This window comes from Pinus tabuliformis, chromosome 5_1 (genome assembly GCF_031772625.1).
Source record: "Pinus tabuliformis cultivar Carrire ecotype Pingquan chromosome 5_1, CPIR1, whole genome shotgun sequence".
In the NCBI taxonomy this organism is placed as follows: domain Eukaryota; kingdom Viridiplantae; phylum Streptophyta; class Pinopsida; order Pinales; family Pinaceae; genus Pinus; species Pinus tabuliformis.
In genome coordinates this window covers 233,455,316-233,599,494 of record NC_142305.1, presented here as the reverse complement: position 1 = coordinate 233,599,494, position 144,179 = coordinate 233,455,316, and the positions used below count along the sequence as shown (strand labels likewise).

At 39.7% G+C, this 144,179-nt stretch overlaps 1 protein-coding gene across 1 annotated transcript; it reads right to left on the bottom strand.

The window, feature by feature from the left end:
- Nucleotides 1-45,688: 45,688 nt before the first annotated feature.
- On the bottom strand, nucleotides 45,689-103,881 carry LOC149164263 (uncharacterized). Its single transcript, XM_089429418.1, is given in 4 exon segments — nucleotides 45,689-48,536; nucleotides 100,835-100,842; nucleotides 101,815-102,913; nucleotides 102,916-103,881. Coding segments are annotated over 4 exon segments (4,149 nt in total). The 5' UTR covers nucleotides 103,867-103,881; the 3' UTR covers nucleotides 45,689-46,445.
- Between the last annotated feature and the right edge of the window lie 40,298 nt (nucleotides 103,882-144,179).

Sequence of the window (144,179 nt, the reverse complement as noted above, 5' to 3'; positions counted from 1 at the left end):
ATAGTTTGCATGATTGGATTTAGGAAAAGTGCATTAGAGTGTGCTGATTGCTCTTTGAGAAAAGATAGTGTCTTTCTTTTCCCTTAGTAGCTAGGATTTTCAAAGTTGAAAAGATTATAAAGCTTGCTTATCATCTTAGACTGCATTTAGGAATTTGTATCATACATCTCGTGGTGAACCTTGAAAGGCAAACTTTAAAAAGATCAACCTAAAATAAACTGAATGAACCTAACAACGCTTTGTAACATAACGCACAACATAGAGGTCTAGGCTAGAGACGTGTTCCGGCGTCGTTAAGCCTAGTGACTGTCGATCTCGTGGAAGGTGGGTGATTCCTCCTGAGGGACGACAGCGCTAGTACGGATTGTGCTCCCACGTACCGTCGCGTATATATTGGGAGACCCCTATAGGCATATATCCTTTATCCTTAGGAAGCCATGTTGGCCGCCCTATTGATCGCAATGCAGTGAACACAGCATTCACGAAGATCGACCGCCCGTACCCTAAAAAGTATTCTGCGGTTTTGCGAAAAGTTTGGCACACCCTCTGCCTAGATCTCCAGAGCAGTTTCTTTTGGCCTTTTTCAGACTCTATAACAGAAAAAGTCCATCCGAGCATTTGTCACTTCGGGCTCGTTAAAACATCGAAGGAGACTAGAGTCATCTTTAGCTTTTTCTCGACTCTTTAAAACTGAAAAAGCAAGTTGTGTCTAAAGCGTCGTTAAAATTTATTTTAAACGGAACAATCACCCTTTAATTCCTGCGTTGATCTTTAGGTTGAAAGGATGGAGCACACCAACCAAGGAATTCCTCTTGGTGGAAATCCTAGTCCCTTCTCCTCTTGGGGAGATGTTGGTGCGCCCCACATGGCCACATTGTCGCTTCCAGGACTGACAATTGGCCTACCAGTCTGGCTCTTTTCAACCAATGTCGTTCAGAATACCACCATTCCCGAACAGTCGAGTCAACAGTTAGATCAGACAAGAGTTGCCTCCCAGCCTTCCACTTCATCTTCCTCCCCTCCTTCCTCTTCGCTTGACGGAACTGGTCAAACAAAAAACCGAGTTCCTAAGGAGAAGAAGGAGAAGAAGAAGAAAGAAAAGAAGAAGAAGGAGCCTAAGGCGACTGGGGGCAAACAAATGTCATCTAACAAAAATCCACACACAGCACTCGTAAGGCCTAAATCGCCATGCGTCATATGCAAGGGAGACCACTTCCATAGAGATTGTCCCTGTATCCCCCGGATACTAAGGGACTAGTCCCCCCGTTTGCACAATTCGGTAGCATCGACCTCTGATAGCCATGTCGAATGCTCACCATCAACTAGTGGGAGTGAAGCCCCAGGACAGAGCGGGAAAGCTAAATTTTCCTGCAGACTGTGTGAAGGCGATCACGCCATCCACCGTTGTCCCTTCTTAGACGAGGCAAAAAGAGTTTAGGAAGATCGCCCGATTTTACGAGCGCATCTCCCTCCTGGATATCAAAGACTCCTGCCAAGTCCCTCACTAGTTGAGAACCCGGCTGACCCGCCCAGGTGATCAGCCGAAGCACCTGTCATTGAAGATGAACCGTCTGGATCCATGCCTGACGAAAGTCAAAAGGTTGATACGGCAGTTGACCCGGTTTTGCCTTCAGAGGCTCCATCTTCGAATGACACCATCACAGAGGAGAATAAAGACGACACCGTCCAGATTCTCTTCATCAACACTGACACTGATGATCAAGGGGGCAATGCCACCATTCCTTTATCGCAGGAAGGAATTTCATCAGAGTGCTATCCGGCCGTATATTCGGTCCCACCACCAAGCAACCTAGTTGTGTCCTTTGATTGGAACCAGCTAGGCAGACCCCGGTTGCCAGCCAATATACCATTCAGAATTATTTGTCAAATATACAGAATGGTGATGGCTGGCACTATCATTGATGAGGGGGCATCTGTGAGTATCCTTTCCTCTATTGCTTGGAAAGCGCTTGGTTCGCCTGCGCTTTTGCCTGAAATGAGAAATCTATCAGGTTTTGATAAAGGAACCAGTCGACCTTTAGGAATCCTCCCCAATGTGCCTATAACATTGAAAGGGAAGACCGTTCAAATGAACGTGATGGTCGTTCAAGGACCCTTGGATTATAACCTACTCCTTGGACGAGACTATATATATTGCATGGGAGCTGTTGTCTCCTCACTCTTTAGAGTAATGTGTTTTCCGCATGAAGGAAGAATGGTCAAGCTCGTGGACCAACTTTCATTTCCCGGATCACACATCGCAAATAGTCATGTACCATTCCTAAATGGTCTATACACGCAAGAAGTGTCTCAACCCACGGTCCGTCCTCCTGATGAGCGCGAGTAATCCGGGAGGATATGACTGGAACCCAGGGTGCATGCGTCCTGGCCTGCTTCGGCAGGAAAACTTTGGGTATAGGGTAGGTTTCCGCGGGAGAATATGACTAGTCCGTACCCCGTCCGTGGTTGGAAGAGGGGTTGTTCTGGAATAAGATTCTCTTGTCAAAGTTATGTGAGAGGGCGGGGGTTGTCACTCACCTTTGTTTATTTCGGTAGACATTGCCGAGGAAGTGTTTTGTTTGAAAGATTAACGAGACAATCTTTGGGTAACCTGAAAGAGGTAGGCCTCTCCCGGTGAAACGAAAGTTTCGATGGAATTGAAGTAGAGGTAACTTTGAAATCGTACTTTATACCTGGGGGCATGCAAACCTTTCAGAGTGCAAGCAAGGGGCGGCTATTTATTTTTTAATTTTTTAGGACCTCTAACCCTTTAAACTCGTAGGATTAGTCGTTTCCAAACTTGCATAAAGAAAGGATGGGGAGCAAAGCTTAGTGAGATGAAGCTCCATAAAAAATAGAATCTTGATGAGACACTCTTATCAAATGACTGGGTAATCGAGCAGTTTTAGCATAAAGTTCATGCTCGTTAAAAAATAAACGCAAGATCCGAGCAGTTTTAACGCGGTCTTCATGCTCGTTAAAAAATAAATATAAGCAGTGAGCAAATGTTTCCTCCAGTGTTTAAGCTCATTTTTAACTAAAAAATGAACCTACCCGGTAAATAACCACTGTGAATGTAATATCATCAGCCATTAAAGCCTTGGCCGTGTTTGCACCTGCCACCTCCACTTTGCATTTGGCCGATCGTTCACCTCCATATGATTGTTTACCCATTTTGAGGAACAGCTGCGAAGAGTGATTTCACCTAGCCATCCTTGTGACACTGCCGTGATTGGAAAATTCCAACCTGTACCTGGAATCTGCTGCTACCCCTGTTTATCACTCGTTCCTCAAAAGACGAGTCTTCTTTAAGCTCTTTTCAACTGACTCGTAAAATATGAAAAGATTGCCGAGTTTTGGCCTTCCAGCTCGTTAAAGGACAGGAAGAGCTATCCCTCCTCTAGATTTTAATCTTTTTGGACCTGAGGGATTATTGCACAAAAAGGTCGAGCGCTTGTTTTATTCGGCTCGTTAAAATTATCGAAGACTCATCCCTTCTGTATTGTTTTATACTTTTTCGGACTTAAGGGATTAGATGACGAAAAAGGAATTTTGGAGTTAACTTTATGTACCTTTTCAGACTCTCTAAAAATGAAAAGGACCGAGTTATCCTTGTCGTTAGACTCGTTAAAATTATTAAATAGCGACAAACTTGTCTTTAGACGAGAACGAGTTTCACTATCGCTAAGCTCATTAAAACATAGCGATGGGCTTGCCCGAAGGGCAGGTTATAGAACAAGCATATGTTATCCTCCTCAAGCTTGACAAAAATAAAGAGGTACTGGTCAGCAATGACTGGGGAAAAATTGGGAGAAAATCAAGAAAACTTTAATGGTAGCAGGTCGCTCTTGAACATGACACTTTTCCTCCGTACCACAATTGGGTTGGGTTGTTTCATTCACCGGTCACATCACCATGGTCTCGCCATACCATCCATATTTGGGGTAATGCTACCGATCCATCGCATCAGTGTCGCCATATGTTCAAGAGAAGTCGTTCAGAAAGAGTCAACCGGGTCCCATCCACTGCCATACATTATCCTTCATCCATTCATGACCGCCACCCTGAATCATATGTCACAGATCGTTTTCACCTCCATTAAAATCATTAGCTCCGTTCCGTGTCACTGATGTGGGATTCATCAAGGCCCTCCTTTGACGGATCGCTTCTTGTCGACATCAACTCATTATCCAAGAAGTTGATCTAGGAACAACCCCTTCAGTACTTTGAAGCTTGCATGCCTCAATGGCAAGTTTCTCACTTCCGGCGACAGGTATACATCAATGACCTTCGACCAGAAGATTTTGCGTGGTGTTCGACGCCAAGTCCTTTATTCACACCACGTGAATTGTACTGCAGTACCTTGAGGGTCATTATCATTATCGGTGACTCCTCTCGCGCTTGTTAACGGTTTACATCATTGACCGGTAATCAAGCGATGTCTTTCCATGTTCGACTTCAGCGCATTTCTCACATGGATCGACTTGTACTTAGAGTGAAGATCGAACGAGTTTGAAGACCCCGGATCTAGTTTCATCCATCCGGGCTGCGATATATATTCAGGAAAGATAAAGACATTTGACATGTACATCATTGCAGCAGATGATCATCCTACTCAAAGGATGATAATTTTGCCAAAATTATCAGTCTACCATCAGACGATCGTCTGTTCTATGTACGAAAATGAATTTATAAAGCTAAGCATGGGAATGCCCGCCTCAGCTAGATCATGAAAGCAGTATGAATCATAATGTATTGTATTGTATCTTATTACAGGTCTCCTCCTAGCAAATGGATGAACTTCGGACCCTCCTGGATAAAGCATTTCACCCGATAAACGGCCTCATACTTTAGGGGGCAACTGTTATAGACATTTTTGTGCCTTACAGCATGAAGCATGAAATGTTCATAATCTAAGGGATCCAAAGTCCCTAAACATGTTGTTCCTACCCCTAGAGGAACAAGGCAAACCAACCACAGCAATTCACAGAAGTTCTCCACCTAAAACCACTCAAAAACAAGTCAATTCAGGGTCATGTCAACTGCTCCACTGAGCATCTGCGCTGAATGTCAACTGCTCCACTGTCTACCTGCGTTGAATGTCAACTCCAACAAAGGCTACCTGCGCTGAGCGAGTTTGGACAAGTGGCAGGCTCATTCCTCAATGTGTCAATGCCTAGGAAGCTTCCAAAATGACACTTGCCTCAGGGAATTCGACTGGTGATGAGTAAGAGGTTCCAAATATCCAAGTGGAAGCAAGAACCTCCAAGTGGACTCAAGAACTGAGAGAGAAAGAGGACACTAGTCAGATCTCAAGCTGACTCATCCTCTCTCCAAAATAACTATATATAGATCTCTCCTCCATGAGATCTGGGGGGCTGGAATTTTGTTATTGCAAAGAATTGTTGTTGGTTTGAGACTGGAAACATTGGGTGCTTAATGCTTTGAAGGGAGCTAAAGAAGGAATTCCATTCTGCTGGGAAGGAGATGCTGGATTGGAGCCCTTTGGGTTGTATCTCTTCCTGAACCTTGTTATCAATCAATAAAGCTATCTTGGTTTTCTCCTATATACTGGTGTATTTGTATGATTGCATTAGTATATTTGATTTACTTCTAATCCTGAATCATTTATGAATATGAATATTTGCCTTTGTGTTGTGTTCTTCTCTTGTCGCAAGTAGTTGTTCTCTTGTCACAGGTAGTTGTTCTCTTGTGATCTCGTGGAAATCAAGTAGCTGTTCTCTTGAGCAAGCGAGGAGGCAAGTAGCTGTGAACACCCAAAGAGAAGAGGATCTAGATCGAGGGACAAACGGAAGACAACGGTAAGTCTATCGATCTCCCCTCTTTCACATTTCATAAAGGAAGAAACCATAATAGCTGTATCTGTTTGTTGCTAAGGCACTGTCACAGCTTAGGTGGATAGGATCATCCTGCATAGGCATTTTTCCCCACAACAACAATGATGAAGTTTTCTTATTCTTTCAAATTTCGTCAATGAACAGAGACATGTGAGAGTCCGTCAGGTCTTGTTGTCAAAAATGGCCTACAAGAGTATTCTTCCGTAACAATGTTCTAGATCGTTTAGACCATAAGATATCTAGGTTGAAAGAAATCACAACTTGTAATGAGAAGGGAATGCTTGGAGAGAGGATTGAACGTTGATGTTTTGAGTGCTCCGACTGAGAAAGAGGTATCCAGATCTTCGGATAAAAGGAATTATTTGAATCCACATTCCATCAAGATCATAGGTAGATATATGGTTCAAACGAATACAGATTAAGGGACATCCGTATTACGAAGGACCATCCAGATCTCTAGATATTTCAAACTATGTGCAACTATAATCCACCTAGAATCGTCCATCGATCTCTTCCTCTCTTACTTTAACCAGGTAGCTGGTGGCAATCCTCCCAACCTTGTGATTGCAAACCTGCATAATCTGCCAAAATACATGAATGGAACTCTTGAAGTCCATTGGATGTAGAAGGAACACCTTTGCAAAAGAGACAAGTTTGAGCATCAAACTGACTAAGAGACGAGTTTGAGCACCGATCCGACTAAAAGACAAGTTTAGAACAGCTATTGCAAAGCTATAGGTGTACTATTCAATAGTTTGAGTATATAGGACACATAACAAAGTTGTAGAACCAGTTTGTGCAGATCAAGGATACAGGGCAGAGTAGTAGCTGTGGCACAGTTCATATTGGGTGTTGTCCAAGGATTGGATAAAGGAAGTTTCTGTTCTATATAAAACCAAGAGAAAACAAAGTAACCCATCTCTGATCTACGTATAAAAAAAATGTTTTAGAGTTCGGGCACTAATGTGGGTTCATTGCAGATTCAAGTTACAAGGGAGCAAGAGACACAAGCTTATCCTTTCTACAGATTTACACAAAGGAAACAGAGCAAAAAGATTATTGTTTACACTGAGTAATCAATCTGGTAACCCCATGTACTGCGGACCTATCTTTTGGATGAAGCTATCCAACAACTCACATATAGTAATTGTGCATCTTTAACATATGTAGATGCATCAATAGATTTTATAAGCATTATCCCCTTGGGAAAATTAACCAAGAAATTGAGAATGGACCTAACCTTCCCATCTATCCAACCATCTAACATAACAATGCATCCTCGGATCGCTTATGATTCCCTAGGCTCACCCGATATCTTTGTGCAATAAACCTTTTCCCCTTAAAGAGAGGCTCTCTTAAGTCATTATAGAAAGGGCTCTTGTATCCCAGCAAACCAACAATGGTAGCAACTTCAAAGTTCAAACTTAGAATGGTGGAATGGGTTGTTTTTGGCAATGTTGAATGGTATGTCACTCCATATAAAACCTCTTGTAGTAATCTTGTTGGCCTCCTCATCCTTTGCTTTCACTATCGAATAGAAGGTCATCCCTTGGGCACTAACCTTAGCACAAATAAAGGAAAGGATGTTGAGGGGCTAGGTATTATGGAATGTGAGCCCAAGCATTAGCTTCCCCCGCCCTTGAGATGCTTGAAATTTTATTTGCAAGCTCAAGCCTCATATCTCCTTTTGATCTTCCTATTCACATATGAAAATGATTGATATGCAATGTGGACACTTTTTGAGGTAGATGCTAGGTGTTGGAAGTTTGACAACGAATTATGTAAAATTGGGTAAAAATGTAACTAGTTAGTTCTATACCGAAATAGCAGTTATGTAACGGAGGAGGTTGGTATAAAACTAGTGAATGCCTGAGAAATGTAATCGTGGAGAATCATTGTTGAAATAATAGAGATTCCAATCCCTTGCCCTGTGGATGTTTCCTTGACACCCTGTCGAGGTTTTACCACGTAAATCCTGTGTTTTTATACATGTGTTTGGTTTCAGTTTCCAGTTATTTATGTTGTTTTCTTGGTCAATGTATAACTGAATGTGTGTATATTCTTTCCTCATTATTTCCCCTATTCGAACAACAAATGGTATCAGAGCGAAGTTAGTGTGGAGGCTCTGTGTGAAGGCAAGCTCATTGCTGCGTGAAGGGAGGTTTATGGCTGCGTAGAGTAGAGGCTCATTAATCTGCTGTGTGCTGATTAAAGGTTGCCACACATATACCAAGCCCGTTGTTGGAGAAAAGGAAGCTGTTGTGCGTGTTTTGAAAAGCCTGTCCAGAGCCAATTTGCAATGCCTATCGAGAGCCTGTCGCTGACCAGTCAAGAAATGCTTCTGGATTTAAGACCTCTGTGGTTTAAATCTTTTGATTCAGTTTCCGGAGAATCCACAGTAAGAACCGTTTTTTGCCAACGTTTCAAATCCCAACCGGGATCCATCATCAGGGATCCACACGAGCAATCTATTTTATAGACTCCCTTAAGCTGATGTCTATCGATACTGTCTTTGACAGATCTCGTACCTTGCCTAATAGTTCCAGGTGCTGAGAATTGCGTGTTTATGTTTTTCTTCCTGAGGATTTTAGCAATCTTATCTGTAACTCCATGAATATAAGGAAGAAAAACCCTACCACACTGAGGTTGGTCTTGGGCCTTAGGTTCATGAGATAACATCCTTCTCTCGGCTTTGTCTATTGCTTTTTTAATCTCATTTTCTTTGTAGCCTATACTCTTAAAGGTTGAGACTAAATGCTTCTTTTCTTCATTCAAATGTTCAGAGTCAGAAATTCGAAGGGCCCTGATAGCAAGGGTGTTTAGGACACCAAATTTTTGGGCTGGGTGATGGTGGGAATCAGCGTGGAGGTAACTTTCTGTGTGGGTAGACTTCCTGAAAACCTTATGCCCTAGGGATCCATCCTCTTTCCTGATGATGAGAATGTCTAAAAAAGGGATGCTCATGTTTTCTTCAAGCTCCATAGTAAATTTTATTTATGACGAATGGAATTTAGGTGAATAAAAAACTTGTCTAGCTCTGTTTTACCATGTGTCCATTTTATATTGGTATCATCGACGAATCGCTTCCACCATGCTGGCTTCAAAGGGTAGGATTCCAGGGCCTTCTTTTCAAAGTATTCCATGTATAAGTTGGCCAAGATTGGTGAAAGGGGTGATCCCATTGCCACACCAGATGTCTGTTCATAATATATTCCTTGGAAGGTGAAAACAGTGGATCGCAAGCAGATTTCGGCCAATCTTGCAATTCCTGGATCAGTAACATCTTTTATATTCCTGAATGGCCTCATCAAGAGGAATCTTGGTGAATAAGGACACTACGTCAAAGCTAACAAGGATGTCGTCACGTTCTATCTTCTCATTCTTAATAAGATTCACAAAATCATGGGAGTCTTTGATGAAAGAATTAGTATTTCCGACAAGGGGCTTAAGGATTTTTGCAACATACTTGGCGAGCTCATAGGTTGGGGAGCCAATGGTATTGACTATTGGTCTAAGAGGAACCCCTTCTTTATGGATCTTGGGTAACCCATAAATTCTTGGGATAGTTTCACAAGAGGGGATTAATTTCTTCTTTAATTTATCCTCAAGGTTGGATTCCAAAATTGTCTTTTTCACTTCCTTCATAATTTTGGGGATGGGATTGTTGCTTAGCTTCTTAAATTAGCTCTTCTTCTATCAAGCATTCAAGAAGCCCTGATGATGGATCCCGGTTGGGATTTGAAACGTTGGAAGAAATGCTTGCTGGAAGAGGGTTGCTATTGAGGAAAAGGGAGCCGGTTGCGTCCATACCCACGCCGACAGCGTGATAGAGAAGCTATGTAAGAAGAGTGCTGTTGTCGAGGAAGGGGTTCCAGGACCTGCATATGAAAGAGCCCTGCGTGGCTGTAAGAAGAGTGTTGCTATTGAGGAAGAGGGTTCCAGGACCTGCGTATGAAAGAGCCCTGCATGGCTGTAAGAAGAGTGTTGCTATCAAGGAAGAGGGTTCCAGACCTGCGTGTGCGTGAAGACCAGCGTGCGTGTGTGTGAATAGTCTGAGCCAGACCTGCGTGAATAGTGTTGCCAGACCTGCGTGTGCGTGAAGACCAGCATGCGTGTGCGTGAATAGTCTGAGAAAAAAAATTCAGACCTGCGTGAAGACCAGCGTGCCATTGCTGAGCTGTCAGAACGCTTTGCCAGATCTGCGCATGCAGGAGTGACCTGCCTGTGTGCAGAGCCAGAGCGGCGTGAAGAGGAACCCCATCAAGCTGCTGTTGCTTGTTGAATATTTATCAAAAATTTCCAGAACTTTTTATTTTTCCAGCATAAATTTTTTGAAACAAAAACAACGGATTGAAATCAAATCAAGTTTTTTAAAGGGGGTGGATTTTATACAAATATTGGAAGAAAAAGAAAGAAGGGTTTCTTTGTTTGTTTAGAAAAAAAAACAAAGGGGTTTGCAAGAAAGAAAGGGTTTGTAAATAAAGAAAAAATTATTATTTCTTGAAAAGAAAAATATAAACCCTAGTTCAAAGACTGAGATTATTTTTTTGAAAAGGAAAAACCCTAATTCAAAGACTGAAGATTGAAACCCTAGAAAAATGGCCAAGATGTCGAATGCAAAATTCGAGTTGGAGAAATTCACCGGAAATAGCAATTTTTCTCTTTGGAAACTGAAGGTTAGGGATCTGCTTGTGTAACAAGGGTTGCACAAGGCATTGGATGGGGCAAATAAGAAACCTGCAACCATGACTACTTCACACTAGGAGGACTTGGATGCCCGAGCTCTTAGTACCATCCGGTTATGCCTGGCGGATGAAGTTCTTTTCAATATTTTTGAAGAGACTATAGCTTCAGGATTGTGGGGAAAACTGGAAAAACTCTATATGACAAAGTTAGTAACCAACAAAATTTATCTGAAAAGACAGTTGTACAGTCTTCGAATGAAATAAGGTTCAAATGTTGCAGAACATTTGAATGTTTTTAATACAATTATATGTCAATTAACAGATATGGAAGTTAAAATTCAGGAAGAAGATAAAGCCATAACCTTGTTGTGTTCTCTGCCCAAATCATGGGATCTCTTCGTAGCTTCAATTTGCTTGAGCACTGCTGATTCTTTGAAGTTTGAATCAGTCATGGGAGCTCTCCTGTCTGAAGAAGTACGAAGGAAATCCAATACTGAAACAGCTGCATCAGAAGCCATGGTAGCTAGAGGACGCTCAAAAGAAAGAGGAGAAAAACCAAGGGGGTCTTCCATATCGAAATCAAAGGGAAAGAAGTGTAAGGCAAAATGTTGGCACTGCAATAAAATTGGACACTTGAAGAAATATTGTTGGAAATGAAAGGAATCCGATAACCCAAAGAAGGAAGCGAATCAGGTCGATTCAGATATGATAGATGAAGTTTTATCTGCTGAAGAATTATGTATGATAGATGAAACTTCCCCTGAATGTAATGTCTATCAGGGTTTAGATAGTTGGCTGTTAGACTGTGGTGCTTCTCATCACATGTGCCCACATAGAAATTGGTTTACTTTGTATGAAAATGTAAACAATAGTTTTATGTTTATGGGTAATAATGTGTCATGTAAGATTATTGGGATGGGAAATATCAGGATTAAGATGTATGATAACACAGTTAGAACATTAACTAGTGTTAGACATGTACCTGATTTGAAGAAAAATTTGATTTGTTTGGGAGTGTTGGATTCAGATGGTTATAAGTTTACAGGTTAGGATGGCGTCTTGAAAGTCTCTAAAGGAGCCCTAGTGGTTATGAAAGGAGAAAAGGTTGGACATCTTTACAATTTAAAAGGAAGTACTCAGGTCAGTGAAGCAGTGGTTGCGTCAGAAAAGCAAGAAGCATGTACTTGTCTATGGCATCAACGATTAGGTCATATGAGCGAGAAAGGTCTTCAAATACTGATGAAACATAAATCTCTTCCCGATCTGAAATCCTTGAAGTTAGATTTCTGTAAACATTGTGTGTATGGAAAACAGTGTAAACAGAGATTTAAAGTTGGAAATCATAATAGTAAAGATATTTTAGACTATATTCATTCTGATCTGTGGGGACCATCCCCTGTTGTGTCATATGGAGGTGCTCTATATTTTTTAACGTTTATTGATGATTTCTCCCGTAAATTTTGGGTCTTTATGCTAAAAAAGAAAGCTGATGTATTCAATGTCTTTAAACAATTTAAAGCAATGGTAGAGAAAAGAACAGGCAAATCTATTAAATGTTTAAGAACTGACAATGGTGGTGAGTTCACTTCAATTGAATTTGAACAATACTGTAAGGATGAGGGAATTATTAGACACAAAACTGCTATTTATACTCCTCAGCAAAATGGTGTTGCTGAGCGTATGAATCAGACTCTTATGGAAAGAGCCAGAAGCATGATCAACGATGCTAACTTGCAAAAGGAGTTGTGGGCAGAAGCAGTATCTACTGCTTGTTATTTAGTTAACAGATCACCTTCAATAGAAATTAATTGGAAAATTCCTGAAGAAGTGTGGACAGGTCAGCCTTGTGATTATTCACATTTGAGGATATTTGTCCGTGATTCTTATTCTCTTATTCCTAAAAATCAGTGTTCAAAATTAGATCCAAAATCGAAGTGTTATGTCTTTGTTGGGTATGACTATGCAGTGAAAGGATACAGGTTGTGGGATCCTACATTGCGAAAGATAGTCATTAATCGAGATGTAACATTTGATGAATCTTCTCTTTTAAAATCAAATGTTGAAAGAATTGAACAGGGACAAGTATCGCCAAATCAACGAGTTCAGTTGGAGGCTAGACCTTTTGGTGACAGTCAAAAGGAAGGAGAGACTTCTGGAGAAAAAGGTGTTGAAGACACAAAGGAAGCCGTTAAAGCTTCTGAACCAGTTCAGCAACCAGTCGCTCTAAGAAGGTCTACAAGGGAAAGAAAAACTCCCAAAAGGTATGGAGATTCTGCTTCATCTTTTGCTTTGATTACTGAAGATGGGGAACCTTCTTGTTATTAGGAAGCAGTAGATGATACAGATAGAAAAAAATGGAAAACGACTATGGAAGAAGAAATGGATTCCTTAGCCAAGAACAATACCTGGGATCTTGTAGAGCTTCCTGAAGGGAGAAGTGTTGTTGGATGCAAGTGGGTCTTCAAACTAAAATGGAAAATTGATGGAAGTGTCGAAAGGTATAAGGCGAGACTAGTAGCAAAAGGGTATTCTCAGGTTGAAGGTATAAACTTTCATGAGATTTTTTCTCTAGTTGTAAAACTTGTTTCTATTCGTACTGTGTTAGCACTAACTGCGTTACTTAATCTTGAGTTAGAACAGTTAGATGTTAAAACAACTTTTCTACATGGTGATTTGAATGAAGAGATATATATGGGACAATCAGAAGGTTTTGTACAAGGCCACAACAGAAGCTTAGTTTGCAAGCTCAGGAAATCATTGTATGGTCTGAGGCAGTCTCCCAGACAATGGTACAAGAAGTTTGATTCCTTCATGGTGAGCCAGAACTTTATAAGAAGTGAGTATGATCATTGTGTATACTTCAAAAGTTTCAATGGCATATTCATTATCTTAGCTTTGTATGTTGACGATATGCTTATTGCAAGCAAAAGCATGGAAGAGATCAATAGGTTAAAGGCTCAACTCTCTAGGATGTTTGATATGAAGGGTCTTGGAGAAGCAAAACATATCTTGGGCATGGAGATACACAGAGACAGGAAAAAGGGTAAGCTTTGGTTATCACAGTAGAAGTATGTGGAGAAAGTACTTGAAAAGTTCTCTATGAACAATGTGAAACCTGTTAATGTTCCATTAGCTTCCCATTTTAAGCTTTCTTCGGTTTTGAGTCCTAGAGCTGATGAAGAAAAGCAGTATATGTCTCATGTACCATATGCAAATGTTGTAGGCAACTTAATGTATGCGATGGTATCTACAAGCCTTCACATTTCCAATGCAATTGGAGTTGTCAGCATGTTCATGGCAAATCCAGGTAAAGAACATTGGCAAGCAGTGAAATGGGTGCTTCGATATCTAAGAGGCACAAGTGACCATTGCATCGTCTTTAATGGTAGTAAAGGTTCAGTCTACGGATATGTAAATGCTGACTATGCAGGTGATTTGGACAAAATAAGATCTACTACAGGTTATGTCTTTACTCTTGCAAGTGGAGCAATTAGTTGGATGTCAAAGCTTCAAGAAACAGTTGCATTGTCCACTACCGAAGCCGAATATATAGCTGCTTCAGATGCCAGTGAAGAAGCAATCTGGTTAAAGGGTTTGCTCGATGAGATTGGAAGGACGCAGGAGAAAGTGAATGTACTTTGTGACAGTCAAAGTGCTATTCACTTGGCTACAAATCGTGCTTATCACAGCAGAACCAAGCACATTGATGTAAGGTATCATTTTTTGAGACATGTGATTGATGCCGGAAAAGTAGCTCTTCAAAATGTCCATACGCGAGAGAATTGTGCAGACATATTCACAAAGCCAGTTACAGTAGAGACGCTGTGATGATGTTTAGCTTCTCTTGGCTTGCAGAAAAGATGATGAATGGGCATGGGCAAGGGATTAGGAAAATTGTTGTCAAGGTGGAGTTTGTTGGAAGTTTGACAACGAATTATGTAAAATTGGGTACAAATGTAACTAGTTAGTTCTATACCGAAATAGTTGTTATGTAACGGAGGAGGCTGGTATAAAACTAGTGAATGCCCAAGAAATGTAATCGTGGAGAATAATTGTTGAATTAATAGAGATTCCAATCCCTTGCCCCGTGGATGTTTTCTTGACACCCTGTCGAGGTTTTACCACGTAAATCCTGTGTGTTTATGCGTGTGTTTGGTTTCAGTTTCCAGTTAGTTATGTTGTTTTCTTGGTCAATGTATAATTGAATGTGTGTATATTCTTTCCTCATGAACAACACTAGGCAAATCCCCACTTCATTCCCTGGGATTTTGGCAAGATGTTATTTCAAGTGTTTGATTCCACTGAACATTTCCATAGCACATATTTTGCAATTCAACCTAATTCTCCTATGAACATCATATGGTAGAGCATACTCCCACATCAGGTCCAATGGATTTGGATTTTTGAAATGTGTAGAGCACTAGTTAAACTTGTAAATCTATCGAACAAAACAAATGAGGAAAATTTAGAATCTAAATCCACAAAAGGCTTCAGGGATGTCACAATTAAGATATCTTTGCTACGTAAGTGTTATATTCTCCATTAAAAAAGGGCGAGAAGAGATATATCTAATGTATATTGCAAACCTTATACAAAATCTTGATAAACAAAGAAAACGATGGCATAAATATATTTACATACCTAGAAATATGAATAAAATAGACTGGAGTAAATCCCACACCGCAATGCATAATTGATGGCAATGAGAACTATAAATTTCCCCTTGTTTACCTGATGGAAAATGGTCATAATATTTTCAAAAATCAATCTCCCTAGAAATTTGCAAAACGAAATTTTAAAACCAAAAATTATAACTTGAAGCGGACGGGAAAGTAGCAGGGCAATTACTTCGATTGAGTTGAAAATAATTATATTATTTTGTATTAATGGAGAAAATGGTTACATAGTTGTAACGTATCTCCCTAATTTAGGATTAGTTCCTAGAGTTTAGGGGTTTGGTTGCAACTTCCTAATTCCTAGTGTTGTACTTAAATGATGTAATCTTTCATTCATGAGCAATAGAGTGTACGAGAGTGATCTCTCTGTTCTGAGTGTAGTCTCTAGGTGCAGGCCTCACCTGTGAGCTACATCTCCTTCATTTTCAATTCTGTTCACATTTTATCTTGGTATCAGAGCTCAGATTGGGTGAGCCTGATCTTGTATCACCTCTTGTGACTGAAGTGCCTTTGTGGCCAGCTTGCCTTGTGGCAGAATTGCGTGTGTGGTTTGAGGTGCCTCTGTGGCCGCGTGTACCCAAGAGCTTTGTGCTCAATTGAGGAGGTGGACTGCAGAACACCTGGCTCGGATTTGGATGTTTTTTATTTTTTTTTGAATAGAAGGAGATTGGCGCCCTAACAGAAGCACCAGGAAGGGCTTTTGGCGCGTCTGTTCGTCTATTAATCGCGCCAGAGCGCCAAATTACCCGATTGGCGCGGAAAATAACGGAAAAATCGCGCCAGGAAATTTTACTTTAACTGAATTTATTTGGGCGCGGTTTTTTCGCTCGGGAATGCGCCAATCCGCTTGGGAACATGCCAATCCACCTTCAAGGGGATCTGCGGGAAGCCTCATCTTTGTTTGACGATTTGCGAAGGAAGCAGATCGGAGAAGTTGCAGATCTATCCGGGAGAGGCAGATCAGATCAGTTTTGATCAGATCGATTTTTTGATTGTATTGAAAAACGACGAATTTTCTCATTGGAGCAGAATTGATCTTGCTGAGTTGTTAGATATTGCCTGATCTGAATCAGTGAGTAGATCATGAGATCAGTAGATCGGTGACAGATCGATTTGAAAGGTATCAATTTTTTGTTACTATTAGGTAGATTCATTTTTTAAATCTGATCAGAATGAGTAATACGATGGAATCTTACCTCCATGAGTCTGGCAAACTCGATGGATCTAACTTCACGAACTGGAAGTTTAAGATCCAAACCTTTCTTGAAGGTGCGAATGCTTGGTCCATAGTTACAGGTGATGAGCAGAGGGTGAATGCAGGGACATGTTGGTCACTTTAATTGTTTAATGATTAAACAATCGAGTGCCACATGAGTTATCAATCTGGGAAAGTCTGATTATTTCAAAGGTGACTACGTACTGTATGCACTCAATCTTAATGGTATTAAAAGCTGTAGTATAAACAGTCTACTATCTTATGAAATCCATACTCTGTGTCACAGCAATTATAGTAGTTACAGCCTATTGCAGAAAATAAAGTAAGAACAAATATCTTAAAAGAAACAAGTCTGCAAAAGGAAGTGATGGTTGTCCTGCAACAAAGGATCGGGACCCTATCGTCAGAGTAAGGACTTTCAGCACCTGCCTCTGTTGATCAGTTCACACATACACTCTGTGGATCCTAATCACTGGTGAAGTCTTCATATACAACAGTAATCAGCTAAAAGGAAAACAGAGTTTAGCAAAAGTAAATATTAGCAGAAGCAGTAACTGTAATGTAGATAGAAATCACACACACACACCACACAACAGAAAGAAGATGGGTGAATCTTGTGATGAAGGTGGGCCCTGTCCCTCTCACAAGATTCCCCAGAACATAAGAGTTAAAATAAAATGCTCAGGACATGATTGTATTCATCTGCCAATAAACCATATTACAGAAAGATATTCAGTTCTATCACTTCACTACCAGTTCTGTGTTACCAGTTGTTACCCCCCTTTCTAATGTAGATGCCTCCTCTTTATAGAGGAGACATCTATTACAACTGATTTCCATACATTCAGTTTCAACCCTTTTGTGCCAAAAATAAGGAAGCCAGTTTTCGATAACAAAATATTGTTACAGCCATGAAGATCATGACCAATATAGTAATCGATCAGACTCTTTTGCCGATGCAGATTTGTTACACAAATCCTAATTGTTCCTCAAAATTTGCATGTTGTTCGTGGTGTTTCAGTGTCGAGGTTCATGTTGTTCTTGCTGTTTCAGCTTCACTGTTTGAGCTGTGTCCGTTGTTTCAGCAACGACAGAATGTGATCCTGCCAGTTAGGCAGTTTCAGCAATTAGTCAACACTGTAATCATCTTCAGGAAATAATTATAAAGATAGCACGATTACGTGTTAAATTAAACATCTAGTAATGAGGAAAGTTATTATGTACCTTTTGGAGTAATTAAGCCAAAACACCTAGCAAAGGCTTTCACTTAAGGGTTGAAGAGGGTAATACAATGGCAAAATATACAGTCAAAAATAAACAAAATGGGAACCTAACATCCCCCCCAACTGAACATGTTGCATGTCCACATGCAACGCCTAATCTGAATCAGAATCATAATACTGAGCTGAACAGTGTAGATTTCTTATACAATAAGTGTAGAAAGTGCTGTCAGCCATGTCTCTAAACCCTTGGGCATTCTGAATATTTTTCCATGCTGCCAATTCTTCCTTTTTAGTCAATGAAAATTGAGCCTTGCATTGTTCTCCCGGAATCCATAAAAGAGGAAAATGAAAACGGTACCCAATCCACCGTTCAACACATTTTCTCACGCATTGTACATAAGCAGGTATCCTTGAGATTGCTGCCTGCAAATTGAGGGGATTGTAGGGATGGTATTCCCTTCTTTCTTTAGGACACTGTTCCCAGAAAAATTCATTTGCTTCTATGGCCAAAGGTCCTTTAGCTTTGACATAGTGCTGGCAGTCCTTCAAGACTGCTGCTTGTAGGTTCCTAATGTGATCGGTCATGCCTATCTCTTGTAGATTCCATTGATGGTCCATGAGGAAAATGGCCGCATTCTGTGGTTCTGGGCGAATCCAGAGAAGACAGTTCTCCTCATTGTGTTGTGCAGACATGAAGGCATTCTGCCAAGTGAATTGATTGGCCAAAAAGGAAATAAAAGCTCTTATTTGAATATCACCACAAATAGGAAGTAAATTATTCTTTCTATCTTCAGGCATAGCCTCGTTATGAAGATAGATTTCGCACAACAAATTCTGATCATTGGTTGGTGCTTCTGAAAAAGTTTCAATGAATTGCTATGGTGTAGAGACCTGGTGTGGTCTGCCATCCTTTATTGCTTTCAATTGAAGGAACGCCAAGCGTTCTCTCAAGAATACACAGTAATTAAAATAAGGCTTTCTTGAAGCCAGCAAGCACTGGACCAAATCAAGGATGAGGGACAGTCTGGCTTTTAATTGCTTATTTTCTTTGTACTGTGCACGAGACTGTTCCATTGCTTCCCAATTCCTATAGGCATAATTAAACCATAATGATTTCTGCTGTTGAAATGCCTTTCCTTGGGAAAGCTCATATTCTGCTTTCCATGTGTAGCTTAATTCTTGAAAAGTAGAAGTTTGTGCATGAGCATCACTAACACAGGTGGGTTCAGTTTGTATATGCACGGTTGTGAAAGATTTGGATTCAGGTTCCTGCTCATCAATAACTTGGGTAAGCCGGAGTGGTTCTGTTTCCTCTTCATGTTTCTGCTCATCAATAATCTGGGTAGGCTGGAGTGGTTCTGCTTCCTCTTCAGGTTTCTACTCGTTAATAATTTGGGTAGGCCAGAGTGGTTCTGCTTCCTCTTCGCGTTTCTGCTCATCAATAATTTGGGTAGGCCGGAGTGGTTCTAATTCTTCCTTTGAAATCTTTGAAGACCCTGCTGGTTCCTGTGGAACAGCAGGGTGTTCCTTTTTAAATATAAGAGGACTGGCTCCAGTCAATGGGACTGCAATTATTTTATATCTTGCCTGAGTATAGATATCCCCACATTCATTGCACATGTATTCACTGTATTGTTCTTTCTCTATACTCTTTTCGGCTTGAGATGCTACTTGAGCTAATATGTGCAGGTTGAGTTCTTCTTTATAGGCTTCCCTAGCCATTGCTAATTCTTTCTGATAGGCCTCAATTTCTGATTTTAAGAACTCATTCTCTTCTTGTAGGGAGGCTAGAGTGACTGGGGCTTCTACGGTTACAGATTCCAAAGGGAAAGAAAATTGTTGTTCAGCACTATCTTCCTCATATGTGTCCCCAACAGGTGGTTCTTGTGTTTCACTTATTGGGTCTGTTTGTGCATCAGTTTCACCTAGGGCACCTTCTTCTTGCTCCTCAACAGGTGGTTCTTGTGTTTCACCTATTGGGCCTTCTTCTTGCTCCTCAACAGGTGGTTCTTGTGTTTCACCTATTGGGCCTGTTTGTGCATCAGTTTCACCTAGGGCACCTTCTTCTTGCTCCTCAACATTTGGTTCTTGTGTTTCACCTATCGGGCCTTCTTCTTGCTCCTCAACAGGTGGTTCTTGTGTTTCACCTATTCGGCATGTTTGTGCATCAGTTTCACCTAGGGCACCTTCTTCTTGCTCCTCAACAGGTGGTTCTTGTGTTTCACCTATTGGGCCTTCTTCTTGCTCCTCAATAGGTGGTTCTTGTGTTTCACCTATTGGGCCTGCGACTGGTTCTTGTGTAACAGCCACATGCAGGTCGTCTTCTTTTTGCTCTCCAACAGGTGGTTCTTGTGTTTCACCTATTGGGTCTGTGGCTGGTTCTTGTGTAACAGCCACATGTCCTATATCAGCTTGGATGTGTGGGTTCAATTTGTTGGCAGCTGGTTCTTGTGGAACGACTGCCTCTATTGAAAGAAATGATGTTACAAATTCATGAACACTTTGTGTTTCGGCATCTGAAGGTGAAGGGGACGAAGGTTCAGGGATATGGGAAATGCGAGGTTTTAAGATAATAGGAGGAACAACCTCGGTTGCTGCAAACAACCTCGTTCGTTTCTGAGATAAGGAACCAGGAGAAACAGTGGTCTTCCTCTTGCGAGGACTTTTACTCGGGGATTCATCAGGACTAGTGGATATCTTTACTGAAGCTCTGGTTTTTCTTTTTGACGGGGATGCAGTTTTCTGTTTTTTTTTTTCTTTTTAGGAAAGTGATGAGGATATCCTCGTCTGAATCATCGGTAGGAATGTGAACTATAGGAGTGGATGGTTTGGCTTCATCATGGGATGAGGAGTGCAGCGGGTTCTCAGTACTTAATTGGGGTGTTTCTGCTGCCGGTTGTTGAGTTTCAGCTACCTGCTGTGAATTTCCTTCATTTTGCTGAGGAATTTCCTCATCTTGCTGGGGAGGGTTAATGGGGGGAGGTGGATTATGCAGAGCGAAGCCTCTATTTATCAGGAGTTGGACTAAGCGATGGTGTGTGAGACAGAGGAGTTGATGCCTAGCGTTCGCAGTGTAATGTGCCATATTTTTCAGACATCCAAGGAGATAATAAGGCATATTTACTAGACGACCATGCCGCAAATGATTCAATAAGACAAAGTCATGTTGGTAGACTACCTGGTAGCGGCCCTCGCAAGTGAAGTAGTGCTTGACGAATTCTGCAACTTTTGGCCAAGGTGGTGGTAATGACCGAAGCGCAACACCCCTGCCTTTTGCTTCCACCTACTCCCCGGGTAGCAGGAAATCTTGTTGCGCGTTGAGGATAAGATGCTTCCTGCTGAACCAGCGAATGCCGTTGGTTGGAAGCCCCGAAACTTGTGCTATATCTTCTTCTGTCACTGGGATTCTGACCCCTTGGACAGTAGAATACCCTTCCCTTAATTTGCATGCAAATTCGAGAACTTGCTGCAAATTGAATTCCGGAAGTCTTCTAAAATAGTCCACCCATCTTGCCTGAAGAAAGATTTGGTATGCGTCTGGGTAAAATTCTAGTAATGCCGTCAAGCCCAGCTCATGTCTAACAGCATCTCCACCCATGGTTACTGTTTTAGGCAAACTACAAAGTGTAGAGCCGAGTTGCTGAAGTCGAAACAGAGCAGAACGTTGCAAAAATAGAATTATGACGTGGTCAGGCATAAGCGGGGTGGATTAGACACAACCAGGAGGAATAGGGATGGCGGCGATAGGCGTGTCCTATAATGATTGCAATATTTCGGTAATCCCCCCAACTGCGGCTGAATGATATGGTTGGCAGTACGACGCTTTTGGTGGTCATGTCAACTATCTCCTCATTATCTACAATTTAATATTCACACATATCATGCGTACCTTTATAATTACCTTTGGTTGTTGCGCTGAAAAGTGTTACCTCGTCCTTAATAGGTTAATGATCAACAAATATTTGTAAGGTGTGAGGGTTTTTATCCTCGGGGTTTTTATTATTTACAAGAAGCAGTAGTGAAGAGGTATTATTAACAGGATAAATGGCTGATCCCTTTGAATCAAAAATGATATATTTGTTTTTGAAGTAATAACTCATCCTCGGGAATAAGGATGGGGATATTTAGAAAAAATAGAAAAGATTGGCATTTAAGCAGTGGGATTTGGTGTATCGGTAATAGGAAAATAGTGTATCAGTAACGGGAAAATGGTGTATCAGCAATGGGAAATGGTGTATCAGCAACGGGAAATGGTGTATTGGGAAATGATATATCAGCAACAAAAAATGGTGTATCAGTAACGGGAAGTGGTGTATCAGCAACGAGAAATGGCAATGCTTTTCCAATCTGCAGATTAGTTCCTTTTACACTGGAATTTTTCTTTTTCAGCCACCATCCAAAGCTAAGATCTGCAAAATAATTACTTGTAACATGGCAACCCTTGACAGGGATTATTAGTTAAGAAATCTAATCTAAAAATAAATACATAAACAGGAAATTAAGTGCATTGAGGGGTAGTAGACTCCCCCAAAAAGGTGTAGTGTATATCTGTCATGCAAGTAGCTTTAAATTCCTCTTTAGAAATAGGTCGTTGATACAAACGGAGTCGATACCCATTCACTAATAATGGTGTTCTGCTATCATCAATCGTTAGGAGTCTGATTGTTCCATTTGGAAAAATAACATCTACTTCATAAGGTCCTAGCCACCTTGTTCTTAATTTCCCCTGAAAATTTTCAAAACGGGAGTCATACAGCAAAGCCCAATTACCATTTTGGAACTGCTTGTGCTTAATAGTTTTGTCATGCCACCTAGTTCTTTGCTGTTGTATCATGGTTGTTTGATGGATGGCATCCAACCTTTTTTCTTCCAATTCCTGAAGCTGCTACAGCCTAGCTGTCTGTGCATCAGTCAAATCGAGGTTAACAGCTAAAGCAGTCCTTAAGGTTTTGATCTCAAATTCCACAAGAAAAACAACATTTTTACCATAGACTAATTCATAAGGTGAAAAACCTGTAGTGTTCCTCCAAGTAGTTCTTTAAGCCCATAATGCTTCAGGAAACCTTTGAAACTAGTCTCTTCTATTCTCCTTGACTGTCTTTGTTAAAATGGATTCTATGACTTTATTTGTACTTTCCACTTGCCCATTTGCTTGGGGGTGATAAGGTGTAGTCATCTTATGCTTAATGTGATATTTTTGAAGTATATCTTTGAAGCCATGAGAATTAAAAGGAGGTCCTCCATCTATGACTAGTTCTCTAGGCAAACCAAACCTAACAAAGATTTCTTCAAATAGAAAAGTTAATACTGATTCTTCATTAGCTTTGATAAGTGCCTTAGCTTCTACCCACTTAGTCATATAATCTGTGCAGACCAGTATATAGACTCTTTGATTGGATGGAGGATTGATGGGACCTATAAAATCCAGTGCCCATCTTTCAAAAGGTTCAAGTATTACCTGGGGGTTAAGTGGCATTTCATCCCTATGATTAGGCTGGCCCATTCTCTGACAGCTGTCACAGGCCCTGACATATTTCTTTGCATCCTTAAAAAGTGAGGGCCAATAGTAACCCATTCTGAGAACTTTGTGTGCTGTTCTTTTATCTGCAAAATGCCCTCCACAAGGGCCATCATGGCAAGCCTTCAATATATCATAAACTTCATCTTCTCTGATGCATCTTCGAATTTCCTGATCAAGTCCTGTGTGAAAGAGACACCCACTTATCCAGCTGTACCTAGCACTCTGCTGAACGATCTTTCTTTTCTCTCTGTGTGATAGGTGTGATGGTAGTTTTCCTGCAACTAAGTAGTTGGCAATGTCTGCATACCAAGGTGAGTGAGCAGATACTGCAAATAAATATTCATCAGGAAAAGAATCATCTACTGGAATATTTTCATCAGTTTTTAACCGAGAAAGAAAATCAGCAACTACATTTTCTTTACCTGGCCGATCTACAATTGTGATATCAAATTCTTGTAATAATAATAACCATCTGGTAACTCGAGCATTTGTAACTGATTTTTTCATTAAATATTTAATGGCCGAGTGATCAGTATGCACAAAAGTAGTGTAACCAGTAATATAATGTCGAAACTTATTAATAGCATAAATAACTGCTAAAAATTCTTTTTCGGTGACTGTATAATTAAGTTCAGTGGGGGTCATATTTTTACTAATAAAATAGATAGCATAAGGAAGATTGTTTTCTTCTTGACCCAAGACAGCTCCTATTGCAGTGTCTAAGGCATCAGAGGATATATAAAAGGGGAGTGCCCAATCAGGTCCTCTTAAAATAGGAGCTGTAGACAACTGATGTTTAAGTTCATTAAATGCTTTTTGACAACCATTGGTCCACTTAAATTCAACATTTTTCATAAGTAACACAAACAAAGGATAATCTATTTTAGAAAAATCCTTGATAAATCTTCTATAATATCCAGCGTGTCTTAACAAACTTCTTACATCAGTTTGTGTTTTTGGGATAGGCAGAGTCTGAATTACTTTCACCTTAGCTGGATCAACTTGAATTCCTAGGAATGAAATGAAGTGTCCCAAAACAATACCATGATTCATCATCATATGACATTTCTCAGTACTTAAGGCAAGATGTGCTTCTATGCAACGTTTAAGTACTTTTTCAAGATTTTGTAAGGCATCTTCAAAAGTCACACCATAAGGAGTAAAGTCATCCATAAATATTTCTAAGGAATCATTAAGCATGTCAGAAAAAATCCCTATCACTGCCCTTTGAAATGTTGCTGGGGCATTACATAGTCCAAATGGAAGAACTTTATAGGCAAAAGTTCCCCATGGACTAGTAAAAGTGGTATTGTCTTGATCTTGGGGTGCAATCTTGATCTGATTATAACCACTAAATCCATCCAAAAAAGAAAAGAATCTCTTACCTGCCAAATTATCTAGCACCTGATCAATAAATGGTAAGGGAAAATGGTCCTTCTGAGTAGCCTTATTTAGAGCTCTATAATCTACACACACTCTCCATTTTCCATTTTTCTTAGGTACTATCACTAATGGTGAAACCCATTCACTCTCAGATATAGGATATATGAATCCTGCATTCAACAGTTTTTGAAGTTCTTCTTTCACAATTTCCCTTAAATTGGGATTCATTCGTCATTGGGGTTGGCAGACTAGGCGGGATCCTTCTTTAATATAAATTCGGTGAGTACATAATTCAGAAGAAATTCCCTTCATATCTGTGTAATCCCATGCAAATGCTTGTTTATTTTCGTGGAGTAACTTCATTAACTGTTGTGTTTCAGCATCTGTTAAGTTAGGGTTTATATTTAATGTTTTGCCAGGCTCGATTTCAACTGCTATACTTTTGGAGGAGGTGCCAGCCGATGTCTGAGATAAGTCTTCAGTTTTAAGATTCTGCTGTGATTCAGATTCCAAGATTGAAGTCAAGTGATCATGTATTTCAAAGTTAACCGAAGAAGGTTCAGAAATAAAACTGCTAATTAATTCGTTTTCGGTTGAATCTTTAAAAGTTAGGGCTTGTCCGACAGTCAAAATGGGTTGAGTTTCATCATCCTCATAATCTAACCATATTGAATTATCATTATTAATCATAGGTGTAGCATGAGGGTACAGAGTGAGCTGCTTGGTTTCACATCCATTAGAAATTGTCATTGAACCCAACCTACAACTAATAAAGGCATCTACAGTAGCCAGCCAAGGTCTCCCAAAAATCAATGGATGACCCCCCAACTTATTTTTGGTTTGTAACACCACAAAATCAGCTGGGTAGTTCCAAGATTCAACTGAAATTATCAGGTCTTCAATGACTCCTTCAGGTTTGATTGTGGAGCGGTCAGCCAGTTCTAGAATGGTTGGGGTTTCCCTAATAAAAAATTTTAACTGCAATAACTGTGCTGTTTCAAGTGTCATGATGTTTATTGCAGCAGCAAGATCTACCAAAACTCTAGAGACAAAGGTTTTACCAACCTGAACTGTAACTGTAGGGTGACCAGGGTCACCATATTTTACAGGAGGGTTTTTCTCTGACATTAGAGCAGCTAGGTTACCCATCACATGAACTGTGAGGGGGTCCTTAGCTTTTCTACCAGGTTTCTTAATACAAATATCTCTAACAGTTCTAGCATAAATCGATACATCTCTTAGTGCTTGTAAAAGTGGAATTTTAACATATAGATTCTGCAGTTCTCCTAACAAATTAAAAGCAGGTGGCTCAAGTGTTTTGGTAAGAGCCAAACGTTCAAGGAATGGTGGTTCTATTGTTTTAGCAGTCTTTTTAGAGGACGTTTCAACTGTTTCAGCATTGTCATTAGAAGATGATCCAACTGTTTCAGCATTAGATGACTTTTCTTTTCCGATTTCTTCTTTATCAGAATCGGAAGTGATGTCATCAATAATGGGTTCAAGTGTTCTTCCTGAGCGTAAATGAATGTCATTGCATTGCAAAGAGGAAACCAGTTGGTTTTGAACATCAATTACTTGTAGAGCTTTATTATTATTCGGGTTGGGGTTAGGTTGTACAGACAACTGAGGTCTTATTGTCTGATTATTAGGTGGGGCATTTCATGGTAAGGAGAGAGATTGCTGATACTGAGGTAATTGGTTTGGAAATGGGATCTGTGGAGTTGTCCAATTCAGGTTCCATTGATAGGGTTGCTGTAAAGGCCAGGGGTTCCACATCATCGGATCAACAAAAGGAGGGTTTGGTTGCTGCATGGGTGGAAAATTCATTTGATTAAGGTGTGGGTACTGCATTTGGTTGAAGGGTGGGTAATTTGTTTGAAAAGGAGGATGATTATTCCAACGATTAAACGACATGTTAGAATTCATACCTGGTCCTCGTGGTTGCCATTGTCTTCTCTGTGTGAGGAGGTACACTGCTTCAACCTCTTCTTCGGTTGGCTGTAGTGCTGCCTTTATTCCTGGCAAAGAAGGGCATTGCTGGGTCTCATGGTCCTTTTCACAGATAGTGCAAATTGGTACCTTGTCCAGGGGGCATTCCCTTAGTGGGTGTTTCTCCCTGCATTTCGAACAGAAAATCGCCAGAGCAGCTTCTGCTTCTACCTGCTTCTTTCTAACTTGCAAGGTATCAATTTGTGAAGCAAAAGAGGTCAACATTTCAGTTTTTAAATTCTTCAAGTAAGTTACCTATTTCGGCCCGTGTTGCTCCTCCACTTGCTGATTTCTGGACTCTTGAGTATGTACTGTCCTTGCTCTTTGGTCTACTTGCTGCTCCTCTTGAACATCTTTTACAGAGATTGATAATCTCATCATAGGATTCCTTAGATATGTCTCCTTTTCCAAGCATATTTAACATATCTAAACAATCATCTCGTACCCCTCTTAGCAGTATTGACTTGAGAATGTCCTTACTCATATCAGGATGATCAGATCGTTGTAAGTTATATTGTAGCCTTTCCACGAAATCTTCCAGGCTTTCGTCCTCCTTCTGAGTCATCTTGAATAATTCCTCCTTCCTTTCTCTTGTTCGACAATAATCTTGGTATTTAGCCAAAAATTTCTCCTTCATCTGGTCCCATGTTGTAATCACATGAGCTCCCAGGCTCATGAACCATCTTAATGCGTTCCCCTTTAATGTGGCTGGAAACAATTTTAATTTCTGAGCAGAATTAACATAGTCATAACTTCTACACAGTATATCAAATTCAAAAAGAAATTCATTAGGATCTTCTGTGGATAACCCGTGGAAGTTGGTTAATGCCGAAAGTGGAATATTCTTCATAGGAGTTGCTCCTCTAGGGAGATCTCCAATGGGGAATTCTAGGGTAGAGAGAGAATTTTCTCCCCTTCCCTCTATTCTACGGCCTCCTCCGAAAAGTCCTTCATTGTTATCTTCCATTGGTTGTTTTCATGATGCGCTTGCCCGGTCTTCAGAAGTTTCTGTTGGGATTTCAATGTCCTGCACTGGTTCCTCCACCTTAACTTCCTCTATTGGTTCTTCCACTGATCGTTCGTCTTCTTCCACCGGTTCCTCAGTATATTCTGATAATCCTATGACCCTTTCTAGCCCCACTACTTCCTCTGTCTAAAAATCTGTCTGGGAAGAGTGTTGGATCTGTGGCCTCCTAGAGCTTAACCTCTGGGATGTCTCATCTTTTGAAATAATATCGTCAATAAAATTTTTTCTTCCTCCTCCCTTGCCTTTGCCGCCTGAATGGTTAACCTTCTTGCGTCCTCTCATGCATCCTGCATTCCTAAAGAAAGAATTTTAATACCTTTAAAATCTCTAATCGCCTTCCTCGGCAACGGCGCCAAAATGTTGGTCACTTTAATTGTTTAATGATTAAACAGTCGAGTGCCACATGAGTTATCAATCCGAGAAAGTCTGATTATTTCAAAGGTGACTATGTACTGTATGCACTCAATCTTAATGGTATTAAAAGCTGTAGTATAAACAGTCTACTATCTTATGAAATCCATACTCTGTGTCACAGCAATTATAGTAGTTACAGCCTATTGCAGAAAATAAAGTAAGAACAAATATCTTAAAAGAAACAAGTCTGCAAAAGGAAGTGATGGTTGTCCTGCAACAAAGGATCAGGACCCTATCCTCAGAGTAATGACTTTTAGCACCTGCCTCTGTTGATCAGTTCACACATACACTCTGTGAATCCTAATCACCGGTGAAGTCTTCATATACAACAGTAATCAGCTAAAAGGAAAACATAGTTTAGCAAAAGTAAATATTAGCAGAAGCAGTGACTGTAATGTAGATAGAAATCACACACACACACCACACAACAGAAAGAAGATGGGTGAATCTTGTGATGAAGGTGGGCCCTGTCCCTCTCACAAGATTCCCCAGAACACAGGAATTAAAATAAAATGCTCAGGACAGGATTGTATTCATCTGCCAATAAACCATATTACAGAAAGAGATTCAGTTCTATCACTTCACTACCAGTTCTGTGTTACCAGTTGTTACCCCCCTTTCTAATGTAGATGTCTCCTCTTTATAGAGGAGACATCTATTACAACAAATTTCCATACATTCAGTTTCAACCCTTTTGTGCCAAAAATAAGGAAGCCAGTTTTTGATAACAAAATATTGTTACAGCCATGAAGATCATGACCAATATAGTAATCGGTCAGACTCTTTTGCCGATGCATATTTGTTACACAAATCCTAACTGTTCCTCAAAATGTGCATGCTGTTCGTGGTGTTTCAGCGTCGAGGTTCATGCTGTTCTTGTTGTTTCAGCTTCACTGTTTGAGCTGTGTCCGCTGTTTCAGCAATGACAGAATGTGATCCTGCCAGTTAGGCAGTTTCAACAATTAGTCAACACTGTAATCATCTTCAGGAAATAATTATAAAGATAGCACGATTACGTGTTAAATTAAACATGTAGTAATGAGGAAAGTTATTCTGTACCTTTTGGAGTAATTAAGCCAAAATACCTAGCAAAGGCTTTCACTTAAGGGTTGAAGAGGGTAATACAATGGCAAAATATACAGTCAAAAATAGACAAAATGGGAACCTAACAGGACACAGGAGCAAGACTGGGATAAACGAGAGAACAAAGCGAAAGTTTTGCTGAAAATGTCTGTGAAGGACAACATTATCCCGCACATTAGAGACTGTAAAACGTCCGCGAAGATCTGGACGACCATTAAAAATCTGTATCAGACCCAGAACACACGCCGAGTTATGGCACTTAAAAGCAAGCTATTTTCGATGAGGATGAACGAAAATGAGACTGATGTTGCATTTGTTGCGCGAATCAAAGATGTGAAAGATACATTGGGAAACATCGGAGTGGCGGTGTCTGACTCTGATCTTGTCTCAATCACATTGAACGGGATGTGAGATGAATTTCAAATGTTCATCACTAGATTGGCAGCAAGGGATAAAGCGCCCACATTTGATGATCTGACAGGGATCTTGCTGCAAGAGGAGGAGCAACGGCAGAACTTGAACCCCTAGAGTGATGATCTTGCGCTGATGGCGAAACGACGATCATTCAGAAGGAAGCAGCCACAAAAACAATCACAGCAGAAAGAAGGAACATTGGAGAAGAATCCACATAAAGGTATGATTGCAAATAATTCTGTAAAGAAATGTTATTATTGTGGAAAGAAGGGCCATGTGCAGAATGTATGCTTTAAGAAACAGGCTGATGATGCAAAGAGGAAGCGGGCAAAGCACAGAGGATACTTTATTGAAGAAGATGTTGAAGAAGATAAAGATTTCAGTGATGAATTTCGACTGTTCATAGTCGACCATGCCCTTTCAGCATCTGATGAGGACGATATATGGTATGTTGATTCCGGAGCATCCTCTCACATGACAGTTAAAAAGGAATTCTTTGATAGTCTTGAAGAAAGTACATACAGATCAAAAATCTATTTAGGAGATGATAGTGGATATGAGATTAAAGGTTATGGGGTTATTCCAGTCAAGTTACCTGTAGTGGTTCCAGCTAGGGTACTAGACTAGACTATATATTTAATATCGACCGAGGTGCGTAAGCTTAGAGGCGTGGTCTAAAATATATAGACATAAAGAATCTCTGGCCAAGTGATTATGATGTAGGTTACAAGGCTTCTTTACGGAAGACCGGAATATGTAGCCTATCATTCACACACCTAGATTACCCTACTGATATGCTTGATTATAGTGCTTGTTATGAGATGCATCTATCAAATCAAACCATGAACCTAAGTACTGTGTATGACTGTAACAATGATTTTAACCTCCTTACAGAGATATCACCCAGAAAACCCTTGTTTGGTAAACACACACAGCATGCAAAGATATTTACACTATCAAACTATATAAAGAGAACATAAATGAACTGTGAAACAAAACAGAGTTTATGATAATGTCTCTATAAGTCACACAGGGATCGAATCCCTTACAAGACTCCCTTCCAGATCCTAGTGCTGACCATTCAACATAACCATAAACCATTCATAAGCGCACACCATATACATGCAATGAAAATCAAAGGCTATGGAAATCGAAAGCTATGTAACTGCTATGCAAACCATAGGCTGTGTAAATCGAAAGCTATGTAATCGTAACTGTGATGCAAACCATATGCTATATAAATCGAATCCACTATAAATACTGTGCGAACATGTGATAACCGAAATGTAACAAAACAAATGAACAGTATACCAATCGAAGAACGCAGGGCCCGTCCGCGTCCTAAGGGTACACTGGCTATAACCGATCAGCTATCAAATCAATGCAAGAGGTATACACACGTCGTGACTGTGAATAGGTCTTTGTATTAACTTAAAAACTCTGTTCTGAGAAAACGATTCAACGATTAACCCTTCAAACATTAACCTGATTGTATTTACATATGCGTACGCATAGCCATGTCATCGATACAATGAATGTACATTCGGCTGTTGCCGCTTTTATTACATAAGCCTTTTCAAAATGTTTCCATGCTAAGTGTTTCAAAAAGAACAAAAAATAAAATGAAAATGGAACGATGTTGTTGCTGCTTTTATCTGCCAGAGTGCCCTGCTTTGACTTGAGTTGACCGCATACATAGGAGGTTCGATTTGGCTGGGAGATAGGTGTTTGTCCATGCTTGGACATTCTGCTTTTCACCCATGCCTTTCGTTCTAGCTCATCTGCTGCACCACATGTCAAACGATAAGCTCATTACAGGATGTGGGTACTTCCTGTAACCATGTCATCAAAAACTTCCAATTCTTGAACATAAAACCCCTAAATTAATTTCTATGCAATTTAATAACTATAAAACGATTAATAATCAATATTCAAGGATTTTGAGGGATATATGATGAAAATTTATGGATAAATGATATGTTTTTGGGAAGGAAAAAGGGTCTTGGGATGATACCAACATCTCTCCCCGACTTAAGGACTTAGCATGTCCTCATGCTACCCCAGAAGTACTCCCCTTGAACTCTGTCCCTGCATGGATCTCTGCTGCCTTGAGCAAGGTATCTACATTCTTCTTCACCCGGTGATCTTTCTGTCCCTTGAGCTCCTGCTTTAACTTTTTATATTTTTCTTTAAGAGCCTTCTTCTAATTGTACCACTTAGTGGCCCAGTTGGAAATCTCAGTTTGCTCAGTCTCCAACTCACTGATTCTTTCCTTTAGCTTTTCATTTGTTTTCTGTGTTTCTTTGCTTTGCGCCCTGAGCATTTCATTTTCCCTTTTAATAACTTTTTCCAACATGTTAGCTTCCATGAGCTCTTCCTTCAATTCTTCAATTTGTTTTTCTAATTTCTTTTGTCTTTTGGTGGGAGGTGGTGAACATTTTTCCTGTTTGTTACGGCTCTCTACCTCCATGTCAACTTCTGGTGCTGGTAGTGAATGGTCACCACTCTCAACATCCATTTGTGCAGGTGCATGAGATTCAAACTGGTCTTCTTGCAACTGAGTTTTTGGTGTCCTCCTTGTTCTTCGTGAGTAGGTGGTAAAAATTTTGTCTTTCTCAGCCCTCTTGGCATCCTCTTTTTGCATGTTCCTGGTCCTTATGCTGCCCACAGGTAGAGGTGCTCTGCTGGCTTTGGACACTGGAATTTCCTCATCAATGTCCTTCATAAACCCTGAATCTTCTTGCACTTCCTCTTTTTCCTCCTCATCTCTGATTTGATTGACAGCTAAGAATTCTTTCCATGGCTTCCCTCGCTTCTGCAACTCATGTTCAATGAGGATTTTAATTAGGCCAAAATGGTACAGGCTTTTGTCTTCATTCCCCTTTTGCTTCTGGATAGTTTTGGCCATCTTTGTTAAACTTTGCAGCAGAAAATATGGCACACTGATTACACATTGTTTCTTTAAATGGAGGAGTAGCTTGATGTGGTATAGATAAACAATACTATACCTACCTTCACAGGTTATGAACTTTTGAAGAATGTAAACCATTTCATCCCAAGGATGAACTAACCAGCTTCTTGGAAGACCCTTCTTCTAGTTTACTGAGGAAACTCTAGATCTGGACATGAACTGTGTCCATGATTTCTCCTTAAATTGTTTGGTTTTAAAGTACTTCTCTCCTTCAGGACTAATTCCAATTGCCTGAGCTATAGTATCCTCTGAGATTCTGAAGGAGAAGTTTCCTATTAGGGCCTTTTCTCCATTAAAGGTGAAGGCAAATTGCTTGGTGATTTCCTCATTACTCCCATGGAATTTTTCCAGAAAAGGTAACCACTGTGTTTCTCTAAGAATCTCAATGCAATCCTCATGGTATTGTGAGCTGTCGAATACACTGGGTTCGACCCTATTAGTCATGGTGATGGCAGAGGGTTGTGCCTCTAACCCTTCTCTGTCTATACTCTTTAAAATTTAAACACAGAAATGTCGAGTTGGTTACCTGGTATATATCGCTTCCTTCAGTCTTCAATATGGTGCTTGGCCGGTCGATATGACTGTGATGGGAGTTAGAAATAGAATGGTGATGCTTTCCCTTTTCGGCGTTCACTGGTTTCACTGTGTAAACCGACCCCAAACGGTGATACTCTCCTCGGCACTCCTTGCTTCAGATTTTCACTTTGTAACTCCACCCAAATGATAATAATCTCCTCGCTCTCCTTGCTTCTGATTCTCACCTTGGAAGTTATGGGAATCGAGGGTGGAAAGGATGGTGAAATAACCCTGTACTCACTTCACAATGTAATCATTCATTTAAAAAAAGAGTGCTGTACGCTTGCATGCATGTTACCACAAGAACGCTGAGAGTGTACCCATAGTGCTGGGCTATAATGCTGGGTGGCGAAGTTATGATTCGGCTGTGTGTGGAGTAAAATATATATAGGCCGCTTATTATGATTTGACTGTATGGAGTGAAATATATATATAGGCCGCTTCCACATCTATCTCATCCTTTGTATTTAAAAATACACAGCTCACCACGTGCCCTTTTCAATTAGTATTCGGTCGTATAGAGAATGTTGGTATGCCTGTAGGGTATATGACAAGGTGGATGTGTTGGTAATGGGTTTTAGGGATATGAATAGGTTAATGTAGGGGAATGATGAGAATTGGTGGGATAAGGGTGATAGATTGATGTATATAGGTGTCCTTGAAATCAATTACAACAACTTATAGTCACCAAAGTTACATTAAAAACCAATCTAGGAAATTAAATGTTTAAGAACAGAAATACATTACTCCTTTGTTGATCATTTGACATGCTGAGTTGCTAATCCTTTTTGACTGTTCTTTTTGACAGGTCCTCTGAGGGAGATTGAATGCACAGGTCTTTTGAGAAAATTTTTTGAAGATGTAACAGGTCCCTTTGAAAAATTTGAATGTACAGGTCCCTTAGAGAACTGAAGATGTAATAGGTCCCTTAAGAAAATTTGAATGTATAGGTCCCTTGAGAAAACTGAATGTAACAGGTCCTTTGAGAAAACTGAATATGTTCATGCAGCTCTTTGTATTGTTACAGGTTCACTGAGCTTGCCATTTGCTGAAGTGTTGGTGCCCAAATCCTTGTAAAAGCTTGGTGGAATTCTGTTGAAGTAGCCTTTGGTGTCAAAAACTTTTTTTAACAGGTCCCAACTGAATGTTTTAAACAGGTCCCATTACTGCTGGTTGGAATGTCTTAACAGGTGTCAATTGCTTTAACAGGTCCCTTCTGAAAATCTTAAACAGGTCCCATGACTGCTGGTGTTGGACTACTGGTGTTGGTAGCATAGATGTCTGAACATAACAAGTCCCCCTGCAAAATATTTATAACCAGGTCCCTCTGAAATAAAATCATGACAGAACAGCTTATTTGTTAAAGTCTGTAATTACTGCTGGTAACAAGCTGCTATTGGAAATTTATAGTGAAATATAGAATAAGAAATCTGAAGAATTTACAAGGGAGAGATAAAAGTAACAGAACAGAATGGTGAAATCTCTCTCCCCGACTTAAAGTCGACTTGTCCTCAAGTCATGATGCATCTGAGAAATGAAACAGTGAACAACAGAAAGAGAATTCATACCCGCCAGAGACTGGTTTTCAAGTAGGAATTCGAGGTTAGAGTGTGCCAGAGACTGGTTTTCACATCTAACCCATTATTGTTTTTATATTCTCTTTTTTTTTTAGTTTTTGTTTTATATATTTTTTTAAATTTTTTTGCTGTTTTTTTTTTTTTTTTTTTTTTTTTTTTTTTTTTTTAACTTTGAAATTGAAAGGAAATGAAACTAAGGCAGTGATACTGCAGCTGAGGGCTGCAGTATCTCAACCTCTTCTTGCTGAGATAGTGTATGGAGAAAATCTTGCTTGCTGACGGGCTTGTTGTACAGATTCAGGCGATGACCGTTGACTGTGAAGGAATGACCTTCGCCATCAATAGTTTGGAGCTTTACTGAACCATTGTCATAAGCCTGAACAATTTCATAGGGGCCCATCCAATGGGTGGTGAACTTAGCTTTATGATCCTTGAATTTTGAATCAAAAAGCAGAGCCCAGTCACCTTCCTTGAAGTGCTTCTTCTTAATGTGTGAATCATGCCATTGCTTCCTGTGCTTTTGCATGAGGATGGTGGTTTGTTCTGCTTGCTGCCTTAGCTCATCCAGCTGGTTCAACTGCTGGATTCTCTCTTTTTGTGCTTGATCCAAATCAATTAGTAAATCTGCAGCTAATTTAAAAGTGTGAATTTGGAATTCAATAGGAAGCATGACATCCTTACCGTACACCAATTGGTATGGTGTAAATCCGGTGGTATCTTTCCAAGTAATCCGGTAAGCCCAGAGTGCCTCTTTGAGCTTTTCTTCCCAGTTTTTCCGGTTCATTGCAACAGTTTTGGTAATGATCCCCTCCAAAGTCTTGTTGGTTGATTCCACCTGCCCATTGGCCTGTGGATGGTAGGGGGTACTTTTCCTATGCTTTATTTGGTACTTGTCTGTGATGTCCTTCATGAGCTTTGAGGTGAATTGAGTACCTTGATCAGTGACAATTTCTCTTGGCACTCCATACCTCACAAAGATCTCCTCAAAAAGGAAATTGACTACTGTGTGTTCGGTTGCTCTTACCAGTGCTTTTGCTTCTGCCCACTTTGTGACGTAATCAGTACATACTAGGATGTACTTCTTACCATTAGAGGCTGGGTTGATAGGTCCTATGAAGTCCAGAGCCCACTTATCAAATGGTTCTAAGTGAACTTGGGGCTGAAGGGGCATCTGATCGGTAGCTGTTGGTCTGCCCATTCTTTGGCAGTTGTCACAACTCTTTACATACTTCTTGGCATCCTTGAAAATGGATGGCCAGTAGTATCCAAGAGTAAGAACTTTGAAGGCTGTCCGCTTCGCTACAAAATGCCCACCACATGGTTCATCATGGCAAGATTTTAAAATGTCAATTACCTCATCATTTCGTACACATCTCCTAATGATCATATCAAAACCAGTGTAAAAGAGATCGCCATTAAGCCATGAATATCTAGCACTTTGTTTGATCAGTCTTTTCCTTTCGTTTGCAGTGAAATGTGGAGGTGTTCTACCTGTAGACAAGTAATTAGCTAAATCAGCAAACCAAGGAGTTACTATGGAAATTGCAAATAAGTGCTCATCCGGAAAAGAATCCTCAACAGGAACAATCTCACCTGGATTTTGCAGTCTAGACAGAAAATCTGCCACCTGGTTTTCTTTGCCTGGTCTATCTAACACTGTGATGTTAAATTCCTGTAACAATAGTAACCATCTGGTAACTCTGCCACTAGTTATTGGTTTATTCATGAGATGTCGAATGGCAGAATGATCAGTATGTACAAAGACTTCATAACCAGTTATGTAATGGCGGAATTTATTCACAGCATAAATGATGGCAAGTGTTTCCTTTTCTGTAACTGTATAGTTTAGCTCGGCAGGTGTGAGATTTTTACTAATGAAATAAATTGCATATGTACAAGATTCTTCTTTTTGGCCTAAGGATGCACCTATTGCAGTGTCAGATGCATCGGTAAAAATATGAAATGGTAAACTCCAATTAGGCCCTCTCAGGACTGGTGCGGTAGATAGTTTCTTTTTGAGTTGTTCAAATGCATGTTGGCAGTTCTCAGTCCAATTGAAAAGTACATCTTTGGCTAGAAGTTTAAACAAAGGTAAGGCTATCTTGCTAAAATGTTCAATGAATCTGCGGTAATAACTAGCATACCCAAGAAAACTTCTTACCTCTCTCTGATTCTGTGGAATAGGCAAATCGGCAATAATCTGGATCTTGGCTGGGTCAACCTGGATGCCTTGAAAAGAGATATAATGGCCCAACACTATCCCTTCATTTAACATCATGAAGCACTTTTCGTTGCTGAGGGACAGGTTAGCTTCAATACACCTTTTCAAAACTCTCTCTAGATTTTCTAATGCATGTTCAAAAGAATTGCCATATACTGAAAAATCATCCATATACACTTCAACACAATCATGAATCAAATCAGCAAAAATAGCTAACACAGCTCGCTGAAATGTAGCTGGAGCGTTACAAAGTCCAAATGGCAAAACATTGTAGGCATAGGTGCCCCAAGGACAGGTGAAGGTGGTTTTGTCCTGGTCTTCAGAGGCAATCCGGATCTGGTTGTAGCCACTGAAACCGTCAAGAAAGGAAAATGATGATTTGCCGGCTAGGGTGTCTAACACTTGATCAATGAATGGCAGTGGGAAGTAGTCTTTGAGCGTTGCTTTGTTCAGCTGTCTGTAATCAACACAGATGCGCCACTTGCCATTTTTCTTGGGCACAATAACCAATGGGGATACCCACTGACTGTCAGAAATAGGATATATAAAGTTGACTCTCAAAAGTTTTTGCAACTCCTCTCTGACAATGTCTTGGAGCATGGGGTTCATTCTTCTTTGTGGTTGCCTCACCGGTTTAATGGTGCTATCTGTGTAGATGTGGTGAGTGCATGTGTCGGGGTGAATCCCATGCATGTCAGTGTAATCCCAAGCGAAGGCTTTTTGGTACTTCGTCAAGAGTCTAATCAATTTCTCTTGTTGAGATGAGTCTAGGTGGTTGCCTATGTTCAAAGTTTTCCCTGGACTGATCTCTATGACTTGACTCTGTGTATTGGTGATGGATTGAACTGGAAAGATGTCATGAAATGTAGATTGCAAAGAGTGGATAGTGCATGTTTCTTGAAAGTTTTGAGCCAGAAGTACATCTGCAGCATTATATTGTTCATTTCTCAAATTTTCAGATACATCAGGTTGAGAAAGAAATAGTTCTACCAAATCATTATTGTCTTCGTGGAAATCATAGATCTGGTCAATGCTAAAAACAGATTGTACTTCCTCTTTGTCATTAAATTTATCATCAAGCCACAAGTTATGTGTTACTGCAGGTGATTGTGCCGATGGATAGAGGGTGAGTTGTTTCCTTTCGGTCCCTCTAGAGATAATCATGTTACCTGATCGGCATCCAATAAATGCATCAACAGTCGCTAACCATGGTCTACCTAGAATGATAGGATGTCCTCCTAGATTGGATTTGGGTTGAAGGACTAGGAAATCCACTGGATACTCCCAAGAGTCCAGTGAGACAATGATATCTTCCAAAATCCCCTCAGGAATGACTTTGGACCTATCAGCTAGTTCAAGAACAATCGTGGTATGTTGCAAATTCATAAGCTGGAGTGTTCTCATGGTTTCAAGGGTCATGACATTGATTTCGGCTCCTAGATCTATCAAAGTGTTTGGAATCCGTATGTTGTTAATGATGGTGGTCACTTTTGGAATGCCCGGATCAACATACTTCTCCATGGAGATGGTATTGGTCATAAGGCCTGCTAAATTTCCTAAAACATGAATGGTCTGAGGATCAATCCTCTTTCTAGCAGGTTTCTTGAGACACATGTCTTTGATGGCTTTGGTGTAGATAGGAATGTCCTTTATAGCTTGCAGCAAAGGGATTTTTATGTAGACATTTTTAAGTTCATCCAAGACATCAAATTGTGGTGGAGGCAGTGGTGGTTTTACTTGGACCAAACGGTCTGGAAAAGGTGGGTGCAGTGATTGCATCTGTTTGTCCTTGGTTTCACTGCTTGGTTTTGTTTGAGTTGTCATTTCATTTTCTTTTTCTAAGTTTTCTTCTTGCTGATCTGTTATTGGAGAATCCTTTTGAAGCACCCTACCAGACCTCAGATTAATGTTTTGCAAAGGCAGTGTGGAGTAGGAGGTTCCTTCCTCTACATTATAGGCTGGCCTCTCTGCTCTATTGTTTGGATTTGGGACAGTTTGAGCAGGTATTTGTGTGGGTTTGGGAGGTTGTGGGTTAGTTGGAAATTGAAGTTGTGGTACATTTATTTGTGGAGGAGCAGGCAGTGTTTGTTGAGCAGGTTGGGGCTGATAAACAACTTGCTGAGGGTGCTGCTGATATGGCTGTGAATGTGATGGATATGGCTGTTGGTACTGTTGATATGACTGTGAGTAAGGTGGGTATGATTGAGGATATGGATGGTAGGATTGGGAATACTGTTGAGACGGTCTCCATTGATTTTGTTGTTGGTTTCCATGCTGCCATGGCATAGGTATATTCCATGAGTTTTGTGCATACATCTGATCATTCATAGGAAATTGCATATTTTGATTAGGAAACATACCTTGGGGTGCTTGCCTTGGCTGCCATGGTCACTTTGCACCCATGTAGTACACGTTCTCCATCTCTGTGCTGGCTGCCATGTTACAGTTCTGCAAAATTTTAACTTTAGGACAGTTAAACATATCATGATGCTCAGTACAGAAAGCACATACTTGGATATTCTCTAGAGGGCAGTCTTTTAATGCATGTTTCTTGTGACACTTGGGGCAGAAAATAGCCATGATATTGTCTTCTTCCTCCTGTTTCTTTTTGGCTTTTAAGGTATCAATTTGGTTTCCTAGAGTGCTCAACAAATCTGTTTTGAACTCTTCTAAAAGATTACCAATTTCAGCCCGGGTGACACTAGCAAAGGCAGTTTTTGTGACCCTAGATGACAAGGTTCTCTTTCCCATTTTGGCTTTACTTCTTGAATATTTTTCACACAGTTCAGCTATTTCTTCAAAGGGTAAGGCAGAGATGTCACCTTTGCCCATTAAGTTGAGATCATCCATGTATTCTTCCCGGATACCTTTCAAGAATATTGTGCGGACTAGATCAGGAGGCATTGTTCGGTGTTTAGATTTTTGCAAGTTATAGACAAACCGTTCTAGATATTCTTCTAAGGTTTCATCCTCCTGCTGACTCATTCTAAAGATGTCATCTTTAGAGTCTTTGGATCTGCAATAAGGCTGATATTTCCTCAGAAATATTCTCCTCATGCCATCCCAATCTACTATGGCATGCTCACCTAGCCCCATAAACCATTTCAAGGCTGCTGCCTTTAATGTGGCTGGAAACAATCTGAGTCTATGAACATCATCCGTATAGCCATAAGTTCGACATACAATGTCAAACTCGAATAAGAATGAGTCCGGATCCTCTAAAGCCATACCATAGAAATTGGGTAGCACGGATGGGGGTATATTTTTCATTTTGATCTCCTCATCCTCCTGTGGTTCTTGTATAGGGAATTTAAAAGTTGATTCCTCCTCCTCTTGATGGGGAACTGATCCAGATCCCTCCTCAGCCATTCTAATTGGTCTCTTGGTGTCTCTTGTTGGAAAAGAGAGAAAGGAAGATTGCTTGGTAATGGTACTACTTTTCCCTTGTGTAGAAGATTTAGGAAAGGGTTGCTGTTGTGATTTATGTGCAAATAGAGTTTCCCTCTCAGCAAGAGTAATGTGTTGTCCTGAATAAAATCTTTCTGCCAATGTTTGAATATCCTCCTCAGATGGTGTTGTATTCCCTGGAGAGTCTGCTCCTGATGATGATGGGTTAGTTTTGAGATGGTGGGGGGTTCTTACAAATCTCCCTTGATTGTCCCTAAGTCTAGGCATAAATGAACATGATTTCTAACTGTGTTTTTGTTTGTTTTTGTGTATTGAATTTTTTTTCTTTTTGTTTGAATCCTTTACGTACGCCTCCCCGGCAACGGCGCCAAAATGTAGTGGTTCCAGCTAGGGTACTAGACTAGACTCTATATTTAATATCGACCGAGGTGCGTAAGCTTAGAGGCGTGGTCTAAAATATATAGACATAAAGAATCTCTGGCCAAGTGATTATGATGTAGGTTACAAGGCTTCTTTATGGAAGACCGGAATATGTAGCCTATCATTCACACACCTAGATTACCCTACTGATATGCTTGATTACAGTGCTTGTTATGAGATGCATCTATCAAATCAAACCATGAACCTAAGTACTGTGTATGACTGTAACAATGATTTTAACCTCCTTACAGAGATATCACCAAGAAAACCCTTGTTTGGTAAACACACACAACATGCAAAGATATTTACACTATCAAACTATATAAAGAGAACATAAATGAACTATGAAACAAAACAAAGTTTATGATAATGTCTCTATAAGTCACACAGGGATCGAATCCCTTACAAGACTCCCTTCCAGATCCTAGTGCTGACCATTCAACATAACCATAAACCATTCATAAGCGCACACCATATACATGCAATGAAAATCAAAGGCTATGGAAATCGAAAGCTATGTAACTGCTATGCAAACCATAGGCTGTGTAAATCGAAAGCTATGTAATCGTAACTGTGATGCAAACCATATGCTATATAAATCGAATCCACTATAAATATTGTGCGAACATGTGATAACCGAAATGTAACAAAACAAATGAACAGTATACCAATCGAAGAACGCAGGGCCCGTCCGCGTCCTAAGGGTACACTGGCTATAACCGATCAGCTATCAAATCAATGCAAGAGGTATACACACGTCGTGACTGTGAATAGGTCTTTGTATTAACCTAAAACTCTGTTCTGAGAAAACGATTCAACGATTAACCCTTCAAACATTAACCTGACTGTATTTACATATGCGTACGCACAGCCATGTCATCGATACAATGAATGTACATTCGGCTGTTGCCGCTTTTATTACATAAGCCTTTTCAAAATGTTTCCATGCTAAGTGTTTCAAAAAGAACAAAAACTAAAATGAAAATGGAACGATGCTGTTGCTGCTTTTATCTGCCAGAGTGCCCTGCTTTGACTTGAGTTGACCGCATACATAGGAGGTTCGATTTGGCTGGGAGATAGGTGTTTGTCCATGCTTGAACATTCTGCTTTTCGCCCATGCCTTTCGTTCTAGCTCATCTGCTGCGCCACATGTCAAACGATAAGCTCATTACAGGATGTGGGTACTTCCTGTAACCATGTCATCAAAAACTTCCAATTCTTGAACATAAAACCCCTAAATTAATTTCTATGCAATTTAATAACTATAAAACGATTAATAATCAATATTCAAGGATTTTGAGGGATATATGATGAAAATGTATGGATAAATGATATGTTTTTGGGAAGGAAAAAGGGTCTTGGGATGATACCAACATTACCAAATGGAAAAATTAGTCATCTTCAAAATGTTTTATATGTACCTGGAATTAAGAAAAATCTGATATCTGTATCCATGATAACTGATCAAGATATGCAAGTTGAGTTCTTCAAAACTCATTGTGTGATAAAGGATTGCAGGGAAGAAATAGTTGCAACAGGCGTGCGTGTTGGAAGCCTATATAGACTAGATGTGAAGAGTATATCAAAGCGAGCCATGGTTGCAAGAGGATCGACAGCCGAACAACTCTAGCATCAAAGATTCGGTCACTTGAATTTGCAGGACCTCATGCTATTGCAGAGAAAAGGTATGGTTGAGGGGCTCCCTATCTTTCGTAATATTCAGTTAAATTGTGATGGATGTGCCTTAGGTAAAATGCATAGAGAACAGTTTCCTATGCATGATAGGAGGAAGGAAACAGATATTTTAGAACTAGTGCACACTGATATATGCGGACCTATGCAGACAAGGTTGCTAGGTGGAGCGTATTATTTTTTGCTATTTACTGATGACTGCACTAGATACTCATGGGTTTATTTTCTGAGTAAGAAAAGTTAGACTTTCCAGTGCTTTAGAGAATTTAAAACCTTGGTGGAAAAACAATTTGGTAAGAATATAAAAATTCTCTGATCCGATCAAGGGGGAGAATACAAGCTAGGGGAATTCATGAAATTCTGCAAATCTCACGGGATTGTTCAGCAGTTTACAGTGCCACACACACCACAGTAGAATGGAGTTGCAGAACGCAAAAACAGAACCTTAGTGGAGTGCGCAAGGAGCATGTTACAAGGTAAGGATCTATCTAATAGTTTTTGGGCAGAAGCTATTAATACTGTTGTATATTTGAAGAACAGAAGTCCTACTAGGTATCTTAGCTTCAAAACTCCTTTTGAAGCTCTATATGGATTCAAACTAGCAGTAAATCATCTAAGAGTATTAGGGTCAAAAGCATTTGCCCATATACCCAAAGCTGATAGGAAGAAATTAGATCCTAAAGTTGTGAAATGCATCTTTGTTGGTTATGGCACAAAATTTAAAGCATATAAATTGTTCAATCCTGAGACTCATAAGATATTTGCAAGTAGGGATGTAGTGTTTCATGAACAGGTACAGGAAGGGAAAGATGACATTGGTGATGATTGGCACATTCCATTGTTGATGGATGAAAATAGCGAGGATGAAAGAGAGCAGGAGCAGAAAGAAGAGCAAAAAGAAGAACAGGAAGAAGGTGATAAAGCAAGCCCATTTAGAGCTGAAGAAAACAAATTTGAGGTAAGTCCCCTACCAAGGAGATCTGGTAGGAAGACTCAAAAACCATTAAAATTGAGAGACTATGCTTTGATGTCAAATGTTTTGAACATTGTAGAGCCCACTAATTATAAAGAAGCTAGTCAATTTAAGGAGTGGAGAGCTGCAATGAATGAAGAGATGGAATCAATTCTTAGAAATGACACTTGGGATTTAGTTGAACTGCCTAAGAATAAAACACCCATAGGATGTAAATGGCTGTTTAAACAAAAAATGAATGCAGATGGAAGTATAGAGAAATTAAAAGCTAGGTTGGTTGCAAAAGGATATTCACAGCAGGAAGGTATAGATTTTGATGATACTTTTGCACCTGTAGGAAAGTTAAATACAATCAGAATGCTTATTGCTTTAGCTACTAAATATAATTGGGAGCTACACCAGATTGATGTCAAATCTGCATTTTTAATTGGTGAATGATTGGCACATCTCCAGGGGAAGAGGAAATTTACTTAGTACAGCCAGAAGGGTTTGTAAAGCAGGGGCAGGAACATCTTGTTTGCGGATTGAAAAAGGCTTTATATGGTTTAAAACAAGCACCCAAGTCTTGGTATGAAAAGGTTGATTCTTTTTTTTTAGAGTATGGCTTTCATAGAAGTTTGAATGACCCAAATTTGTATACCAAGTACAATAAGCAGGGGTAGATTATTCTGATTTCTTTGTATGTAGATGACATGATTATAACAGGAGATGTAGATGATTTAATCAGAGGAATCAAAAGGCTTATGACACAAGTTTTTGAGATGAAAGATCTTGGAAGACTTCATTACTATCTGGGATTAGAAGTATGTAGAGATACTGGGCAAACTTTTATTACCCAAGGGAAGTATGCCAGAAATCTGTTAGAAAAGTTTGGTATGGATCAGTGTAGATCAACAGCGAAACCTTTGCAGCAGAATCTGAAGTTGAGCAGTGACGATGGCACTAAAGAGGTTGGCAGCTTGATATATCTTACAACAACCAGACCTGACTTAGCATACTTTGTTAGTGTGTTGAGCCAATTCATGTCAAAACCGCTTGAAAGTCACTGGGTAGCAGCAAAAACTGTGTTGAGGTATCTTTGTGGTATTGTTAACTATGGCATTTTATACACTGACGCATCTGATGTTATTCTAGTAGGTTTTTCAGATTCAGACTGGGTAGGTAACTTGGATGATCGAAGGTCCATCACAGGTTACGCATTCAACATAGGATCCGGGGTCATAGCATGGAGCAGCAAGAAGCAGAGTACTGTAGCTTTGTTTTCGTGTGAAGCTGAGTATCAAGCATTGTGTGCAGAGACGTGTGAAGCGATCTCGTTGAGAAGGCTTCTCAATGATGCAGGAAAAGAACAGAAGAATTCCACTTCCATCAAAAGCGACAACCAGAGCACCATTAAATTGGCATACAATCCAGTGTTTCACAAAAACACCAAACATATAGACACTCAGTTCCATTTTGTCAGAGAGAAGATATAGTCAAAAGAAATTGCTATTGAATATTGTAAAACTTGTGACAATATGGCTGATATTTTTACAAAGCCTCTTGCACGTGTGAAGTTTGAATTGTTTAGAAGGATGCTAGGAGTCTAGGACAACTCTTTCTCCATTAAGGGGGGGAGTTGAAAATAATTATATTATTTTGTATTAATGGAGAAAATTGTTACATAGTTGTAACGTATCTCCCTAGTTTAGGATTAGTTCCTAGAGTTTAGGGGTTTGGTTGCAACTTCCTAATTCCTAGTGTTGTACTTAAATGATGTAATCTTTCATTCATGAGCAATAGAGTGTACGAGAGTGATCTCTCTGTTCTGAGTGTAGTCTCCAGGTGCAGGCCTCACCTGTGAGCTACATCTCCTTCATTTTCAATTCTATTCACATTTTATCTGATTGTCTCGCAATAATATGGAAATTATTGCAATAAATTCAGATTATCATGATAATTTCCTAAAGTGAGTTTATTGTCACAGATACTGGTGATATTATCACGAAGGTGGGTTTCAGTGATAAATATCATGATAATCTCAATATTACTGCAATAAGTGTAACACTGAAAAAAAACTAATGACTAAAAAAGTGAAATGTATGGACAGATTTCATGTCAGATAAACACTGATCTAACATCAGGTTATTTTAAAAGAAATAAAAATTATTTTATTGTTTCACGAAATCAGTGCTATAGCACAGAATTCCAGATGTAAATTTGCAAAACCTAACATGCATTCTACATACAACAAAATAAAAGACCAGAGAGAGAATTATCAACTATACATACTATAGTTAGGTATACACAAATGTACATATAAAATTGTTAGGAGAATAAGAAGTAATTCCTCAGATAAAAAAATTTCTCATTTGCTTAATATATTAGGGCCAAAAAGAGTAATAGATATTTTCTTAATTCCTCTTTCTTGCAAATCCATCTACACATTTTTTTCAGAAAGAGTAATAGATATTTCCCACATTCTGAAGATATCTCACTGATACAAATAATATCATAATGTTCTTGCAGTGACCCAAATGGCAAGCAATTTGTGTAATATTCAGTTTCAATACTACCCAATGATTGTCGGAGTTTCCTCCACTGTACATGCATTTCCAGATACGTAAGCAATCTAAAAGGAAAGACTTGCTACAGCCCTATTCAGCATTCTTTCCGAGCAACTTTTCACTTTCGACAATTGAAGAAGCAATTAGTGACATATGAAAGTACTGGGGTAACAAAGCTTATAGTGGCCTTGCGTTTAAACTTTGAATCAATTTCCACATTTTTTTGACAAGAAATATCATCCCTTTTGGATTCCCAACGAAGACTCATCAATTATTCAGCGTGTGACACACTATCTTTTCCTCTGCCTTTTTCCAAAACCAGTGGAAGCAGCTCACAACAGTCAAAATAAATTACTGTCACTGGAAAGAGTGTCCATAGAAACAGTGAATGTGATTTCAAAGGGGTTGAAACCCCTTGCAGATATTTCTTTGACAGCCTGGTAATTACGGCAGCGCAATGTAATGGCATTATCACAGCAGCCCTTCTGTCATTTCCTAGAGTACCTATCTGGCTCCTGCAACTGTCTTTTCTTTATAGAAGTGATTGTTAAGTGCTGAATATAATGTTGTCTTCAAACCTTTTTTATGATCTTATACAACATTTTCTTGGCCTTTTCGGGCATGCTTTCCTTGCATAGTTCATCCATGAGGGTGGTATATGTAGTACTGTTAGGGACATCGCCACTATCATCCATCTGCTGAAATATATTTATTGCCTCCTTAAGCTTACCAACTTCGCAGAGTCCAGCTATCAATGTTTTGTATGTAAAAATATCAGGTTTCAGACCCTGCTCTGGCATCTCATGGAAGATCTGTTGAGCTGCCTCTAACCTGCCAAGCTTGCAGAGACCATCTATTAATTTATTACAAGTAACTAAGTCAGGCCTGTTACCTTTCACCAACATATCTTCAAGGAGATCTCTGGCCTTCTCTAGATTACCAACCTTGCAAAACCCATTGATAAGTGTAGTGTATGTGATTTGATCAGCCTGATGGCCTGTTTGTGCCATAATATCGAATATTTCAAGAGCTTGTTGAAGCTTTCCTTCCTTGCAGAGAGCATCAATAAAAACATTGTATGTGACCACATCTGGCATATAACCCTTATCTAGCATCTTGTGAAGCATTTTGGTGGCCTCTTGCAATTGCTCGCCCTTGCAAAGTCCATCTATTAATATATTATAGGTAACTATGTCAGGTTTGCAACCTTTCCGTAACATCTCTTGAAGGGGTTCCCCGGCCTTTCCCGGATTACCCACCTTGCAAGAGCCATTTATAAGAGTATTGTATGTGATTTCATAAGGCCGGTGGCCTGTTTGCTCCATAATATCTAACAGGCTTAGAGCCTGCAAAAACTTGCCTTCTTTGCAGAGACCATCAATAAACGCATTGTATGTGAACACATCTGGAGTATAGCCCTTATCCAGCATCTGTTGAAGCATTTCGGTGGCCTCTTGCAATTGTCCTTCCTTGCAGAGACCAGCAATGAATGCAGCGTATGTGACAATATCAGGAGATATGTTATGTTTGGACATGTCACATAGGAGTTTCCTAGCTACATCCAACTTGCCTGCCCTACAAAAACCACCGATGAGAACAGTGTATGTGATAACATTTGGAGTGTACCCTTTATCCAGCATTTCATGGAGCACTTTTGTGGCCTCCTGCAATTGCCCTTCCTTGCAGAGACCATCAATAAATGAACTGTATGTGACAACATCAGGACATATATTTTTCTTAGGCATCTCATAGAAAAGCTCCCTAGCATCAGCCATCATGCCTTTCTTGCAAAGGCCGTCAATCAAAGTACTGTATGCAATGACATTGGGATTTAACCTATGTAGTAGTTTCTTAGCATCTTCGAGCTTACCTTCTTTGCATAGTCCATCCATGAGGATGCTCAATGTGATTTCGCCAGGTTCATGGCCTTTCTGCAGCATAACAGCCAACAACCCGAATGCCTCGTGGGTTTTCCCTGTTTTGAATAGCCCATGTATTAGGGTACTATATGTAATGGAATTAGGAGCCTGTCCTTCGACCACCATTTGATAGTAAAGCTTCACAGCATCTTCGATTCTGCCCTCCCTGCAAAGCCCTTTCAGGAGCGTAGTGAAGGTTATGATACCTGGAACATAACCATTTGCTTTCATTTCTTCGAACACTTTGAATGCACAATCTACTCTACCTGTTTCACAGTGGCAATTGATGACCATGTTTAAAGTTATAAAATCTGGAGCAATACTTGCTTCCAACATATGTCTGTAAACAGACAACGCTATCTGGTGTTCATGTCCTCGGATGAGGCTCCTCAACAAAAACCTGCAGGTGAAGAGAGAGACAGTGGATTTAGCTGAAAGAGGCATATTGTTGAAGGTTTCCGCTGCCTCTCGAAGCCTGTTGGTGTTACACAATTTTTTAATGCGTTTCTCTGCATTGCCATTGGCATTGAAAGTCTGGGAGGAATTTGTGGAGCGAGGATCTGCACTGCAATTGGCATTGAATGTGTGGGATGAGTTTGGGATTCTTTTAAGAAGGCAATTGATATGCGCGGTAAGCTCATTCATGTTGTTTGGCAGAACATAAAATGAAATGTTTGATATAGAAAGCATGGTGAACGAATTGAGATAGAGATTCAGAACAGTTTGAGTGAATGAATGCCCACACTTTTAAAACTTCAATCCTGCTGTTGTATTATTTTCTTTTCAGATCCATCTCTATTTCCACTCCACTCATTGCTGCGCGATCTTATCTTTATCTCTAGTGACCCATTCGTGTATTGTTCGGTAGAGTGGTCTGGGTAACCTTCGATTGACTTGCAGTCCAAACAAAGAATTTCTCCCATGGATACTGGAAGGTCAAGCTACCTCTTGCGGTTACGAATGTCCTCAGCCATGTCTATGAGCCACATGATTGGCAAACGCTTTCATTTTGAAGAGGAGATACCAGTTTAGGTTTCATTACATGGGAGAAATTTTAGAAGGTAAAGGATATGGATTAATTTCAATTTAAGGGAAACAAATTTGATTAAACGTTTATTTAATTAAATGTAATTAATAAGTTACAGTTTTCTTAATGAGTTTTTGTTAAAATTTGATGAAAAATTACGGGATGAGTTGTTAACTTTGTATAGGTTAAGTGCTCCAAAACCCTTGGTAGATTTTAACTTTACTTATGCATATTTCAAATAATAAAAAATAGCACTCTCACTTAAAAAATTGTATCATCATGAAAAAAAAGTAAAAGCTTAAAATAATTAGAGGTGGACTATTTAATTATTTGTAAATACATGTTATCTATATATATTCTCAATTTACTTTGTATTGGTACATTGGAAAGGTGTCATGTTTAATATAATATTTTAAAATAATAGTAATACTTATGGTATGTGTAATCATCGGTGTATGATGGTTTATAATCAAAATAAATAAATAAAATTTATAATTAAAAATAAAAATAATAGAGTTTATATATACATAATATTGGTCCTGAAATATGTTTTAAAAATGTTTGCTTGGTTAAGAGCTTGTCTTTTTCGAATGTAAGGAAATAGGTTAATGACCCAAGACCTAGAGGCATCTCGCAAGAGTGAAAGTTTACCCCCTTACGGACCACCAGCGGGTTATTCCAAGTGGTGTGGTTTTCTTTGAATAACGGTGATAAGTTAACTTGCATTCGCAGCTAACAACTAGAGATGGTTGTCTTCACTGTTGGTTTGACAACTGAGTTATGATAGGTTTTCCCACTTGTGTAAAAAATATATATACAAATAATAGGTTAATGGGTAGCTTAATAATTCCTCACAATGTTATTGGGCATTGGCTACTTTTGTATTGCCAAACACCCAATCCAAATTTCTATTGGATGAGGTGCATTAATCTACATCGATAGGTTACAGGTGTCATTCATAAACGTGGAGAAGCATCCATGTGGTTTCCCTAGAAGGTTTATGTGAAAATGCATGCATGTGCATATGAAATAAAAACATACATTCATCTTATGATTCATAAACTACCGTGGATATTCAATTGGACAATTCATCACCATAATTATAATAATAATAAAAGACTTGAAATTCAAAATCTTTACTATGAGGCTCAACTTTCCTTAGATTTTTGGATTTATTAATTATTATTTTTCTACTTATGCATGCCACAAATAAAATATGAAAAATCGGGACTAGAGAAATACAACACACGTCAATCAAAATGAACACCAAGATATGATATGGGAATCCATTTTAGGAAAAAATCCAATTGGAATGTGATGTTGCTTTGCTTTGTCTTGTCTGAATCGAAATGATGCAAATACAAAGGAGAAGGCACTCTCTATGGAGGTACCTAACGCCTGTGACTCGTGGGTTGCTACAAAGCATAAACCCCCTCTATTCTATTATTTGTCTCTACCCACTCATAGGTAATATGCTCTATTATGGAACAAAATGCATTCAAATATAATTGAACCCGTTTTCCTCCAAGTGGCTCTGTTGTAACACAACTTGATAGCCAACTAGGGGTTAACTTTGATTCCTTCGGCTCTAAACTAGAGTTACAATTTTGACCTTTCTATAGTGTTCATCATGATCTCCACATGAATAACCCATTTTCCATGAGTAATGGGGGTTGACATGGCTTCCTCTTGAATTATAGTGGTAAATTACATTAGGTCAAATTCTGAAAGGCATAACTTTTACATCTGAACCCTAATTGACATCTTCTTAGACCATTGGTGTAAGAACCCTTATCGTTATCCCTCTTGTAAACATTGCTATGAATAGTAGTTCATGTAAATTATGTGGAAATGTAAACAATGACTTGTTGAAGGAAGTGGACATGGATTCATAGGTCTAAGGAGGAGTGTTACAGGAAAATTTGGGCACATCAACCCCGACTTCCAGATCCGTATTATTAGGGTCCATCAACCCCTAATTCAGTTGTTTTCATTCCCTAATGAAGTTAACCTACATCATGCTTTCCTCCCAAGGGTTTCATGACACCATTCATCCAAAAATTCCCCTAGAGAGATTAGCGCAGATGGCACTTTATCAGGCTACAATGCATTGCAGGAACTGCACTGTCTGAGTGCTATGCATCGCACCTAGCCTTTGTTTCACCTACGATGAGTGAGATTCATCGAATTTTTGAAATAAATCCATTGGATTCCTCATCCAATGGATTCTTCTGGAAGTTTCCAGATGGAGGATTCCTCATCCAATGGATTCTTCTGGAAGTTTCCAGATGGATTGAGCTCGCTTTTGGATGAGGAAGGAGATGAATGAACCTTAATCCATTATCCCTTCCTCCATGGAACCACTTCCTAATTATGGAAAAGCATTCATGAGGGCCATTAATGGCTTAACCTCCTCCATTTAGCTATAAATGGACCAAGCATTCAAAGGCTTGGGGAGGTTGAAACTTCTTGAGCTAAGGAAATGCTGTTGGAAATAGATTAGTAGAGAGAGTAATGTTATCATGCCAAATAGTTGTTTCATGAGGAGAGAAGGGTTTGAAGCTGGAAGGATGACACTGAATCGGACATGCATCTACAAGGGTTGTAATCTTTCCTTCTATGAATAAAGAGTTCTATGCTTTTTCCCATTCGTGTGTTATGTGATGTATATTGTATTTTCGAATCTATAATATGTTTAGTTAACAAATCGATATGTATGCTTTGATGGTTTTGTGTCTCGGCTTGTGTGCAGGTACCTTTCAAGCGAGTTAAGTATGGAAGGGAGCGGCGAAAGCGGGTCAAAGGGAAGAGGGATCGAGCGAGAGATACAGGTTGGTTCTTTTGCTCCTCTTTCCTTTATCTTTTAGCTATAGGAAAAGCAATGGAATTACTTTAACTGTTGTTCTAGACTTGCTACTAGGTCTAGGGGTTAGTCATTTGAAGAAACATTAAATTTTCCCATAACAAAATGGCGACACCTTGGACATACTTTATGATCCGAATGGAAAATGGCATCAACCCATGGTACTCATCCACCCATATTATTCATCGACCCATGGAATTTACCCATGGTATTGTAAATGGCATCCATCCGTGGTATTGTAAAATCCACCCATGTTACTCATCCACCCATATTATTCATCGACCCATGGAATTTACCCATGGTATTGTAAATGGCATCCGCCCGTGGTATTGTAAAATCCACCCATGGTATTCATTCACCCATGGAATTGACCCGTGGTATTGTAACTGAAAAAATACTATAAGTAACAAGTCACATTTTGTAAAAGGACAGATTGTCCGCCACAATGTAGCCTTTACAGTTCAGAGGCATGTAGCCACCACATCTCTTCTCAGAGATAAGCTACCATTGCCCTAGCTAGTTTATTTTCATTACTATTTTAAATAAAATTTTCTTTGTGGTTTTGTTTATTGGGCATTCTCCTATTTTTCTTATGGAAATTCAAGTTTTCAGATCTTGGGGGTCTCTTTCCCCAAGATCCATTTCAATCTTTTAGATCTTGGGGGTCTCCCCCCAAGATCCAGACCAATGGTATCAGAGCAGGTTATGATTCCATGGGAATGAGGGTTTGATGCATATTTCAGTTTCAAATTTTGCAGCAATATTCAACAAACTTCAGGCATGTGCTACAACCTCCACATAGCACTTTCTTGGGTCAAGCAGGAAGAATTTTTCTTTTCTCAATTTTTTGCAGGAATTGTTTTGGGCAGCGCCTTTGAAGATCATATCTGAAACATTTGGTACAAAATTTACAAAAAAAAGTACCATATCTGGATTCCTCTCGAAAAATCACCCAATTTCAAAAAAAAAATGGGTCGAATCAGAGTTCGGATGTGGGAGATATCGCTGATTTAAAATCAGCTATTTTATTAGAATTTTTGTGACGGCGAAATTGTTGCAGCGCGAATCTGAGATCTCAGAGTTTCCAGATAAGGATTTCCAACTCATGGGAAGATGCAAAATGATCCTTCTGCTTCTAAAAACAGGTTATAATAAATATTCTGAGTTATATTGGCCGAGTTATGTCCATTTTAATTCTGGAGCAGCATTCGGAGTGGGTTTCCTTTGGAGACGTGCCCTCCCACCCCACTTTAGTAGGCACCTGCTTCACATTCATCAGTTTCAACATAGCAGCATTTGGCTTGGGTTATTTGGAGGCGTGCCCTCCCACCCCAGGCTATGTAGACACCTGCTACTTCATCAGCAACCAACATCATGGTTATGGGTCAATCCCATAAAATCCTTGTCATCGAAGTCCATTTGCTAGGCCGCACACTGTCAAAATCACAGTTGGTCACAAGCATTACAGGGTATCTCTATCCTCGGATCTTAGTTTATCAGGGTTTTGGGTTAACCACATAAAACCCTTATCTTCAGTGGCTCTTCATATTCCACAAAGGCTTCGCAGGAGGGAACTTTACGCAATGGGGACCATTGCTTCTTAAGGAGGGAGGAATGATCCGAATGGAAAATGGCATCAACCCATGGTACTCATCCACCCATATTATTCATCGACCCATGGTATTGTAAATGGCATCCGCCCGTGGTATTGTAAAATCCACCCATGTTACTCATCCACCCATATTATTCATCGACCCATGGATTTACCCATGGTATTGTAAATGGCATCCGCCCGTGGTATTGTAAAATCCACCCATGGTATTCATTCACCCATGGAATTGACCCGTGGTATTGTAACTGAAAAAATACTATAAGTAACAAGTCACATTTTGTAAAAGGAAAGATTGTCCGCCACAATGTAGCCTTTATAGTTCAGAGGCATGTAGCCACCACATCTCTTCTCAGAGATAAGCTACCATTGCCCTAGCTAGTTTATTTTCATTACTATTTTAAATAAAAGTTTCTTTGTGGTTTTGTTTATTGGGCATTCTCCTATTTTTCTTATGGCAATTCAAGTTTTCAGATCTTGGGGGTCTCTTTCCCCAAGATCCATTTCAATCTTTTAGATCTTGGGGGTCTCCCCCCAAGATCCGGATCACTTTACTTGTTGTAATTCAGCGTTTTGCACTGAATTTTGGTCAAAATTTGAGGTTAGATGACCCTTGAGTGGCCGCACAGGAATCAGTGCAGGCTAGCCTTAGAGATAGTGCTATGCATTGCACTTAGGCCTTCTTTGACCTGCGCTGATTAACAAAGGAATATTTTAATCAGTGCAGTTTTTCCCTCTTTGGCCTGCGCTGATCAATGCAGACTGGCCCTCTTTGACCTGCACTAATCAGTTTTCAATTCATTGAAATCAGTGCAGTTTTTAGTGAGAGACAATGTTATGTAGCGCAGTTAGCCCCTCTTTGACCTGCACTGATCAACCTTAGGTTAAATTCCCACCTTTGGATTGAAATTTTGCCAAAATTCTTCTGATTGCTTGCTTGCTGAATATCAATGATGTCTTATCTCTGAAAACAGTCTTTTCATCTCCTTAGCCAGCCAGACTTACTTTGATTGGATTGATTAATGTTTTTTTTAATGTTTTCTTGTCATTATCAATCTATAGTCAAAGTTAGAATATGGTCGATCGATTGTTTTTGTCAATAGAAAAGTGTTGTAAAATTGTTATTTTATTCGAAAAATTAAGTGTCGTAAAATCTTCCTTCATAGATAGTCGATTGATTCATTTGTGCATTTGATTCATATTTTCGTTTAAAGTGTCGAAAATATTCATTTCTTTAAAGTTGAAAGTGTCGTTTAGTCTTCCTTTCCCTTTAAGAGAAATTGTCATAAATCGACATTTTTGGTGAAAAGAATTTCTGAATCGTTTGCGCATTAGTTTTTGTTAGTGCATCATTCACATTAAGACGAATTGAAAAGAAAAAGAAATACATGCAATTTGCATTGAAAAGAGTTTGTGTATGCTTGAAAGGAATGGTTTAGGGAATTGCATTAGTTTGTGCTCTTTGTTGTTTGATCAAAAAGTACATGTATGCTCTATCCCTCATAGCTAGGATTTTCATTATTGAAAACAAATGGAAAAGTGCTTCTCATTCTAGTTGCATTCTTAGGAATTTAGGAAAACATCTCGTGGTGAACCCTCAAAGGCAAATTTTAAGCAAGATCAACCTAAAATTTACATCAATTAATCTAATAACGCATTGGAACTTAACGCAAACATCTAGAGGTGTCTAGGCTAGAGACGTGTTCTGGCGTCTTAAAACCTAATGGTTGTCGTTTTCATTGAGGTTGGGTGATTCCTCCTCTCTGATTCAATAAGTACTAGCACGGACTTGAGCTCCCTGTACCGTCGAGTATATAGTGGGAGACCCCAATAGGTTTAAATCCTTTATCCCTAGGAAGCCGAGGCTGCTGCCTTACTGATCATAATGCACCGAACAAAGCATTCAGGAAGATTGACTGTTGTACAGTAAATCCTTGGTAATTTCTCTTTCATTTACCACCAAGGTGTATATTGCAGTTTTGTGATTAGTTTGGTAAACCCTCTTGTCTAGTATCTCCAGAGTAGTCACTTTTGTTCCTTTTCGACTCCTTAAAAGAAAAGGTCCATCTGATCGCTTATCCTTTCAATCTCATTAAACATCGAAAGCGACTAGAGTCATCTTTTGTTTTTTCTCGACTCTTTAAAAATTAAAAAGCAAAGTTATGTTCTAGTGTCGTAAAAGTTAATTAACCACGGATAACATCCTCCACACTTATTTCTTAGTTGATCTTAGGTTGAAACATATGGCGAAAAATCTGGAGTCCACCAATAAAGGAATTCCTTTTGATGGGAATCCTAGTCCTTTTCCTCCATTTGGAAATATTGGTGCTCCATATATGGCTACATTGTCCCTTCTGGGATTTACCATTGGCTTGCTAGTATGGTTGCTTTCAACCTCCTTGGTTCAAAATGTCATGATTTCTCCGCAATCGAGTACACCTCCAACTGGACAAAATCAACCACCAGTTGATCCTAAAGTTGACCCTTTGCCTTCTTCCTTGTTTGTTTCTTCCTCCCCTTCTTCCTCTTCGCCTGGTGAAAGTATTGGTACTAGTAACCAGGTGGCTAAGAAGAAGAACAAAGGGAAGAAGAAGAAGAAGAAGCAAATTTAGCAGAAGGGAAACCAAGCAACCATTGCTTTGAATGCAACATCTGATGAGAAACCATCCATCAAGCCTCACAAAATTCGATATCCATGCAAACTTTGTGCGGGAGACCATCTCCTTCGAAGTTGTCCTAATATTCCTTAGATCTTAGAAGAATGGTCTTCTCGTCCACATCATCCCGTGTCATCAACTTCTGAAAATCATGTTGGTGACACACCATCAACTAGTGCTAGTAAAGTTCATGGAAAGAAGGGTGAAGTTAAGTTTCCATGTAGGTTATGTGAAGGTAATCATCCCATTCACCTTTGTCCCTATCTGGACGAAGCCAAAAAGGCGTTGGATAACCATCCTGCTTCACCACAGTGACTTCCATCTGGTTATAGGAAACTATCCCTTAATCCTTCACTAGTTGATGAATTGACTGACCAAAATCAATCGTCGGTCAAACCCAATCTCTCTGGAAGTGAATCCTATGAGTCTATACCCGACCCAAATCAACTAGTCGAGGTAACAGTTGACCCGATTTCACCTTCAGTAAATCGTACCTTTCTCGAAGAGAGTGAAAATGATACCACTTAGGTTCTTTTCGTTTCTTCAGATTCTAATGAGCTTGGGGGTAGTCCTCCTGTTCCATCAAGGCAGGAGGAAAATCTTCCAGTTCTCATAACTCAAGGGGTTAATCCTCTCGTTTCTACGGTACCCCCTCTAAGTAGTCTAGTCACTTCCTTTGATTGGAATCGACTGGCAGGATTCCACCTTCCTTCTTATGTGCCTTTTCAGATCATAATACAAGTTTGTAATATGATTGTATCTGGCACTATTATAGATGAAGGTGCATCAGTGAGCATCCTTTCCTCAACTTCTTGGAAAGCGCTTGGTTCGCCACCGCTTGTGCTTGTTACACAGAATCTGTTGGCTTTTAACAGAGGAACCAGTCAACCATTAGGGATCCTTCCTCAGTTACCTATTACTTTGGGAGGAAAAATCGTTTATCTGAACGTGATGGTGGTCCCAGGCCCATTAGATTACAATTTAATTCTTGGACGTGACTATGTTTATGACATGGGAGCTATTATTTCAACACTCTTTCGAGTGATTTGTTTCTCGCATGAAGGCAGGATTGTCACCGTTGACCAGCTTTCATTTCCCGGTCCAAATATGGCTCCTAGTCAACCATCTTCCCTAAATGGTCCTTTTGTACCAATGGTATCATCCCCGCCACGGGTTAATTATGTGGCAACCTGTTCCATACCTACATCAACTGACAATCAATTCAGTGATGTTGTACAACATGTACTGGGGGCATTGGAACCAGATCTCTCCTTCATGACCTCTTATGAGTTGTGATCAAGGAGTTCGAGGATAGTTCATTGTCTTGTGTCAACCTCGTTAAAAAATGAAACAAGGTTCCGAGGATAGTTCGTTGTCCTGTGTCAACCTCGTTAAAAATTGAAACAAGGGGCCCGAGGATAGTTCGTGGTCTTGTGTCAATCTCGTTAAAAAATGAAACAAGGGGCCCAAGGATAGTTCGTGGTCTTGTGTTAACCTCGTTAAAAAATGAAACAAGGGGCCCGAGGATAGTTCTTGGTCTTGTGTCAACCTCGTTAAAAAATGAAACAAGGGGCCTGAGGATAGTTCGTTGTCTTGTGTCAACCTTGTTAAAAAATGAAACAAGGAATCCGAGGATGGTTCGTTGTCTTGTGTCAACCTCGTTAAAAAATGAAACAAAGGTCTTCGAGGATAGTTCTTTTACTGTGTCAACCTCATTAAAAAATGAAACGGCTCTCGAGGATAGTTCGTTGTCTTGTGTCAACCTCGTTAAAAAATGAAACAAGGGTCTATGAGGATAGTTCTTTTACTGTGTCAACCTTGTTAAAAAATGAAACAGGTCCATGAGGATAGTTCCTAGTCTTGTGTCAACCTCGTTAAAAAATGAAACAAGGAGTATGAGAATAGTTCCTTGTCTTGTGTCAAGCTCGTTAAAGAAACAGGGTCCCTTGGAGCAAAGTTCCAAGTCGAGTCTTTGAGTAGATCTCGTAAAATCCTAGTCGAGTCTTTCACTTGATCTCGTAAACGAACCTTCATTCCATCCACCTGATAGCCGCAAGAAGTCTACTTAGGTGAATGTAATGAAGCTTAGGGGGCATGCACCTTATGGTAAAGTTAAGTTTCCATGTAGGTTATGTGAAGGGAATCACCCCATTCACCTTTGTCTATCTGGACGAAGCCAAAGAGATGTTGGATAACCGTCCTTTTCACCTTTGAACTTGTGGACTGAGTTATCTTTGTCGTTAAACTCGTTAAAAACATTAAATAGTGACAAACTTGTCCATCTAGACAAGACCGAGTTTCACCTTCGCTAGACTCGTTAAAACATCAAATAGTGATGGATTCACCCAAAGGGTGGAATTATACAACAAGCATATGTTATCCTCCTCAACCTTGATTAAAAATAAAGAGGTACTGGTCAGAAATGACTGGGGAAAATGGGAAAAAACTGGGAACACTTTATGGTAGCAGGTCGCTCTTGAACATGACACTTCCACCTCATCACCGCGACTATGTGGGTTGGGTCATTTAGCTTGATGGTTATCACACCGTTGGCCTATCATACCATCCATCACTTTGTTTTGGGTCAATGCTACCAATTCACTTCAGTGTCGCCGATACGTTCAAGAGAAGTCATTCTGTTCAAAACTTCATCCTTTACAATACAGTAAACCTTCATCTCCATGCCCGCCATTCCTGAAACTTGTGTCATCAGTCAATGTTTCATCTCAAAAATCATTTAACTCGTTTTGTGTCATTGATATGGGATACATCAAGGCCCTCCTGCGACAAGTCGCTTCTTGTCGACATTAGCACATCATCCAAGAAGTTGACTTAGAAACACCCCTTCAGTACCTTGAGGCTTGCATACATCAATGGCAGGTTTCTCGCTTCCAGCGATAGGTTGACATCAATGGCCTTTGACCAAAATACTTTGTTTGGTGTTCGACACCAAATCATTTATTCACACCATGCGAAATGTACTACAGTACCTTGAGGGTCATTATCATTATCGGTGATTCCTCTCGCGTCTATTAACGGCTTACATCATTGGCTGGTAATTAGACGATGTCTCTCCATGTTCGACTTTAGATCATCTATTCACATGGTTAGACTTGTACATTGAGTGAAGATTGGACGAGATTGAAGACCCTGGATCTAGTATCATCCATCCGGGCTGTGATATATTTTTTAGGAGTACTATATCAATGTACAATGGCCTTACATTCATGGTCATCCACTCATGGGTCTACATTTGCAGACGACTATATTTGTACATGTAATGAAAGTTTATAAAGTTTAGTATGGGTATGCCTTCCCTCAGCTAATTATGAGAAAAAATCAAAGTATCATGATATTTGTATTGTAACTGATGCAGGTCACCTTCCGCTTCGAAACCTTCTCTCCAAGTGGTAAAGCATCTCACTCGACATGGTTATTTTCGACTTCATGCTTTAGGGGGCAATTGTTACAGGAAAATTTTTGGGCACATCAACCCTGACTTCCAGATCCGTATTATTAGGGTCCATCAACCCCTAATTCAGTTGTTTTCATTCCCTAATGAGGTTAACCTACATCATGATTGCCTCCCAAGAGTTTCATGACACCCTTCATCCAAAAAATGCCCCTAGAGAGATCAGCGCATATGGCTCTTTATCAGGCTGCAATTCATTGCAAGAACTGCACTGTCTGGGTGCTATGCATTGCACCTAGCCATTGTTTCAACTGCGATGAGCGAGATTCATCGAATTTTTGAAATAAATCCATTGGATTCCTCATCCAATGGATGCTTCTGGAAGTTTCCAGATGGATTGATCTCGCTTTTGGATAAGGAAGGAGATGAACGAACCTTAATCCATTATCCCTTCCTCCATGGAACCACTTCCCAATTATGGCAAAGCATTCATGAGGGCCATTAATGGCTTAACCTCCTCCATTCAGCTATAAATGGACCAAGCATTCAAAGGCTTGGGGAGGATGAAACTTCTTGAGCTAAGGAAATGCTGTTGGAAAGAGATTAGTAGAGAGAGTAATGTTGTCATGTCAAATTGTTGTTTCATGAGGAGAGAAGGGTTTGAAGCTGGAAGGATGGCACTGAATCGAACATGCATCTACATGGGTTGTAATCTTTCCTTCTATGAATAAAGAGTTCTATGCTTTTTCCCATTCGTGTGTTATGTGATGTATATTGTATTTTCGATTCTATAATATGTTTAGTTAACAAATCGATATGTATGTTTTGATGGTTTTCTGTCTCGGCTTATGTGCAGGTACCTTTCAAGCGAGTTAAGTACGGAAGGGAGCTGTGAAAGCGGTCAAAGGGAAGAGGGATTAAGTGAGAGATACAGGTTGGTTCTTTTGCTCCTCTTTCTTTTATCTGTTAGCTATAGGAAAAGCAATGGAATTACTTTAATTGTTGTTCTAGACTTGCCACTAGGTCTAGGGGTTAGTTGTTTGAAGAAACACTAAATTTTCCCATAACAAGGAGGAGTTGCATGTAAACTCAAGCCATTGGATTTATTTCACCACTTATCTCCCTGAAGAGTTTATGACATTGTTGGTGCAAGCATTGAATTTAAGAGTGGGATTCTTGAGTGACGGACGAGCCCATGTAGCCTCGATTCTCGTGGAAAGCGTGGGCATGGTCAACAAGCATGGAAGAAGGTACGTGAAGCAATCCAAATGAGAGATAGGGAGGGTATTCTAAGTTATGTTGATTTGTGTAGCTTGGGAGGTACTCCAAGCACTAGGGTTCCGGGTTTGGAGGGAAAAGTGCCACAAGGGTCACTTGTGGGCTTGGAACCCAAGTATGGGGTTTTGCACCCAATCGTGTTTGGGGGAATTCCATAGGCACATTTCTACATGTGATAGAAGATAGAGGGCAGAAAGGAGAATTCAACGCTTCGAGAATCGTCGAATTTTGAGTTGTAGAAATGGAGAAATGAATTTTTAAAGTTGAAAATTAATTATTGGTTTTCAAGTCATGTAGGCTTGATATAAAAATTAGCCAATAGATGTGTCTCTTCATCTATTCGTTGGAGCCCCTCATTTGGCTATAAATAGAGGGTGAATTGGAGTTGTTTTAGCATCCATTTGGGCAACATCATCTCAAGGAAAAGAGCTCTAAAATTAGCTCTAGCCGCAGCAAAAGAAGAGGCCTAGACAACATGGAGGAGAGGGTATGAAGTCTTCAAGGCAAGTCGAGTAAGGAGGCTAGGGCGGAATGTCTTTGGGCTATCTAGGTTTCTGTTTTGAGGGCCGAGTAGGCTTTCTGTGAGGCAAATAGGCAAGGATATTCTTGTTGGAGGGTGCGTGGGCATTGTTTGGAGGGGTCGGTGCTACTCGGGGACTGTTGTGCTAGGCTGCAAGCCATAACACATAGTCAAGAGTTGTGTAAGGGATGTCAAGGGTGGACTATTCCCTAAATAGGTAGCGTGGAAAAAGAGGAGCCTTCTTAAGGTATGTTGCAGCCCTTAAAGGGTTTATTTGCTGACTGTTAGGTGGAGTTAGGGTTGCAACATGTGCCCTAACCAGGATTGTCACAAACATTGAAGTCAAACATTATTACAATAGTGTTTTTGGAGGGATGTTGGATCAAATACTTTGACCAGTGCTTGGATTAGCTTGATGGGCAATTGTAGGAGACCTTAAGAGCTTTTTGGAGGAGCCCACGTGGACTATTTGGAAGCCTACCAAGAAGCCAAGGTGACAACAGGCACATCATATGATAGGCAAGAGGACAGTAGCAAGGAGAGTTGCAGATGTTCCCTTGATGACAGTTGGATAGATGTCCTAGGTGAGGACATGATTGGTGCCCAGATTTGTGCAATAGCTCCTCTATTGCAAAAGCAAGGGCATATTAGTGGAGTCTATGGGCAGTGATGTGTAAGGGTCTTCCAAATGTGGGGATGCCCTACCTAGGTGTAGATGCTACAGCGTGGACTTGATCTCTTGTGGACTGTTGGAGGGCAGTGTGAGAGAAGACCAAGTGTGGATGTGATTAGGAACTTATGGTATGCTGGAGGATAGCGTGATAGTGTCCAATTTGGAACCCGGTGAGCAACACCTTGATGGACAAAGGTAGTTGCGAGAGAGGTAGTGGTTGAGCTCAAGGGTTCGATCAACCAGGAGCAGTTTGTGGATTGTGGAGCCTGAGATTTGTGTGTGGATAAGGACATCTACAACAGAAGATGGGCAATATTCCTAGTCCATGTTCATTGTGGGAGATGGACATCTTGCAGTGATAGGTGGAAGCCCTTTGTGTCCTATGTTGGTCTTCATCATAACAGTGCAAGAATACCATAGTGGGTTGAAGTCCCTGAGTAGCTGAGGAGCGGCAATGGGCAGTGGAGAGTTGTTCACAAGTGGAGCTGTGAACAACTCGATAGTAGTCTCGATGTGTTGTGCCCTTGATGGACTAAGGCACAACTAGAGAGCAGATTGGATAGCCAAGATTTAGTGGCCAGATGGACTTGGAGCATTGATAGAGTTAGGAGCTACAGATAAGGAACCGAAGGACTGGGTAGGTATAGGGTATGATCGAGGGGAGTTGAGAGAGTCGACTTCATCAGCTAGATGGTTAGAGTATCTTGTTGAGGGTAGATTGGTCGTTGATGGACTAACACCAAGCCCTAGTTTGTATCTTGTACTATTGTATGTATGAGGGCCATTATCCCTGGTACAGGAGCCCTAGACTGTTGTATTATATCAGTTGGATTAATATAACAAAGATGGGTTAAAAATTGTAAAAAGTTGTATATATTTTGTAAAAAGTTGTATATATTTTGTTTATGTTCTATTGTGAAAAGTAGTATCATTGAAATTCTTGGGTTGGTAGCATCAGAGATTTTAAGTTTATATCCTAGACCTAAGATCGTGGAAATTCAACCTTGTATCATAACATATCTGAGCTACTTTGAGGGACAATGAATCAGAGTGTGCACAACAAAGCAACTCAGAGGGAGTTGTGGGTGTCTAGATCATGGAGCAGGGGTTTCAGCTGAAGACATGGAGATGTGGTCTTGACTGGCTTGGTAGCGAGATTGGATGGGATTTCTGATGGATTGGTGGTGACCTTGGTAAACCACAGTTTGTTGTAGGGAAGATTGTTGATCGTGGACTTCCGTTGACTTGTCATGGATGGTTGGGACAACTCGAGGATTTATTTGGCATGGATGAGATCAAGTTGATTGAGATGGCTTCATGTGATGGACTACAGGTTGGCAGGCTAGAATCTTCATTGGATCGTGATGATGCATGTTCGAGATTGGTGGATTTTGCATGAGTAGTATTTGATCTAGGAGGATGAGTACTTGCAGGACTGAGCCAATGGAGATCGTGTAGGCTCAGATGGAGTCTAGCCTCAGAGGGAGCAACCCTATGGAGGTTTGGGATCTTCAAGTTCAGATATGATGAAGCAGAGGCACTACCAAGATTGCCAGATTCATTCTATAGGATATGCTGCACTGATGGGTGCCAGATGGGCTAGTTTCGTCGCCGGATGATGATGGTTACTTCCTAGTCTTGGAAGTACCTCCCTCGCTAAGAGGGAGTGTTGATTTGTGTAGCTTGGGAGGTACTCCAAGCCCTAGGGTTTCGGGTTTGGAGGGGAAAGTGCCACAAGGGTCACTTGTGGGCTTGGAACCCAAGTATAAGGTTTTTCACCCAATCGTGTTTGGGGAAATTTTGGAGGCACATTTCTACATGTAATGGCATGAGACGATAAAGAGTAGAAAGGAGAATCCAACACTTCGAGAATCGTCCAATTCTGAGTTGTAGAAGTGGAGAAATGGATTTTTGAAGTTGAAAATTAATTATTGGTTTTCAAGCCATGTAGGCTTGATGTATAAAGTTAGCCAATAGATGTGTCTCTTCATATATTCGTTGGAGTCCCTAATTTGGCTATAAATAGAGGGTGAATTGGAGTTGTTTTAGCATCCATTTGTGCAACATCATCTCAAGGAATAGAGCTCTGAAATTAGCCCTAGCCACAACAAAAGAAGAGGCCTAGACAACGTGGAGGCCGAGAGGGTGTGAAATCTACAAGGGTGGTTGAGTAAGGAGGTTGGTGTGGAATGTCTTTGGGCTATCCAAGTTTCTCTTTTGAGGGCCAAGTAGCCTTGTTGTGAGGCCAAGTTGATAAGAGGAAAGGACATTGTTGTTGGAGGGTTTTTGGAAATTGTTTGTAGGGGTCGGTGCTACAGGGGGATTGTTGTGCCAGGTAGCAGGCCATAACTCACAGTCAAGAGTTGCATAAGGGTTTTCAAGGATGGACTATGCCCTAAAGAGGTAGCGTGGCAAAAGATGAGCCTTCTTAAGGTATGTCGCAACCCTTAAAGGGCTTCTTTGTTGACTGTTAGGTGGAGTTAGGGATGTAGCACATGCACCAACCATGACTATCGCAGCCCTTAAAGGGCTTCTTTGTTGACTGTTAGGTGGAGTTAGGGATGTAGCACATGCACTAACCATGAATATCACAAACAACGAAGTCAAACATTATTACATCAGTGTTTTTGGAGGGATGTTGGGTCAAAGACTTAGACTAGTGCTTGGATCATTTTGATGGTCAGTTGTAGGAGACCTTAGGAGCTGTTTGGAGGAGCCCACATGGATTTTTGGGAAGCCTACCAAGCAGCCAAGGTAATAGCAGGCACATCATATGAGAGGCAAGAGGACAACAAGAAGGATAGTTGCAAATGTTCCCTTGATGACAGTTGGATAGATATCCTAGGTGAGGACATGATTGGTGCCCAAATTTGTGCAATAGCTCCTCTATTACAGAAGCAAAGGGCAGATTGGTGGAGTTTGTGGGCAGCCATGTGTAAGGGTCTCCTAAGTGTTGGGATGCCCTAACTAGTTGCAGATGCTACAACGTGGACTTGGTCTCTCATGGACTGTTGGAAGGAAGCGTGAGAGAAGACCAAGTGTGGATGTGATTGGGCACTTATGTTCTGCTGGAGGACAACGTGATAGTGTCCAAGTTGGATCCAAGTGAGAAACACCTTGATTGACACATGTAGTTGTGAGAGAGGGAGTTGTTGAGCTCATGGGTTTGATCAACTAGGAGCAGTTTGTGGAGCTCAAGACTTGTGTGTGGATAAGGACATCTACAACAGGAGATGGGCAGTCCTCCTAGCCCGTGTTCATTGTGGGAGATGGACATCTTGTAGTGATAGGTGGCAGCCCTCCGTGCCCTATGTTGGTCTTCATCGGAGCAACGCAACAAGACCATAGTGGGTTGAAGTCCTTGAGTAGTTGAGGAGCAACAAATAGCAATGGAGAGTTGTTCACAAGTGGAGAATTGAAGAACTCGACAGGAGTCTTGATGTGTTGTGCCCTTGATCGACTAAGGCACAACTAGAGAGTAGATTGGATAGTTGAGATTCAGTGGCTAGATGGACTTGGAGCATTGACAGAGGTAGGAGCTGCAAATCGGGAGCCGAAGGACCGAGTAGGTATAGGGTATGACCGAGGGGAGCTGAGAGAGTTGACTTCATCAGCGAGATGGTCAGAGTATCTTGTTATGGGTGGATTGGTAGTTGATGGTCTGACATCAAGCCCCTGTTTGTATCTTGTACTAGTGGATGTATGAGGGCCATTATCCCTGGTACCAAAGCCCTAGACTGTTGTATTATATCAGTTTGATTAATATAATGAAGTTGGGTTAAAAATTGTAAAAAATTGTTTACATTATGTGCATGTGTGATTTGCTGTTGTTTATATTCCATTGTGCAAAGTAGTAGCATTGAGATTGTTGGTTTGGTAGCGTCAAAGATTTTAAGAAGTTATGCACAAGGAAAAGTGTGCAGAGGCAAACTTTGTCGTGGTATCGAGCGAGAGAAAAATCGCAAAGAAAGAACAATACACAAAAAGAGTGGAACCCCATGGCCACCCTTTTGTAAATGTTGTTACAAGCATTGTTGTGTAAAAATGATGTGAATATATGTAAATAATAAAAATAGAAAAGATGACTCGCTTGAGAGGGACATTGATTTAGATTTTTTGGAGGAGAATGGGGAGTATTGGTTGAGAAGCTTGAACCTACAATCTAACCAACCTGAGTACTTGTCTGAATTAAAAAGCCCACTAGCAGTACTGTCAAGCATTAAATCTTGCCTATGAGAGCCATCACCGAGAAGGGAGATGAGGGAGCACATATTCGGTATGCATTAAAATCATGTATGGGTCATTTTTGTAGAAATATCACAAGGCCACAACTGAAATTAATGGTAGCATATGGCGTTGAATAAATGACAACCGCCATCGCTCCATAGTTGACATGTTGATAAATCAATGCCAGTAGAATTAAGGTTAGATTTATCTTTCTTAATAATTACCTGTGAATTATGTTGGCTTCTTTTTCTTCTTTGTTATATTATATTTCATCAAGAAATTACCAAAATATGTGTGCATGAAGATCACAAAATACAAGACACAAGATGTAGGCACTTTGCCAAGGAAAAACACCTATCTAGGGGAAAACCTAGTAAACAATTCTCCCTTCAATAGTTTCTCGAGATAATCCAAGAATCTTGACCTAGACAAAGACTTCCTCGACACCAATTCAACCCTCAATCCTTCTTGCCGATGATAACCCTTAAATAGCAACTTCAACCTAGTATCATCAACTTGTAGTAGCAGCTTCAACCCAGCAATTGGTAACAGTAGCAGCAACAACAAAACTTCGACTAGACAAAGAAAAACTTCGATCTCCCTAGATACTCCTCCTGAGTGAGAGATAGATGGCCCAAAATTTCAATCTTGATGACTTCTTCTTGCCTCCAAAATTTCGCACTCTTTTATAGCCCCTTTCCAACTCTTCTTCAACTTCGCATTTCCCAACTTCCAACTTCAGTATATCGAACTATGAGAGAGAGAGTGAATTGCTCCAAATGAATTTGAACTGCCTTGTATATATAGCCTTCCAATGAGGTCGAATTATCCTTCTTGAGGGTGACTTGATCTTCTTGAGGCCGACTTGGTGTGGAGGAGATTAAATTCATTTTTGATTCAAAAGTAATTCTTTTTACATAATTCGAAAGCCCAAGAAGGTTTTCTTTTAATGTAAAATGACTATAACGACTCAGAATAAATCCTAGAAGTCCTCAATGGGGAATTTGACCTAAAACAAGATGACCCAAGCATGAAACCCATTCTTTAATAAGTCATAATAATAATAATAATAATAATAATAATAATAATATTTTCTTCATTCTTTTGATAAGTACATTTCATTGTGACTCAAATACATTTATGAAGACTGGACGTAATTACATATTTCAACACTCCCTCTTAACTAGGGAGATATTCATTAAAAAAGTACATAGAATATCTCATAACACGTGAACCATGAATAATTTAGGCACCACAATTCCATGGACTAGATTCTTGACTAGGCCAATCTATTCAAGTTGGGACTAAGATGGACTAACGCTTTCAGCCTCTGTAGGTACCATCAGGGTTATTTGCTAACCATCAACCCAAGGATCTAGGTGCGTATCCGAGGTCAGAGATCCATGACCAATGCCACCCTCCCTACTTCGGGAACTAGACATCAACACAAAGTGTCAGCCAGATGTCCTCTCAGGCAATGTGTCTTACACATAAATCCTCAACACTCCTGATTATTCCAATTAGTAACAAATCCTTCTCGATCAAACAGATTTGTAAAAATATCTCCCGATCAAACTGATCGACAACCCTAAGCACGTAAAACATGCTATTAAACCTCCGATAGATTTACCAGCACAAACACAACCCAAATCAGTAACAAGCTTTCAAATGTACATAAATAGATACAAACCTCTAGGGTCTTCTAGACAACTAGATGTTGCTTCTCAATTTATCACAGTAAGACTTTTAAACGAATCTTGATAGAAGATTCCTCAATCATAAATTTTCCTTTCCTACTTTACATGTAGCAACATATTCTACAAATAGATCCGTCTTTTCTTATCTCAACAACCCCTCAAAATACATTCTCCACTTTTCTTCTCTCAGTCATGGCCTTCACTAAGACTTACGGTTGTTGGTCCTAGTCTAGTGCATGACATGTGAAGTAGAGAACCATATCCATCACTCCCTCTTAATCCGGGACGATATAATCATTCCTATACAAGGAGTATACCCAAGCTCCCTCTTAACCTAGGGAGATCAACTTTCATCCAAGCTCCCTCTTAACCTAGGGAGATCAACTTTCATCCAAGCTCCCTCTCAACTTATGGAGATTTCTTTCATCCAAGCTACCTCTTAACTTAGGGAGTTCCACTTCTTTTCAATGACATTGGAAAACCCTTCATGGCTTCCATCCTTCTTATCAGAGTTATCATGACCATCATGCTTTTACTTTACAAGCATCTTCACCATCTTGAAGATTATGTACATGCACTACTTAGATATAAAGTACAACCAATCTATAGAAGCATGAAGTTAACCATTTCAAAATCATATAATAATGGAAGCATCTAACTTTATACATCATGTACTCAAACTTAGTTACAAACAAAAGACACATACTCTTCAACTTGTTGCTAGGGTTTTTGTCATAAACCCTAGACTATATCAAGACTTTGAGCATTTCATAACAACCTTATTACATATAGTGTTTCAATGTTTCTTCCAAAGGTATGACATACCCTACTACAACATATTGCAAACCATAGAAGCAATTCAAACAATTATAGATCTACAATGTATCTAACAACTTTAGAATTCATATGTTAGACTTACTAGTAGGATTTAGTGCGAAGCCCTAGATTTCATGAGCTTTAACAATCAATCACAAGTCAATTCAAAGTAACAATGTGACAAGCTTCCACTAGGGTTTGTTGTAAACCCTAGATTTTAATAACACCCAAAATGTAATTTCAGATTTTATCAACTTTTCATAAATCCCAAATTATCACATCATCATCATATATCAGATATTTGAACTTCTAATAGGGTTTAGTTAGAAAACCCTAGAATTCACAAATACTATCATCCTAGAGAATCAAACTTCAACTAGGGCTTAGTTCCAAACCCTAGGGCTCATGACCATCAACAATTAGGTCAACACATATATCTAGGACTTCATCATCATGCACAAGCATATCATAACATGTGTTAATCAAACCCAAAGACACAAATATCAATAAAAGTTAGACATATAACAAACTTGATCAAACTAGGGTTTGATCAGATAAACACACACATGCCAAGGATTTAATTCCTAGGACAAAATCTAAAATAAGAGTCTTGCTTATACACCCTACCCAACCCTAATGATCTAGAGTTTCATTACAAAACATAGCAAACCCTAAATTACTTATAGTTCAAAGGTTCGGGATTCCATACATTACCATTTAACCCTAACAAGTTAGGGTTTCTATACCCATACCAAAACCACAAACATGACATCATCAAAGCATCAAACAATTTTCTTTTGACTTCAACAATAACCCTAAGTAGTTTAGGGATTCACACATTATCATCAACATACCCTTAAGTTAGGGTTTTTCACAAAGAACCTTTCTAGGGTTCCACAAGAGTAATCAAATATATGAGGAGGGTAGATTTATCTAATGATGAATCACCCTATTTTCGCATAGAATGTCTAGGCACTGCGACAACACTCAGATCGGGGGTTGTCACCCTGATTCCCAATCTCTCTGTTTAAGATGTCTCCCTACAGTAGGCTAAGGGGGGTAGACCCTATGGAAAAGTGGAATGAAGAAGAACTAGTTGGGAACCAGCCAGTTCAGGAGACGCAGTGAAGCGAACAAGCACTTGATTAAGATTTAGCAAGACTTATAGGTTTTGATTAGATTTTAAACGATTGATACCAGTGCCTTATGGAGTCAACGATCTTTCTAGGGAAATTAAGACCAAGTAATCGATTAGCAACTGCTGCTTAGATGAATGACTATTTTATATGAAATGCAGATCCTAAAACTAATGTGAGATGCAAGAATCTTGGTTAATTTTAGTTAAATGCCTTTTTAAATGTGAACCCTTCAATCCTTTCTGTGTTGAGCCTGATTTCGTAGTAATTGGCAGAGAGAAGATCAGGGGAAGCACACTAAGGTGTGATTAACAATACCTCTCCTGAAATTATAATATATCTGGTGCCTCTGGCGCTGCAGAGAACTGTGACTCTGACAACAACAAGGTCACCATTTTAAGTACTATTAAAACAAGCTTCTCAAGAAAAGACAGATGGAGATCTATCTGTCTATCGACTAAGATTATGCTTAGAAGTAAATTTTATCTATGCAAATTTAACTTATATGCAATGCACCGAAAGATGAGATGAAGTTAGGCTCGAGAATGAGAAAACACTTATGCCACAAAAGCCCTCAATTACCCAAATGAAATGCTCGCATTTTTTTATATGAAGACTTAGAAAATAAACTCTTGAATATACTATAGTTAAAACACCAACTTATTTCAAATTTTCTTGATACAATTTAGCTCAAAGAGAACAAAAACAACTTTGCAATTCGATATCAATGTCAATAGATGCTCAAAAAATTACTTAGTTTATGAAACAAAGGATATGCATTTTATCACAATTCCATGACAAAGTACTTAATTTTCATAAATTAATTTTTAGGACAACAGTAAGAAAAAACTTTATGACAACAATAATATGACAATGAAAATAGTAAACTATCAATGATATCTTTATGCCACAAAATTTACCGAAATTTTTTCCAAACTTGCCCACATGAATTATTAAAAAAATTTAGTCTGTTGTGATGTGATTTCTAGAATTATATCAGATCTGATATACTTATTACAGCCAACAATTAAAACATGAAATAAGCCTAATGATGAATGCCCAACTCAATAAATTAATTCCTTAATGTATTAGACAACTTAGGAACTGATTTTAGGCTAACCCACATGAAATTTTTTCACTGTTATATTTCAGACTTCAAAAATAGAATTATTCAGAGATAACAGTGACCCAAAATGTAGATCTAGGTCAAATTCTTGATACACATCAAACATAAATGACTTATTAATGTATTTAGCAATTTTTTTAGTTAATTTCAAACCACTTAGATGTGTTTTTCACCACTATTAGAAAGGTATATCGATGATGTAGCAAACAGTGACGAAAAAGATGGTTTAGAGATCAAACCCTTAGGCCCTAGCCTTGAAGCTCACTTGCCCAAGTTACCAAAAAAAATTCAATATCTTAAACATAAATTTTTACCAAATTTTTTGCAAAAACCCACCAATGATTAGTTTCAAGAAATCGAATATTCAAATCAGAAATGGAGCAAGGGAATCTAGGGCTAATGAGAGCTACCACTAGGCCCAATAGAACTATCTTTGGGTTGGGAGAAGGCAGATCTAGGCTTAGGAGCCCCAAAACTTGAAACCCTTGTTCTGGAAAAAAAAATAAAATATATATATATATATATATATATATATATATATATATATATATATTGCTTCAGATTTTCAGATTTATTGCAAAATCTTTAATGACTGGACTTGTAAAAAGATGTGGGATAAGATATTGCCTTCCAAGACCTAGATCTGTCTCAAAACCCCCAGATCTGCTTGAAAAATCTCAGATCTAAAGATTTACTTGGTTGATTTCTCAGATCTATTCCTGCAAACAATCTTTGAGCCCATATCTTGCCCTCCAGGGTCTAGATCTAGCTCAGATTTGGAAATTTTATTGGCTGATTTCTCAGATCTATTCCTGCACAAGTGAAAAAAGAAAAACCCAATACCCCATATGTACAAAAATAGAGAAAATCTCAAAAACCCAAGTGTGAAAACTCAAAATTATGTTACAAAATTTTTAGATTTACACAAGTAAATAACAAATTTATACAAATAGAATACAGATCTACACAAATAATTTACAGATCTATCATATCTAAGGAGTATGAGTCCAATTGCGCTCCCAGATTTGATAATCTAAGACTCTTAATGGCTAGATCTATCAAAATTTCCACAAAATATTTAAAAGATTTTGAAATTTTAGAGAGGTACTAGCCCAAAAACACCCTGCAGAAAAATAATTATCGTTAGATTAATCCTTAGGCTTATATGAAGTAGGCTCTTCAGAAAATATGTGTTGAGAGTTGGCTGGTCTAACCGAAGACTATCCCCAAATGCTCAATGAGAACCTGAGAGATCTTCTGCAAACATTAGATCAACCATCAAATCAAGTAGAGAAATAGAATAACAATAAAATTATGAAGAAATAGAGATACATGCTACTTCAATCAAAATTAAAAATGTTACCCTAAATCCAACAAACTGAATAAGGTACCTGTATTCAGATTATTCTAAGAGAGCTATTGATTAATAGTTTTCACATAATATTAAGCAGAAACTAAAACAATGTTACCATAAATTCATAAAGAGGAACACTATAGCATGTTGAAACCCCAAAGACTTTTGCATTAATTCAAAAAAAGTATACAAGAGAGCTTGAGAGCTTAGTACAAGATTCAAAGATCGAATAAACTGACTGAAAAACGAATTTCTACTTAAAGATAAATCCTCTAACGGCTAGTTCGAGTGATCCTCGTTAAACCAATCTCGATCACTAATGAGGATTAAAATTTCTTTTAATCTCATCTGCCGAAATTTTAAATTATTGAAGAAATTCGAATTTTTCAATTAAATGAATTTTAATTAATTCAAAAAATAAATTTTTGAATTAATTTCCTCAAAATTTTGACTTTGACTTAACCCCAGGGACAAAAGGCTTAAAATTTAACAAAATAATTAATTTATCTTAGTCTCGAGACCTTTTAAAATTTGAATTTTAAAAGACCCAAGAATTTTGCCTTTGGAAAATTAAAATTTACCGAGGACCTATAATTAATTAAATTTCTCGCTTAGGATTTTAATTAAATTTTTTACGAGAAAATTTAATTAATTAACCTATGAGGGGATAAATTATTTTTCCAACCCTCAAGACACTTTACATCATGATTTCACATTTTTTACATCTTAAGGGGAAAATCCATTTGCAAAAGATCCTCACAGATTACCCAATTCTGCGACACAAATATAATTGAGCAGACCAAGGAATTTGTAATAAAATAACCTAACCAAATAGTTAGGATTATTCCCAAATCACTTTTACATAGAATCGATCTAGAACACTAGGACTCCCCTAAGATCTCAGTGATAAAATCCACTCCGGCTTTGGGGTAAGGTTGAAGGAAAACTCTGCCAACCATCCGAGAATGAATCAGTGAGACAAAAAATCTCCCAGAATGTAGATTGTCATCAGAAAATTAGGTTTACCTAGGCAATTACATACACGATACGGATCTGCTGAGATTATTTACAATTTACACATGCAGAAAGGGTTTACAATATAACATGATGATCATGTTGATGATGATAGTTGAACGACATAGGACACGTCGATCAGGCGCTATCCCTTTTGCGAAAAAAGGGGGTGTATTGTTATGGTTCGTTGACACGTAGTGGTCAACACACCTAATCAAGAATCTTTATGATTCAGGAGAGCTAGACACGATTATGTTAGTAATAGTTTATCAAGAATGAATATCATAAAGAGAGAAAAAACTTATAGTTTAAGACATACTTTTGTTTCTTAACAAACCTTGTAGTTCCAATGCTGTCTTTTGTAGCCTTCTTCTATGTTCAATGAGTATTCAACAAGTCTTTCCTAAACAAGGAAAATATGAATATAAATGTGAATAGTATTTAATGCAAACAAAACTAGATAAGTAAGGAAGACTAAAAATAAAAAAGTAATAAGATACTTATCTTTGGAGGTTGTTAAGGGCTACCTCCAAGCTTGAGGGATACTTATGCAAGGGAGAGAGTCCCTAAGAGTTCCCAGCAAATAGGTCCTTGACTTCGGGTCCTTCCATCAAGCTCTTCTTTGGTGAAACTTCTTTGGCAAAGTTTGCTTGATCCTTGTCCCTTCTTTCTTGGCCCTTTAGACTTCTTGATTTTTTAGATTTCTTCACTTTTCCTTTTACCATATCCAAGACTTTATTCTTTTTGAAGATGAGATCTATCATCTTCTTCCAAGCATTGTAATTGGATGCTCCTTCTAATTTGTTCTCTCCCTTTCTTGTGTTAAACATTGTGCTTGAAGATAGTAAGCTTCTTTCCTTAGAAGGTCTCCTTATATGATCATTTAATCAACTTCTACAAGTTCCTTAGATTCCTTTCAATAGATCCTTAAACTCTCTTTTTCCTTCTTCACCTTAGCTCCATTCTACAGCTTCAATGATGTTGATCTAGGCCTCTAATAGCATAGCTTTTGTTGTCTCCCAATTCCACTATATGAGAAGATGGTTCCTTTGATAGATTGTGAAGTTGCTTACTCTTCCTTGCCATATTCCTAGATGCTTCAGTGTCAATAATCCATGCATTATAATCATTAAGTGAACCTATAAGTGAAGCCAAGAACCCTTGACTTTGGACTTTGTTGAATAAGTAGTAGAAGATATTCTTGATACAACTTCCTACAATATTGAATCTCATTCTTATCATAGAGGGAGTAATCATTTTCCTTCAAGCCAACGAAGTGATCTTCAATCGTCTTTGACTTTACTTATGATACCATGTTGAGAAATCAATGCTAGTAGAATTAGGTTTAGATTTCTATTTCTTTATAATTACTTGTGAATTATGTTGTCTACTTTTCCTTCTTTGTTATATTGTCTTTCGTCAAACAATTACCAAAATATGTGTGCATGAAGATCACATAAACACAAGACACAAGATGTAGGCACTCTGCCATGGAAAAACCCCTATCTAGGGGAAAAGCCAGTCAACAATTCTTCTTTCAATAGTTTCTCGAGATAATTCAAGACCCTTGACCTAGACAAAGACTTCCTCCACATGAAGTCAACCCTCAATCCTTCTTGCAGATGATAACCCTGCAATAGCAACTTCGACCTAGCAACATCAGCTTGTAGTAGCAACTTCAACCTAGCAACTGGTAGCCGCAGTAGCAGCAAAAAATTTGACTAGACAAAGAAAAACACTGATCTCCCTAGATACTCCTCCTGAGTGAGAGATAGATGATTCAAAATTTCGATCTTGATGACTTCTTCTTGCCTCCAAAATTTCACACTCTTTTACAGCCCCTTTCCAGTTGTTCTTCAACTTCGCATTTCCTAGCTTCCAGCTTCAGGATATTGAACTATGAGAGAGAGAGTGAATTGCTCCAAAGTAATTCGAATTGAATTGTATATATAGCCTTCCAGTGAGGTTGAATTACCCTTCTTGAGGCTGACTTGATCTTCTTGAGGCCATCTTGGTGTGGAGGAGACTAAATTTATTTTTAACTAAAAAATAATTAATTTTACATAATTTGAAAGCCCAAGAAGGGTCTCTTTTAATGTACAATGACTCTAATGACTCAAAATAAATCCTAGAAGTCCTCAATGGGGACTATGACCTAAAACAAGATGACCCAAGCATGAAACTCATGCTTTAATAAGCCATAAATATAATAATAAAAATATTTTCTTCAATCTTTTGATAAGTGCATTTCATTGTGATTCAAATATATTTATGAAGACCGAACCTAGTTACATATTTCAACATGACAGACCTTGTCCATACATGCCGTGATAGTGGTGTGTGGTTGGGAAGGAAAAGACAAACAACAAAAAAGAGATCAGGCAGAAGGGGAGAGAACGAGAAAAGGAGGAGCACTGGTGAGAGTGCAAGAGGAGGTTGGAAAGAGGCAAGAATAATTGGAGTTGAAGAGTGTGGGTGGAGCAAGTGCTCTAGATTCCTGTGTGCCTCAGGTGGAGCCATTGTAAGGCTCTGGATTCTCGATCTTTTGATTTACAAGTGGAAGCCAAATCTCTAGATTCCCACGGAGGCCTTCAAATGGAACTATTAGTGTGCTCTAGATTCCTATAGGAGACATGTGTAGGGACTAGGTTCTGGATTCCTGATGTGCAAAGTGGGCGGAGAAGCTTAGACCTATGGATTCCTGTAGTGTTATTGAGGGTTGGGCACTACAAGTTTTGGATTCCTTGAACTAGTTGTGGGGTGGAGGTATATATATTCCTAATTTTTTATTGTGTTTGGATGGAGACACATTACACTCTGGATTCCTAGTGGACAGGTGGAGGTTTTGTGGACTTTGGATTCCCACGTGAATGAGTAAATGATTGGTGTGTTTATCCCTTGAGAACTTCCATTCACAGGCTTTGAATCGGGCTCGAGGGTGGTTGGTTGTAAGAAAGACTTATTGTGCAACCAGATTATGGTTAGTGGGAGAGTTGAAGTCTCAATCTTAGTTGTCAGTCCTCAATTCCTAATATAAGTACTTACTTGTGTTAATATGTAAATGAAATTTGTGTAAATGCTTATTGCTTATGTGAAATGTGAATGCTTAAATGAATGTTTGCCTTAATGGCTACTTGTACGATTATGTATGTATGGCTACCAGTAATACTCTAGTGAACATTGGTCAAATGATGTCTTCTTGTATGCATGGAATTGCAATATATATGTATGCTTAATGGTGATTGTTGTCTTGTATATATATATATATATGATGAGAGTTGTGGAATCCCTATTTAAAAGGCCAATATGCCTTGTATTGAAATGATCTATGCTAAGAGGGTTGTGATGTTACATCATTTAATAGTGTGCCTTTGTATTTGCAAGTCACAACATGGTTGCGCAAACCTCATTTAAGCTTTGGACAGTTTGTCATGCTCAACTAAGTGTTGTGGGCATCATGTACACACACACACACATATATAAATCTCAGGACTCATGTTGTGTGCATAATTCAAGGAAGACTGAGAATAACAAAGGGCTAGGACGAATTTTGGTATTGTCAATTAGCGAGCAATTGGCCATTAATTCGGAAGATTTGGGCCAACCCAATTTGTAAATGTGGTGAGTGGTTTGAATAGCCAAGCGTGGGCCAAGCATGATCAACTTTGGTTGTTCAGGGTTTGGGGCCAAAAAGGCAAAGAATTGGCGGGCCCAACAGAGTTTGGGGCATTTCGACGGAAGTATTTATAATTCAAGCCCGAAGACTCAAACATCCCATTCGGGGCTAGTTTGGTGGACCCTAAGCAAGGTTATGTGGCATACACGGTGATGGCAAGCCACATGGCATAGTTTGGGGCCAGATTCGAACAACCCAGGGGTTCAGTGTTCGACATTGTGTGTAGCATCGTTGTATAAGAAAGGGAAAGAGGGTTGAATCTCGTTATAACGGGGAATGGTTGAAAATCCTATGGAGGGTCGGTCCAATGGAACCCTTAGTTAAGGGCGATGTGGCATGTACCACTCCCACTTATGACATGATACATGGATAGGTGGTGACATAGACCACCTTTGTGAGTCGGGGTTACCACGTGGGCCCTACGTGGGTGTCGCATGGTAGTTTCTTGCTAACATGGTGAGGTTTAGAGGCCATATATTTAAATGTCCATAACTTTTGAAGCTCTTGATGAGACAAACGCAATGGTGTCATTGGTTTTTATTTTCAAAGAAGTTGAAAAATGAGGATTTTTGTGACCCCATTTCCATGACAAGACTATGGAGGTCACGTTAGATGAAGGTAACACCTCTCACTTATCTTGGAAGATACAAGGGGGTGGGAGGAAATGTTACAGAGTGGTATCAGAGCATTTGCTTCAATACTAGACCTCTAGCGATGAGTTGGATTTCTAGCACAGTGTGAAGTAGAGCCCTGCTACATGAATTGAATGATGAAAAGTGTTGTTCCATAGCTCATCAATCACAGTCCATATTTTGGCTCATCTAGTGAATCCCTCTTTGCACTTTTCTTGATATCACCAATGTATAACTTCCTTGGCACTATTCACTATCTCATACAAGTAGCCCATTGTGGGATTCTCACGATCAACCAAGTGAAGAACCTTTACAAAGGGCTCTCTAATAGCACACGACTCTTGCACTCCTAGCCAAAAACTTTGATTGTGGCTCACAAGTTGGGTTATGGCTTGCCCACCCACTTTACTGTTGTAGACAAAGCATACTACTCATTTCAAAGAAAAAATATACGACAACTCCAACATAGAATTATGGAGAGATTGAAGAGAAATAAAACTAGTGGTGGAACACATGGGGGTGGGATGGACCAACTCTTTGTTCCTTTTGAAACATCTCATGAGTGTGTCTATATATATATATATATATATATATATATATATATATAACACTCGTAGTTAACTCAACAATTTCCTAGATCCAAAGAATTTTTCTGTAATATCCCCTTTCTTGATCTGGTCAAAATGGATGGAATCTGCTCATGGTATTTTCCCATGGTATTAGTCCATGGTAGTTGCCTTCAGTGTTCGAGGGAAAATAATAAAATAGGTTCTTTAGAGAGTCCATCAAGCCTATAAAATGGGATAGAAGCTAAGCATTTGGATCATTCGGGTTTATCTATCTTGTTATATTTTTCTTGAGAACTTGGCATGCCCAGTACCGGTTTGATCCCAGGGACGAAAACCCTGTGGGTGATATTTGTCTGGTGGATCCATGATTGTGCTTTAGTGCATTTTTCTTCTCTTTTGACAAGTAGTCGTGCATGCCATTGCAGGGGCTTGAAATTTATTGTATGGGCATGTACCATTTTCTTCAGTTATTAATATAAATAAAGGTTGCATTTCCAGATCCCATTGTGTTCAGTGTTTTGATTGCAATTATTTTTAACTAGAACGCCTAGATGGGTCAGATTGGTTGATTATTTTGTTGTTTAGGATATTACAGTGGTATCATAGTTTGTTTTCCTGCGAGTCTGAGGGTTTATTGTAGATTAATTTTGAGACAAGGTTGAGGGCTTTAGGAGGAACTAGTTTTCGGTGATCCTCCATAATCACCCTAGCTAGAATCTTGTAAATTTCGGTGGTTCCGCATAACCACCCTAGTTGAACATTAAAGAGAAATTACTTGTCCATCATTGAGTTTGATTTGCAGTTGTCTTTCAGATCATTCCCCCCGATGCTGAAGAAAATATATTTGTTGGGTTTTTTCCAAATGAGCGTGAAATGTTGTGCAGGTCGAATTTTTAATTGTGTGTGGAGGTGAACTTTAAAGAAACCGAAACCCTTGAAGTTGCGGTATCATTTTTAGGGTTTCTAATATAAAATTTGATTTCCAATTGGGGATCAAATTCTGAAATATCATAATCAGTCTCCGGATTAATTTATTGCTATCAAAACTGCCTAGATTTGAAAGATTTGTGTTATTGAAGGGAGTCGCCATAGTTATCAAGCAACATATATTAAAGGTTATGGGGCACATTGGGCGAGGTGGACCACCAAACATTATGTCGAGGATCAGCAGGGTCGTGCGAGGGGCGTGGTGAAAATTCTCGTGCGCAGTGGACTGACGTCACATCACCAAGTGAGAAGGAAGATCATTGATTTTGGTAGGTTGTGAAGCTTCGCTTCATTCACAAAGAAGGCAAAAGATCGAAGGCCCTCTTCAGATCATGTGGATTTTCTTGAGGAGGCATGATTGTGCTTTAGTGCATTTTTCTTCTCTTTTGACAAGTAGTCATGCATGCCATTGCAGGGGCTTGAAATTTATTGTATGGGCATGTACCATTTTCTTCAGTTATTAATATAAATAAAGGTTGCATTTCCAGATCCCATTGTGTTCAGTGTTTTGATTGCAATTATTTTTAACTAGAACGCCTAGATGGGTCAGATTGGTTGATTATTTTGTTGTTTAGGATATTACAGTGGTATCATAGTTTGTTTTCCTGCGAGTCTGAGGGTTTATTGTAGATTAATTTTGAGACAAGGTTGAGGGCTTTAGGAGGAACTAGTTTTCGGTGATCCTCCATAATCACCCTAGCTAGAATCTTGTAAATTTCGGTGGTTCCGCATAACCACCCTAGTTGACCATTAAAGAGAAATTACTTGTCCATCATTGAGTTTGATTTGCAGTTGTCTTTCAGATCATTCCCCCCGATGCTGAAGAAAATATATTTGTTGGGTTTTTTCCAAATGAGCGTGAAATGTTGTGCAGGTCGAATTTTTAATTGTGTGTGGAGGTGAACTTTAAAGAAACCGAAACCCTTGAAGTGGGTTTCTAATATAAAATTTGATTTCCAATTGGGGATCAAATTCTGAAATATCATAATCAGTCTCCGGATTAATTTATTGCTATCAAAACTGCCTAGATTTGAAAGATTTGTGTTATTGAAGGGAGTCGCCATAGTTATCAAGCAACATATATTAAATGTTATGGGGCACATTGGGCGAGGTGGACCACCAAACATTATGTCGAGGATCAGCAGGGTCGTGCGAGGGGCGTGGTGAAAATTCTCGTGCGCAGTGGACTGACGTCACATCACCAAGTGAGAAGGAAGATCATTGATTTTGGTAGGTTTTGAAGCTTCGCTTCATTCACAAAGAAGGCAAAAGATCGAAGGCCCTCTTCAGATCATGTGGATTTTCTTGAGGAGGCCAAGCCATAAGAGGGGCCACAGACTGCAAGCAACGCCAAATCTAATCGTTGTGTCGTCGAGGGGAGGGTTTGGTGCCACATAAAGCCTGAAGATAGTCATAGGCGAGTCTCACCCTCGCACAAGGAATGACATTTCCACATAATCATTGCCCAGTCACGGATAGAATTTGTGGATGATCGCATTCCCATGATACGAGTTTGTCATTTGTAGCAAGCAAATTGTTGCGCAGAGATCAGATTGACAGTGTTGAGATCGATGGAAATATTTTATGTGGGGATCCATCGCATGTTAAGACACGTCAATCACATTCAGTTAAGTTTGTGACGTTGAATTCATAAGGGTGCAACGTGCGTGTTCAGGGCCAAAAAGTTTACAAAGCCATGAACCATCACCGAGGAGCGCATCATGTTACAGAAGGCTACCATTAAATTGCAAAGGAGGGATGAAATACTTGGTAAAAGTTTGGTTTGTTGGTGATCTCGTTTTTCCTAAGGGTCGTTGATTATCAATTAAACAGATACAGAAGTGACCTTGAGCATCGACCTCATCTGAGCATTCTCACAAGCAACAGAAATTGAAGATAGGTTCGTGTTGCGTTTTAATGAACTGGAATTGGTGCCGCACTAAATGCTACCACCGCCCTGCAACTTCCGCACCAGCAAATCAGACAAATAGCAACAGTCTCAGAGTAAGCTCTGACACCAGTCTCAACCCCAAGTGTAAGACCTTCGAGTTGCGGGCGCGGGCGAGGTCGTGCACGAGGGCGCGCGGGCACGTGGACGGGCGCTCGGGCGCACGATGCGACGGACTTACGACGGAGTGTGGAAACAATGCGACATTTGTGCGACGATAATGCGACGATAGTGCGACGAAGCAAAGGACACTTATGCGACTAAGTATGGACGGGAGCACCTTCTTATATGCGATGTTAAAAGCATGGAGCCGACATGTTAATAAGACATATGCGCATGTATTATGGGGGCTTTGTGGGGTCGGCCATAAGGCTGCACACCCCATGTAAGTCACGTAAGTATGGATATATATAAGAGGAGCTTGGAGCTCATTAACACCATCGAATCACACATTCATATTTGCGCATAAGACAAAGGTGAAATCTAAGCAAGAGGGGTAAAAGGCTACGCATACCTCATGCGTAGGATTATCTAAAGTGCAGATTGGAGTTTCTTATGCCGGTTGGAGTATAGGCAAGTGTGCCGAGGTTCGGGTGATTTGTGCAGGACTTGGTGGAGAGGTATAAGTGGCTCGGGTGAGCACTTATCTTTGTGCAAGGGTGCACATGATTGTAAAAGGTTGTTCTATGCCTTGATTGTAAAATATTCTAAGTATAGACTTGGAGTTTTGCCAAGTATACTTGATGATTGTATTATTGAAAAACTGATATAATATATTGTCGGGCAAACTCACATTACGGGGAGTTGCCCCTCCCCTTTATACTTGTTTGCAATTGTTGTTCTCGGTTAATTGCATGATGATAATGAATGAGTATGGGCTTCATTAAGTATAAAGGATAATTGCTTTTACTTAGTTGCAAAACACAAGCTAAGTATGTTAATGTGAAAGTAGGCGTAGTCCACGAATGTTAGTATTGGTGAAAAGAACGCATTCGGTGGTGCCGCACCGCGCTATAAGCGGTTGGAAGACTACCGCAGGTGTAGGGGCGTGACAGTTGGTATCAGAGCAAAGGTTTGCTCGTGAAGATTGAAGCTGTTGGATGGTGGAGACTAGATCGCAAAGAAAGAAGATGCTGTTAGAGATGGCAGCCGGGTCTCAAGTTGGGTCTAGCCATGAAGCCGGAACTTTATCACTTATGGAAAGAATACTGCAGAGGATGGAAGCCATGGAGTCTTCCTGGGAAACGAGGGAGGAATTGCTCACTAAGGAGCAAGAGACCAGCTCGAAGCTAAGGGAAGAACTTGATGAGCTCCGAACGCAGCATGAGTACATGGATCTTCTATGTACACAACTAGAGATGAGGGTCAAAGAGGTCGAAGAAGCAAAGGATCAGGGTCTTGCAGAGATCGTGAACTTGAAGGGATCTCTTGACAAGGTAAACAAATATCTTGATGAAGCCAAGGATGAGATCGCGGTGTTGAAGAAGGCCGTGAGGCATAACTCAGGTGGAGGAGTGCCTCATGTGAAGGTCAAAGAACCGGAATCTTATGATGGCACAAGGAATGCAAAGACTCTTGGTAACTTTCTATGGGACATGGAGCAGTACTTGGAACGGTTGAGTCTACCTGATGGCGAGACACAAGTCAAGGTGGTTGCTCAGTTCTTAACAAAGGATGCTAAGATGTGGTGGCAAAGGAGGGTGGATCAGATTGTCAATGGCACTGCTGATGACATCACTTCGTGGGATGACATGAAGAAGGCTTTGCAGACCCATTTCAGTCCTCGGGATGAAACGTGGGAAGCAAGGACGAAGATTAAGTACATCAAGCAAACCGGAAGCCTACAAGCATACCAGCGAGAGTTTGCAAGTGCAGCTCTGGAACTTCCCAACATGGCGGAGAGGGACAAGGTGTTCAACTTCATTATTGGGTTGAAGCCTTGAGCACGCAATGAGGTGAAGAGACAGAAGATTAGGACACTTGAGGAGGCTTTTGTTGCGGTTGATAGGTTGGTGGATCATTATGATGAGACTTCTGATGAGAAAAGGAAGTCCGACAAGCTGAAAGAAAAGAAGAAGGATGATGCTTCGAAATCGGATGATGGTTCGAAGACGAAGAAGCCTTTGAAGTGTTGGATATGTGCAGGACCACACATGGTGAAGAATTGTCCCTCTAAACCAAAGGTGGCCGCTATTGCACAGTCTGATGGAAAGAATGAAGATGCTTCTGTGGGGATGATGCAGATACTTGGTGCTTCTGCTACTACGGAAGTGGCCTCTAGAAGGGATCCTGAAAGGAACAAGTTGGAGTATGTTCGAATGAAGGTTGGAGGTGTTGATGTGCTCACTATGGTGGATAGTGGGGCTTCTCACAACTTCATGAGCGAAGATACTGCGAGAAGAATTGGGCTGAAATTTGTACCGGCAAAGGCACAAATGAGGACAGTGAATTCTCCTCCTATTGAGATTCTTGGTATAGCTGAAAGGGTGGACACTACACTTGGTGAATGGACCGGGAAGGTGGACTTCACTATAGTGCGGATTGATGACTATGAAGTTGTATTGGGAATGGAGTTCATGAAACAATTTGATGCTATGATCATTCCACATTTGAAGAAGCTCTACATTTATGATGGAAGGGAAGATGTACCCATTGGTGTGCCTACCGTTGGTGTGACTAGGCCTGATTGTAAATTGGGAGTGATGCAAATGGAGGATAAGGAGAAGATGAACAAGCGGTTGTCTAGTGTTGAGACAAAGCTTGTGGAGCAGTCATTGGTCATCAAGACACTTTCAGATAGCATCTTGGATTTTACAAGAAGGCTAGAGCTGGTGGAGGATGATGATGATGATGATGAGGTATATGTGAGGCCGGATGTCCAGAAGGAAGACCGGGTTGCTTATCTACAAAGGATGGAGATTGAGGATCCTGATAGATGGATCGAGTTGATTAGTGAGGGAGAGCCTTCAGGCTCTACTCCCTCTACATCTTCTTAGATGAGTAAGAAGATGGGGCTCATTGTTAGCTGCTCATGGCAGTGAGTCCTTAAACATGTTTGAGCAGGTATGACTGATGGTGCAGGGATGGCTTGGCATCAAGCATCATGACATGTTGCAGATGAGATGGATGGAGTTTCCATGGACCTGAGCATGGATTATGGAGATAGATTCTTGATGGGTCAAGGATGTGGCAGATGTTTGAGGAACAGCTGATGATGGCATGAGGATGTTCACTCTCATGGAATGAGTGTGATGGTTGGATTAGCTACCCAACTAGTTCAGACATGAGGTCCGGAAGTGTACAGAGATGTGTTGGCATTGTGCTGGAGTATCATGACGAGGTTCACATGGTGACATATGAATCGAGATGACATCTTATGGAGAGCATACCGTGGAGGTGCATACCATGGTATGGTGATCTTGGTGGCAGTGGTCATTGAGCCGGGACATAGTGGAGAAGAGTCTCTACATATGTTGCAAGGATGTTTGCCTTGCGAAAGAGGAGTTCACATCACAATTGAGTGATGATCTTGGTGGATGGCTACCAGGATGATATGTTGTCGAGGACGACAACGATTTCAGGTGGAGGAGGATGTAAGACCTTCGAGTTGCGGGCGCGGGTGAGGTCGTGCACGAGGGCGCGCGGGTAGGCACGCGGGCGCGTGGGCGGGCGCTCGGGCGCACGATGCGACGGACTTACAACGGAGTGCGGAAACAATGCGACATTTGTGCGACGATAGTGTGACGAAGCAAAGGACACTTATGCGACTAAGTATGGACGGGAGCACCTTCTTATATGCGATGTTAAAAGCATGGAGCCAACATGTTAATAAGACATATGCGCATGTATTATGGGGGCTTTGTGGGGTCGGCCATAAGGCTGCACACCCCATGTAAGTCACGTAAGTATGGATATATATAAGAGGAGCTTGGAGCTCATTAACACCATCGAATCACACATTCATATCTGCGCATAAGACAAAGGTGAAATCTGCGCAAGAGGGGTAAAAGGCTACGCATACCTCATGCGTAGGATTATCTAAAGTGCAGATTGGAGTTTCTTATGCCGGTTGGAGTATAGGCAAGTGTGCCGAGGTTCGGGTGATTTGTGCAGGACTTGGTGGAGAGGTATAAGTGGCTCGGGTGAGCACTTCTCTTTGTGCAAGGGTGCACATGATTGTAAAAGGCTGTTATATGCCTTGATTGTAAAATATTCTAAGTATAGACTTGGAGTTTTGCCAAGTATACTTGATGATTGTATTATTGAAAAACAATATAATATATTGTCGGGCAGACTCACATTACGGGGAGTTGCCCCTCCTCTTTATACTTGTTTGCAATTGTTGTTCTCGATTAATTGCATGATGATAATGAATGAGTATGGGCTTCATTAATTATAAAGGATATTTGCTTTTACTTAGTTGTGAAACACAAGCTAAGTATGTTAATGTGAAAGTAGGCGTAGTCCACGAATGTTAGTATTGGTGAAAAGAACGCGTTCGGTGGTGCCGCACCTCGCTATAAGCGGTTGGAAGACTGCCACAGGTGTAGGGGCGTGACACCAAGGATGGCATGAACGCATGAGTGCCGAATTTTGTTCGGTATATCGCCATCGCTTGGTGAATAATAATACAAATTTTTGTTTGTTGTGTCTCCATATGGTGACAGAATAGAACTACTTTTGTCCATATCTTTTATGACGTAATGTTAACCTTGAAACAACAAGTGTTGCCCAGTGACATTTTCGGTTGAACAAAATTCCTTATTGTTGGTCAATAGCTAATTTGGTTAAGGGAGTGTTGACTAAAGGGATTATGAAACTATTATAAATTCCCTCATTTAATATCTTGGGTGGGTTTTGATTCTTGGCTAGGTTCAATATCATGTTGGATATGTATATGGGCATCTTCAATGGTGTTTGTGTGTTCATATATAGTACTTGGTTAGTTAAAAGGATAGTTATTTGGCCAAACATGAAACTATTATAAATTCCCTCATTTAATACCTTGGGTTGGTTTTGATTCTTGGCTAGGTTCAATATCATGTTGGATATGGATATGGGCATCTTCAATGGTGTTCATGTGTTCATATATAGTACTTGGTTAGTTAAAAGGATAGTTGTTTGGCCAATCATGTTAGACAGTTTCTAGTATCGAGCAAATTTGGAGCATTACTCACAGCCAAGACCAAGATCTAGTGTTGGAGCTCTATGTTCTAGGAGTAAACTTATAGCCATCAAATTGGGAGGAAAAATAACAGCGCTGAGAATTTCTCCCACACCAGCTATTGTTGCATTGGATTATTATTTTCTTCAATATTATTTGCAGGTGTTCAATTTTCTTATGGAGGCTAAAGATTTATCATTTGTTTTCTTTCAAGCTCAGTATAGATCAAATTCTTAGAAGGATGTTATGTTTTGTTATCTCCAGTAGCTTGAGCTAGTTGGACCTAGGTTCAAATTGATCTACTCCTATTATATTTGAGTGGCATCACCGCATAGGAGATCAAAATCAAGGTCATTATTGCAGGAGAACAATTTGTTTCTACAAAGGTTTATTGTCTCTGCTTAAAGGAGGTAAATCAGTTTTATTGAAGAAAGCCAAGGAGAGAGAAAGAAAACCAAGCTTTGAAATCCGTTGATGCCAAGTCATAACGTCATCGCTTTACTTTTGGAAATGCCTCAGGAATCAACATAGTAGTACAACCACTAGTCCTCTACACTGTAATACTTCTGTGGATCACAAATGGCAACTGTTATCTCTGCTACATGTTTAGGCGTTTGGATGATCAAATTTCAACTCGGCCATGTGTTATTGTAGGAAAGGGAGCTCGCGACGTTTCTTTTGGGCTTCTTCCCCTTCATTTTCACTTATCCTCACATCCTCTACTATCTACGTTCCTCCTTTAAAACTCTGTTTAGTCCCGTGTTTACTCTGAGCTCCGCTTTCTCTGCTTTGTTTCCAAAATTTCTTCTTTCCCTGCTAGCTCTATTTTCCTTCAACTTAAGTGTAAACCCATGATTGTTTAACTCGAGGGCGCGAAGCTTAAATTGCATGACCGCGTGCCTTCCTTAACTATTCCTCATCGTTTAACCATAGCCGTTGATCACATCCAGATCCAACGGTCTTCGTGCCTTTTCTCGCGCGTTAAACATCGATCTCCTCTCCACCGTTGATCGCGTCCATCGCCAGATCGAACGGTTGACGCTTCTCCCGATCGCGCGACTTGCGCACGCGTTAACCCGCGGGGGCAGTGGTTTTGGTTGCCACACGTCGTGTTTTGATTGGATCGCGCGGCGATTTACGGAAACGGCCTACCCCCGATAGGCGGTGCGGGGAATACCACCTGCCTGTAAAACTGCTTTCCCCCGCTCTTTAACGTTCGCGCTTCTTTGCCGTGCGATAAACGTTGGATCTGCTAGGGGCAGATCTAAAAGCTCTCGATTGCCCTCCTCCCGCTTGTTAATGCTCGTGCAGCTCGCGCGCCTGTCGGCTGTTGGATCTGCTCGCCCATGATCCAACGACCCTCATTCGTCCACTCTAGTTTTTGTCCGATAGCCCTCGTAATTCGATCTCGGCCGTCCATTTGTCAGATCCAACGGCTGCTATTGATCCCTGTAACGCCTCTGTGTCTTCCATTGCCTCCTGCCAGCTTTCAATGCAATTTTCGTATTTGTGGATGTCATGTGCGCCCGAAGGAGGAAGGAGACTGCGATCCAGCAATCTGCACATTAAATCCTCAGCTACCACATTTAAAGACAGAATGGCCGAAGGACAGAAAGGACACCCTCGAGCAGTTCAACCATTTATTAGTGATGGAGCCTTGTATCAGTCAGTACACCACTTGTTCTAAGGAGGACTACAGAGCATCAAAAAAGGCCGATTTTGTTCATTTAAACATTTAGATTTCAGCAGAGCACCATATCTGATTGTAAATGCGGTTGGTAGTCCATTAAGACACCTCCACGCATAGCCTAGCAGAGCAATTTTGCAAACATACTCTATATATATCTAGAAGATAGAATGTAATAGGTTGATGAGTGTTATTTTGTTGTAAGCTTCAACTTCTGGAGACTGTAACTACTGTGATACATGCAACCTCTGCTCTTCATTTTCAGCTAATACAAGCTTCTTTTGTTGTTAATTGCTCACTTTCCACTTCTTCTTCTTTGTTCCAAGCAGTGCCTGTTATACATTTATTCATGTGTTGTTGATGTTTAGCATTAGAGGGGCTGTCATCCCACTTCTATATTAGAATTTAGCTAGTATCATTGAATCTATATGCAAGTTTCTGTTGTTTTAATGCCAGAGAGTTGTCATCCTGTCTGTGCATTAGGAAATAGATTTACAGACCTTTAAACTGGTTGCAGTTGGCCATCACAGGGTCCTGTGCATCTGCGGGTGTGATCAGTGTTCTCCATCATCACATTTTCCTTAAAACTGTGAGTAATTGGTGGTCTAAAGCCTTGTAGTCTAGGGGTGTTCACCCATGTCTGGGGTTAAGCATAGTAGAAGTGGTTTTGTGGCTTGAATATGCAACATTTCTTTCATTCATCCACCATAATCCAACATTTTTGTTGAGTTTGTAATGTTCCCGAGCATCTCTGATATACAACCTAGGAGAGTTTCTTGGGGTGATAACATTAATTGGCACCGTTGCCGGGGAGAGGAGAATTGAAGCTCAGCTTCCCTGGGAAAACGACACAGCTTCAAGCTTTGATGATAGACAAGGTTTGAACACAGTTTCTGGTTGTAATCATCTATCTGGCGACTCCACTGGTGGAAGACCAACCTTTGGCGACTCCACATTGCAGTTCTGGTGCAGTTGGTGAGGCATGCTCGGAGAAATCCTTAGAAACCATCAGCTGAACCAGTGCCTCATCCTGAGAAGATCATTCAACAAAAGAAAATATCACAGTAAGGAGCATCAGAATCAAGTAAGCCTTGGAACTTTTATGTATCTCTGCTAGTGTAGAAATACCTTCAGAGATTCATACAACTCCTTAGTAATTCATTTCCCTTTCAGACCTTAGTTCAAACAAACATCCATGCTATCCATCATATTCCTCTGTTTCTGTCATTCTTTTCATTAATCCATTCCACTCAGTCTACCAGTATCCTTCCACTTACCTCAGCCATGGCATGCCAGCAAGCCCTTACAAAGATAGAAAGAATAGTCGCTGCTAGGTATGGACCCTTAGTCTTGCCTACCCCTTTGAATGCCATGCCTGCAGGAGATTATCAAGAATTTATGCCAAAGTTTACTGGTACAGAAGGAGTATTAGCAGAAGAGCACCTCGAATCTTTTTATTGTTATGCTGATAATCTAGATATTAATGAAGAGGATGTCTGGATGAGGGTTTTTGTTCAAAACCTAGATGGGTAAGCTAGAAAATGGTTTAGAAATTTACCCCCTAGGTCCATTGCAGATATTGAGGCCTTAGATGATGTGTTCTTAAAGCACTGGGGAAATAATAAAGATCTGCTCTTTTATCATGATGACTTTGGGAACTTGCAGAGAGAAGATGGTGAGCTGCTGTCTAATTTCAATATCAGATTCAATCACATGTACATCAGAATGCTAGCTGAAGTAAGACCAACGCCTGCTTCTGCAGTGATAACTTATGCTAATGCCTTCGATTCTTAATTCTGCCTGTTGTTAAGAGAAAGAAGATCTGCTTCGTTGGCTGATATGCAAGCTGCATCCTTTGAAGTAGAAACAAACATAATTGCTGCAGAAAGACTCGAAGGTGATGCTGAAAGAAGAAGTCAGGGAGGTGTATCCTCATCATCCTCAGAACCTGAGATAGATGAATTAGCTAGGATGATTGAGTTTTTGGCCTCTGAAGTTTCAAAACTAAAATCTGAGCAGCATTTTGATGAAGCAGGAGCTCCTTGTGACTGTTCTTTTTCAACTCCAAATCCATATAAAGGAACACATGAGCAGTTGCATATTTTGCAAAGAAATAAATTTACAAACGAGGATCAAAGGGTGAAGACCCTTTGTCAAAATATAGTCATGGAAGAAGTGCAACATGAGGAGGAGGTCTCTGTTTTGGAATGTGCTCCTTTCCTAACAAGGGCTGCTTATGAGAAAGCAATATTCAGATGCACTGCTCGTGAGTTTGTTGTAGCTGCAGAACAACACGCTGATCAGCAGAAGCGGTCAGCAGCAGGTCCCACCATCCTCCAAGAATCTGTGCCCGAAGCCAGCTCATCCTCACATGACTATGCAGATCTGCCAATTTTCCAGCCTGCTTTGGTCCCCAGTCCAGTGATTAAAAAGGGAGAGGAAAGCTCTCCATCATCTTTTGTTTCTCTGTCTGCTCAAAAGGGAATCCCTCACAATTGCCTCTTGAACACTGTGGCAGAACAAAATTTAATGCTCAAAGCTGAAACTGATCATTTCAATCTTAATATTCTGATGCCTGCTCAGATGGACTCCACACAGAATGAAAGGGCAGCTTTTCAGATGACAGAGGAAGAGGAGGCACAGTTGTGGGACTCCTCCTTGGATGAGGATTGTTTAAACAAAGATTCAGGAGCAGATGATGTCTCTGTGTACCCTGCACAAGAAATTGATGGTTCATCATTCATATTAGTTATGCAGACTGCAAATGACACAGGTAAATACACAACATTCATGGTTATCCAGCAGGTATACAAAGGCTCCTGCAAAGAACATCCAAGGAGGAAAGCACACAGAAGGGAGATGAAGGTTGATCCATTTCTACCTGTTGAGTTCAAATGTCCTAAATTGTTTGAGGTAGATGATCAAATCAATCCTGTTTTGCAGCTATATGATGAAGGGGCTGAGAGCAGGAGAAACAATTTTGATGGCCCATCAGTTGGCCAGTTTTTGAGTTTTTATGTTGTTTAAGGTCCTCTGGCCTTAATGATTGTAATCATGTTCTTTTATAGGTTTCTATTGTAGGCTTAGTTGACTCCATGCCCAATCGATACTAGGCATAGTTTTGAAAGCTGATTTTGCATGAAGGCATTGGTCTGCCGGTTCTTGAGACCTCACAGCGAGGATCTCATCCCCAGAAGGAGCCAGTGTTAGCTCTGCTACATGTTTAGGCGTTTGGATGATCAAATTTCAACTCGGCCATGTGTTATTGCAGGAAAGGGAGCTCACAGCGTTTCTTTTAGGCTTCTTCCCCTTCATTTTCGCTTATCCTCACATCCTCTGCTATTTGCGTTCCTCCTTTAAAACTCTGTTTAGTCACGTGTTTACTCTGAGCCCTGCTTTCTCTGCTTTGTTTCCAAAATTCCTTCTTTCCCCGCTAGCCCTGTTTTCCTTCAACTTAAGTGTAAACCCATGATTGTTTAACTCGCGGGCGCGAAGTTTAAATCGCATGACCGCATGCCTTCCCTAACTATTACTCATCGTTTAACCCTAGCCGTTGATCACATCCAGATCCAACGGTCTTCGTGCCTTTTCTCGTGTGTTAAACATCGATCTCCTCTCCACCGTCGATTGCGTCCATCGCCAGATTGGACAGTTGACGCTTCCCCCGATCACGCGACTTGTGCACGCATTAACCCGCGAGGGTGGTGGTTTTGGCTGCCACGCGTTATGTTTTGATTGGATCGCGCGACGATTTACGGAAACCGCCTATCCCCGATAGGCGGTGCGGGGAATACAACCCGCCCATAAAACCGCTTTCCCCCGCTCTTTAACGTTCGCGCTTCTCTGCCACGCGATAACCGTTGGATCTACCATGGGCAGATCTAACGGCTCTCGATTGCCCTCCTCCCTCTTGCTAATGCTCGTGCAGCTCGCGCGCCCGTCGGCCGTGGGATCTACCCGCCCGCGATCCAACGGCCCTCATTCATCCGCTCCAGTTTTTGTCCGATAGCCCTCGTAATTCGATCTCGGCCATCCATTTGTCAAATCCAATGGCTGCTATTGATCCCTGTAACGCTTCTATGTCTTCCATTGCCTCCCGCCAGCTTTCAATGCAATTTTCGTGTTTGTGGATGTCCTGTGCGCCCAAAGGAGGAAGGAGACCGCGATCCAACAATCTGCACATTAAATCCTCAGCTACCACATTTAAAGACAGAATGGTTGAAGGACAGAAAGGACACCCTTGAGAAGTTCAACCATTTATCAGTGATGGAGCCTTGTATCAGTTAGTACACCACCTGTTGTAAGGAGGACTGCAGAGCATCAGAAAAGGGCAATTTTGTTCATTTAAACATTCAAATTTTAGCAGAGCACCATATCTGATTGTAAACGCTATTGGTGGTCCATTAAGACACCTCCACGCATAGCTTAGCAGAGCAATTTTGTAAACAGACTCTATATATATGCAGAAGACAGAATGTAATAGGTTAATGAGTGTTATTTTGTTGTAAGATTCAACTTCTGGAGACTGTAACTACTGTGATACCTGCAACGTCTGGTCTTCATTTTCACCTAATACAAACTTCTTTTGCTGTTAATTGCTCACTTTCCACTTCTTCTTCTTTGTTCCAAGCTGTGCCTGTTATACATTTATTCATGTGCTATTGATGTTTAGCATTAGAGGGGCTGTCATCCCACCTCTGTGTTAGAATTTAGCTAGTATCATTGAATCTGTATGCAGGTTTCTGTTGTTTTAATGCCAGAGAGTTATCATCCTGTCTGTGCATTAGGAAATAGATTTACAGAACTTTAAACTAGTTGCAGCTAGCCATCACAGGGTCCAGTGCATCTGCTGGTGTGATCAGTGTTCTCCATCATCACATTTTCCTTAAAACTGTGAGTAATTGGTGGTCTAAAGCCTTGTAGTCCGGGGCTGTTAACCCATGTCTGGGGTTAAGCATAGTAGAAGTGGTTATCTGGCTTGAATATGAAACATTTCTTTCATTCATCCACCATAATCCAACATTTCTGTTGAGTTTGTAATGTTACCGAGCATCTCTGATATACAACCTAGCAGAGTTTCTTGGGGTGATAACAGCAACAACTTACAAATCAGAAGCAAGAACAAAAAAACAGGCCTTTCTCTAAGAAGATCCATGCTATCCTTCAACAATCAAAGGATATCCAAAAGGAAGATGTCAGAAGCAAGTGTCTCTTTGCACTTGGATTCAAGTTGTAGTATATGAAGTGAGGAGATGCCCTTCTTAAGTTGGAGGAATTAGACATGTGTCTATCCAAGGTGGGACAACTAGAATGGAAGAAACTCAGTTGGGCTCTCAAGCCATCCATGCTTCCATTAGTACAATCCAAACTCTGGGAGCATCCTTGTGGAGAGGTCAGGCTCATAGTTGCTTCTTGTCTCAGCAAGATCATAGTGTTAACATCACCACTATTGCCTTACAATAATGATATCATGAGAGATATATTGCAGTTGATAGTAGAAGCCCTTCAGGGGTTGAACAACATCATGCTTCCTGCTTTTCAGAAGCAGTGCAAAATCTTAGAACTCATGGCAGAGTTCAACTTTGGCACATTCATGTTGAATTTGGGATGTGAGGACTTAATCTTTTAGGTGTTCCAAAACTTTTACACCAGCATTACATCAGCTCATCCAGATCGTGTCAAAACAAGCATGCAAAAGATTATGTCATTGTTTTTAGAAGGAGAACATCTGCAAGATACTAAGATCCAAAATGTTGATCATTTGGAGAAAGGAACTAATTGTATCATCAGTCGCCTATGATCTAGTCGAAAAGTTGGTCATGCAAAACATAAAATTTCTCAGAAGAGTGCTGACTAGGAAGGAGCTGAAGAGGATTGATGGAGGAAGCAAGAACAAAGAAAATAAAACTTGTAGCAAGAATGAACTAAGAAAGCGAGGATTATGCTTTATCTGCAAGGGGCCTTGGGCACTTAACCATTCATGTCCAAGTGAAAGGAAGGAGGCAACAAGGACAAAAAAAGGAGATTCTTTCAAATCACGAGGATTCATGTTAAGGATTCGAGCAGTCAAGTACAGATGTCGAGAAACAACACAATGTTATTCAGAGAGACTTGCAGGACAAGCCAATGATAATCAGTGAGCTTGACAAAGTACACAGGGAAAGGAAGGAGGTAATTCTTCCTAACGATGTGGTAGACTCTTGTAGAACTGAATCTATAGATATCCAGGAGAACATCCATAAAGAGTATGGGCAATCAAGTATAGATAACAATCCACCAATACATCCATGTTTGACAATCAGAGAGGGTGGACAACTTATCCCCACATGTGGAGAAGGCCAGGAAGAAGACATTCAAGGAGAATCAAATGAGGAGCCAGTAATAATAAACCGACATGATGAGCATGATCATGCGGGGCAGCATGACAAATATAGTATGCAGGATGAGCCATTTCTGGAGGGTCAGTCAAAGGTTCAAGTTGAAGTTGTGGTCATGGGGCATCTAGTGCAGACAGATACAGAGACATTCAGCAGGGCACGAGAATTGCCAGTAGAGGAATTTCAGGAAAGGATCATGCATTTCAAGACAGATCTTATGATGTTGAAGCAGAGAGTCTGGACAATCCGAGACATTGTCTTACAGGAGAATAGAAAAATTGAGGAGCTCATAGGGGTATGTGTCAAATCAACGACCCCGCTGTCTAGTGTTGAGGAACGACTCAAGTCCCTCACAAGGCAGCAAGAGTACAGTTGGGAGTTCCAGAGTAGCCCCCTACAGGAGTACATAGATAAGGCTTGTAACACTACCAAACCCCCCTTATACATTGGGAAGAGCAAGGCAGAGTTCTCCAAATGCATCATGTTGGGTGACCGAGTGGAGCAACATGAGTTGAGCGTTGAGCAAAATCAAAATAGTAGATTTGCAGGTATTCAACCTTCTCAACGCGTGGATTGGCGAGAAACTATGAGTTGGCACTCTATTGATGGGTTGATTCCTAGGAGGACACTCATAGCCAAGGAAATATTACAACTTGGGCCCTTTGGCACGGGCAGTGATGAAGGGTTGAGATGATACCATAACCCACAGGTCCTAGGACTTAGGTGGCATTGGGATCCAGTAGAATCCACTGGGGCCTGGATTGGCCGGAGGATTGTTTGGGATCCAGATGAATCTATCGAGGGAAGGATTGGTCAAAGGATCGTTTGGGATCCAGGTATCAAAGGATCCATTTAGGATCATGTAGCATGGAGGTATGGAATAACACACTAGGTTGTATGGGATCCTGGTATCAATATTTTTGTTGTGGATAGTAGTGAATTGCTTGAGGGCAAACAATCTTTGGGCAAGAGGATTTGTAATATTCCCTTTCTTGATCTGGTCAAAATGGACAGAATCTGTCCATGGTATTTACCGTGGCCTTTGCCCATGGTATTTGCTTACGGTTTTCGAGGGAAAATAATAAAATGGGGTCTTTAGAAAGTCCATCAAGCCTATAAAGGGGATAGAAGCTAAGCATTTGGATCATTTGGGTTTATCTATCTTCTTGTGTTTTTCTTAAGAACTTGGCATGGTCCACGATTGTGCTTCAGTGCATTTGTCTTCTCTTTTGATAAGCAGTGGTGCATGCCATTGCAGGGGCTTGAAATTTATTCTATGGGCATGTACCATTTTCTTCAGTGATTAATATAAATAAAGGTTGCATTTCCAGATCTCATTGTGTTCAGTGTTTTGATTGCAATTATTTTTAACTGGAACACCTAGATGTGCCAAATCAGTTGATTATTTTGTTGTTCGGGTAATTACATTTTCCCATGATTTCTAGCATCAAATCAATCCAATGGGCAACACAAATAATCTAATATAAGGTACCATACCTCTCCATGAGCAACTTGTCCATGTCAACATAATTCGCAGTGTTGTTCATAATGACTTGGACAATGTACTCATGTAGGAGCATAAATTCTAAGTCAAATATTTGTGATCAAACCTTAGGAGGTCTTGGAATTTACCAAAAAGAGTGGGTAGGGGTTTCAATTTGAGTAATCAGTTATGAAACTAAGGAGAGAATTTAGGATATAAAACAATTTGGTAATTCTTATTCCAATTTATATTATAAGTCTATGGGCATAGATAGAAGAGGAAGGGCGAAGACACGCCCAATAGCTGTGAGAAATTGGGTTAATAGAGAGGAGGAGGTAACTAGAGTAGAGAATCACCTAAAATTGTGTGCAATCGTAGAATTGATTCAAATCGCGGTGAAATGATACAGAGCTGCTTGGCGGAGTTGCTTTCTCACATAATATATATACTCCGTTTTATGTGGATACTCTGGTTTTTACATTGACTGCGGAATGCATTTAGTGTTGATTGTGTGGCTGGTGAGATATGTGTGTGAAGAAGTTAATGAAAAGAAGCTTCAACAAATCTAAGTTCATCCATTTTCTATCTATAAATGATGTTGCCTTTGTGAATATCAAACTGCGGGTCATCGTAAAAGATTCTAGCATCAATTACATGGACGTTGAGCGCACGAGATAGAGTATAGCATTGAACTTCTATTTTCCTAGATGTTGGAAGGTTTTCAGGAGAATCCGACTGTGGCAATCAAGCATGGAGTGAATTCAGGGTACAGATTTGCAATGCAGTTTGAAGGTTTCCGATTAAACCGAGTTGGATTAATTTTCATAATCCAAAATTCAACAATGTTGGAGTTTTCTTATTCCTTCAAGTTTCGTCGATGAACAGAGACGTGTGAGAGTCCGTCAGGTCCTGTTGTCAAAAATGGCCTACAGGAGTATTCTTCCGTGACAATATTCTAGATCGTTTAGACCATAAGATATCCAGGTTGAAAGAAATCGCAACTTGTAACAAGAAGGGGATGCTTAGAGACAGGATTGAACATTGATGTTTTGAGTACTCCGACTGAGAAAGAGGTATCCAGATCTCCGGATAAAAGGAATTATTTGAATCCACATTCCATCAGGATCATAGGGAGATAGCTGGTGTACTGTTCTATAGTTTGAGTATATAGGACACAGAGCGACGTTGTAGAACCAGTTTGTGCAGATCGAGGATACAGGGCAGAGCAGTATCTGTGGCACAGTTCATATTGGGTGTTGTCCAAGGATTGGATAAAGGAAGCTTCTATTCTATATAAAACCAAGAGAGAACAAAGTAACCCGTCTCTGATCTACGTATAAAAAAAAGTTTTCGAGTTGTGGCACTAATGTGGGTTCATTGCAGATTCAAGTTACAAGGGAGCAAGAGACACAACCTTATCCTTTCTGCAGATTTACACAAAGTAAACAGAGCAAAAAGATTATTGTTTATACTGAGTAATCAATCTGGTAACCCCATGTACTGCGGACCTATCTTTTGGATGAAACTATCCAACAACTCACATATAGTAATTGTATAGTAATTGTGCATCTTTTAACATATGCAGATGCATCAATAGATTTGATAAGCATTATCCCATTGGGAAAATTAATCAAGAAATTGAGAATTGACCTAACCTTCCCATCTATCCAACCATCTAACATAACAATGCATCTTATGATCGCTTATGATTCCCTAGGCTCACCCGATATATTTGTGGAATTAACCTTTTCCCCTTAAAGAGAGGCTCTCTTAAGCAATGTTTTAAAACTCCGACTCCGACTTGGTATCGACTTGGCCAGCTCGATTTCAATGACTCGGTCGTTGTAAAAAATACATTAAATATTTATTTTTTATAAAAACACATAATTTTAAAAATTTTCATTCATGTTTCCAAACACACAACATTAGAATATAGATAGAAGACAACATATGATCAAAGTAGGCTCATGAATATATCCATTATATCAAAATGGCACTCAGTGCACTATCCAATACATACACGATGATGATATAGAGATCAAAACAAAAACACATAACCGAGGAGGCTAGAAATGGCCTCTACAACAAAACTCTGTGATTAGTACTACTGGCTACTGCTAGAGTTGCCAACATCAGCTGGCTCAGTGTTACTTGGGATCGGGAGCGGAAGTGACATTTTCAAAAGCTTATGGTTTGGGAGCGAATCCTGGAGGAGTTCGACAACCAATGTCACTAATATCAAGGTACATAGAAGGATTGGTTCTCTTGATTAAATACGAGTTCCATACCCCTAATGCATGACAAAATTCAATGGAAGCATTGCAATCCCCCAACCTGAAATCCTGAAAAATTGATAAGTCTGCTGGATTTTGAATGAAATCTAAAATTCTACTTTCTCCATATGAAATCCAATGAGGCCGAAACCTATTGGATAAAGGAAGCTTCTATTCTACATAAAACCAAGAGAGAACAAAGTAACCCGTCTCTAATCTGTATAAAAAAAAAGTTTTCGAGTTGTGGCACTAATGTGGGTTCATTGCAAATTCAAGTTACAAGGGAGCAAGAGACACAAGCTTATCCTTTCTGCAAATTTACACAAAGGAAACATAGCAAAAAGATTATTGTTTATACTGAGTAATCAATCTGGTAACCCCATGTACTGCGGACCTATCTTTTGGATGAAGCTATCCAACAACTCACATATAGTAATTGTGCATCTTTAACATATGCAGATGCATCAATAGATTTGATAAGCATTATCCTCTTGAAAATTAACCAAGAAATTGAGAATGGACCTAACCTTCCCATCTATCCAACCATCTAACATAACAATGCATCCTATGATCACTTATGATTCCCTAGGCTCAACCGATATATTTGTGGAATCAACCTTTTCCCCTTAAAGAGAGGCTCTCTTAAGCAATGTTTTAAAACTCCGACTCTGACTTGGTATCGACTCGGCTGGCTCGATTTCAATGACTCAGTCATTGTAAAAAATACATTAAATATTTATTTTTTATAAAAACACATAATTTTAAAGATTTTCATTCATGTTTCCAAACACACAGCATTAGAATATAGATAGAAGACAACATATGATCAAAGTAGGCTCATGAATATATCCATTATATCAAAATGGCACCCAGTGCACTGTCCAATACATACACGATGATGATATAGAGATCAAAACAAAAACACATAACCAAGGAGGCTAGAAATGGCTTCTACAACAAAACTCTGTGACCAGTACTACTGGCTACTGCTAGAGTTGCCAACGTCAGCTGGCTTAGTGTTACTTGGGAGCAGGAGCGGGGGCGACATTTTCAGAAGCTCATGGTTTGGGAGCGAATCCCGGAGGAGTTTGACAACCAATGTCACTAACATCAAGGTACATAGAGGGATTGGTGCTCTTGATTAAATATGAGTTCCATACCCCTAATACATGACAAAATTCAATGGAAACATTGCAATCCCCCAATCCTGAAATCCTGAAAAATTGATAAATCTACTGGATTTTGAATGAAATCTAAAATTCTACTTTCTCCATATGAAATCCAATGAGGCTGGAACCACTCTCAAACATCCTGAGTCATTTCATGGTAATGTTAAAAATTTAAGTAAAAGGATGAAAATGAAGATTAAACATTACCATGAATAGCATATCAACACTAGGGATCAGAGTCAGACAAAGAAACTCATGAGTCAGACAGGGAAGCCCAGGGAGTCCCCAAAAATGAAATTTCAAAAAAAAAATGCCGCTAAAGTAACTTGACCGGCCACTGTTACCGAGCCGGCTGAGTTGGCTCCGACTCGGCCGAGTTGACCGGGTTGTTACCGAGCCGGCCGAGTGATTAGCCAACTCAGCTGACTTGGTAACAACCCGGCCGGCCGGTCCGGTTCAAAGGCCGAGCCGACCCGGTTCGGCTATGACTTGGACCAACTCGGCCGAATCAGAGTCGAAACGACCGGTTTGTAAAACAATGCTCTTAAGTCATTATAGAAAGGCCTCTTGTACCCCAGCAGACTTCAAAGTTCAAACATAGAATGGTGGAATGGGTTGTTTTTGGCAATGTTGAATGGTATGTCAATTCATAGAAAACCTCTTGCCGTAATCTTGTTGGCCTCCTCATCCTTTGCTTTCACTATCGAATAGAAGGTTGTCCCTTGGGCACTCACCTTAGCACAATGAAAGGAGAGGATGTTGAAGGGCTGGGTATTATGGAATGTGAACCCAAGCATTAGCTTCCCCCGCCCCTGAGATGCTTGCAATTTTATTTGCAAGCTCAAGCCTCATATCTTCTTTTGATGACCATCATATGGTAGAGCATACTCCCACATCGGGTCCAATGGATTTGGATTTTTGAAATATGTTGAGCACTAGTTAAACTTGTAAATCTATCGAACAAAACAAATGAAGAAAATTTAGAATCCAAATCCACAAAAAGCTTCAGGAATGTCATAATTAAGATATCTTTGCTACATAAGTGTTATATCCCCCATAAAAAAGGGCAAGAAGAGATATATCTAATGTATCTTGGAAACCTTATACAAAATCTTGATAAACAAAGAAAATGAAGGCATAAATATATTTACATACCTAGAAATATGAATAAAATAGATTGGAGTAAATCCCCACACCGCAATGCAGAATTGATGGCAATGAGAACTATAAATTTCCCCTTGTTTACCTGATGGAAAATGGTCATAATATTTTCAAAAATCAACCCCCTAGAAATTTTGCAAAACGAAATTTTAAAACCAAAAATCATAACTTGAAGTGGATGGGAAAGTAGCAGGGCAATTACTTCGATTGTCTCGCAATAAATTCAGATTATCATGATAATTTCCTAAAGTGAATTTATTATCACAGATACTCGTGATATTATCACGAAGGTGGGTTTCAGTGATAATATCATGATATTTTCAATATTACTGCAATAAGTGCAACACCGAAAAAATCTAATGACTAAAAAAGTGAAATGTATGGACAGATTTCATGTCAGATAAACGCTGATCTAACATCAGGTTATTTGAAAAGAAATATTAAATATTTTATTAAACAATCATTGCTATAGCACAGAATTCCAAATGTAAATTTGGAAAACCTAACCTGGCATTCTACATACAACAAAATAAAAGACCAGAGAGAGAATTATCAACTATACAGAGTATAATTAGGTATTACGCAAATGTACATATAAAATTGTTAGGAGAATAAAAAGTAATTCCTCAGATAAAAAAAATCTCATTTTCTTAATGTATCAGGGCCAAAAGTTCAATAGCTCAAGCGCCCATTTTTTTTTATAGTTGTTCATGATGCCCCGTCTCCTTCCTGCTATCCATCGTATGAATTTTTCAATTACTTCATGGAATTTCCTCTTTCTTGCAAATCCATCTACACATTTTTTCCAGAAAGAGTAATAGATGTTTCCCACATTCTGAAGATATCAAACTGATACAACTAATATCATAATGTTCTTGCAGTGATCCAAATGCCAAGCAATTTGTGTAATATTCAGTTTCAATACTACTCAATGATTGTCGGAGTTTCCTCCACTGTACAAGCATTTACACAAGGACTTTCCAGATACGTAAGAAAACTAAAAGGAAAGACTTGCTACAGCCCTATTCAGCATTCTTTCCGAGCAACTTTTCACTTTCGACAATTGAAGAAGCAATTAGTAACATATGAAAGTACTGGGGTAACAAAGCTTACAGTGGCCTTGCGTTTAAACTTTGAATCAATTTCCACATTTTTTTGACAAGAAATATCATCCCTTTTGGATTCCCAACAAAGACTCATCAATTATTCAGCGTGTGACACACTATGTTTTCCTCTGCCTTTTTCCAAAACCAGAGGAAGCAGCTCACAACAGTCAAAATAAATTACTGTCACTGGAAAGAGTGTCCATAGAAACAGTGAATGTGATTTCAAAGGGGTTGAAACCCCTTGCAGATATTTCTTTGACAACCTGGTAATTACGGCAGCGAAATGTAATGGCATTATCACGGCAGCCCTTCTGTCATTTCCTAGAGTATTTATCTGGCTCCTGCAACTGTATTTTCTTTATAGAAGTGATTGTTAAGTGCTGAATATAATGTTGTCTTCAAACCTTTTTATGATATTATACAACATTTTCTTGGCCTTTTCGGGCATGCTTTCCTTGCATAGTTCATCCATGAGGGCGGTATATGTAGTGCTGTTAGGGACATCGCCACTATCATCCATCTGTTGAAATATATTTATTACCTCCTTAAGCTTACCAACTTGGCAGAGTCCAGCTATCAATGTTTTGTATGTAAAAATATCAGGTTTCAGTCCCTGCTCTGGCATCTCATGGAAGATCTGTTGAGCTGCCTCTAACCTGCCAAGCTTGCAGAGACCATCTATTAATGTATTACAGGTAACTACGTTAGGCCTGCAACCTTTCATTAACATATCTTCAAGGAGATCTCTGGCCTTCTCTAGATTACCAACCTTGCAGAACCCATTGATAAGTGTAGTGTACGTGATTTGATTAACCCGATGGCCTGTTTGCACCATAATATCGAATATTTCAAGAGCTTGTTGAAGCTTTCCTTCTTTGCAGAGAGCATCAATAAAAACATTGTATGTGACCACATCTGGCGTATACCCCTTATCTAGCATCTTGTGAAGCATTTTGGTGGCCTCTTGCAATTGCCCTTCCTAGCAAAGTCCATCTATTAATATATTATAGGTAACTATATCAGGTTTGCAACCTTTCTGTAACATCTCTTGAAGGGGTTCCCCGGCCTTTTCCGCATTACCCACCTTGCAAGAGCCATTTATAAGAGTATTGTATGTGATTTCATAAGGCCGGTGGCCTGTTTGCTCCATAATATCTAACAGGCTGAGAGCCTGTAAAAACTTGCCTTCTTTGCAGAGACCATCAATAAACGCATTGTATGTGAACACATCTGGAGTATAGCCCTTATCCAGCATCTCTTGAAGCATTTCGGTGGCCTCTTGCAATTGTCCTTCCTTGCAGAGACCAGCAATGAATGCAGTGTATGTGACAATATCAGGAGATATGTTATGTTTGGGCATGTCACATAGGAGTTTCCTAGCTACATCCAACTTGCCTTCCCTACAAAAACCATCGATGAGAACAGTGTATGTGATAACATTTGGAGAACAGTGGAGTGATAACATTTTGTGGCCTCCTGCCATTGCCCTTCCTTGCAGAGACCATCAATAAATGCACTGTATGTGACAACGTCAGGACATATATTTTTCTTAGACATCTCGTAGAAAAGCTCCCTAGCATCATCCATCATGCCTTTCTTGCAAAGGCCGTCAATCAAAGTACTGTATGCAACGACATTGGGATTTAACCGATATAGTAGTTTCTTAGCATCTTTGAGCTTACCTTCTTTGCATAGTCCATCCATGAGGATGCTCAATGTGAATTCGTCAGGTTTATGGCCTTTCCGCAGCATAACAGCCAACAACCCGAATGCCTCGTGGGTTTTCCCTGTTTTGAATAGCCCATGTATTAGGGTATTAAACGTAATAGAATTAGGAGCCTGTTCTTTGACCACCATTTGATAGTAAAGGTTCACAGCATCTTCGATTCTGCCCTTCCTGCAAAGCCCTTTCAGGAGCGTAGTGAAGGTTATGATACCTGGAACATACCCATCTGCTTTCATCTCTTCGAACACTTTGAACGCATAATCCACTCTACCTGTTTCACAGTGGCAATTGATGACCATGTTTAAAGTTAGGAAATCTGGAACAATACTTGCTTCCAACATATGTCTGTAAACAGACAAGGCTATTTGGTGTTCATTTCCTCGGATGAGGCTCCTCAACAAAAGATTGAAGGTGAAGAGAGATACAGTGGATTTAGCTGAAAGACGCATATTGTTGAAGGTTTCCGCTGCCTTTCGAAACCTGTTGGTGTTACACAAATTGTTAATGCGTTTCTCTGCATTGTCATTGGCATTGAAAGTGTGGGAAGAATCTGTAGAGCGAGGATCTGCACTGCAATTTGCATTGAAAGTGTGGGAAGAGTGTGTAGAGCGAGGGGAGTTTGGGAGCCTTTTAAGAGGGAAATTGATATGCGTGGTAGGGGGATTGTTTGGCAGAACAGAAAATGAAATGTTTGAGAGGGAAAGCATGGTGAAGGAATTAAATAGAGATTGAGAACAGTAACACCCACAACTTCAAACCCGTTGCTGCGCGATCATATCTCCAGCGACGCATTCGTGCATTGTACGTTATATCCGTCTGCGTAGCCGTCCATGGCTTAAAACGAAGGTACCTTGATGTTTTTTTTTATAGAGGAAATATGAAATAAAATGAAATGATATTTTAAGGTTTATTAGGCTAAAAATAGATTTTTTGTTTTTGGTTTTTTTAATTTAATTTTTTCCGGATTCAAATTAATTATGAGCTGATCTAATTTTTCAATAATCTCAGTGCTAAAAAACAATCCAAGACACTGATGCTAACATGTTTTCATAATTTTCTTTGATGTCTTTGAATGCATCATATTCCAAAATGAAATGTTTTTCCGATTCCATAGCCCTAGACGTACAAAATGTACACACTCTTTCTTCCCTAGCCTTTTTAGGCCTTTTCCACCGTCCTTTTTCACACCGACGTTGATGCGAGTTGGTCCTTAATTGAGCAATAAGAACCTTTGCCCTCCACTAAATGCTAGCTCGAATGAACTCTTTTTGTTGTAGATCACAAGTACGGTTGAATTCCTCACTGTAATATTTATTCTTTCTACCCAACTCTTTTGCCCATACTTTTTCCCATACCTTTTTACGAAACTTCTCCATAACAAAAACCTTTAGCTCCTTGCTATTTGTGGGGCATGCATGCATTGAGGTAAATATTCCATTTTTGCATCCATATGTAATTTTGTTTCATCCATGTTTTCTTTCTTTCACTCATAAGCCATCTACCTACTGTCATTTGCTCAATTCTTTTTAGATATCTTATAAACCACACCATAACAGATTTAAATGATAAATTTTCTAAAATTTTAAATTTATTTATAAATTAAAAATATATTAATATATCTCAAATAATGAAAATTAACAACCCCACCTAAGACAACAAAAATTTATATCATTGTAAAAAAAGATAATAATAAAAATCTAAACAATAACTCTTTAGTTATCAGTGAATGCATATTATCATTACATGTAAGTGATACTATATATATTCACAATTTACTTGTTATTGTTACATTAGAAAGGTGTATTTCTATGTCACAGGTGGACAACATAGTAATAATTTAATATAATATTCTAAAATAATAATAATATTTATGATATGTGTAATTGTGAGTGTATGAGTGTTCCTAATCAAAATAATCAAAAGAGAGTAAAATTTTATAATTTAAAATAATTTATATATATATATAAAAGTAAATAATAGGTTAAAGGGTTAGCTTAATAATTATTTATAATGTTTTGGGCATTAGTTATTTTTTTATGGTTAAATCTTTAATTTAAAACTTTATTGGACGAGTGCATTAGTATATATTGATAGGTTTTTGGTTTATTAGAGGTGTTATTTATAAATATGGAGAAGCATCTGTGTGGTTTCTCTAGAAAGTTTTGGTTAAAATATGTGCATGTGCATACACAATAAAAACATAGATTCATCTTATGATTAGTAAACATTATGGATATTCACTACAATAATTTTGATAAAAATAGATTGAAATTTGAAATTTATACAATGAGGGTTAATTTTTTTTAGATTTTTGGATTTATTAATTATTGTTTTTATGCTTATGCACGCAACAAATACAATATGAAAAATGGAGATTAGAGAAATACAAACATAATATCAAAATGAACACCAAGATATGATATGGGAAACCATTTCAGGAGAAACTACAGTTGGAAGGTCGTTAGGTATGTGTTATATTATTTGCATGACTAGCCTTAAGTGTTGTTATGTTGTGCCCCGAAAAAGTTTTTTCTAGACAGACCTACTCATGGTGGGGCAGACTCACCCATGGTTTTGTGCATGTTTTTTCACATGATGGTTTTGTCTATGGCGTTTTGTAAATCTGGTCAATGGAACTATGACTATGTTCTAATCCAGGGTTAATGGATTGGGGGTTTATGAATGTTTCAACATGTATATAAAATATTGTAACATTGAAAAGAATATAATGAAAAATCAATCTAGTTTTCTTGGTCTTGGGTTCCAGGAGAAAAATCTCGGTGTATATTTTATGTTCTCGTCATTGTATATTTTTTGTTTAAAAAAAATGTTTGCAAGTAATTTTTGTACAACGTTAAAACCTTCAAAGGTGGGGTTGATTTGTTTTATTTTGTCTTAATTGAAATGATGCAAATAAAAAGGGAAAATAATTCTAACCTAGTTTTATATGGTGCTACCTGAGACCTCTGGCCCATGGACTACTACAAAGCACAAACCCCCTCTATTCTACTCTTTGTCTCTATCCACTCTCAGCTACTATGTTATGGAACAAAATGCACTCGAATAGAATGGAACCCTTTTTCCTCCAAGTAGCTCAAATGTAACATAACCTGCTAGCTAACTAAGGGTTAAGTCTGACTCCAACTCTGAACTAGAGTTACAACTTTTATCTTTATAGAGTCTTCTTCATAGTCTCCACATGACTAGCCCTGTTTCCATGAGTAATGGGGGTTGACATGACTTCCTCTTGAATTATAGTGGTCAAGTGCAATAGGTCAAATTCTAGGAGGCATAAATTTTGCATGTGAACTCTGATTAACATCTTCTTAGACCATTGGAAAGGTATATATGTGTAGAATAGCATCACAATATGAAATGCTTAATTGACAAAGTTTTACCCTAAAAATTTATCATTTAAGGCCTAAAACTAGCCCCATAAGGTTTCACACCCCAATTCTCCAAATTCGATCCCATTGCTAAAACTACTCTTGTAAGTTGATTTCTTCAATTTTTGCACTTTGAAAGCATCAAGATGGATGCCAAATTATATAGTGATCTAATCTCGATCATACCTTCCCATTTTGGGAGACTTTTGGTCCCAAAAAGGTTTTACTAAATGACGTGAGGAAATTTTCCCTCTACTTTCTCCCTCGAGCACCATTTAGATTTGCCTAGAAATTCTCCTTTTAACCTAATCTTCCAATGTCATGTTTCCCTTGTCATGTAGTTCCAGACCTCTTCTACAAAACTATATCCTCTTTCAACTCTACCTGGGCACATGAAGCTAAGTCCTCTATGGAATCTAGGACTTGTTCCTCTTCCTAAGCCAACATGAATGGTTCATAGAGTTTTAGAGTTTCCACATTCATCACTAAGTAAATGTGCATGTGTGGGGGTAGACTAAGTCTGTACGTATTATCTCTCACCTTTTCCAGTATCTCGAAATGACCATTACACATAGCCTTTATTTCTTACCAATTTATTGTAGCATCTCATTGTTCAAATGTAACCATACATTGTCTCTTACTCTAAATACTTATTTTTTCTATGTTGATCATGACTAGCCTGAGACTTTTCTTGTGACTTCTTTAGTGTATCTTGTACTGGAAAATGAATTTTCCTAATTTTATCAACATTTTTTTCAAACCTTATGGCATCAACTGTGAGATCCTCCCTCACTCCTCCTTGCTATCCATATGAAACATCCAAAGGCTAAGTGGAAAATATCCAAAACATGTTTCAAATGGGAACTTATCAGTGGAAGTGAAGATTAATCTATTGTACGATTTTTATATGTAGACCATATTTGCATCCCAGGTTTTTAGATGCTTCTAATTATAGCCCCTCAAAATATGTACCAAAGTTCTATTGACTACTTATGTTTTCCCATCTTCCTGCAGATGGAATGTTGTAGATTTATTCAATTTTGTTTTTATCTTCTCCCACAATGCAATAAAAAATGCACTAAGAAATCTAGTGTCCCTGTCTAACATGATGCTCCATGGTATCCCAAAGTGCACCCAGACCTATCCAAAGAACAAGTTTTATACTTCTTGCATAATGATGGTCTTTTTATAGGGCATGAGAATATGCATCTTATTGAACCTGTCAACTATCACAAGCAAGCAATCATGTCCCTTCCAAGAATTCCATGGAAATGTCTTTCCAAAGTTGAGTGGGTACATGTAAGGGATGGTATAGACTTTATTTTGTGTTACTAGGAAGTATGCATCCTCTTATGAACGTAGCTACATCTTCCTACATTATGGGTCAATGCACCATTGGATAAAGTTTTCATTGATGTCAAAGCCAGGGGAATTATAGAAGGAGATGTCAATGCAAGGGGGAGTCCACGAATGATGTCAAAACCAGAAAAAATATAACCACAAAACATCACACCTTCAATGATAAGCGTGTTGCAAATTAGTTGGTGTTATGAAACCAGCTCACAAAAGATAGAAAAGATAGATCAACGCCTTAGAATTTAGCCTCTTCGAGGGGGCAACCTCCTTTACATTACATAAATGAACAATTCTTGGATGATACAAATGAAAAGACCTCCTTTCTATATATAGGAGTCTAAGGGGTTATAACATAATCAGAGCCGACATAACAATAATAATGTAAGGGCATAATAATAACAATAGTGGGCTTCTATGGGGCACAATAGTAACAATATGGGCACTACATGGGTACATCAATATAATAAGTGGGTTATACTAATAACAATAAGGGGTTACACTAGTAGTATAGGGGCCTAACATGCCCCTCTCCTTCAAAAAGCGTTGTCCTCAACGCTTGAGTAGTTCTTGATGCTTCTATATAAAATTCTTGTCCTTCCATGTGGAATATTCAGCGGGTAAGTTCTTCCACTTGATGAGATACTCTGAAATTGATCGATTTCGTAGCTTTCGGGTTCTTGTTTCTGTGACTGCTCCAGGTTCCAATATGATTTTTCCTTCCTCTTCAATTTCTGGCAATATTGCTTGAATTGGGATCTTTTGCAACTTTTGAATAAGTGGCCATACTTCTTCGTTCTTCTTCCATTCATCCGTTGCTTCGTTTATCCAATTTGGTTGGATAATATAAATAGCACAAAACAATGCTTCCACATCCTCATCCTTGAAGTGTCTTCCCATTCGGTAAGGTCGCCATTTTTTAAGTGCATGTAGTATTGCCAACATTTCCTTCTCATAAATAGCTTGCTTGAGATGTAGCAGTAAAAATACCCAATCACTTACATCAAAACATTTTTCACTACGATGTTGATCTACTTGTTGTTTCATTTGATTTTGCACCGAAGTGGCGTTATCCTTTAAAAGTTGGAGAACTTGTTGTTGATGCTCGATATGATCTTTCTCTACTTGAACATTTTTCTTCTTGATATGTCCTTATATCTTTTGAGGAGTGGTAATTTCTTCCAGTCCTTTACAAGATATGGTCGGATTCATTTCTTGATGCTCGATGTGATCTTTCACTTCTTGAACATTTTTCTTCTTGATGTGTCCTTCTATCTTGATAGTTTGAGGAGTGGTAATTTCATCCATTGAATTACAAGATATGGTTGGATTCATTTCTTCTTTCTCGATGTGATCTTTCACTTCTTGCACCTTTTTCTTCTTGATATGTACTTCTATCTTGAGAGTTTGAGGAGTGGTAATTCTTGCCAATGCTTTACAAGATATGGTCTGATTCATTTCTTCTTTCTCTGGGGTGGTGTCCTGACGTATATCCTCTTCTTTTGATGTTTCTTGATCCTTTTCTTCCTCCTCTTCATATTCTATGTAAAATAATTTCTTCTCAGCACACCTATGACCTTTAGTGCATTTGCTATCACAATTGTAACAAAGCCCTTTTTCTCTTTTTTCTTCCAATTGTTGTGGTGTAACCCTTGTAGGTTGTGGAAGGCTGGGAGAAACAACACTTCCATCTTTATAGTTGTGAGGGGTATGCTTCCTGGTTTCCATAATTTTGCTTTCCATTATGTCACAAAGCCCTTTTAATCTTTCCAATTGTTGTGGTGTTGCTCTAAAGAAGGTGTTGCTCTTTGTATCCTCATAATGTGCTATCATTTCCTCCGTGAAAATTGACCACGTAACAATTTTTTTATGAGAACAAAGCCATCTGTACCATAAAAATTGATCTGGTTCTAAATATGAAGATGCAATACATACCTTTTGTAATAGTTGTACACCATGTATATCAAAATATTGCTCCATCTGAAGTATCCAATTTACTGGATCTTTGCCATCAAACTTCCTCATCTTGCTTTTTCTTGATTTTAGAAGCTCTACCTTGAGACGACTGTAACTTTGTACTTTCGGATCTTTAAGTTCTGAAATTGTGACCTGTAGTAGCCCTCTGTGTCCACTTTCCAATGCCACAAGTCTGATCCAAATTGGATTATCCAAGAAAGAGTTATGGACACTCTCCCGCAGTGACCTGATTATAGACTAGTTCAGTAGAGCGAACTTGTATGAAGTGCCACGTGTCACTGTTTTAACCTTTGACTCTAAAACATATATAAACAGAAACTACAGTCCGTCCTCTTTCTGTACCTTCTTACGAAATTTTAATCCGATGCTCAGAAAGAAAGTTATGACGATTTTTCCCAGGTCACCTGTTTTGAGTGTAATTCAAGAGTCTGCAAAAAGACCAACTTCCTCAGATCATATCTCCGAAAATGTCGTGTAAAAATCTCTGAAATTTGGACCCAAGGTTCAGCGCGATTTCTTCTCAAATGGGTTTTTTTTACGACTTCTGAAACGTCACAGAAAAAAAGTTATAGCGAAAATTCCACGATGACCTGTTTGGAGCAGCGAAACCCTAGAATCCAAAGCTCTGATACCAAATGTTATGAAACCAGCTCAAGAAAAGAAAGATCAACGCCTTAGAATTCAGCCTCTTCGAGGGGGAAACCTCCTTTACATTACATAAATGAACAATTCTTGGATGATACAAATGAAAAGACCTCCTTTCTATATATAGGAGTCTAAGGGGTTATAACATAATCAGAGCCGACATAACAATAATAATGTAAGGGCATAATAATAACAATAGTGGGCTTCTATGGGGCACAATAGTAACAATATGGGCACTACATGGGTACATAAATATAATAAGTGGGTTATACTAATAACAATAAGGGGTTACACTAGTAGTATAGGGGCCTAACAGTTGGAGACCTCCAAGTACTAATGGAACACATGTATTTAAGGTCAGCCCCATCATTTAAACATTTTAATATATACATAATTTTCCTAGAAAAATGATGACAGGTTGGCCTACCACATTAGATAAAAACTTGAAGTATTATGATCTTATCTTGACAAGTTGGCCCAGCCTAATAGACAAGTGACTGCCGCCCCTCGCATTTCCTCCCCCCCCCCCACAACCAAATAAGTCAAGTTAAATCTACTATAAATTTCCCATGTTTGAGGTCATTTGGAGTGCAAATATCTTGGTGTTTTTGGAAATAATGCTCTATGGTTAGAAGAAAAGAGACCCTACATATTAGAGAGGATGAGATCTATGGTATAAACTAACTAGCTTTGTGATGGTCCTCAGTATTGCAACAACAATGTTGCAATTCCAAAGGGTATCAACTTTAATTTCAACCCGGGGTTTATACATAATTAACAGGGAACAAAACTATATGTGCAACAAGCACTATCTCTTTCTTATGCTGACTTTTATGTAGGTGGAAATATTGAGATGAAATCTAGATACATAATGACCTATTTGACTATTTTGTGCTATAGGAAAACTGAAATTGCAAGAAATAACTAGTAGGAACAAAGACAAAACACAAATCTAGGCTATTTGCAATAAAGGAAGGTAAACCATTCTATCTATAATGAAATGAAAGCACACCTATTCTATCTTGCAAGGAAAGCAAACACACTACTGAAATAAAATCTTGCAAACAATAAACCCTAATTTTGCATAAAAGAAGCAACTTCTACAACAAATCAAATAAAGGTATCTAGAAGCTCTATCTACCTCTAAGCTCCATTCTCAAGGTTCCAGGAACATTGTAATACACCAAGGAAGGAAAATCATGATTTTGGTGCAAATTTGAGCACGTTTAGAAGGTGGGTTGTAATATACTACATGAGTCCCTATTTTGCTACAGGAGACAGTCCAACGAATAGATGAACATTCTAAATGTGAGGTTAGAAGGAAAAGAATCTAAGGAGAATATGGAAAATGGAAAAATATACCTGTCCAAATCATCAAAACAACTTTTGGAGTTAATCTAACAAAGTGCAAGGTTGTATGGTTTCCTGTAGCTGCAAAATAGGGTACACTGCAAAAACAACAAACAATGAATGATGGACATCAAATAAACATCAACAAAGAAAGTGAACCAAATGTAAAGTAAACATGCCATTTAACAAATGTAATCACTACAATTGCTATCACCAATTTCTAAGATAAAAATATTGCTCATAAAACTATCTAATTAACCATACATAAAAGTAACATTCAAACATATTTAACAGTGTTAAACAAATGCATGAACATAAATAATAAAACAGGGATCTTGAGAACCTGGGGTGGGCCCTAACTCGAGGAAGCTCAGAACCCTTAGGAGAAAGCTAGACTAAGAGTTGAAATTAGACATCATGACTTCCATTAACTAAAAAGTTGCTAATACGCGACAAAGTTATAAAACTTGCTTGAAATCTAAATTTCTCCTATACTTCACATGCTTCAAGATGCTTTTCTTTTACTTCTATTGGGCTACTCAAGCCTCTTATTTATTGAACATGGGTAGGGGGTAGCCTCCTTGAGGGGAGGACTACTTTCCCTCCAAAATTCCTAAAAAATGAATCTTGTTTCCTAGGCCACCACACAACAATAGGAAGGAATTTTTATTGTCCTCAGCCAGCCGAGTTGGGATTCTTTTGTAGTAGGGAGCAAGCCCCATGAATATCTTTGGCTAGATCTCCTCAAAATCTGTGCAAAATCCCTTAAATATCCTACACAATAGTCATGTTAGGCACATAAACTATGAAAAATCTCTTTGACTCTCCTAAGAACTCATTAAGTTAGAAAATTATCAATAAGTGCAAAAAGGAAGTTTTAATATATCATTTTATGTGCCTAAGAGTGGTTAGATGGGCCTTATGTTTTACCTATTTGGGAGGCCCATCATACCCCCGACCTAGAATTGTTTCTCGCCCTTTGAGAAACTTACTATTATTTCCCCCTCTGCTCTTTCTCATTCATTTTTTTGACAACTTGCTTGACATTCCATGCTGATCTAGAGGTAGTTGTGTTTGTTGGGTGGAAACCTACATTATCCTTAATGGACTTCCATTCCTTGTATTCCTATTCTTGATTCCAATGTTATTGGATCCATAACAATAGGGATGGATTGAACCTAAGCCCAATCCATTAGACTTCAAGTCTCTGAACAATCCTCTTGTACAAAGGTGTCTTGGCAAGTGCAACCTATAATTGATTGGGAGAGTGGTATTCTATGATTTTCATACTATGGGGAAATGCTTGCCATCTCCTTTGGCAAGTTTGTGAGATTTCCTCTCCTAACAATCTAAAAGTATCTTCAAAGTGTAGATGGCCTCCATTTGTATTTGCTTGTAAACTTACACTACCTTGGGTTCTTCTACCAGAATAACATGAGTTGAGGACGGATGGGTATGGGTGTTTAGGCCCGATCCATAATGGCTCTCTCAACTCCCCTTCCATCATATTTTTCACCTCTTCAGCTATGATCTCCTCATGCTTTAACCAAGATGCTAAGGCCAACAATTGTGCATCCCCCCATTATGAGTTTCGATCCCATATAGTCAAATTTGTAAGCACAAGGTTGTGAAGGTAGAATTCAACAACCTTGGATTTTTCCTCCATACTACACAATAGGAAAAAACCAATGAATTCCTTGTTTTCTACAAAGGGATGGTCCCTTTCTATGTAATCATGTTTATATGAAATTGACACCATTGTTCTTTCAAAAATAATGAGTAAACCTTTGAAGGTTTTTTGTAGTTAATTTCCTCTAAAGAGAGGTGTGCCATAGTCCCTAAAGTTGTTTCCAAGGTTGCAATTTGAGTGTCCTTTGCTTGTAGCAATCCTTGTGTTTGTTGTAGTTGGTTTTTGAGTTGTTTGTTTTCTTTCACAAGTTGTTTTCTCCTATTTGCTTCAGCTTTAGGAAGGCCATTTATTCCCTCATTTTATTCATCTCATCCTCCATTCTAGCAATATCAACTACACCTTTGGATTAGGATATTCTCTTCCACCAATGATTTTCTACTTTTTCTTTGTCCACCTTGAGTAGTAACTGGGGCACTAAGTGCTCAGGAAGACATTTTCCTAATGTTCCCGCAACAAGAGGATCATCTATTAATGGCCAAGAGAAAATGAATGGGTCTTCCTTGGTTGCTTGGTTGCTTTTGTGGTTTTCTACAATTCTACAGACTGCTCTTGTATATGGACAACTTATTCCTATAGATGGGAAGCCTACCCCTATGATGATACTTGATGCTTTGTTTCGTCAAGGGGTGCTTTCATTTCTTCTAGTTGTGCCTCTAGTTCTTGTAACTTTTGTTCCTTTACGTCATGTAGCCTTTATTTTATTGGACTAGGATTATCCTCAAGAGTGATAGGGATAGAAGAAGGAGGCTTTAGCTTGCCACTATACCTTATTGTAGTGCTTTTCCTTCTAGTGTACATAATTTTTTTAGCAAGCCTACTTGTTTTTGGCTAGTTGGCAGTGTCAAGGCTTGCTAATGTGGCTGCAATTTCCTTCTCTTCTTCCTCTAGGGTTTCTTCTTCATTTTGTTCTATAGTGCTGGCCATTGTCTTCCCTTTCCTCTTCTTGGTTGAAATCTTCTAAGTTTTTTCAAATTCATCCTGAGCCTTTAGGAATATTTCTCTATCCATATCTATAAATCCATCTAGGGGATGGGATGATGAATATTTTCTAATGCATATATGACTAGAATTTAATTAAGCGGTGATGGACTAAGTAATTATTCTTACCCTCCTTGTCATTAGTGCCCATCTCCTCGAGGGATTGAAGTAGGAAGTATGGGATACTTAGCAGCTCATGAATTGGAAGGTTATCTTGAAATATCAATTGAAAAAGGAGTCTAAACTAGCAGGAATACACTATGCTCAACCCACCCTCACAAGAAATTTATTTGAGAATATGGTAGGCTACCTCATCCAAAGGGTAAGGCACGCTCTCCCTTCTAATTCCATTCGTATACTCTTCTAGTTGTTCATTGAGGAGGAGGAATCCTCTCTTATCATTGGCACCTCTTGCCTCTCTTCTTTGCTCCAATGTACCTCCTTAGGGAGAGTGGTTACCCTACTGATGGAATATTCATTAACATATATCACCAATCCCTTTACTGCAGTGATCAATTCTTTGCCTTTAGGGTTTTTCAATTTCATTACAAATTCTAAAGCAACTTCATTCATCAAATCTTATGAGCTTTTCAAAGAAGCCCAACCATTGTCAGTTTTCTAGTATAACTACAACTTTAGGATTCTTATGAATTCTAGTTGTATCAATTGGCTCTCTTATGTTAAATTCACTCCCCAGGGTGTATGACAATTGGACAAGTTTTCAGGTAGGAAGAAAAAATGTTCTTGTGTTGTTATGAGATACATAGTTTCATGTGGCAGTAGGGGACTATGTTTTTTGCAATTTGTAAAAAATAACAATATTTAAATCTAATTAGAAAAATATCTTATATTTCCACAAAAAATCCAAGAATGGAGACTAAAAACCAGTTGACTTATCTTTCCCCTAATTCACAATCTTGACATAGAAAATATAATAATTTATAATAACTAAGCAATAGGTCTAGTGGAAAATATGAGCAACATTATGGAACAAATTTAGACTTAAAATTTCTTGAGAAATCCAACCTATTTTAGCCTACTCATGGGTCTATGTGAGTGATTTCAGAAATACTCTAAACTCCTGCAACGAATCCTCTCTCTCCTATAGCTTCCTGTAGTTTGTTTCCTATAACTTTGAAATTCTGAGCTCGATACCCAGTAGCTTCCTCCTATAGTGATGGAACATTTGTTGCAGACCTATTAACACTTGTTTGGATGAAGAACATTAAATGGAAATAGGTGGTGATTTTCAGTCGATTCCTTGTTTAGTGGAGATGATTTAGGGTAGTGGATGAGGAAGGATCAATGCACAACATTGAGTTGGCCTACCTACCCTCATCGAACTTTGCACAACCCACCTCATCTGTCATCAATAGATGAAAATGACCACCATTTCAAAAGATAACCGATTTGTCTCATTTGTCATCCCCCAAGTGGTAATAACTTTTAGACAAAGTGGAGTTTCTCTTCGACTTTTGCTAGTTTGGTTGGCTATTAAACCATTCCCTTTTTGCACAAACAATGTTTTCCTTATGATTTGAATGAATCCATAGGGTGAGTGTTAGAGAGTTTTTTATATTATGATTAACTTTGATGGTGTTGGAGAGTGTTATTTGTTCATTTGCAGGTGTTTTCAAGGTGTTATTGGTGAAAAAATAGTCCTGTAGTAGCTTACAGGAAATTATGTAGTTGCTTAGGCCATGTTTTTAAATCTAGAATGAGTGACTTGTTGATGTTTTTGTTTTGGGTCTATTGGCCTTTTATGTAGGTTGTGGTCCTCCACAAGAGTGGTTTTGCTATTCTGGAACTTGAGCCTATAATATTTTTGTAGGATGTTATAGGACTATGTAGTCTATTGTAGCAGTCACAAAATACCTTCATGATAACTAAAATACTCTTCTGAAGTAGCAAAGAGACTTAATAATTGATGGAGGAACAAATTATTTTGATGGAGAGGTCTTTTTTTGTGGCTATGGTGGAAAAAATAAATAAGTTGAGTTGTTGTAGGGTTAGAAATGGAGAATAGTGGAGGAAGAACTAGGATATGATGCATGGTGATGAAAGAGGTAGTTTTTAAGATTCTTCTTGTGTCTTTCTCTAGGTCAGATACCAAAAAATTCCTCAACCTGTAGCTTTTTCTCAAAACTAGGTCTTCCTATAGAATTACATTACTTTCATGTAGTAGTTCAGGGAAGCTGCAAAAAATGTATGGGAAGGAGCTAGTTGTGACAAACCATTATGATAAAACTCCCCATTGTAAATATTTATGAATGATAATATTGTAATGAAACTATGAAATTAAAATGGACTGGCGGAGATTTGGGACATGGGTTTAGAGTTGTGGAGGAGGAGATTGCTTTGCAATTGAGGAGATTACTAATTAAGTGGCAAACTGACTAGACGATATATTTTGTAATTATAAAATGTAAACATAAATGATTAAAAACAAATGTGGTAGACTAGCATGAGTAGTGGAACAAACATATCCATTAGCCATAGGAAGTTGCAATTGGATGGAAAATGGCATAACAACACGCCACCACCATATAGTTACAATGATAATGACGGAAAAGGAGACTTCGAGATTCCAGAGGGAGAAGGATCCCATGATGTGGCAAGAAGAATGGGGATAAAGAAAATAGGGCATTTGAAGAGAGAATGACAAAGTGTGTATAAGCAATAGGATTCTAAATAAAGGGAGCAAAAAAATTTGGAAAAAAGTTCAAGGAGGACAAGATACCATTGTGGGACAGTGGGCAAGAGAAGAAGAAGGTCACTGGAAGATTGGAAAGGGAAACATGTTTTCGGTAGTGAAAACTAAAGGAACATGGTGGACATGTCTTAGGTGAAGGGTAGAGGTTCACTGGACTCCCGTTTTTGGTGCTCCTTTAGATTCTTGGTTAAATAGTATCTAGGGTATATTCTTATGCTTGGTTGTAGGCTCAATAATTATTTTAGTGGGCTATGGACTCCTAGTTTAGGGTGGACCCACTAAAAGTATTGTTGTTTGATTATTCTCAGTTAGCTATGGACTCCTGGTTTAGGGTGGAGCCACTTAGGGCATTATTATAAGGGTGGAGGTGGTGCACCCTTCGGATTCCATGCATTAGCTGGTGAGTGGAGATGGTATAATCGTTGGATTCCCTGCATTAAGTAGAGGGTGGAGATGACATAATATCTAGGTTCGTTGTATTAGTTGGTGGGTGGAGATGGTATAATCTTTGGATTCCCTGTATTAAATGGTTGGTGGAGATGGAGCAATCTCTAGATTCCTAGTTTCAACTGGTAGTGTTTGTTAATTCCTTTGAGCACTCCACCTTAAGCTTTGAATCTAGCTTGGGGGTGGTTGATTGCAAGAAAGACTTGCAGTGCAGTCATCCTATGGTTGGATGGAGATTTGAAGTCCCAATCTCAGTTTCCAGGGTCATCTACAATACAAGGTAAGTGGTTTTGCTTGTGATGTTCTGAATTCCATTTCACTATTATGTTATGTCATTTCTATATAGCATGTGTGGTTAATGGAAATGTTCTTATTCATTGAGTATTTCATATGAATACTTGAATGACAAATATGCATGTGCGGGAGGCTTGAAACTCCCTATAAATATATCATGTCTTTAATAAGTTATTTATGGCTACTTGAATAGTTCTTACACTCTAATATAATGACTATGTTAATTCTAGAATGGGTGTGCCTAAGTCCCAATGTTAATTAATTCGTAGTTGGATGCATGGGTTGCAGGGAGATTGAAATGGTCGTTGAGGGCTCTAAGTCCACAACTAGCCTAGTAAATTCATTTTAACAATGAGAAAATGAAGGCAAAGTGACTACCTATATGAGGAAGAGTTCCAACAAGCTTCTTTGTTACATTAAAGCTTGGGGTGGTTGTGGGTAGCCATAATTATCTAAGTGTTTAGAGGAACTTGAAAGATGGGAAAATTTTTCTAAGTGTTGAGAAAAATAAATGTTAAGCAAAAGAGAGAACACGTCATGAAAAATCCCAAAGAACTTTTTAAATGGGGAAAAAATACAAAAACAACGTTGCAACAGGGCAGATCCCAACACTTTGGGAGTTCAGGGTTCAGGGCCGAAAAGGAAAAGAATTGGTGGAAACAATTCAAAGGTCAAATATCAAAAGGCCTGAATACTAGGTGGACCCAATGTATTTTGGGGCCTAATGTGGAGTTCAAGGGATGTTTGGTGAAATCATTGTTGCTTTGGGCCCTAAATACTAAACAACCCACTAGGTGTCTGGTTAGTGGGCCCTAGGCAAGGCAAGGTTGCATATGCCATGATGGCAAGCCACAAGGCATAACATGGGTTAGAAAGGTAGTGACGTGGCCCACCTTAGTGAGGTGGGGTTACCACGTGGGCATGATGTGGCCACATGTGGGTGCCACGTGGAAATACTTTGCTAACATGGCTAAGGGTTTTTGTAAAATCTTGAAATTACCATAACTTTTGATCTAGGTGTTGGGTTTCAATAAAATTTATATCACTTGGAAGCTCTTGACGATATGGACATGATGGTGGTATTGGTTTTTATTTTTGAAGAATTTTAAAAATGAGGAGTTTTGTGACCCCATTTCCATGACATTACTATGGAGGTTGGGTTAGAACAAAGTAACCCCTCTCATATAACTTGGAAGGTCCAAGGGAATGAGTTGGAATGTTACAAAGTGGTATCATAGCAAAAGCTTCAATATTAGACCTCTCGAGATGATTTAGGGCTCTAGCACATTAAAATAGTGTTAGGACTTATTATAGAGTATGGTAGTCATATTGATTGATGATATATGATGTTGTGGAATTTACTTGTGATATTTGCATATAGTATGTGTAGTGATTTTGATATGATCATTGACGTTAATAGACATATTAACTTGAGATGTAATGTTTCAGCTAGCCTTGCATCGACAAACTCATAATAACAAGCCAAGGTGATAATTTATATTATGTGTTTATGTTTTGGTTTCTCTAATGGTTATGTTTGTGTCCAACGGGACATATGAGGATATTAAGGAACAATAAAGGTGAGATGATCTAGGGGATCAAAAATATGCTCAAAATTAAAGTGCTGAAAATCTTCTGAAACCAGTGCCAAATCAGATTGAATCACCTCAATCCGACATCGTATGAGAAAGTTGTCATGTGCTAAAGTTTTTGGCAAACAACTAAAATTTCAAAGTGAAGGATTGTTTGTGTAGGGTATGGATGCCAAGTGGTAGTTTGTATGATGATGTAACGTTGACATCATCAACTGATTGGGTTGTACATATAACAGGTGGACTAATGGCGTGAGGGAACATGGCACACGATGAACGGGTGTATGATTGATGTGGTGGACAAATCATAGGTCACCACATGGGCCAATCAGAGGTCGCCACATGGCCCAATGAGAGGCCACCACGTGGCCTCGGGAATGGTGCCAAAATTTGTGTGTGTTAACTGACCAACTCTGCGGGATTCGACCCCATGACCTCCCAAACATGCAACAAACTCCCGACCAACCGAGCTACAAGTGGTTCTTGTTAACTATGGTGAACGAATTACATTTATTATGATATGGTCTGAAGGTTAGGGGAAGGGCAGTTTGGTGGGCGTGCCCAATCGGCCCGACCCTTAGCTTGTGGATCATCCATAGAACCATCGACGGAAATATGAGGGTAGGCGCATGGCACCTTGCCCGCACCCAAGGCACAACGATTAGGTTGTATGAATGCACATGGAATTGAGGAAGAGGTAAATGGAAGGGCATGTGGCCTATGGCCTGTGAGCCTCGGTCATATGATGCCACATAACTAAGAGTGCGATAGTTGGAGGAGGGGCTTCGACCCATGTTTAAATTTTTTTTAATTTGATATTAAATACAAAACAAAACCTCTGTCGAAAATTGGGGCTCGAACCTTCTAATTGGGCGACAAACCAATACACCACATGATTGCTTTTTTTGCCAAGTTTTGCAGAGAAAACCAGCTTGTAGAGCTATTTGCAGGCAATTTTGAAGGAGGCCTATCTTGGCCATTTTTCAACCTTTTTGAGCCCAAGAAGAGCCTACACAGGGGTTTTTGGGTATTATGAATGCAATGGTAGTGTAATTTTTGTAGATTGAGAATTCTATGTTGATTTATTTTAACATATGAGCATATAATAAAAAAAGGCCACCATTGGAAGTTGGACCTGGAGACGTAGCCCAGGAGGAGTGAACTTCGTCATCAATTTGTTGTGTTTTGATGCTTCATGTTATCCATTTTAACCGTTAAATTCTGTAAAATTTACTTTAGTTTGTGTGCTTTTGCAATCATGATCCATTGCCTAAAAGACATAAACTAGCTTGCAAATCATTTCATGAAACCTTCATTTTTAATTTTTTTTGGATCAGTTTGGTATCAGAGCATGGTTTTTATGAAGGTTTGAAAAGATTTGCAAGGTTTTTGAATTCTTACAAGGTCTAAATTAAGAAGAGGAGAAGGAGCACTTAAACAACCCAACCCTCAAATTGGCTCAAGGAGACCACAAATTCCACAAGTTATGGCACATGAAGAAGGACAAGGACAAGAGCTAATGTCTGAGGATGAAAGAGCTTTTAGAAAATATTTCTTTGATATGATTGAGATGGTGAAAGTGTTGTACAATGAGAAAACAACAAGGTTGCAAGGAGAAAGTTCTAATCAACCAAAAGGAGATGGTGGTAACGGGATCAAGCCTCCACCTCCTCCTCCTCCTCCACCTCCATCCTCACCTCCTTTATCCCACAGAAATACTCCTCCTACATCTCCAAGAGGACATGCTAAGTATCCTTTGATTAAGCTTAATGTCAAGTGTGAATTGCCAATGTACAATGGGGAAGTAAATGATGAAAAGTTGGATAATTGGGTTCGTAAAATTGAAGTATATTACAAGATTAAAAAGATTAATGATGATGTCACGAAGATCTAGCTTGCTTCTCTTTGCTTGGAAGGTTCAACCCTCATCTAGTTGGAGGCCAAAACTCAAGAATATTTGAAGAAAAGTGGTAAAACAATCTCTTCTTGGAATGATTTTATAGCTGCATTAAGAAGGAAATTGATCCATTAGCTTACATGTAAAAAGAAATAATGGATTGGTAAAATTATAGACAGGCTAAAGTTCAAAGTGTTAAAAGTTACACACAAGAGTTTAGAAGAAGATCTTTGATCTTGGGTGTTGATTTAAATTCACAAGATACTCTCCTTAAGTATATAGGTGGATTACATAGTTATTTGAGACATACTATACTTATGTTTAATCCCACCAATCTAGATGAAGTATGTGTTCAAGCAACTCATTTAGAATCAAGAGGCAAGAATGTTCCTCAAGAGTCCAACAAGAAACCTTTTAAATCTGGAGACAAAGGAAAGGGGAAGTTTAAAGGCAAAAGTAAAAAGAATGCTACTATCAAGAAAGAGGGAGAGAAACTTACTTGTAAACATTTTTCAAAATATGGCCATGATGAAGATCACTGCTGAAAATTACATCCATAATTGAGACCAAATAAGTTCAATAACAAGGGGAAACAAAAGATTGTTGCTACAACTCAACAAGATCTAGGATCTGATTCAGGTGATGAAACCAAAATCACAACCATGGGAATGAAAGGTATAACTTCTAATGCAAGTACTAGTTCTTCTAGCAACCCTTTTGAATCTAAAAATGATAAAGAAAGAAGTGATATTTTCCATATCAGAGTCATTACAAAACATAAAAAGATTAATACATTATTTTATAGTGGATCTCAAGTAAATCTTATCTCTGAAACAATTATCAAGAAACTTAATTTAGAGACTACATCTCATGCAAAACCTTACCCTTTGGGTTTGATATGTGATGATGCCAAATTGCAATTGACAAGAAAATGTAAACTCAAATTTTCCATCACTGCTAATTTTATAGATGAGGTAGAGCTTGATGTTGTACCACTTGATATTTGTGGGATTGTCATAGGGAGTCCATATTTTTATGACCGAAAAGCCATATTATATCATCATGAGAACAAATTTCATATTTTCAAAGATGGAGTTGAGTATATTGTTAGAACACGTCTCAAGAATATGAACTTATCTCTTGTTAGTGTTGGTCAAATGAAAAGGCTTGTGAATGCTAGTAAGAATTTTGTGTTGTTGATGATTAAAGTTAAAGATACTACTAAATCTGAAGCTTTCTTAGGATGTGATTCCAAACTCAAGTATATTTTGGTTGAGGTTTCTAACACTTATGACAAGATGCTTCAGGTACATGAAGGGTTACCTCCAAAAAGAGGAATCCAACATGAGATTCAATTGTAGCAGGATGCACCACTTCTAAATATTGGCATTTATAGAATGTAGAAATTAAGAAGAAAATTCAAGAGCTGCTTGACAAAGGGGTCATCAGACCTAGTACATCTCCTTGTGGGTCTCATGATCATAGCGAATTAAAAGTATAGTTTTATGGGCACTTTGGTTTGTCGGGAATAATATGATTTTCAAGGTAAGGATTTATTTCCAATAAAGATAAGTTATTAGGTAAATTATGCATATAAAGGAATTTGTCCCAAAAGGATAAGCCTCCCAAAATCTTAAAAGTTCTTGAAATTGACCATACTAAAGCATGTGGGTGTTTTTGTTATCATCCAATTTTTCTCCCTAGGGTTAGTATTCTTAAGACATTATGTCGTTTGACCTTTTTTTGGGCCTAATACCTTTGTTTTTCCAGTCAGAACACCTGGTCACTTGGATGATGGCTTATATGTGCAACTAGAACCTTCCAATCGCTGGAAACATGCCTTATGCAAGCATTTGTAGTCCAATTTTCCATATTTTGTGCCTACGATCAAGGAATCTTTCTAGAGTTTTGTGGTTCCTCGGATATTAGTTCGACTCATGCCTATTCAAGCTAGCCAAGACTTATCATTGGGAAGCTTCCATAACTTATCTTCATCCTGAGCATCTACATTCATCCTCCTAGGACCTATCTTCACCCTATTTATACTGGACCACTTGAGATGGTGAGGCTAGCTTTTAGATCCAAAGTTTATGCTTTGGCATTAGATTGTTGGTCAAAGAGACAGAGTTTGTGAGTGATATGCTACTATAATATTTGTTCTTCATGTATCTTTTCTTGTTGTAGTGGGGAGACTCTACAGAATTTTGGAGAGGCATCCTGGGTGAAGGTATACTCGTATTTTGATTTTGAATTAATACAAAATCTATGTTCCTTGACTATATTTACATTTTTGTAGCAATGGTATATGTTAATTCTATGATGTTTTGAGCTAATAATCTTCAAAGGAAGATCAATTGTTGTCCTTGAGTGTTTGTGAATGTGTGTAGGTGTTCAGATTGAGTGCAGATGAAGAAAACTGCTTGAGTCGAGCACGAGGATTCTTCTATGAATTCAAAACCCTTCACCGACCTACGAGGAGGCTAGGTGCACACTCTTTCCTCTATAGCATCTAGAATCGTTTGCTTGCTACATGTTTGAGCATTGGGTTTGGATTTGATTGTCTATCCATTGGTTGTTCTTTCTCTTATTGTATGGCGATCTTATGCAGATAATAGATCACAAAGCAATAGCTCCTTGCATGTAAATTTCATTGCAACAGAAGTGGTGCTTTCAATGAGAGCATTCTTGTTCCTTGTCTGCTTCACCCCGGGTCTTCGTAGATTTATCTCTTATTCCAAATTTTTGAGCTTCCCTAAAATTTTCCCACTCTTTGTGGATTTTCTCAGGGCTTAATTTCCTGAATATTCAATATTTTTCTCCATTTGTGCGTGAGTTTCTCATAATTTTTGGGTTTTTTTCTCTGGTCGCTGGCATAGCACTACATTTTTTTGTCTGTGTCTTATTGGTCACTACCTTGTTATTACAAGCCATCGACCGGTCAAAATTTGCATGACTTATCTGTGCAACAGGCCTTCTTGCCTTGAAATTTTTATTTTTCTCTCTAGAATTCTTGTCTCTGCTTTGGATATATGTTGGCTTTCTGTCTATTGATTGGTCTTGGTCCAGATCTATCTTCTGGTGCCTGAGTTCCTTGGATTGGATTTATTTTGTTGAGAGAGGTTTTTTACTTGTTTTGGCTCTTTACCCTCTTGTTTCTTTTCAATCTCTTAGATATTTTTTAGGTCTATGTTTTATGTTGCTGCGAGCTACTAATATTTGTTGGTCTGTGCCATTTCTTATTGGTTTATTTGAGGTCTTCCATAGCTGGTGTCTTTCATGGTTCTCTTGAACATATTTTGGTGCTTTGATCAAGGCTTGCGTTCTTGTGTCTAGATCTCATTCTCTTATCTATTTGGCTATTTTCAGGGACTATTTAAATCTATTTCATATCCCACTTTTGGATCCTTTTGGCTTTTGCGTGGTTTTGTCACTTATTTCTAAGTGATCTCTTTCTTCTCTTGTTTACTTTCATCACAATTGGTGGTGTTGTGTATGGTTGTGTTGTTGTCATCTAGAAAAGTTTATTTTGGTGTGTTTTGATTGTTTGTTATCACTCCCATCTAATCTTGTTTAGGCCTTATTGCCTTTAGGGTCTAGTTTTGACCTTTATAGAACATTGGCTTTTGTTGAGCCATTCTACTATAGCCCTAGCTTGTTAACATTACCTTCCTCTTTCACTTTTGGATTTCGTTTTGATTACTTTAGTGTGTTTGTTTCTTTGGCTTTATTTTCCTAGATTTGACGCTTTTGAAGTGCTTTGCATTCTAGCTTGGGGACTTTCCTTTAGCCTCTTTTCAGATGCTTTTATTTTTGTTTTTTTTTGCGTCAAAATATTTATAAATTTGTGCGTTTTCACTTAAGAATTTGGCGAGAGGTGCATTATAATAGCATTGGTGTGTTGTAATAAACTCTTACCCTCTTGTAGTTAACATTCATTGAAGTGAAAAGGATAATTTGCATATAGCTACATCAAGGTTACTAACAAGAGTCATTCACACCATCTAAGTTTCATGCTGCAACCCAATTGTGTAAACAACAACCACTTAAAATAATGTGATAATAAAATCAATTAGACTCATCTTTTTCTTTTTACTGGTATTCCACCAACACTAGATTAGGCTAGGGTCTTGGAGATAGGTGTGTGAGTTAACTGCTCCAAGACTACAAAACAAACTTAACAACTTGCGGTAGGGAGATAAATTCACTTACATTAGTGTGGTATGGTAAGCCCTTCTGTTACACTAAAAAATGTCACCATGACTACTTACAGTTAGTATGGCTCAAATCAACAGTCATGCTACCCTCTTAGGCAAGTCTTATGCCTCTGCTATCCATCTCAAACTCAAAGAAGAGAGAAAGTCTTGTAAAAAATATGTTTATCTCTAGGGTCGCAGGTTCTCTCTAGCCTTAACTGCGGGGACGCTCACCATGTTCACAAAAGCTGCGTCCATGGACGCTCTGTATGTTAAGGGACAGGTGCGTCCTTCTGTAAAAGGCAAAATGCGCGAGTTTCATCTTAAAAAAGTTACTTGTGGTTACTTCTAGAACCTTCTAGAGGTCGGTTTGATGAAATGGATGCGCCTCCAGTTGGTTCATGTATCTCTATTAAGGGGGAACTTATCCCATCAATAAGGGAGCTATCCCACCCAAAGAGGGGGATTATCCCATTGATGGTGGACCTGAATAACCTCTTTACAGCACTATAAATAAAGACATTGAGCCAGAGGGAGGGGAGGTTAGAGCTATACATTTTCTTTGGGTAAACGCTGCAGGAATTAGGACTCCCATTTAGAACCTTGTAAGGAGAGATTGTCTTTGCTTGATTCTACTTGGAAGTGGGTGAGCTTTGTCAAAGTAGAGGAAAACCCTTGATGGACCCTGGGAGGAACTTGCACAACACCAAGGCCAGGTTGTAAGAGTTTCTTTGTTTCGTTATTAATACAAACTGGTTTATTTTTCTCAATAGCTTGTGTTAATGAGTTATTTCATGTGTTCCTTGGTCTGCATGTTGAATATATGTTTTATTATATGAAATACAAGTGCTTGGTAATTGTTTGATTGTTTGTGGTTGCAGGAATTGACATGAAGGAGGAGCTCATCCGGATCGGCAAGGACGGACTACAACAACAGCGTTTTGGAATAAGGTAAGCCTAAACACTCGTAGTTTTCATGTTGTAAAAGGTATATTTAGAGAAAGATCACTCCATTTTGTCTTGTTTGTCGCTAGAGAGTCTAGACTCCTAGGGAGGTCAGCTGTGTCCGCACAAACGACTTTTTCCGCCACGACAAATTGGCGACTCCGCTGGGGAATCCATTAATGAGAGAGTCTTTTCCTTTGTGTGAACTTTGCTCTGAGAAAATCATTTTTATTTTCTGGTTTTTGACTGTGAGAATTAGTATTTGGGTGGCTTAGCTTTAGATTTAGTTAGATTTGGTTTTTCTTCATTTTTCCAGAAGGACGCACCCTCTGAGTACTGCACAGTGCGTCTTTGGACGCGCTGTTGCCGTTTGCACAGAGCGGGCCCGCACCTGTTATAACGGGTTGCCTGCGTCTTCCTGTAAAATTTAGGAAAATTCCATTTTTGCTTTAATTGCTTTTAGATTTTGATTTTTCTTAGTGTTTTCTGCCCAGATCCTTTAGTACCCTGTCAAAAATTTTCACCTGAACTTGTTTTGTGAGCTTTGAGTGTTTTAGTGGATTTCAACGAAGTTTAGACCTAGGGTTTGATTTTTGGATAGGTTCTGTAGTGACTTTGACAGTAGAAAGTTGTCCAGCCTTAGATCTCTCTGGTTAGTCAACCTTCTTAGAAGTCGGGCCTGTCGTAAAGTCTCCTTGTGTGAGCAGCTTGCCATTTAAGTTGTTTTGGGTCAAATTTCGAATTACTTGTTTATAAAGTGTTGATTTCCATTTTACAAAAAGAACAAAAAGATTAGAGTTTTGTTTTGGCTAGTTTTTGGTTCTGCAATAAGCTAGTCCTTGATTTGATTGTGATCAAGTAAAACACCTTAGAATAATCATTGTTAGTTTTGGCCTCGTTAAGATTGCTTAGAATAAATTTGCCTTTTAGTTTGCTTATGAGTGGATTTTCGTAGATTTTAATAGTCGTTAAGATTGATTTTTGGTTATATTAGATTTATTTGCTTTATTAAAAAAAAAATACAAAAAACATCTTCTTTAAAAAGTCTTGTTTCAAGTAGCTTTTTGTTTTTGAAAGAGGAAAAGAGTTTTTTCGTGCATGTAAAGAGCGGTCATGTTTTTATGCTTGGAAAAGACAAACGAATTGTTTCTTTGATTGTCTTCAATTAAGAAGTTGCTTTTATAAAGATTGCATTCTCTCAACTTTTTAGTTAAAGCAATTCATCGAAAAAGTAAAGTAGTGGGTAAATCATCCTAGGTGCATTTTGTAGTGGTTTCGAGTCGAGTCAACACACCACTGGTTTCACTTCCATCACCTTTTGACTTAAGAAACAACCTTAAAAGTAACGCTTAAATTAAAATCAATCTAGTAATTTTTATTTTCTAGGGCTCTAAAGCACCAACATAGCTTAGGCTAGTGTCTTGGAATAGGTGAGTACTTAACTCTCCAAGGCAGTAAAACAAACAAGTAGTCGATCTTGTGATAGAATCAAATCCAATTGTTACATTTACACTCTGGGAAAGCTCCTCTTAAAGGAGAAGCACGAGCTCGTGTCCGAACCAGTGAGGGGATCATTCCTCCCTCGTTGGGAACGACGCCAGACAGTACGTATTACAAACGGTAAACCTCGGATTAACCATTGTCGAGGAGCCAGGGGTCACTTATCGGTAAACCTTGGATTACTGTCAAGGAGCCGGTAAGGGGATTGAGCTTGTTACTCTGCCCTTGCGTGCTGTCGGAGTTTAGACTGTTCCCCCATGTGTACTTGTGGTCGTTGGTAACCTTAGTGACCATAATCTCTAGGATTCTACCCAAGGTGACGGTGGAGGGAAGGTCCCACTGTACCTGGAGCAGACGTCGGCTATACTCACTTGGATTTTCTGGGGGGTTCGCTTCACTTCGAGACGGTTAAAGTGGAGGAACTTGGTCCAGTCTATTCATTAAGCAGGTTGTCGGCGTAACTGTTCCACCCGCCATTTCTGTACTGAATCCTGCGAGGTTGGACCTAATCACCAACTAGCGCTTTTGGTCCGGAAGATACTGTTTGTGTTTGGTTTGACGCTCTAGATTCTTTAGGCGTGTGCTTCAAATTTGTTTGCTTCTTTAGAAGACTTTAGGTGGTTTGATTTGAAATTTTTACTTTGTTTTCGTGTGTTGTAGTTAAAAATCATTAATTGTGGCGGAATTACCGAGACAGTCCCGTCGACTTCGGGGCAAGTCTCCTGAGATTGTTACCGGAATAGATTTGTTAAGAAAACTCCGTAAATCGCGGGGTGAATCTCCTGAAGACATTCCGGGTCAGTACGAAGGGTTAAAGGTCCTTGTAACTCCTCCTAGTGACAGTAGAGTAGGTTCACCTGAAGAAGGAGAATCTTCCTTGGTAGTCCATCCAGATTACCAAAGTTTAGAAACAGGTTACAATCCCGAAACTGTTACAGTTTCCGAGCTTGCTGGTAGTTTTTCATCTGCCAGTGAAACAGGCGAAGAACCTGAAATTTCAGAACCTGTTACTCCAACTCCTAGTGTTCCTGATTCACCAAGAATAGAAAGAATTATCACCGAAAATCTTCCTGTTGGTTTAATTGCTATAGAAGAACTTGTTCCAGAGGAAGAAATAGGCGTCTCTGATCCTGAAGATCAAATTACCCTTGATCTAAGGGAGCGTGAATCCATCTTTTACAGTCCTCCTAGAAGTACTTCTTGGTACCTTGCGTTAACCAATTTTTTAGACAACTCAGTAGGTTTTTCTACACCTCGTACTCCTTTTCCACCTAGAGGAATTCATACTCCTGTAAATATGTCTGGTCAGTCATCTGTGTTTACGCAAAGTCCTGAATCTTTTTTACATGGCGGTCCTTCTGTTCCTACTGGGTATCAATCTCTTTCTGGTACCTTTGCGGGAGCATCTCCTCAACCCATTGATCATGGGTTATTAGTTGGAAACAGTGGTAATGTACCATTGAGTATAGGTGACATTTACATGATGTCAGGTTCAGTTCCCGTTACCCAACCTCAAGGTGGCCAATTACCGCCTGGGGGGCAACCTTCGTTAATGCCTGGGGGGCAACCTCAAGGTACTTCATTCGTGTCTGGGGGGCAACCTCAAGGTCAGTACGCTCCTATGGGGCAATACATACCTCAAGGTCAACCCCAGCCTCAATATGTACCCCAAAGTCAACCTCAGTATCAATATCAACCTCAAGGATGGCAACCTCAAGGATGGCAACCCCAAGGGTATCAACCCCAAGGGTATCAACCCCAAGGGTATCAACCTCAAGGATACCAACCTCAAGGTCAAGGTCAACCCCAGTACCCGTATTTACCTCAAGGTTATCAACCTACGGGTCAATACTCTGGTCAAAGTTATCAACCACCTCAAGGGCAATCATATGGGACTACACCTTACAATTATCAACCCTATCCTCAATCCGGCTATGGATCTCAGTATCCTCAACCTGTTATGGGTCAATACCCTGGAATGTTAGTGTGGGATCCGTCACAGGGTCAACAGATGTCGCAACCAAGTATACAGTCGGTACCTCAAGCAGGACAACCTGTAGTTCCTGGTCCACCCCAGCAACCGCAACCTGTCCAGTCAAGTGTTCAGACCCCTGTAACTTCGGTAGTTACTCAGCCGCCAGTTGCACCTGGTACTCCACCTCACACGGCTGCAGCAACTACCGCCACATCTACCATACTTACTTCTGGAGTATCGGCAGCTCCGGTTTCTACTGTCCCTGTAACCACTCCTCAGACATCTGTACCGTTGTCTGGATCTACGATTCAAACCACAGTCCAGATGCCTGTAGGCCAACCTGGTACAAGTACGGTTGTTACTACTCAACCTCAATTTGTTCAACCTCCGTACCAGGGACAGTATCAACCTGGGCAAGCTGCCCAACAACCGGTTTACCAGTATCAACCGTATCCTGGGTACACTTATCAACAACCTCAGCAACCCCAGTACGGTCCGGTTAATCCTGGTTTTCCAGGAGGATATAATATCCCAAATGCGACTCCTGTTCCTAGTTATCCTGGATATCCTCCTCCTGGGGCTGGTATTGTGACCCAGAGTTTTAGAGATCCTAACCGGCAGTTACCGTTTATTGCAACTTTGGATTTACCCGACTTGACGCGCCTAACGAACGATCCAATTCAATATCTTCAGTTTTGGCCGCCAATGCCAAATAAGTTGCCCAGCGATATACCCAAGTTCGAAGGTAAGTCTGGAGAGGATCCGTCCAATCACGTGATGACTTACCACCTCTGGTGTGCTTCAAATTCCATCTCGGATGATTCGATCCGTTTACGTCTTTTTCAGCGTACGCTCATTGGTCTCGCGGCCAAGTGGTACATTGAGTTACCACGGGCCTCTTTTTACAACTTTAGCCAGTTAGCTACCTCGTTCTTAACTCATTTTCAGTTACCAGTCAGATACGATAACGGTACAGAGTTATTAACTTCACTAAAACAATCGACCTCCACGTATATTTCAGATCACATTCATGAGTGGAGACGTCGAAGGAGACTAGTGAAAGTTTTTATCCCGGACCAAATCTTAGCTGAATGGTTTGTTAAATCACTATTACCAAGAATTACTGAAGATGTAGCTAAGGCCGGAGTAGTTACTGAGGAGCAAGTCATTGCTCAGGCACAATACCTTGACTTAGTTTACACGCAGTCGGGTACATTACACGAGAAGATCCCGGATCTTCCAAAGTCGAACCAAATCGCTGCTGCTCCTTCGGGATCTCATGCCGCTGATGGTATGATTGGTATCGTGACTACAAAGAGCAAGAAGAAGTCTTCCAAGGCTTCAACTACTCCTATTATCACTTTGCCCGATTCCCCGACAGGAGAGTCTTCTCCTGAACTTACCGCCGATATTCACGCTGTAGAGTCATCTACGGCCAAACCAAAAAACGGTGGAAAGAAGAAAGGAAAGAAGAAGGCTAAAGCAGACAAGGCTCCAAAGGAGAAAACTGAAAAATCGGAAACCAATGACGAAAAGCGCAAACCTCGATATCCTTGTCTCATTTGTGAAGAGGATCATTTTACGAGAGACTGCCCTCATCGGGCCGAGGTAGTGAAAATAGTCAAAGGTTCTCCCACTCCTGCTGTGTTAAAAAATCCATTTCCAGAGCAGGAGAATAAGATGATAGGTTCTTCTTCAAATGCCAGTGAAGAACCCATTTTGATGATGTCTCATGTGAGGATTGCGACTCGATCGCAAGATTATGGTAGTAAGGCTCCTGTTGATGGCAAGGAAGCAGAATCTTCTCACTCTAACCCATCAACCTCAGCTCCTGGTTCCGATCCACTACAGATCGAAAAACCTAACCCAGACTTAGTGATTAAGCCGCCCGCCAAGGGTGTAGTTCGAAGGTCTGCTTTTAATCCACATGCGAGGGCAGCCCAGAATTACAACATTGTTGAGGACCTAGCTGTTTCACCTTCAGCAATGTCGGCACTCGAAGTGCTGCAATCATGTCCAGCACAACGAAAATTGCTTTTGTCGGCTATCGGAGCTGTCGATGTTCAGGACCCGAACCTAATGATCTTTGATCTAGAAAATAGTACGCCACGTCTCCCCCATCAAATGGCTTTCCAAATTCCAGTGATAGTCAAAAACAGGCCTATTCATCGGACTGTGATTGATGAGGGAGCTTCTACGTGTATTATGTCGATTCAATGTTGGAGATCGCTTGGCTCTCCTTCGTTGAACCAATCCCCCACCATCCTTAAGGCCTTTGATGGCCGTGGGTTCCGTCCGTTTGGTATTCTACAAGAATTGCCTATAGGGGTTGAAGGTAAAACCGTTAGTCTGGATGTGGAAGTGGTTGATGCCCCTCTAGACTACAACCTTCTTTTGGGTCGAAGTTGGTCATATGCTATGACAGCGGTCGTTTCATCGGTCTTCAGAGTAATTAAGTTCCCACATAACGGTAAGATCGTGACTATTGATCAGCTGACATACTTTTCATCCGACCCAGCCTCTTCAGAGAGTATCCAACATGTTGGTAAAACGACAATCCCTTATAAGGACGTTGGTGTAGGTTTAGTTAAGGATTCCGGTTTACTGGGAACTTTTCCTCTCCCTCCGCTCAGCGTAGAACCTTCGTTTGCAACAATTCATATGATCACGTCAGAAAACATTATTTATGATGATCCTTGGTATGTTCCATCTGACTCTGAGATAGACTCATTCGGTGATGTTATGCCGTTGAGTCCGTATGAAATTGCTTATGAAGCTCTTATGTCTTTTACCGACTTTCATTCAACCGAAGTCGACCAAATGAATGTGGTCAGTGAAGAATCCCTTTTCACCTCACCCTTAGAACGGATAGCGTTTCCCGAAGTCGTGTCATCTGACGAACAGCTTCGCGAAATCCTAAGTGTAGACAATCTACCATGGGAGGATCTCCATCACAGATCTTCGTTTTTACCTAAGGATGATGCATTTGAAAATGATTTTTCATCTATCTTTACCGCTGAATATGTCAAAGACGCTCAGGATCCAACGAAACATTCTGATTCAGAGTTGAATTTAGGGAATATTTCTCGTACTATTCCCATTGATATTTCAGTGAAGCCCGGAATCGAGGAGAACATTCATATAGGTGCCGCATGTACTGAAGAAGAAATCAAAACTTACAAGGCCCTATTCCAAGAATTCCGCGACGTGTTTGCCTGGTCTTACGAGGAAATGCCAGGAATCGATCCTGCCATTGTTGTTCATGAAATCAAAACCTACCCGGATGCTAAACCCATTCGGCAACGGTTGCGTCAGATTCACCCTCGAAAAGCGGCTGCAATTAAAGCAGAAGTCGAAAAGCTGTTGAAAGCAGGTTTCATTTATCCGATCCCGTTAACGGATTGGGTATCGAATATTGTTCCCGTCAATAAAAAACAAGGAACAATAAGAATCTGTATCGACTATAGGGATATCAATCGAGCTTGTCCAAAAGACAACTATCCTACGCCTTATATCGATCAAATTATTGATGATTGTGCCGGAAGTGAAATGTTTTCCTTCATGGATGGTTTCTCGGGCTATAATCAAATCAATATTCTACCTGCCGACCAACCAAAAACGGCATTCATTTGTCCATGGGGGACATTTGCTTATTGCAAATTACCTTTTGGGCTTAAGAATGCCGGCGCTACTTTTCAACGGGCAATGTCTTATGCATTTCATGACATCAAGCACATTGTGCAACCCTATCTCGATGATTTGCCTGCTCATTCTTTACATCGAGCTGATCACCTTGTCCACCTACGAGCAATCTTTATGAGGTGTAGGCATTATCGAATTCGGTTGAATCCCCACAAGTGTGTTTTCTGTATAGAAACAGGTCGATTGCTGGGATTTGTTGTTTCAAAAGCCGGCATTCGCGTCGATCCCTCGAAAGTCGAGGCTATCATCAAATTGCCTCCTCCTTCGAGTTTGCGCCAACTCCAAAGTTTGCAAGGGAAAGCAAACTTTTTACGCCGATTCATCCCAAACTACGCCGAGGTCACTAAAGGTTTTACACGGTTGTTGAAACAGAACACACAATTCTTTTGGGACGAGATTGCCCAACAATCTTTTGATGCACTTAAACACGCGTTGACCCATGCACCGTTATTGCATCCTCCCAACTACAACCAGGACTACTTCTTATACCTCGCAGCTTCGCATTCTACCATTGGAATGGTGTTAGTTCAAGAAGATGAATTCGGAGCGGAGCATGTGATATATTATCTTAGTCGAACCTTGAATCCCACTGAGCTAAAATATTCGCATGTGGAGAAATTGGCCCTGGCAGCCGTTCAAGCTGTCCAGCGTTTCCGTCACTACATTCTTCTCCGTAAGACTACAGTTATTTCGGATTGCAACCCTATGATTTATATTTTGACAAAACAACTGCTAGGGGGCAAGTACTCTAAATGGATTGTCATCCTGCAAGAGTTCGACTTGGAGTTCGAGAAGTCCAAGTCTAAGAAATCCTTAGTCTTTGCGGAATTGATGTGTGATTTCCCGAGTGCTGACACAGAGACTGTGGCAGAAGAGTCCATTGCGGATGAATCTTTGTTTCTCATCAGTACTGTAGATCCGTGGTACGGGGATATAATCATTTATCTCCAAACCCAAACCTTTCGGCCTGAAGCTTCCAAAGCAGAACGTCGAAAAATTCGGTTTCAATCCCAGCCATACAAAATTATTGGAGATACACTTTATCGCCGGGGGGCAGACTTAGTTTTTCGACGTTGTTTAACTCACGAAGAGGCTGAGAGAGTTTTGAATGATTGTCACTCTGGAGCATGTGGCGGTCATATGTCTGGGTATGCCACAGCTCAGAAGGTGTTGCGCGCTGGCTATTTCTGGCCGTCTATGTTTAAGGATTGTATCATTGCAGTCAGGAAGTGCCACAACTGTCAAGTGTTTGATCGCAAGATGCGCGCTCCACCTGCTCCTCTCCACCCTATAATTGCCGTTGGTCCATTCGCCAAATGGGGTATCGACTTTATTACTTGTAACCCTCACTCGGCCGGGGGGCATGCGTATATCATCCTTGCGGTTGATTATTTTACTAAGTGGGCCGAGGCGATGCCTACATTCGACGCAAGCGGCAAAACAGCTGCAGTTTTCGTATTCAATCATATCATAACTAGGTTTGGTGTCCCACAAGCAATCATTACTGACCATGGGAGCCATTTTCGAAACGTCATGATGACTGAGCTTACAAGCCAGCTTGGTTTGCGCCACGATAGCTCTACTCCTTATTATCCGCAAGCCAACGGTTTGGTTGAGTCTATCAACAAAGTTCTAGTTATCATGATCCGACGAACCATTGGTGTTCATCGGTCGAATTGGCACAACATGTTATTTTCAGCGCTATGGGCATACCGAACCTCAGTGAAAAATTCAACAGGGTTCACTCCTTTCCAGCTAGTTTATGGCTTAGAAGCTGTGCTACCCATTGAATGCGAAATCCCATCACTTCAAATGGCTGTCGAATTACTTCCAGCTACTTCCGAAGAGGAGAAACGTTTATTATACTTGGCTAAATTAGATGAGACTCGACGTGACGCTACATTGGCAATCGAGACTCACGCGAAACGAATGAAAGCTCAGTATGATAGAAATGTAACCCCTCGAAGTTTTTCGGAAGGAGACCTAGTACTATTATATGATCAAGCCAACGATAAGCTAGGTGCCGGAAAGTTCGTTCCCATGTGGCATGGGCCCTACATTGTAAAGCGAAAGCTAGCAAAAGGGGCTTATGAGCTAGTTGATTTTGATGGGGACTCTTTGGGTAAACCCAGAAATGGACTTTACCTAAAGAGGTATTATGCTTAAAATGATGGGTATGGAGAAATTTTTAGATAGGTTAGATTTTCTTTCTAGCTAGCAAGTGTGTTAGTTTAGTCAGTGTGCTTAGCTTAGAGAGTGTGGTTTTTCGTCGTTATTCTGGCTTATCTTGGTTTTACTCTTGATATTGTAGATGTCGACGCCTCTCCAAACATACATTGGATTTGCTGATGGTGCTTGTCGTAGTACACGGAATATCTCTTCCGCAGCTTGGGTTATCTATTCGCCCTCTGACGAGTTAGTTTCTATGCATGGGGTAAGCCTCGGTCAAACAACGAATAACATTGCAGAATACAGTGCAGTGGTTGAATTATTATCCGAATCTATTTCATTTGGAATTCGACGTTTGATAGTGAGGTTAGATTCTGAACTTGTTGTATTACAGCTTAATAGAGTTTATGCCATTAGAAATCCTGTGTTATTAAGGTTGTTTTTGAGAGTGCGTCTCTTGGAACGTGAATTTGATTACATTGAATATCAACATATTCCAAGGTCCTTAAATACATTAGCAGATGCAATTGCTTCTCGAGTGTTGGACAGACATTTACAATAATCATGCAAGTAAATTTAAAAACATTTCACCATACATGTTAAACAGGATAAGCCGGTAATAATGATATATATAGATAGAAGTGTGTCAAAAATATATACATCGTCTTCGATCATAGGTTGAAAACACCTTATGATCGGCAAAATGATAGTACAAAAAGTCAAAAATGTCACATGTGACTACAAAAGTGACTAGTCAATCACTGGTGGTGCTCTCTGTATGACACCACTGCGCGGGCTACCTTACGCAAAAATCTCCTAAACGGTCCAGGGACCGCGACTACGAAACGCTGAAGCCTGATAGGAATGTCGTCCATAGTAGTCTCAGGTATATCTGCCGTGAGACGCTCTAGATCATGCTCCAACTCAGCTAGTACTTCTGCTGCCGCGTCCTGTGGGGCCGGTACCGGTGCAGCTGGATGTAGTCTATCAAAAGGCCGGAGGTTGGCTGGACGCTGTGGACCAACATCTGCATTTTTGAAAGTTTTACTGTTAGTTTTGAGACGATATATATAAAAAAAAAAAAAAACATAATTAGAAAACTTGTGAAAATAAAAGTACCTCTGTCGTCCCATTGTTCTCCCTGTGGAAGAACCATGTCCGGATCACCTCTGAAATCCATTCCGGCATACGGAAAGTCCTGTATCGAAAAAACCTGGTCCTCTAACCAGTGAAAGTAACTATCTGAGAATCGAACCACTGCCGCACCCTCGTCAGGATGCCGGGCCATCACCGCAACCCATCGTATCAGCTTTGGCTCCCGAGGACCCAAGATATCAACAGTGAGTTGCTGAGGGATCAGCATTGGAACTCTCTCCAAGGCAAAGCTCACGACTATAGGCCCATATCCAAAAGTCTTTAGTCGTCCGTTCTTTGCCTTGGTCAGTTGGCTCTTCATATGAGCCGACACAGCTTCACACCAGTTGAAAATGGTGCCTTGGTAACAGTCAATTGCCATCCGCATTTGGGATCCGGAAGCAATGTGTAAAGCGGCCGCGCCGCAAATTCTGGTAACCGTGAACGCTATGACTTTGAGTTCAGGCAGAGTGATGTGTTTTATCTCTATGCCTTTTGAATGGTGAGCCCCACGTGTGCACCAATCCTCGCGGAGACTATCAAGGGGTTGGCCACCCGGCCTAGTCCCCGCAAGATTGAGTTGCTCGCCTCTGTTTGGCAAGCCAGTGAGAAAGTATACATCCGAGGGCTCTATCTCGAGCTGGTGCCCTCCTATGTAAAAGCATTGTTCTTGAACGTTCCATCGCTCAACCAGCCATTCCAAGAATCTTACCTGGCCCCTCATGCCCGGTATGGTCCAATATTTGTATAATCCGCATGCTCTTAGGGCATCCAGGGAAGGTTGATGATTTATTGCAGCTTCATCTTCCTCTACATGCTCTCTTTCTCTCCAGTCTAACATGATTAATGCCCTGCATATCAAAAATAGCAATTAGAAATTGATTTGGGGATTTTTGGTAGTTTTTTGAGGGAGTTGGGGTTTTGAAATGCGCACTTCTCGGAAGACGCACCCCGGCTTTGTAGCACAGGGCGCCCGGACGCGGCTGGCCTGAAGGCGGGCCGCGTCTTCCGACCGTTTTCCCGTATGAGAAAAAGTCGGGGGACGCAGGTCACCCGAAGGGCACCTGCGTCCGCCGAGAGGCGCATTCCAAAACCAAAACCCCCCCAAAAAATGAAACTAAGACCTAAAAATTAATTCTAAACGGATAGAAATGCAGAGTAGGATGTGTAAAATACCTGGATGAGACGGCGTTCGATTCCGACGGTCAGATTTTCCGCAGCGACCACGGGAAGTTTCTTGTCAAAAGCTCCTTTTTCAACCTCCAAAGTCAAACGGTAAAAATGACATGGTAAAAGGTCTTTTTATAGGTTTTTTGGATGAATTAGTTCATTTTTTACCATGAAAAGATGTTTTTCGATGTATTTTTGCCTATTTTAAACAGGTATGAGTAATGTGTTGCTTTTGTGCAGGACAAAGGGATTTCGAGGGAAATTGTCATTTTTCACAAATAAAAATATCAGAGTCATCTTTTAAGCCCTTTTCTGACTCCTAAAACATGAAAAGATCGCCGAGCGTTTCTTTTACACTCGTTAAAACGGAATTAAAAGACGGTCCCCTTTTAGCTCTTTTCTGACCGTAAAATCAGGAAAAGATTGCCGGGTTTTTGTCGTTTCAAACTCGATAAGGAAATAAAACGACGTGTCCTTGATCGCTTTTTACTTTTCAGGTCAACGACACTATTATGAAAGTACTCCTTGGTCGCAAGATCAAGCGGTTCCCCCAGGTATTATTTTATACTTTTTCGGGCTTGAGGGACACAAATTTACGAAAAAGTTCAACGTGGAGTTTCCTTAAGTTTTTCAGACTCTCTAAAATTGAAAAACGCCGAGTTTCTCCTATACTGGGCTCGTTAAAATTTTACAGTAAAGGACCTGTTCAATTACAAACAGGAACGAACCACTCCTTCCTAGGGTTCGAATTTAAACTAGGATGGACTCGTCCGAAGGATGAGCTTATAATCAAGCATATGTTATCCTCCTCAAGCTTGTTAAAAATAAAGAGGTACTTGCCAGAAATGGTGGGGGAAAAGAGAGAAGAATGAGCCTATTTGTTACCTTTTATCTCAAAAGAAACTTTATTACCGCTCTTGAACACGACATTTTTCATTCACCTGGGTTGGGAAATCTTTTACCTCACAGTTGACCAAACCACTTTGAAAGTCTTTAACCGGGTTCCGGGGATTAACTTTGAGTTATTCGTCACCAAGCCATCTGTCGTGTCGTTATGTGTTCAAGAGGTCTGCAAGCAAAACTTTCATCTGCAAAATACTTGACATCCATTTGACCATCCCTGAGTCAGTCCTTACAGCAACATTTCTTCAACTTGAACAATGATTTCGTGTTGCAGGCTTGCCTGCAACGGGTCGCTTTCTATCGACATCGACACATTATCTAGAAAGATGACTTAGGAATCGACAGTACCTTGAAGTCTGCATGCATCAATGGCAGGTTTCTCGCCTTTGACGTCAGTTTACATCATTGACTTTCGATCAAAGGATTCCGTGAAGTGTTCGACGTCAAAACATCTATTCACATTTCACGGGTTGTGCTTGGTACTTTGAGAACCATTGACATTACTGGTGGTCTCTCTCACGCTTGTTAACAGTTTACATCATCGACTGATAATCAAGTGGTTTCTAACATGTTCGACATCAAATCATTTAATCACATGGTTAGAATCGTACCAATTCGGGAAGTAGAAGTGAAGACCCTGGATCTAGTTTCTACCATCCAGGCTGCGAGGAGTTTTGTATTCATTATCTATGTAGACTAATCATAAACAGATGGCTGCGTCCATACTGTGTCTACGAAAGTCTATAAAAAATGATGTACTGCAAGATCATTCCTGTATCAGAATAGTTAGTCCATTAGTTAAAGTTTTGAATCTGAGTATGGGAATGCCTACCTCAGTGATGATATAATCTTATACATGTATTTTGTGTTGAAAATTGCAGGTTCCAACCAGGTCATCCACAAGACAATCCTTGAAATGATAAAGCGCTTCACCCTTCCTAGAATTACAAAACCCTAATCTATTCCAGGCTTCGCACTTTAGGGGGCAATCTGTTACACTAAAAAATGTCACCATGACTACTTACAGTTAGTATGGCTCAAATCAACAGTCATGCTACCCTCTTAGGCAAGTCTTATGCCTCTGCTATCCATCTCAAACTCAAAGAAGAGAGAAAGTCTTGTAAAAAATATGTTTATCTCTGGGGTCGCAGGTTCTCTCTAGCCTTAACTGCGGGGACGCTCACCATGTTCACAAAAGCTGCGTCCATGGACGCTCTGTATGTTAAGGGACAGGTGCGTCCTTCTGTAAAAGGCAAAATGCGCGAGTTTCATCTTAAAAAAGTTACTTGTGGTTACTTCTAGAACCTTCTAGAGGTCGGTTTGATGAAATGGATGCGCCTCCAGTTGGTTCATGTATCTCTATTAAGGGGGAACTTATCCCATCAATAAGGGAGCTATCCCACCCAAAGAGGGGGATTATCCCATTGATGGTGGACCTGAATAACCTCTTTACAGCACTATAAATAAAGACATTGAGCCAGAGGGAGGGGAGGTTAGAGCTATACATTTTCTTTGGGTAAACGCTGCAGGAATTAGGACTCCCATTTAGAACCTTGTAAGGAGAGATTGTCTTTGCTTGATTCTACTTGGAAGTGGGTGAGCTTTGTCAAAGTAGAGGAAAACCCTTGATGGACCCTGGGAGGAACTTGCACAACACCAAGGCCAGGTTGTAAGAGTTTCTTTGTTTCGTTATTAATACAAACTGGTTTATTTTTCTCAATAGCTTGTGTTAATGAGTTATTTCATGTGTTCCTTGGTCTGCATGTTGAATATATGTTTTATTATATGAAATACAAGTGCTTGGTAATTGTTTGATTGTTTGTGGTTGCAGGAATTGACATGAAGGAGGAGCTCATCCGGATCGGCAAGGACGGACTACAACAACAGCGTTTTGGAATAAGGTAAGCCTAAACACTCGTAGTTTTCATGTTGTAAAAGGTATATTTAGAGAAAGATCACTCCATTTTGTCTTGTTTGTCGCTAGAGAGTCTAGACTCCTAGGGAGGTCAGCTGTGTCCGCACAAACGACTTTTTCCGCCACGACACCTTCTAACACGAGGTTCAATCATGAATTCACACTTGGGTGAGGTGAGGTGACATACCCTATTTTGGTTAGTTTTGGGTGGTGTGGATTACGAAATTTGCACATATTACAAACAATGTTATTAGCATTTTATTTTGGCACTTGGGGGCCACTTGGGAGGCAACTCTCAAGAGGGTTTTTGTCTTAGCTATTTTGGCATCGTGTCCTGCCCTTGTGTGTTAATTTGGCTTATTTCCCCAGGACATATTATTGTTGGTGGTAACCTTAGTGGCCTATCCTTTTAGGGCTCATACATAGGTGCAGGGTTGGGTTAATCTTCTATGTACCTGGGACATATATTAGTCATACTTTCTTAGTCCTCTCAATGGGTGCCCCATGACTAATAAGGGAACTTGGACCAAGTTCGCAACTAAAAGGGCCAGGAAGTAGGTCACTTGTATAACTGTCCAACCGCTAGTTTCTTTCTATTTGGTTTTCTTGTGTGACTACCTCTTAGGAATTTTCTAGTGTGTGTTGTTTGGTCTAAGTCTGCAGTCTTGGCCTTAGGGTGTTTTCACTAACATAATTGTGTTCATTTATAATTTTTCACCCTGGTTGAATATAACCGCTACCAATCACGTCGTATTTACACTCCTTAACGAGGTGGAATTTATACTATTTCACAAAGAGTTCTTATTGGTGCTAAGGAACCTAACCAACCCATAGTTGTGGAGTCTATACCTGGTCCTTTTGGTAGTGATCTAATTTCTATGGACGATTCTGCTACTCCTGCCAATCCACCTTTGACCGATTCCCTAAGACCTGAGTTGTTGTGGTTGAACCCTAACGGTTCCACACCTGCCTATACTTGATTTCCCATGTCAGTATTCTACCCTATAGAAGAATCTGAGTCACCTTTACCTTCTGCATCAATAGTATTAGTTGCCATCTCATCCTTGCCACCACTTAGTGTGGTTGCACCTACTTCTCCATCTATGCCTCTCACATCTTCCTTGGGCATTCCACCAGTATCATCTATATCTCCTATGAATTTCTCGCATGTTTTGATTCCTACTCTGTCATCTACGCCAACCGTGGTAATTAATTATAGTTAGTCGGTACGGTTAGGGGTATTTTCTCCTAGATTTTCTTAACCTATGATTTCCTATCCCCCAGTCAGGTATGGTTACTTATGGAAATGTGTGGGGGGGCTCATTAGTTGCTCCTAGCCAACCTAGGGGCAACATTTCTTCAAATATGTCACAAGCCTAGTATAATTCATTGTTTGGAGGGACGCCAACTTCCAACACTTTTCCTGGAATGACTAGTTTACCTAGGGGAAACCCTGCTGATCTAGGCGGATATCGATGGCCACTCGCCTATTCCACCTAGAGCTCTAGTCGGTTTCATATGTTTCCTTGTTTATTTCAGCATTTACTATTTTTAGCAGTTTTTTGAGTCCTAAACTTTTGGAGCAGTTTTAACCCCCTAAAATGTGTTTTTTAAGGTCCACAATAAGCCCATTTCCATAGGAAATGGCATGTCACAAATCCTATATTAATCCAAGAGATCTTTCCAACAAGGTATCATATGCGCCAAACAGAGATAATATGACCAAGTTATGACCCCAAGAAGTTGGCTGCCCAACGAACCCCAACGGGGCCCACAAACTCTTGGCATTACATCTCCTGGGGTTAGGGTTTTGGTTGTTTAGGTTTTCTCTTGTTGTTCAATAATAAATAGGCCCTTGAGCCTCATTGTAACATAGTTCAAAGGAATGTAGCCACCACATTTCTTCTCAGAGATAAGCTACCATCGCCCGAGCTATTTTATTTTCATTTTATTTGTAAGCATATTTCAGTATTTTGATATTAATGAAATGAAGTGTTATTTCTGGTGCATCTATGTATTTATGCTTATATATGTAATTTGTTGCGTTCCTATTTAAGTGTGGATCAGTGGTATCATATTAGACTGCTCTTTCTTTACTTTTATTTGCATGTCCCCAACGAGGTCAGGATATAAGGAGTTAGGGATCGAAATGGTTGAACCTTTGCAAGACCAGCCTTGCAAACCCCTATGAACTCCCATGGTGAAAGAAAATAAAGACGAGGGGGCAGGAGATCCTTTCAAAATATTTCTCAAGGAAGCTCTCGAGCGACATAGGAACACGATGATGGATAAATTTTCCTACATCCTTCGACGGTTACCCACAAGTGACACATATTCATCCAATAGCCACTCTGGAGGCGCCACTCCTTTTAAGGTACAAGTTAACTTTGATATTCCCATATTTGAGGGCTAGACAGATGCAGATGCATAGATGAATGGTTGAATATGTTGGAAGTATATTTTTCAGTTCATGACTTTTCCACGCAGGAGCAGTATAACTCTGTTGGGAGCTATGAAGATAAATACATAAAGTGGACCACGCTATGACAAGGAAGGGACCAAGATGTGTCAGAGTTCACAAATGCTTTCCATACCCTCCGCACAAATTTGGGTATCAAGGATTCTGAAAGGAATTTGGTACTCAAGTACCGCGACTGTCTATTGTGGTGTAGGAAGATTCTCTCTGCGGACAGAGACAATCCCTCTAGCCCAGGGGAGAGGGTCTAGCCACAAACAAGACAATCTATTATAAGTTTCCTTATATTGAGAATGGATAAAATCCTATCTCTTGTATCACTTATCCTTGTTCGATGATGTCCATGTGTTCTTGCTCCAGTGATCAATGCCTCACTTGTTAATCAAACACCTAAAACAAATAGATAAGAAACCAACGCACACATGATAGCATACAATAAAGTTCAATCTACTTAAGAGGCTAAGGATTCTTGAGCTACCAAATACAATATTACAATTGATATAGGAAACAAAATATCAGTTGTATTATTATGACAAAAAGGAAAGTACAACCTTCGCCTTAGCGTTGTAGGTTTCCTTCGATGGGTCCGGATCCCAAGCATCACTCTAACATCTCC